Source organism: Anolis carolinensis, chromosome 3 (genome assembly GCF_035594765.1).
Source record: "Anolis carolinensis isolate JA03-04 chromosome 3, rAnoCar3.1.pri, whole genome shotgun sequence".
Lineage (NCBI taxonomy): Eukaryota > Metazoa > Chordata > Lepidosauria > Squamata > Dactyloidae > Anolis > Anolis carolinensis.
The window spans coordinates 54,482,635-54,626,813 of record NC_085843.1 but is presented as its reverse complement, the minus strand read 5'-3'; the positions used below and the strand labels follow the sequence as shown (position 1 = coordinate 54,626,813).

The 144,179-nt window shown below is 40.6% G+C and overlaps 3 protein-coding genes and 1 long non-coding RNA gene across 13 annotated transcripts in view; 2 read left to right on the top strand and 2 right to left on the bottom strand.

The window, feature by feature from the left end:
• LOC100551533 (uncharacterized) overlaps positions 1 to 16,114 on the bottom strand; it is a 17,466-nt gene extending 1,352 nt beyond the window's left edge. Inside the window, exons 1-6 of the mRNA XM_003219119.4 lie at positions 15,705 to 16,114; positions 13,165 to 13,440; positions 9,559 to 9,813; positions 4,708 to 4,863; positions 3,442 to 3,561; positions 1 to 1,049 (exon numbers count right to left, since the gene is read on the bottom strand). The exon at positions 1 to 1,049 is cut by the window's left edge and continues 1,352 nt beyond it. Of these exons, the coding sequence (XP_003219167.2) occupies positions 859 to 1,049; positions 3,442 to 3,561; positions 4,708 to 4,863; positions 9,559 to 9,813; positions 13,165 to 13,440; positions 15,705 to 15,972 (1,266 nt within the window). The 5' untranslated portion in view covers positions 15,973 to 16,114 and the 3' untranslated portion in view covers positions 1 to 858. The remainder of the gene's footprint in view (positions 1,050 to 3,441; positions 3,562 to 4,707; positions 4,864 to 9,558; positions 9,814 to 13,164; positions 13,441 to 15,704) is intronic.
• LOC134297407 (uncharacterized) lies at positions 3,556 to 5,415 on the top strand. Its single transcript, XR_010004135.1, has 2 exons — positions 3,556 to 3,974; positions 4,534 to 5,415. It is a non-coding gene; the product is annotated as an uncharacterized LOC134297407 (long non-coding RNA).
• An 18,258-nt stretch (positions 16,115 to 34,372) lies between the features above and the next one.
• On the bottom strand, positions 34,373 to 114,610 carry ildr2 (immunoglobulin like domain containing receptor 2). 8 transcript variants are annotated; one of them, XM_062974942.1, is made up of 11 exons: positions 103,315 to 103,454; positions 101,850 to 101,985; positions 94,509 to 94,841; positions 93,510 to 93,629; positions 59,275 to 59,331; positions 56,004 to 56,150; positions 49,487 to 49,657; positions 47,922 to 48,035; positions 38,951 to 39,161; positions 36,417 to 37,104; positions 34,373 to 35,468 (listed from the first exon to the last, which is right to left on the bottom strand). In XM_062974942.1, exons 3-11 carry the CDS (start codon positions 94,816 to 94,818, stop codon positions 35,433 to 35,435), a joined length of 1,854 nt encoding a protein of 617 aa, XP_062831012.1. In that variant the 5' UTR covers positions 94,819 to 94,841; positions 101,850 to 101,985; positions 103,315 to 103,454; the 3' UTR covers positions 34,373 to 35,432. The 8 variants fall into 8 exon arrangements, with proteins under 8 accessions (XP_062831012.1, XP_008105912.1, XP_062831010.1 ...); XM_008107705.3 differs by having other exon boundaries at positions 101,850 to 101,916; positions 103,315 to 103,452; XM_062974940.1 differs by lacking the exons at positions 101,850 to 101,985; positions 103,315 to 103,454 and adding an exon at positions 114,495 to 114,610.
• Positions 114,339 to 139,060, top strand: mael (maelstrom spermatogenic transposon silencer). Of its 3 annotated transcripts, none has more exons than XM_008107708.3 (13): positions 114,339 to 114,717; positions 123,515 to 123,598; positions 124,512 to 124,595; positions 126,489 to 126,579; positions 129,836 to 129,991; positions 130,365 to 130,406; positions 131,147 to 131,274; positions 132,368 to 132,422; positions 132,505 to 132,646; positions 135,416 to 135,478; positions 136,529 to 136,661; positions 137,238 to 137,292; positions 138,264 to 139,060. In XM_008107708.3, exons 1-13 carry the CDS (start codon positions 114,427 to 114,429, stop codon positions 138,401 to 138,403), a joined length of 1,464 nt encoding a protein of 487 aa, XP_008105915.1. In that variant the 5' UTR covers positions 114,339 to 114,426; the 3' UTR covers positions 138,404 to 139,060. The 3 variants fall into 3 exon arrangements, with proteins under 3 accessions (XP_008105915.1, XP_008105914.1, XP_003219148.2); XM_008107707.3 differs by having other exon boundaries at positions 114,348 to 114,717; positions 137,238 to 137,298; XM_003219100.4 differs by lacking the exon at positions 123,515 to 123,598 and having other exon boundaries at positions 114,369 to 114,717; positions 137,238 to 137,298.
• The last annotated feature ends 5,119 nt before the right edge of the window (positions 139,061 to 144,179 follow it).

Genomic DNA, 144,179 nt, shown 5'->3' with positions numbered 1-144,179 from the left:
TGTTGCTTAGCCCAGCAGTCAATTGTTGCTGAAAATTGCCAAGAGAGTGAAACAAATAAAACAATACTAGTTGTTAATATTGCATGGTGAGCTAAAACAGGTGTAGAACATCTGTTAGCATTCCTTTTGAAAATGCAAACAGTAATGAGAGGGTAGGAATCACTTTATCTAAGAACTGGGTGAAACATCAAGAGTTTGGTTCAAATCAGATGATGTGCATTTCAACATATTTCTAGGCTCCAAAAATCCCTTGTCCAAAGAGCCTCATAATCCTCACTTTGTAAAGAACAAGGAGAAAATTCCCAAGGTCCATTAAATATACACCTCATTGCTTCCTAGTGAAGGAAGTCTACAGTAGGTACTTTACTCAATGGATCCTGGCATCTGAGATGGGAATAATTTGAATATTAGATTATACAACTTTAGCCCATAAGAATGTGCAAAACCTAAACATCTTTCTGATGAATCCAAAATGCTTTCTGTGATTTTCTAGGGAATTACTGCTTTTGATATTTTTTTTTCTTTAGTATTTTCTCCATTGTGTGTCCAGTCCTGGACAGAACCATCAAGGATTTCAGAAGACCAAATGTTGACACAGAAGCAACACTGAAACTATTCAGATGATCTGAGGATAAAAACTCTTACACTTACACATTTCTCATATTTAATTCTAAAGCTGGTGCTGTTAGATGTAGAAGCACCATTTTAACCAGCGTGAATTATTTTGAAAAAGCTGTGCGGGCTTGGCTAGTGTAGGCAGGTGATTTACAAAGGATGTTATTATTATTCTGAGATGGGTTACAGTGAAGAATCATCAGTTTCCAAGACTGCAAGAAAACATCAGAGGAGTAGATCCAATCAAGCATTAGTTGGATCAGGAAAACAGTCTTCAATGACTTCCAGGGCTGCGCTGTCAACCAAAACCTCTCGAAACTCTGTCTCCATTTCAGCTTTCTCATCTGTTTTGGGTTCTGATTCTACCTTGGCTCCAGTTGTAGGATTCAAATCCATCTTGGACTCTTGCTTAAAACCTTCACCAGTCTCAGTGCCTTTTCAGGAAAAATTAGGAAGTATATAAAATTTATTACACAGGATCATTTCTCCAGCTTAGCCCAAATACACATTCATACCTCTTACCTTATGTAGAGACTGAAACATTCATAGAAAGTTTTAACATGTTGCAGTTACCCTTACTATGGTAAGCTCAAAATCTAACCCATTTCTCCCAATGTTTGGTGGGAGGAGTTTAAATTTTCTATTGTCACTAAATTAGTCATTGCCAATAAGTTATGAAACTGTAGGATTGACAGAGGAAATTGTATATTATAATTTAGTCAATACTGTTTCCCAAAATTTGCATATTTTGATGTTGGCATCTACAATTACTCTTTGGGGGATTTAAGTTCCGTTCCCCAGGTTGGGGCCCCTGGTGGCACAGTGTATTACAGCTCTGAGCTGCTGAACTTGTGGGCCAAAAGGTCCCAGGTTCAAATCCCGGGAGCAGAATGAGCGCTGGCTGTTAGCCCCAGCTTCTACCAACCTAGCAGTTCAAAAACATGCAAATGTGAGTAGATCAATAGGTACCGCTCGGGTGAGAAGGTAATGGCGCTCCATGCAATCATGCCAGCCACATGACCTTGGAGATGTCTATGTACAACACCGGCTCATCGGCCTAGAAATGGAGATGAGCACCAACCCCCAGAGTCGGTCACGACTGGAATTAACGTCAGGGGAAACCTTTACCCTTTTTACATCCCCAGGCTGGCACTTTCCAAATTTGTACAAATGCCACAATTCAATTCAATTCCTGACGTGGGTTGATGGGATTTGTGACCCAACACATGTTAAAAATGCCAGTTTGTGAAGGAACTGTTCTTTAAAAACATTACATTTAACAACCTGCATAACTGACATTTTGCCACTGATCTGCTATAAGAAGAAGATGGTACAGGTGGTGGTCCAGCAGTACCAAATGAGTTCAGCATCTCTGGGTCATACAGACTCCATACAGCCACCAAGTAGACTCAGTTTGGGACAGTGCGGACATCTGCCAGGTGCTTTCCTGAATGCCCCATTCCAGATTAGCTCCAAGGTATGTAGCCCATGAAGAAGGGCCCTTTGATAGTTTGAGAATGGCAAAAAAGTAACCCTGAAAAATTTCACCACAGAGCGTCGGAAAAGTATGTTACACATTATATCAAAATAGGCCTGAGAAGAAAATTCAAAAATATTAGGAAAATGTTTAATATCTATTTCTCAAGTCTCAAGAAACCCTGATGAGAATAATCCTGGATTAATGAGAAGCCTCACAGATGGAATGTTTAGCTGCATTAAATTGCATTATATGAGTCTACACTGACCATATAATGTAGTTAAAAGCAGAGTTTTCTGTGCACAAAATAATATTTCTATGCAGGAAACAGCATTTTCCAAAATAGGTATTTTCTGTGCATAAATTGCTGTGTTCATTGTAGAAAATACTGTTTTCAAGTGTAAAAATTATGCCTGCAAATTTTGCACCAGAAAGTCCAGAAAGTCCTGAAAGTTGCACAGTTTTCAAAGATTCCTATTCACCTCTCAGTGACTTGGCTCTTAGAAGTACTGGATTTATGACTTTTGAAGACATTGCACCTGAAACTCATTGAACTCTGTTCTGGTTTTCAGCTTTCTTGATCTGGACTGTTTGATGCAGCTACCTCCTGCTTCTTCAGCTTCTGATGGGCTTTTGAATTCTGGTCCAGTCCTGAGAGCAGAATACCTCTGCTTTTCTGTTACAAGCAGCAGCATCCCTCTGGACTCTAACACTTTCTGTGTGGCTGTCTGGATAGAGCACATACATTATAGAAAAATGACAAGAAAATGCTCAGCAAGAGTGACCCATGGTAGTGGAGAACCTCTGCATAATGTTGTAGCCTACTGTATTTTATTGAACAGCAGCTGCACAAAACGACCTTAAGCAACCTTTATGGCATCTGAAACTAATTCACTGAAACTAATTCACAATCAAAGGATACTAAGAATGTGTCAATTTTGCTGCCATCCTCCTCCACATCATTGTGAAATCTGGGAAAACTGTTTTGAGACACACCTATACAAGTCCATCTAACCACCTCATCACAAAGGGTTAAAATCGGCACCAAACGTCAGTTTAGCCCAGGTCACCCATAAAGCCCACTGGATCCCATTAAATGATGCCAGTGGGGCTCCGTGGGTAAAGTAGGTTGGAGTGGCAACACAGGAGGCTTCCCGTGTTGCCATTGGAATCCATGGGGCAAAGCCATGTAATCGGCACTTTCCCCCATGTGATCGCCCTTTACTGGAGCCAGGCAATGTGGGCATGGGGCATCGGATTCCCCCCACACTGTGATGACATGGAGCAATTCTGGTGAGCGTATGACAAGGCATTTTTTTATATAGCAAGAGCTGCATTGTTGTACATACCAGGATTGGCTGTGTTGTCACCAGGGGCACCTGCAGCCTCACAGTGTTCTCCATTAGGTGGACTTTTTTGCCCTTCACTGGATATGGCTGCCAGGGTTATTCCTTCATCTTTCTCGTCCTCTGTAGGAAAACATGACAAGAGCTTGGGAGGGACAAATTGAGTCAGGACTGATAACTCGCATATCAATGGAGTGGTAAATCCATTCCAGATTCTTGCTAGCTTAAAATGAGCTCTCCAAGGTGCTGAGTTTATTGGAGAGAGCCTTTAAGCCTGAATTAAAACCTGGAATGAATTTCCTGTCCCACCTGCATGAGAACCACTAGTTGCCACTGTGCGGATCATATGTAGCTTTCCCTTCTTAAAATGACTCAGATTTTATGTCTTCGTCAAACTTTCTTAAATTTGTATCTAGCCTCTCCACAAGCCAATATAGCCTGCAACAGTGTTCCTCAAACTCTGCTCCTCCAGGTGTTTTGAACTTCAGCTCCCAGAAATCCCAACATTGCAACAAGGAACAAACTACTTTTAAAAGGTAACATGCCAAGTTGTCCATCTCTAGAACTATATTAATACTTTTCAGTTAATACTTCTCAGTTTACCAAATATTCTAAATGAAGCCTTTAATTCTAGATTTCTATAAGGAAAATTGTCACCATGTAACTAGAGAGGGAAAACCTAAAAGCTACAAACACCAGCACTTCAATATCCCATGTACATATTTCTTACTTATCATCTAGCTGGGAAAAAACAAAACTTAAAATTAGAAACCACAAATGTGGCGTCTTTCTTTAAAAGGAGAGTGTGTTGATAAAACAGAAACAGCCACCACCTTAACACAGTGGGATGTCAAGTTGAGTTTTGTAATAATGAAAATATTGAATTCAGTTATATATAGGTGGTTCATGATATAAAGCTATAGTTGGCTTTTGTCAACCTGTGCCCTACAGATAGATTGAGAGTTACAGTCCAACATATTTTGAGTGCACCAGGATGGAGAAGGTTGCTGTCAATCATCTTTCAGGAAGATATTTGCAATAGATTTTTGAGTGGGTAGTAATACCTTGTCTTAAACAGCATTTCATCCGTTCTAGGGAGAAAGTCATGCTTCTTAAAATGGAAGAGAAAAGCCCTCACTACAGGAGAGGGGTGGATGGGAAGATGGCTTTTTCTGATATGCTTTTTTGAATTATTTTCACTCCATCTAAGTAAACATCATAGAATTGTGTTTTGAAGCAGCCCCTAAGAACATGAAAATGGCTACTTACCAGCAGGCACTGGGATGAAATGATGCTTGCTTTTCATGCAACAGCAAGTAATCACTGAGGCAAGAACGGCCAGAAGGAGAGCCCCACCAACACATCCTGCCAGAATGTACAGGAACAATGGGTTCTGCAGTAGATCCTCTGGGCGAAACAAAGAACCTATTTAAAAGAAAGGAGGAGGAGGAGGAAGAGGATTGTTGAGAACAAAAAGAGGAAAAATATTGTGAAATATCGAATCCTAAAAATCAAGCTTCATCTCCTCTAGGAAAAGAAACTAACTGTGGTGCCACATAGGCGTCTTGGGGCAATTCAAAATGGACTGACTGAACATTTGAATGAAAACATCATAGTGAGTACAAAAAGGAAAACTACTTTGCGCATGCCACATTACCTGACAATACTACATTGATTTCTAGTTCTTGGATATAATCCAAACTATTCTTTTTTCAAAATTCGAATCAATAATAACTGGTAGATTGCGGAACCAGGAATTAATTGGGTACTGTTTTTTTTAAAAAAATGAAAAAGCTAAAGAAGACCTGATGTTAAGAGTGTCAGACAAACATCAGACAAATTAATAAGAAGCACAAATAACAATAGAAAGAAGAGAAAGAATGAGGAACCTTGTTTTCATTGTCAACCTGCTGGTCTGCTTCAGTTAATAGTCTTGTAGATGCAGCCAATAAAAAGTCATTATTATCCAGTCACTAATCTGGTAACTTCTGAGAATTTTGACAAGTTCTTTCATTCTTGGCTGCTACTTCCCGACAGATGTCAGGTGGTGCAATACCTGCTTGACAGTATAATTCCTCCAGTGGTGTGGGGTGTAGACATCCTGTAATAATGTGGCATGTCTCATTAAGAGTCACACCCACTGTTTTAACGTGATGCAATATGCTCCATACTGGGCATGCATATTCAGTAGCAGAGTAGCAAAGTGCAAGGGGAGATGTCTTCACTGTGTCTGGTTGTGATCCCTAGGTTGTGCCAATCAGCTTTTGTACGATGTTATTTCTAGCACCCACTTTTTGCTTGATAGTCAAGCAGTGCTTCATGTAAATCAGAGCACAGTTCAGGGTAACTTCCAAGTATTTTGGTGTTCTGCAATGCTCCAATGGGATTCCTTCCCAGGTAATTCTCAGAGTTCGAGATGCTTATCTGTTCTTGAGGTGAAAAGCACATGTCTGTATTTTAGATGGATTAGGAATCAACCAGTTTTCCCTGTAACAGGCAGTAAGAGCACTGAAAACTTTGGAGAGCTTCTGTTCAACCATTTCAAAGCTCCCAGCTTGAGCATTGATGGCATGATCGTCACCATAGATGAAACTCTCTGTCCCTTCTGGCAGTGGCTGATCATTTGTGTAAATGTGGTGGAATGAGTACCCTTAAAATTGCATCTCCCAAAGGCTTCAAAGAGAATTACCTATTTTTATACAACCCCTCCCGCCAAAACACACATACTACAACAACTGGGAAATGTATGAAAAATGATCTGGTACCTCCTGCTGAGGTTGGGAGAAGGTGAAATGACTACACTCACTAGAGTTACCCACCCCAAAATAAATATTTCCTTCTTGGGGGCAGAGGTTTCCAAAACACCAGAAGAAGAAGCAAAGATAATGCATTCCAAATATAACTGAGAACATTTCTGGTAGCATTAAAAACTGCATTCTTTTAGCAGAAGTGTTTAGGTAACATTGCATACATAAAAACAAAAGTCAGTCTACTCAACCCTCTTATATTAATGTGAGTATAGAAATGAGACAGGGCATGATTCTTGCAATTGCTGCTCTGCCTCTCTAAGTCTACAAAGGTATGAAAGAGCAGAAATAGCTCTTTGTGACTGAGGGGACTGCGCGGCACACTTATTGAACCGTAAATAGCAAAGCAATGCACAACTGCTTGCAGTTAGCAGCTTATAAGCAACCCATTATTGACTGCAATTTGTTTGAAACATTGAGGAAGCAATGGATAATAAAGATATTTACACACACATACACAATTTGCTTGTTTGTGTAGTAATCAGCCTAGACAAGGACATAAGCCTTAAAAAGCAAAAATCATTGTTAAAATTATAAGTGATCCAATTATATATGAGAAAGATATTATAATACTGCATTGTAAATTGCTAACATTTGTAATAATTTGGCAAAGGATATCTAGGCAAGAATCACAAGTTGAGCCCTGGAGCATTTGGTCATCATATTGAGAGCTTTTTCTTCTGTGTCAGTGCTAGAAAAACAATGCAATAAAGACTGGGAAAAACACATGGATGGAAAATTCAAAATTGAGCTTTCCGAGGTTAATAGTTTTTGATGGTAGCACACTATAATCTACTGGTTTAAATTGATCTTAGTGCAAGGCTGTTTTAAAAAGAGAGAGATGTGAATGGATGGGCTTGTTGCCTAAAGGTGGCCATTGTAAGGCCTCTGTTGAAACTTCATTTCCTGAATCCTTCTATCAAAGACATCTTTGATCACTTTAGTACATGGCCAAGAATGGGACAGGTTTGTTTGACCTCTTGTCTGGTTTTGATACCATTGACTTTCTGGCCACCCAACTGGCACAGGATGTGGAAGCACTGCTTTATAGCATCTCTAGTCTTTTCTGAAGGAAAGCTGATTTCCCTAGGACCAGAAAGTGGTGCTGGGGGGGGGGGGATCCTTATATTAGATCCTTAGCTGATGACTTGTGAAGTCCCCCCTGTCCCTTATGCTATACAAAACCTACATGAAACTGCTGAGCAATTTCTGTCCAGAGATTTTTGTTTCAATATGCCAATGACACCCAAATTCCTACCTAACTTCAAAGCAGGGGATTCCATTCTAAAGCAGTGCTTAACATCCCTCATTGGATGATTACAAACAATGGAAGTTTAATGCAGATAAGGCAGAGGTGCTTCTTCTCAATCAAAATGCAGATCAGGGAATAGGGATTCGGCTTGTGTTACATCAGTGCTTCTCAACCTGTGGGTCCCCAGTTGTTTTGGCCTTCAACTCCTAGAAGTCCTAACAGCTGGTGAACTGGCTAGGATTTCTAGGAGTTGTAGGCCAAAACGCCTGGGGACCCACAGGCTGGCAACCACTGTGTTAAATTGTGTTATAATCCCACTAAGGTTCACAGTTTGGATGTACTCTGCACTTAGCCTAGAGGCCCAGGTTCCTGTGGTGGCCAGAAGTGCGTTTAAACATTTAAATTTTGTGAGACAACTGTGTCTATTGCTTGAAATGCCTCATCTACCCATTATGGTAAATGCTTTAGTTACCTCCTTTTTGGATTATTATACATTGCTGTATATGAGGATGCCTCTGAAGGTGTTTGGAAACTTCATCTATTCTAAAGAGATATAGTGAAAGTCTTAACTAGGGCAGGCTAAAGGGACCATACAACTCCCCTACTACATCGGTTGCACTGACAGTGCACTGGCAGAGTGGTTGTGAATGTATAAAGCCCTATACAAATTAGGTTCAAGCAGATTAGATTGTGCAGACAGTTTATTTATACAATTATGATTTGGGTCTGGACAGGTAAGGATGTGGAGGGAGGGCTAATGTGTTTTTCCACTTCTAGAACAATGTCACATAATTGGATATGTCTACAAAAAGCATGTCTGCTTATCACAAGAATCATAGAATCATAGAATCATAGAATAGTAGAGTTGGAAGAGACCTCATGGGCCATCCAGTCCAACCCCCTGCCAAGAAGCAGGAAATCGCATTCATAGCACCCCCGACAGATGGCCATCCAGACTCTGCTTAAAAGCCTCCAAAGAAGGAGCCTCCACCACAGTCCAGAGGAGAGAGTTCCACTGCCGAACAGCCCTCACAGTGAGGAAGTTCTTCCTGATGTTCAGGTGGAATCTCCTTTCTTGTAGTTTGAAGCCATTGTTCCGTGTCCTAGTCTGCAGGGCAGCAGAAAACAAACTTGCTCCCTCCTCCCTATGACTTCCCCTCACATATTTGTACATGGCTATCATGTCTCCTCTCAGCCTTCTCTTCTGCAGGCTAAACATGCCCAGTTCTTTAAGCCTGTCCTCATAGGGATTGTTCTCCAGACCTTTGATCATTTTAGTTGCCCTCCTCTGGACGCTTTCCAGCTTGTCAACATCTCCCTTCAACTGTGGTGCCCAGAATTGGACACAGTATTCCAGGTGTGGTCTGACCAAGGCCAAGTGTTAGTCATACATACATGTATGAATTTCATCACCTCTTCAGCAAAAATGTCAGTTTTTCACCATCTACAACTAGGAAAAAAGTGCTTCAGATGTTGTTGTAACACAGTTCCCATTGGACCTAGCCATCATGGCTAATGTGAGGAATGATGAGCATTGTAACTCAGGGCCTTCCCAGGGCCCTTCCACACAGCCCTATATCCCAGAATATCAAGGCAGAAAATCCCACATTATCTGAGTGTGGACTCAGATGATCCAGTTCAAATCAGATATTGTGGGATTTTCTGCCTTGATATTCTGGGATATAGGACTGTGTGGAAGGGCCCTCAGTGGCAGCTGGAGAGCCATATTTTCCCCATCTTTGTATCAGGAATATACCCTTAGCAGCTGTTTAAAGAGGACATTAATTCACTGAAATGCTACACAGCAACAGGAAAAATCAAGTTGGAAAAAGACTTAAATGAGGACAAACTATTTGTCTTTCTTATTGTTTTACATATTCTAGTACAAGAACTGCAATCACACTGGTAATGAAATCCACTCCATGAAATATGAAAAAGATTACATTACAAATCATCTTCCTTTCTTCTCTCACCTTTTGGAGTATAAAAGAGACAGATTTGCGGATAAACATCAAGACAGCACTTTCAACTTCCCTAAGGAGGAATTAAAATATCACTTACCATCACTGCCTTCATTACATGACAACACAATGGAGGAACTGCTGCAGCTGTTTCTTCTGTGGCAAACCAGCTTTCCATGGACTCCTTTTCCTAAAATAATCCTCTTACCACCATCCTTCTGACAAGCATCAACATCATTCATTCTACTCCCATTCAGAGTCCAATAAGTACTGTCATTGGCTTGTCCAGATGCTTCACAGGAAAGATCGGCTCCTCCATCAGGTAAACAACGAATATGAACAACCAGAGGCAGCTCTAGGTAGTGTAAGAGGGGTGGAAGTTAATGTGACAAGACAATAATGTATGTATGCTTCTCAAGTGGCACATACATTGGTGATTAGTGATACCAAAGGTATAAAACAGGTTTTGGACTAGCTTCTGCATGAGAGAAAGGTATGAAAAGCTTTTCATAAGAAAGCTCTGTGTGAAGCAAAGACTTTACGAAATTTTATTTCCTGCTCTGAAGTCATGTACTCATTCATCCTCTGCCTTATGGTATGTGTTTTCTCATGTCTCTATAATCTTAGAATTGGGATTTGTTCAGCAAATAACTAATCAACACACACAATTTTATTTATAACATCAATATTGGGAGGCTCAAGAAATAACTGAGGGGGAAGAAGAAGGAAGCAACACAATTTTTCCTTTAGTGTCAGGCCTATGAAGAAGCCAGGAGAATTTGCAGCAACTGAACAGTTAATAGTCCATTCCTAGCCAAAGGTGACTTAGCAAAGCTTTATTACATTCACCTGTGTCTATGCTCTGACCCATCTCCCTACCTTCAACCCTGTGCATCTGCCCTTGTTTTGCCTAACTGTTCTTTGTTTCCAGACTGCAGACTACTCTTTTAGTATTTTGTTCCTTCCACACTGACCCCCTCCCCCATCATCTTTAAAGCCCTACATGGTTTGGGTCCAGTTTATCTACAGGATTGCCTTCTCCTGTATAATTTACCCTGGACACTTTGATCCTCTGGGGAACGTCTACTTCATCCACTCAGAAGCTGACTGAGGACTGTCCCTAGACTGTGGAATGACCTGCCAGAAGAGCTTTGACAGATAAATGAGCTGTCAACATTTAAAATAGACCTACTCAGTCAATTTTAAACTGTGAATTTTAAATTCATATTTTATTAGTATTGGTGTTTTAATTTTTGTTTCATGTTTGTAACATAGGTCCTTTTTACCCATGTGGGGGGAGATGGGTAACAAATAAAATGATGATGAAGATTTGAAGCAACTGGACCGACTGAACCCCACAAGAAAGACCATACTTATGTCATATCCTATATTAGTGTTTCCCAAACTTGGATTCTCATATGTTACTAGATGACAACCGCCTGACCACCACGAGTCCTGAAACATATTGAGATCCAAGAAGGGAGACTACAATTATATAGTCCTTGCAGTGGCATATTTGCCCATCTCACTTCAAACAGAGAAAAAATAAATTAGGAAATAATAATCTTCCGCACAAATACACAGTAGCACCTGCCTCACTCATGTCACCACAACTCAGCAAAACCCAAGCGATGCATATGGGCACAAGACAAAAAAAAAACCAACAAAGGGTTCCTTCATAACTCAGATCACTGGGCACACCATGCAGGAGTATCTCTGTTCCTCATCACACACATTTAGAATATTTTCCAATTAACAGTGGTTTATTACGATAGCTTGTTCTATTGTGTTTTAGCTTTTTTGTCATCAGGTGTTTAGCTGTCTTTTTTGTGAGTCATCTTAGGTCGCTTGTTGGGAGAAAGGTGCAATTAAGATAAAATAATACAGGCAGTCCCCAAGTTATGAACAAGATTGGTTCTATAAGTTTGTTCTTAAGCTGATTTTGTCTGTAAGTCAGAAAAGATACATTTTAAGACCAGGCGCGTACGCATGCACACACACACACACACACACACACACACATATTGTGGAAACAAGAATTGATGAGAAAGCTTCAGTTGAGACACTTTTTCCCCATGATAGCTATTTCAGGAGTGAATTTCCCTTCTAAGGAATAGATTTCTCTCACTTCCTGTCGTCTCACCTCCGTTCTTAACTATGAGTCGTTTGTAAGTGAATGTTAGAAACTCAGGGACTGCCTGTAGTCTGATGATGAGAAAGAGGGAGAAGGAAAACTTTGCACACAAAGAAGAGAATTGCACCATAAAAAAGGCCTTTAGGACAATACCAATACTTCTCAGCCTAATTTGCCATGCAAACATTGCTAGAAAAGGTTGCATCCTATGTGTCAAAATGTAAGAACATATTTTAGATACAAGGAAAAAATTGTACTTTCTCTCCCATTCCCTCCTTTATAATTTCAAAATCCCATTTCAAGTTCACTGCAAGTGTAACTTTACATTTTTGTCTCCAGGTGGCATCAAGAGTAATGTGTTTCAACACTTGTCTCATAATTTCCAACCTTTTATATTCACTTCCAAGTCCCTTTCTTATGTTTTAATGACTTGATCTAAATGCATGCAGAGATGTTGTTCGTTTTACTACAGTGACAGGAAATAAATAAATGAGTCCTCTCTGATTTAGCTTGCTAGCTACCCACCTACATCTTTGAATAAAAACCTATATTCCCTGTGTTCTTGGTAATTCAGTAAGAATGATATCAGGAATCAGTAAGACTGATGATTCTCCTGAGCAGTGCTTATGGCGATGAAGTCTGAAAGCCACAGCTTTTGCCAAGTCTCAGTGTTGAGTTAGTGTTTTGTTCCTGAACTGTTTGTTACTAGACTGGTGACGTCAAGTTTTCATTTAGGACAGAAAAAAATCTTCACAGATCATTTTAGATAATTAAATTGATACTTTGGTTGTGTGATAGACCAACCCTATTCACTGTCCTTTGATAAAAATTCTACTAACCTTTGGTGGATCTACTCCCAGTAAGAATTATTGTAGCCTGTGCATTCTAGCTATAGCTTAGAAAAGATTTTTTTTTACTACGTCTCCCAGAATACCCAACCAGCATACAGACTGGACATCCTGGCTAAGGGACCCACAATCCCTCACCAAATACTAGTTCTGAATGTACTGACTGCAGGATTTTGGGAATTATACTCCAAAAATATAAATTTTTCAAAATTCTGACTTTCACATTGGAAAGAAGCTTTCCATTACTGTACCTCTGTGCCATGCAAAATGGCAGACCATTGTCTAGACTTCTGTCTGCTCTGCAGCTGGTAAGGAGCTTTTGGACCCATAAACTGAGAGGTATCTTGAATTAAAACAGAGTGAGGGCAAATTCACAAATCTGCTCTTCACGTAGACAAGCATTTCTTCTTTCAATCCATATCATATAAGTAGTGGGATGGAATTATTACAACAAACACAAATCATGTTTTGTTCTATAGCCTTCATCTTATGGGAATGTGTACCACTGTATCACAGGCGTAGCTCACTAACGAGAAGACTAATTGGACAGGATTTTTAAAGTAACAATCTATAGTTGGATGCTAATTTGGAATTAAGACACATTGGAAAAGTGATTCAAATTTTCTTAATAAAACCTCTTAGGCTCATGATGTCACATAAACCCATAAACTGCATCAGCAAGCTCTGTGTTTGCTAATGTTGCTTCCAAAATTAGGACACTTACCACACACTCTCAGTAAAAATGTTTGGCTGTCATTTTCCGACCAAAGAGTGTATTTCCCTTCATCGTTTTCTGTTAAATTTGTTATCTCCAGGACTTTTTTCCTCAGGCAGATCCGTCCATCACAATCACTGCAGCAACCCATGCTGATGTTTGTTGAATAAGTGCAATTTCTTTGGTTCGTTACTGAATACTGGCTTATATTTTGAATTCCTAAAGGGATTAAAACTGTGCTGCCAATGTCTCCGGTAGCCCGAATTATGTCACTACAAACCTGGCCTGCAATAGGAAGAAAGTTCAGTTATTGTTGTGCTGTAAGGAATACTCATATTTGGCTTCACATTGACAAAAGGAGGGAACATCTCAACACCATGTCAAGCATTTCCAGAAGATGTTGAATGTGCAGGAAGAAGTAGCACTAATTTTGACAATACAGTAGAGTCTCACTTATCCGACATTCTGGATTATCCAACGCATTTTTGTAGTCAATGTTTTCAATGCATCATGATATTTTGGTGCTAAATTTGTAAATACAGTAATTACTACGTAGCATTACTGCCAAATGAACTACTTTTTCTGTCAAATTTGTTGTATAACATGATGTTTTGGTGCTTAATTTGTAAAATCATAACCTAATTTGATGTTTAATAGGCTTCTCCTTAATCTCTCCTTGTTATCCAACATATTCGCTTATCCAACTTTCTGCCGGACCGTTTATGTTGGATAAGTGAGACTCTACTGTACTTTGGTCAATGTGCCGAAGGCTTTCATGGCCGGAATCACAGGGTTGCTGTGAGTTTTCCAGTCTATATGGCCATGTTCCAGAAGCATTCTCTCCTGATGTTTTGCCCACATCTGTGGCAGGCATCCTCAAAGATTATGACTTCGAAGCTGCAAGGATATTCAATGCTAATCAAGGTGGTCAACTGCACCAGTCACACTTGCCTCAAAAGACAAGAGGTCTTTCTCCCACCCTAGACATTCCACAGATATATAAACCTCCCTTGCTTAGTTTCCAATATACCTCACAACCTCTGAGGATGCCTGCCATAGATGTGATTGAAACGTCAGGAGAGAATGCTTCTGGAACATGGCCATACAGCCCAGAAAACTCACAGCAACCCAATACTGTCATCTCCAATGCAAATAATAAGAAATCTTTGTTTATGTGGAGGACACTTCTAAAAATATCTAGTTGCCTTTTCTTCTGTTCCCTCATAACTAAACATCATTTCAATATAAGTCCAATGAGATACGGGCACAAACCATGTGTCTATAAATTCAATAATATCCAATTGATCACACAGGCTGTCCTTAATGAAGACCAATGCAGTCCTATGCATATTTACTTGGTTGAGGGTAAATCTCATTGAACTCACAGAGGCTTATGTCTGGCATGTATAAGATGGCACAGTAAGGCTACATTTTTCTTATTCCTTGAAAATAGGTTCCATTGAAGTCAGTAAGACAAAACTCTACACTACATCTACTCAAAACCGTAGTCTGCTACAACAGTGCTGCTCAACAAGATATTGTTTGCCAGCCCATTTCAAGTTTCCAGAAAAGAAAGAAACAGTTGTAATCAATCTGGCACACTGGAGGGAAAATCTGCCAGTCTTGCACATTAGATAACATCTCAACCACTACTATACACTTGGGTTCAGAAATAGGAATTAAAACTTCAATTCACAGATATCAAATTTATGACAGCATCTCTTTTGAAAGGATACATAGTGATACATTTTTTCAAACAAGTCAAACAACCAAAATGTAACATTTTATCCAGGTAAAGCGTTTAATTTGGAAGGAGATGATATCGAATGAGCATGATCTTTAATAGCCTTAAACTGTCACTTGTACTGATGTCCTGATGCATCAATCTGAAATGGGTCTTTGCCTAATCCATCAGTCTCAAAAAAGCAATGACTAGCAGAAATATATTGATATGGCATAAAAAACAGTAATAGAAATATTTTCCAGCTACTACACAATATTCAAATGATTCAAATGATGCAGATTACAGAGTGCTGCTTGCAAGTAGTAACATTTGAGTTGGTTACTGTTCCCAAAGTCATGAAGAGATGTACAAAAGGATTAAAGTACCATTTTAGAAAAGAGGATAAAACAAAAGATTAGTTGAAAATCTGTGTGCATGGACCAGGGCAACTAAATTATTTTGGTTTAGTTTTGTCTAACACATTAAATTAATTTCTGAACGTCACATCAATAAAAAAATAAGATATCCCAGAACAAAGTTGTCCGGTCTCCCATTCTGACATTATATTACATACAGAAATTCTCAGCATTCTTTATTTCTCTTGCATTTCAAAGGTAGTGCATTGAGGAAATAGAGTTACAACTACTTTATGAGGAAAGATCTGTCTTACTTTGGAGTGACTGTCCCTTTTCATGCTTTGGCGATTGTGAGAGCAATATTTCCCTTGGTCTTACTCCTTTGAAGCAAGGGAACACCTGAATAAAACTGCTGTTTCTGCTTACCTAACCAAAGCAATGCCAATTTTATAAAGAAGTTTTCCACTTACCATCAATACTGGTCAGAATCAATGAAAGGCATGGCAAGAGGAGGAAAAGATGAACATCCATTTTAAACATCTTCTTGCATTGTGTGGAGAGAAGAAGGTCTGGCTTTGCTGTTAAACCAAGATACCACTCAGGAAATGATGTCAAATACAGGAACAAAAAAGGAAAAGAAGAACATGCACTGAAAGGGTCCAAGACGAATACAGATTGAAAATAGAGTAGAAGGGTGCTTGGTTGACTGACCTCATGCAGTAGCCACATCACCCTCATGATCTATTTCAATGGTTCTGTATGCAGGAAATGAGGTGTGCAAGAATAAGATAGTGAAGAGATGAAATAGTGATCTAAATAAGACCACTCTAGATCATGTCAGAGCTACGAAGTACCAGAGCATATCCTGATATTTTTCTTTTTCCCTATTCTCATTTAAGCCATTGATTCTTAGATGTGTTGACTGATATAACATGGAATATAAAATGCAAGGAAACTTAAAGATTTTATCCAGCTAAAGACGGACATAACACAACATCAATAAAAGCAAAAACAGAAAAATGACAAGTTATACTTGGCCAAAATCAATAGTTTGGAACGAAAATCTGCAGAATCCCAATCTACCACGATATACAATACCTATGCATGTTAGACACTGTATAAATACATGATATAGATTTTGAGGGTTAGTATGAGCTGAAGAAATTCCATAGTATTAAGAAGAGAGTTACCACAGCATACTGATGAAGCATTGTTCGTAACCCTAACTCATACCCATAGAACACAGAAGTCTCTGATTGTTGTTGGACTGAATCTCACAGCTTTCTTCACTATATAGCTTCTGGAGGACCACATGCTTCTCATTTGTCCTGCAAATTAACTATGTTTATCATAGATACAATATTCAAGTAAATTCAACTCTTTTTTCTATCTGTTTTGTTTGCCTGCTTTCTTCTAGAGTGGACCCATGGGAGCTGCCAGTGCAAATGGTCTTTGCTTAGATCGCCTGAATAAAACTACTGACCTGAATGTCTACTACAATAATTATACAGTAGATCCTCCATTTTCTCTGTGGTTAGGGGTGGACAAGTGAATAAAGCATAAATAAAACAGCCCTAGAAGATCTAGAGATTTCTAGGGACCATGAAGGACCCAAAGATTCCTAGAGTAAATATATTAATTAAATCAGGAATTAATCAAATCCACAAAAGTTAAACCTGCACATGTGGAGGGTTAACTGTAATTGTTTCAGTTGCACCACATCTGTAAAATAACTTTAAAATCTGTAATGAAGGTATTGAAACAGTTAAAAAAATCTATAGCATGGCTGTGCCATTAACCAAAATGGAAACCATAATCAAGAAATTAGAAGACTACAGTTTGGAAAGGCAGCCATGAAGAGACTAGATAAAATCTTCACTGGTAAAGACATCATATCATTACAGAATTAGAAGTATCCAGGCTCCAGTATTTCTGATTTCTGTGATTGGTTGTGATGGCTGGATGGTGAAGAAAGATGACAGGAAGAAAATCAACTCATTTGAAACATGGTGCTGGAGGAGAGCACAACAAAGGGGAGGGAGGACATCTGAAATACAGTTAGATTGGTTCAACCCAAGAAGCCTCAGTCCTAGGTAAGACCTGAGCCGGACAATTAATGATGAGAAATTTTAGAGATGTCTTAATCATTAGGCTGTTGCCATACGTTGAAGCTGATTTGCAATGAATTGCAGCAGCAAATGTCAGTTGCTCAAGAGTTTAGGATGTAACGTAAATTAGCAAAAAAATTAACATGCACAAAGGTTCAGTTATGCTTGTAAACATATTGCTTACACTGGCAGCTCTCATGTCAGTGGGGCAATGAACCTGCTTTGTTGAATAGTCTAAATCAGTGATTCCCAACCTTTTTTTGACCAGGGACCACTTCACCAGGGACCACTTTGATCAGAGACAACTTCGACCAGGGACCACTTTCCAACATTAGTACCAAAAGGGTTATGAATCAGTTTTTGGTCAACTTTAGATTGGGTTTGGTTATTAGGGGTGCTGATTCAGAAAATTGCATTGGATAGACCACATCAGCTCTAGTTTCTGATACAGAACATATGCCATCCAGTAGTCACCATCTGCTCACCCACAGAAAACTATATTTAACAATCTATATCTGATTTTCCCCGCATGTCTCACAGACTTTATTTTAGGTCTCACCAGTGGATCTCGACCCACAGGTTGGGAACCACTGGTCTAAATGCTCAAGGAGCTCTCCAAGATGCCATTCCTATTTTGTGGAGAAGGTCTCTTTCACTTTCCCATTTTCCATTCCCACACTTCTATTTAAGTTGCCCAAAAATGCTGTAAAAATACAAGTTAAAATACTAGTTCAAAACACTATAGCTCCTTACGTTTGGACTAAAACCTGGAGTTTTTTCTCATCCTAGTAACATGGACGCCATCAGCCACCATTGTTTCCTGATGCTTCACTCATTCTGTGCATATGCCTCAGTTGCAAGGCTCAGGATAATGGGTAGTGCTTACTTGCAACACAAAAGTGCCCCCACATAAGAATTTGCAAGTTTCACAATTGACAATCCACTAGTGGATCCCCCCATTTCCCAAATCTATCAAATCTGCTTTTTAAAAAAGCTGTAGGACTAGCTGAAGGTCAGGATAACTCTATTTTGTCTCTACACATGCCTGCACACTTCAAAAAAAACCCCTTCAGTATGATCTAAGATGTGATAAAAATAGCCTTGTGTGAGAAAGGCAGTGATCTGAATCTCTAGACATCTGCAAGCCAGTGGAGAGAGAAAAAAGTCATTTGCAATTAGGAAGTCATCCATGGGTGCACTTGTTCTTTATGTTTTAGATGAGTACACCACAACTGCAGCCTATATGTTAACAGATTTGTTTTCCTGCATCTTAAATGAAAGTGTGAGAACAGGAACATGAGACTCTTTAATGTCGCATCCAAGAATAACTGGAAGAAGATGGGGAAGTGAAAGGAAGAAGTACTTCATTCTCTCAGTCTCTCTTTCTCTAAGAGCATGTCAAATTAAGATTACCATTTATTCCCAGTCATTGCTACAAATACAAATACGACAACTGTTCAATATCTATTTTATTTCTATTGCAACTCAACAATTCCTCGTCTTTCACAAGTAGAATTTCCCCCTTTCCCTTCTTCTGATTCATTTCATTTTTGATCAGGCACAGTTGACTTCTTCTCTTAATATAGAGATGGGAATTATAGCATTTTTTTACAGTGTTGAATGGCAGTTCCTAGCATTCCTCTTCATTAATTCTGAAAATCCTAGCATTATTCTTCATTAACGAAGGGCCTGTCTACACAGCAATATAACCCAAAATATCAAGGCAGATAATCCACAGTATCTGTTTGAACTGGATTATCTGAGTCCACACTGTCATATAATCCAGTTCAATGTGGATTTTATACAGCTGTGTGGAAGGGGCCTATGCTGGGAGTTGTAGTTCAATCACCTCTGGAGGGCTGCATCATTCCCATCTTTCACTTAATATTTCCTTTCCCTGCATTTTCCACTCTATCTGCACACTTGTAAACAGCTCAATATGCCTTAGCAACTTAATTTTCCATCTATGATCTGGCTTTCTTTCTCTGACTTCTGCCCATGTAATTACTCATCCTGACCACAAAAGTTATAAAACAGGCTACTCAAAATAAATTCATGGGTTTGCATCTGGTTAACTGCCCATTCTTGACCAATCAGATTAATTCGTTGATGAAATACTTCAGTATATTGAAATTTTACTTTTAGAACTACAACTTCCAGAGTCCCCTAGTTACTCAGCAGAACCTAGGAATTTTGGAAGTTTTTGTCCAAAGAGTGAACTTTTCAAAACTCTTAAAATGTTTATATGCTACCACTCACTTTAATTTGCCACCAAAATGATTAAAAACGATTTGGGCCACCAGTGGGAGGGAATTTCACAAACAGGGTCCATCACAGAAAATGCCCTCTCCCATGTTCTCCCGCATTGCATTTCCCTTACTGATGGGACACAGAAGAGGGGCCCACCAATAGATCTTAGTTGTCAGGTAAGCATGTATGTATATAAAGAGAGGGACTCCCAAGTATCAAGGACCCAAGCCATTTAGATCAATGGTTCTCAACCTGGTGTCACCAGATGTTTTGGCCTTCAACTCCCAGAAATCCTAACAGCTGGTAAACTGGCTGGGATTTCTGGGAGTTATAGGCCAAAAACATCTGGGGACCCCAGGCTGAGAACCACTGATTTAGATCTTAAATGTTATTGTAAGCATGTTGAATTCAGAATGGAGACATATTGGCAGCCAGTATAATTTTCTCAGAACTGGTGTTATATGATATCTGGATGGATTTCCAGTGAGCAGTCTAGCTGCTGCATCTTATACTAGTTGCAGTTTCTGAATCATCTTCAAGAACAGTACCAAATAGAGTGAAATGTAGAAAGACAAAAGGGAGATAGGGTGGGATATAAATAAAGTTTTATTATATTATTATATTATTGTTATTATACTATATGACTCAAACCAATTAAGATTTGCATGCCTAGCAGGGAATACTCTAAAGCCAAAAATTCTTGCTCACAGACATTCACATGCAACACTGCAGGATTTCCAGCTTCCTACATGATGGAGGCCACATGGGTATTCTCCAAGGGAGCAAAATTAGGACGGTGACCCCCCCCCCCACACACACACACACACATAAGAATTCTGCCTCCCAATGAAATTTGTGTTCAGTCCCCAAATTTCTAGTACTGCAGGGTAAAGCAATGATTTTTTTCACACCTAGAATACTTACATTTGTCTTGTTGCATTTTTGGTATCTTTTCCTACTTCTTTTCTTGGAATACCTAAACTGTCTGAATTCTCCAGTAAAATTTTATGTTACAGCAAGGCTCAAAATTCAGAGACTGGAGGAAATTTTCATTAGGCAGCAGAATTTTTACTGTCCATGCAATGCCTTCATTTGCCCCATAATCACCACAGATGTATCCCTGAATATACTGGTCACTGAACTCTAAAAATGCACTTAGTGTCGGTAGAAAGTAATGTATGGAGCAACTGACAGTTAAAAGCAAAGTACAGTGATAAAAAATATAGGCACTACCTAAAAAGAAGCACATTCGAGAAACTCCAAATGCTTTCTGTTTATGTTTGAGTGTGTGTGTGTCTTGAACTGACATATATAAAACTCTATGAACTGTGAAAGAGACTATTGGCAGCAGCTAGAATGGTTATATATCTGCAATCACATCAAAGAAGGAACTGAGCAAGTATTTAAAATGCCCAGAGGTCTTCTCAACTTCATTTTAAGATTTCTTTGTCCTTTTGTATGAAAGTACCTGCTGACAAGAGCCACAGCAATAGTGACATTGCTAATTATAATTGCTAGGCAGGCACCCCACAGAACCAAAGAGAATTGGAATTGAAACACAAAGAAGAATTTCTGTAGGGAAAAACAGAGCCTTCCAAAAACATCTCTTTTCTTGTGGCAAAAAAGAAAGGAGGTACTTCCATAAACAGGATAAGAGGAAGGTAGTTGATGGCAGGGAGGGGCAGCATTAACAGCAGAACAGTGTCTAGACAGAGGGAAATAATAGTACCACTCTATTATACTTCAGTCAGACCTCATCTGGAATAATGTGTTCAGTTCTGGGCACCAAAATTCAAGAAGGGTATTGACAAGAAGATGTTCAGGGAAGAGTGACCAAAATAGTCAAATGTATGGAAGCCATGCCCTGTGAGGAGCAGCATAGAGAGCTTGGTGTGCTTCACTTGGGGAAAAGAAGGCTGAGAGGGGACATGACAGCCATATTTAAATATTTGAAAGGATGTCACATTGAAATGGGGACAAACTTACTCTCTGCTGCTCTAGGATACCAAGTAGTGCATTCAAAATGCAGAAAAAGAGATTCCATCTAAACATTAGAAAAACTTCCTGATGGTAAGAGTTGCTAGTCAGTGGAATATGCTGCCTTGGAGTCTCCGTCTCTGGGGTTTTTTAAATAGAAGCTGGATAAACATATGCCAGGAATGCCCTGATTATGCATTGCCACATGGTATAAGATTTGTTGTTGTTTATTCGTTCAGTCACTTCCAACTCTTTGTGACCTCATGAACCAGCCCACGCCAGAGCTCCCTCGGCCGTCGCCACCCACAGCTCCTTCAAGGTCAAGACAGTCACTTCAAAAATACCATCTTGTCCTTGATCGACCCCTCTTCCTTTTTACTTTCCTTTTCCCCAGCATCATTCTCTTCTCCAAGCTTTCCTGTCTTCTCATTATGTGGCCAAAGTACTTCATCTTTGCCTCTAATAGCCTTCCCTCCAGTGAGCAGTCGGGCTTTATTTCCTGGAGAATGGACTAGTTGGATCTTCTTGCGGTTCAAGGCACTCTCAGGATTTTACTCCAACACCACAGTTCAAAAGTGTCTATTTTCCTTCATTCAGCCTTCCTTATGGTCCAGCTCTCGCATCCATAGGTTACTATGAGGAATACCATTGCTTTAACTATGCGGACCTTCGTTGCCATGTGATGTCTCTACTCTTCACTATTTTATCGAGATTGGTCATTGCTCTCCTCCCAAGAAGTAAACCTCTTCTGATTTCCTGGCTGCAGTCTGCATCTGCAGTAATCTTCGGGCTTAGAAATATAAAGTTTGTCACTGCCTCCATGTTTTCTCCCTCTATTTGCCAATTATCAATCAGCCTGGTTGCCATAATCTTGTTTTTTTATGTTTAACTTCTACCCACCTTTTGCACTTTCTTCTTTCACCTTGGTTATAAGACTTCTCAACTCCTCCTCGCTTACAGCCATGAAAGTAGTATCATCTGTGTATCTAAGGTTATTAATGTTTCTTCCAGCAATTTTAACTCCAGGCTTGGATTCATCAAGCCCCACATGTCGCATGATGTGTTTTGCATACAAGTTGAATAGGGAGGGTGAGAGTATACAGCCCTGCCATACTCCTTTCCGAATCTTGAACCAGATTGTTTGTTCCGTGGCCTGTTGCTACTTGGGCTTTATACAGATTTCTCAGGAGACAGATAAGGTGACTTGGTATCCCCATACCACCAAGAACTTGTCACAATTTATTATGATCCACACAGTCAAAGGCTTTAGAATAGTCAATAAAACAGAAATAGATGTTTTTCTGAAACTCCCTGCCTTCCTCCATTATCCAGCGAACATTGGCATTTGGTCTCTTGTTCCTCTGCCTTTTCTGAACCCAGCTTGTACATCCAGCAACTCTCGTCCCATGTATCGCTGGAGTCTACCTTGCAGGATCTTGAGCATTACCTTGCTGGCATGTGAAATAAGTGTCCCTGTACTAAAGTTTGGACATTCTTTGGCATTTCCATTTTTTGGGATGGGGATATAAATTGATTTTTTCCCCCAATGTGATGGCCATTATTGTGTTTTCCATATTTGCTGGTGATCCTTTGCAGGAGTGGTATAAGATTAGACTGAATTATTCTTGTGGTCTTTTCCAGCTCTATGATTCTATAAAATAAGAACAAGGAACAAAATGTAGATGCCGTCAATAAATAGAAAAGGGATTAGAACTCGAAGATCCCAGTGCATGTAACTTGAAACATGTGCATCTGATTATTTTTATGTAATTGTTCCTGGAACGGCGAAGCCTTCGGCCCAATGGGCTGAGCCGCTGTGCACAGAATGTTCACTTGTTCAGCAAACACAGCATTTGGCAGGCCAGCTTCTATGTGGGAAGTGGAACATCATTGTTTGTGTGAAAAACTTCGCACAAATGCATTCTCTGTGAAGTAAAGCTCCACAAAAAGGGAAACATGTTGACCTCAAAATCTTTCCATATCATTAAAAAAGAAATTCACAACTGGTGACAAATTCTCATTTCTAAAAAATAACAATTTATTTCACAAGAGGACCTGCTCACCATGTCACTGTTGAAGATCAGAAGATTGCCAACAGAAGGGAAAGGAGTCCAAATTCACCCTTTTAAGGAAATAAGGCCAGACTTTTAAGATCTAAGCAAGTTTTACTTTGAGGATTAAAAGGTTCACCCATCCCTAGCATGGATGTTGGCTGCAAAATCACAGGGGATAGGACAGTGATCCAATCCTACTCCCCAAAAGTATATGTATTTATTTATTTTATTTATTTACAGTATTTATATTCCGCCCTTCTCACCCCGAAGGGGACTCAGGGCAGATCACATTATACACACATAGGGCAAACATTCAATGCCCATAAACACATCAAACAGAGACCGAGACAGACAGACGCAGAGGCAATTTAACCTTCTCCTGAGGGGATGTTCGATTCTGGCCACAGGGGGGAGCAGCTGCTTCATCATCCACTCTGACGGCACTTCCTCATTCCAGGTCGTAAATTAGGTAAACTTGCCTCCCCACTTTTTTTTATAAGTGGTACCTTATTTCCTACTTGATAGAAGCAACTATTTTTTGGGTTGCTAGGTCAGCAACAAGTAGGGGCTATTTTTTATTTTTAATTGACGGGGGCTCACCCCGCCACGGGCTGGCCTCGAACTCATGACCTCATGGTCAGAGTGATTTATTGCAGCTGCTCAACAGCCTGTGCCACAGCCCGGCCTCTTCCCCAAACAGACCCAAAAAATCACCCAAAATGTGACATCATGTCACTGGAGCTTATGTGGCCTATCAAGTGGGCACAAGAAGGGGGAAAAGGGTTCCCCACCCCTCATTTAAGACAACAGAAGGAATCATGCAATCCTCCAGATGATTATAATCCAGTTTCCTGCATATCTGCCCAGTATATTCAATGGGGAGGAGTGCTGGGAATTGCAGTCCAAGAAAATCAGGAGGACTGTATGATTCCCTTATTCATTTTTTTTAAAATCCAGTTTGTCCTTTTTCAAAATAACAAATTCTAGTTAATTTAATCCAGGAAATAAATGCCTCTATTCTCTTTTCCTGCTATAACTAGAGGAAGAGAAGGGAAGCTGGTGTGTTCAAGGGCTCGGCTTAATCAGCACTCCCCAGCACTAAATCCCAATTTAACCTTACATCCAAATTGGTTCAATGCACTACGACATCTATCCAGAGCCTTATTACGAGGTCTTTCTCACTGTGTTAGCCCTTTTCAAATTAGAGGTTGATCTATGTACAGAGCTTTTGCTCTCCCACTATGATCCACTGCAATTAACATCGCCCTTTCTCAGCATTGTTTTCAGAAATCACAAGTGGAAAAGAAATGTTGCTTATGAAGCCATTGAAAAAATAATACAATAATTATAAAACAGGAGAGCAGTAATTTTATGTTTGGCCTTCTGCTTTTGTTTGTTTTCTCATCTGCAATAGACAACTTCATTGTGCAGGGGAAGAATGAGATAGCAATCTCGACAAAGACGTACGTGACATACACCTTAAACCAGTGGTTTTCAACCTGTGGGTCCCCAGATGTTTTCGCCTTCAACTCCCAGAAATCCTAATAGCAGGTAAACCGGCTGGGATTTCTGGGAGTTGTAGGCCAAAACACCTGGGGACCCACAGGTTGAAAACCACTGCCTTAGATAAACATGTAACTAACTACCTGATGGCTGATATCCAACAGGAAAACCAGATGTAGAAAAATTATGCAGAGAAACCAAAATGGTTTTAATGCAGTTGCGTAGTCCTCTTGTCTTCAAGGTAAATATTTAAAGTCATCCTAAGGCGGATATCCACATGTATTTTGTTTGTGTGAAAGGTTTACACAAATCTGACTTGTGTTTCCCCAAAATAAATAACTAATTTAAGCAAAGCAAATATATCTGATTTCATTCTGAACACGTGCCAAACAAGGCATGCTTATTTGCTGAAAAGGACTGTATCTGAATTTTTACCGTAAGATCAATGTAGAAAGTTGTCTTGTAAAGATGAAGGAACAACCCATCAAATGTGTGTGTTAAGCAAGTTTTCCCTAATAAGACAACTTTTAAAAGAAAAATCAGCATTACTTGTACTTTACCTACTTTCCAAAATGATATATAAATGAGCTCAATACAAGAAACACTGTCATCTAAACTCCAGGGAAGATTTTTAAAAAGGCATAAATGGGGGCAGTTTATTGTCTTCCTTAGCTTTGTCTCTAAAATTAGATTGCAATTGTGAACATAATTACCTATTTTAAATTACTCCTGACAGATACTTTCACAAAGAGCTGTTTGTACTTTTAATGGCATACAGCACTGTATAAAATATTAATGTTAACCTGTCAACTGATTAAATGATTTCAATGATTTCAGTTAACCAGCTTGTTCCTAACATTTCCATCAATTAACTAAACAAAATAAATGTTAAATTAATTCAGCAGAGGTGATAACTGGAGGACATCTACAAAAACCAGAATAGTGTGTGAAAAACCAATTTAAATTATGTCTTGATTGGGAAGCATTATGTAGAGGATTGCACCAATTCCACTGATACTAAATATATTTTTGGAAGGGATATCTCCCATTAAAATTCACAAACTGAATTGCCCTTAGTATTCAGTGTGAGATTAAATTTACATGAAGCCAAGCCAATAAGCCATTGTTATCCATAATAGCCATAATATCTTATAAGCCAATAAGATATTATCTGTCTTATATCTGCTAGCATAAAATCTTTGATCAAGAGCGTGATATCAGGGATTGTATTGATATGCTTTGTTTGTTGTTGTTGTGTGCCTTCAAGTCATTTCCAACTTATAGTGACCCTAAAATATTACTGCTGTAGTAGTTTCTGCTGGAAATAACCCATGGAACAGTTTGATTGATGCTTTCTGTTAATATTATTATAAGCATAGCACTCTTCTAGTGCAATTTGGCATTAAAACTAATTTAGCTAAAGTGGAATTCTGAATATCCTCTAGGGAAAATGGCGATGATTCTGAGTGTCTCTTACAAATGCATCATTCTCCATACTTCATTACTCAATTGCAAAGAATTAAAAGCTACTCTATTTCTAGCATGAAGAACACAATGGGGCCATAGAAACCAAGGGTCATTCTCAGCAATAGATATATTTTTATTTATTGTGTCAGAAGCAAATACAGGGTACAGTTATAATGTATTTTTAAAAATGCAAACAAAGTTTAAAAGTTGGCATTGTACTAGATTTCCTTTGACCAGAAGCTGGCCACTTGGAGTGCCTCTAGTGTCACTGTGAGAAGGTCCTCCATTGTGCATGAGGCAGGGCACAGACTGCATTGTAGTAGGTGGTCAGTGGTTTGCTCTTCTCCACACTCGCATGCCGTGGTGGAAGGCATGTAAGTGAAGTTTGCTGTTTATTCGTTCAGTCGCTTCCGACTCTTCGTGACTCATGGACCAGCCCACGCCAGAGCTCCCTGCCGGCCGTTGCCACCCCCAGCTCCTTCAAGGTCAAGCCAGTCACTTCAAGGATACCATCCATCCATCTTGCTCTTGGTCGGCCCCTCTTACTTTTTCCTTCCCTTTTCCCAAGCATCATTATCTTCTCGAAGGTCTCCTGTCTTCTCATTATGTAGCCAAAGCACTTCATCTTCCCTCCAGTGAGCAGTCAGGGTTTATTTCCTGGAGTATGGACTAGTTTGAAAGTAATTAACATTAAACATCCTATTAAGGGCTAAACTCTATTGTCTGAACTCTTGTATTTTAATGGCTATACTCAGGATGAAACTGGCTCAGTTAATCCCTCTTTTGGTCTTCTATGCTTCTATTACACATCCTAGGCTTTCCCAAAATGCCTATCCACCAATATACGTGGAGAGTTATATTTATTCTGTTGCTTTCTTTGTCCAAGAGCAATATTCTGGATGCAGAGATTCAGCCCGCTCAAACGTCATGTACAATAATCATAAATATTCTTTTTTGCTCCAAACTTAATTAAAATAAGATTTTGAGAAATGGTACATGTGTCTGGAGTTCAGGTAGAACACTCAGAGTTACAATTTCATAAAATAACAAAAAGCCACATTGGGATACAAGTCCTATGTGTGTGCAGAGCCTGGGAAAAATTCCATAGCCTATCTTCTTATATCAAGCACTTTTTATCGTGTCAGAAGCAACTTGAGAACATACTACAAGTCACTTCTGGTGTGAGAGAATTGGCCATCTACAGAGACGTTGCCCAGGGGACACTGACGTATTACCATCCTGCTGAGAGGCTTCTCTCGTGTTTCTGCAAGATAGAGCTGACAGATGGGAGCTTACCCCATCTCGTGGATTTGAACTGGCAACTGTCAGGTTAGCAACCCAACCTTCAGGTCAGCAGTTCCGTTGGCACAAGGGTTTAACCCATTGCGCCACCACGGCTCCGAGCACTGATGGATTTACACAAGAAAGATGTGGAGGAATGCAGAATCAAGGAAAAGATTCAGTCAAAACTCTCATATTGCCCAGCACTCAGCTTTCAGTATTATTCAAATAAGGATTTAAACTATAAGAATCAACTTGGGAAACACTTAAGTGGAATTTCCAACCTTATTAAACACTGGAGAACCCATCATCCCTATACTTGACATCAGAAATATTTATGATTTAACTCTGGCTCATATGTGTAACTGATATCACATTGTACCGAAATGCAATGGAATGTCATAGATTTATTACAGTGTTCCATCTGAACCAGGAGACTATGGTTACCAACACTGGCAAAAGCCTGGGTTCTTAAACCAGTTTGAAGTTTGTTTCTTTATTTATATATTTTGAATTTTGGAATTTTGGGTAAGGGATGCTCAATCTGTAATGAACCATGGTTTGGAAAAAGCTGTCGTTCACTGTGCTTTCTTCCTTGTTCTCTGCAACACATGTGAGGAAAGGAATTCATATATCCAGTGGCCTTGCCTTTAGCCTGAAAGCATTCATTGCCGCTATGAAAGGGATCAAAAGCTAGTCATTAGCCAGTATGTGTGGCATGCTTAATTTAGGTTTATGTACTGATTTCAAAAGTTCTCAAAGATATTCAAGGGTCAGTAGAAATAAAAGGCAACTTGTTCTTCAAACTTAGATTTACCGTCTATATCACACTAAGGGTCCTCATAAACACTAGTCATTACCGTGTCATATTTCTTGGTTGTGAATTCTTTCTTGACCCACGCATGGCAGTAATTGATCTTCCATAATCATGGAGTGTTTATTGCATTGTCCACTGCTAGCTCTTATGCCATGCCAGAAATATGTAACAATTTTGCAGCTATATAGTTAGTATGAAATTGCATCCTGTTTCTAAGCAACAAATATCAGAAAGGAGAAAATTGTAAAGCACCAGCTCTTGAAAACAATAAAAGATATTGACTTATGATCCAGACAATAGACATATACTCATACACAAGTACTACCAATTTCAATGGGATTTACCTCCAAGTAAATAGACTTAGATCTGCAATCCATCACCTTTCTATACTTAGCATTGGCACAGAAGTGTCATCAGTGGTATGTCCACAAGATGGTGCTGTTATCTCAAGGAAGTACTAAAAAAGGGTGCAAATTTCCTTTTAGTTTTTGTTTGTGTAGGTGTGAACAACATCCATACATTTCTCCATAAATTAAGTACAAAGAACTTAAGATTTCACAAATCTAACTGTAGAAAAAAGAAGTGTCATATTTTGGTCCAGGTCACAGCTCTTTCCAAGTCTGGCTTTGAATCCCTGCATATTCAATTATGTGATTCCAAGTGTGGGTTGCCACTTTTTTATTATTTGGATGGGACCCTGATCTTTAACAGCTAGAGAAACGGTACACACAACACAATCCTCTCCATGCTAGGAATGATAGAACCATAGAATCGGAATTGGAAGAGACTGCATGGGCCATCTAGTCCAACCCCCTGCCATGCAGGAAAAGAACAATGAAAGCACCCCTGACAGATGGCCATCCAGCCTCTGTTTAAAAGCCTTCAAAGAAGGCGCCTCCACTATACTCCGAGGGAGTAATTTCCACTGTTGAACAGTGGGGCACCAATACTTCCCTTGATCTAGACCAGCGGTTCTCAACCTTCCTGATGCCGTGACCCCTAGATACAGTTCCTCATGTTGTGGTGACCCTCAACCATAAAATTATTTTTGTTGCTACTTTGTAACTGTCATTTTGCTGCTGTTATGAATCATAATGTAAATATCTGATAGGCAGGATGTATTTTCGTTCACTGGACCACATTTGGCACAAATACCCGAAACCCCCAAATTTGAATACTGGTGGGGTTGGGGGAGGATAATTTTGTCATTTCAGAGTTGTAGTTGCTGGGATTTATAGTTCACTACAATAAAAGAGCATTCTGAACTTCACCAATGATGGAACCAAAGCAAACTTGGCACACGGAACTCCCATGACCAACAGGAAATATTGGAAGGGTTTGGTGGGCATTGACCTTGAGTTTGAGAGTTATAGTTCACCTACATCCAGAGAGCACTGTGGACTCAAACAATGATGCATCTGGATGCACAAATACTCAATAGGCCCAAATGTGGAGTTTGGGGCAAATAGACCTTGACATTTGGGAATTGTAATTGCTGGGATTTATAGTCAACTTACAATCAAAGAGCCTCTTGAACCCATCAACGATCAAATTGGGCCAAACTTTCCACACCGAACCCCCATGACCAACAGAAAATACTGGTCTTTAGAAACCCCTCTGAACCCCCCTAGCGGCCCGCCTAGGGGTCCCGACCTCCAGGTTGAAAAATGTTGATCTAGACACTATACTTATTTTGATGCAGCCCCAAATCCCATTGGCTTTTTTAGCTTCTGCATCACATTGTTGTGTGCCTTCAAGTCATTTCTGATTTATGACAACTGTAAGGTGACAACCATGGGTTTTCTTAGCAAGATTTGTTCAGAGGGTATTTGACTTTGCCTTTCTCTGAGGGTGAAAGATGTTGACTTCCTCAAGGTCACCCAGTAGATTTCCATGACAGGTATAGCTACAAGAAAGACATGCCATGTTCAAATGACATTTCTGAAAAAAATTAATAACGATGTTTTGCCACTAAAGCTTTTGCCCCACTTTTTGATACATACTTTTTGAAGCTCCAGCCAAAAGGTCAGGCATCCAATAATCTGTGTATTTATTTTCCCCTTCCCTCAAAATAAAAACAAACGATCTTATAAAATCTGTCAATGTTTATTTATATTTATATTTAGTGTGTACCTTTTGCCATTTCAAATTTATGGAGACCCTAAAGCAAATCTATGAGGTTTTCTTTAGCAAGATTTGTTCAGAGGGAGTTGCTTTTGCCCGTTTCTGAGGCTGAGAATGTGTGACTTGCCCAAGCTCACCAAATGGGTTTCTATGGCCAAGCACAAATTTCAGCCCTTGTCTCCAGAGTAATAATCCAGTGCTGAAATGACTATACCAAGATGGTTCTTAGGAATACTCATACTTACTGAATTTGGCAAAGTCTGTGGACTGAGAAGTTTGATGTGAATTTTCCAATACTTTTCAGTTTCTTCATAAATATGGCAAGAAGTTTAGACATACATTAAAAAATAATATGGGGGAAGCAAAACAAAGTCATCCATCACAGATATTCAAGATTATAAAGGAAGCAAAAAATATGCAAAGCAAATATTTTACACAACTACAGTATCTTCCTAATAAATCTATGTTAATTTTTGTAAGGTAAGTACTCTGATAAGAGATGAATAATGTGTTTTTATAGTGCTTTAATTATCTTACCAAATAATTTTCCACAAGGTGATAGGATCTACCATATCCATCATAGACAAGTGCAGCTTATGATAAAACGGTTCCGGCCCAATCTACTTGTCCAAATGTATCTCCTCCTATGAGCCAGCAAGATCCCTGAGATCATCTGGAGAGGCCCTGCTCTCGGTCCCACCTGCCTCGGAGGCGCGGCTGGTGGGAATGAGGGACAGGGCCTTCTCGGTGGTGGCTTCCCAGCTGTGGAACATCCTCCCAAGAGAGATGCATCAAATTCCAACCCTGTTGGGCTTCAGAAAAGCCCTAAAAACATGGCTGTGTGCCCAGGCTTTTAATCAATAAATGGTGAAGATGACACGGACTGAACTATGGACAAAGCATAAGGAAGAACGGATCTGATTTTGTTTGAAATGTATATTTTTAATTCATAATGTATTTTAATAGTTTTAACTGTTTTATGTGCTGTTTTATATTGGTTTGTATGGGCATCTAACTGTTGTAAGCCGCCCTGAGTCCCTTCAGGTGAGAAGGGCGGGATATAAATGTGAGAAATAATAAATAAAACTATTTTTGGCAAAGTTTAAATCAGAGACTCCATCAAGGATAGGAGTGGGTCTTTGGACCGTAATAAAGTTTGATGATGATGATAGGAGTGGCAGCACAAAACTATACTGACAGATTCTTCAGCAGCTTGCCAAACCTAGCAGGAATAAACTGGAAATTTGGAAGTCACTATAACAAAACGAGCATATGCATTGTACGTCCTACATATCTTGCATTTCTGCCATGATAGAATTCAGATTGGCAGATATAATACTCTTAGACGATATTGCATCGTCACCTATCCAACCCAAACATGTTCAGCTTCACCAGGATTCCTGCATCAGATGCTTCCAGCCTATGCCTGGGGCTAAAATACGAAGAATAGGAGGATGAAATGCAGCCTAAGGAATCCCTGCCTCTGCTCTCAACTCTTCATTAAGCAGTTGTCCAGCTTGGTCACGATCATAGCCTGCCTTTGCCACTTCTTGATGTTCATTCAAAAGTATTAAAACAGGGCACAGGCTAATTTTTGGTTTTCATGAAATTCAGACTAAATGCACCTGAGGATAGTTGCAACACAGGGAGACCAGGGTAGCATTCTGTAGACCAGAGCTTTCCAAACTCTGTGTCGAGATATGCTAGTGTCAGCTGCTGTTTGAACATAAGGAGTAACCTCTGCATCTATGTGAAATAAGCAAAAAAAAATCATATATTTATATATATATAAACAAAAGATTTTCATGAGATATGTTTTGTCCCCATATATTTCATTATTATGGATCTGTATGTCTTATAAGGAGTTGGTTTAATCTCTGTTTCTTCAGTAAAACCATTTTGTGTCTTAAAAGTGTGTCACCAACATAAAATGTTTGCAAAGCACTGCTGTAGACCATCCCTGCCCCTTCCACCTGCTAATATAAAGGTAGTGCCTTACATGTTGCTACTGGTTTTGGCAGTGCCACTTCACATCTGCCCAGCTCAGGAACAGCATAACACATGCAAGAACTGCATTGATTTTCAACATTCACTGACAGCAGTGTACACCCTTGAGAATCGGTAGGTTCCAAGCCAATAGCACTGGACCTCAATCACATACCTCATTAGTTTGTATTGATCAACTTCAACCTAAAATAAAATCCAATATTTACTTCCAATTTTTAAGCTAGGCCCATCTTCTTACTGAAGAAAAGGAGAATCTCTTGACAACGTGAAACTTCTTCCACATCAGTGCTAGGAAGTGCAGGAATGTGCTGGGAGAAACCTAATAATGCAGTCAAACATGACATTTTTATATATATGTGAGGCATTGAATTTTCCCATTTATTATGTTGTAAACTGCTTTGAGTCCCCCCAGGGGTGAGAAAAGTGGTATAGAAATGCAGTTAATATTAATATTATTATTATTATTAATAATAATAATAATAATAATAATAATAATAATAATAATGTTCCCATGCTCTACAAGCTAGTTGATGCCCCTACCAAGACCACAATTGAAGAGTTTTCTTTTTGAGCAACTTGAAATCTAATTTTTTTTAGTTGGCTAGCTCTTCAAGTGGAATGATATGGGTAATGAACAACACATGTTTTACAAGAAGCATCCATATTTTTACAAGAAATTAACATAAAGTCTGCCTACTTGTTACCATTTGGAGAATCACCTGTTAATTTCCTAACCAGAATAAAGTATGTTGTCCACAAAAAGGATCAGCAAATAGAGAAATTGTAGGTCAGAGAACTTTACTGCAGTCATTCCTATGGGATTGTGTGGGACAGCAACTTTGGCCCCATCTACACCGCCATATAATCCAGTTTTTTAATCCGGATTATCTACCTTGAACTGTATTATGTGGCAGTGTAGACTCATATAATCCAGTTCAAAGTAGATTCAGAAACTGAATTATATCGCAGTGTAGGTCCAGACCCCATCTCTCTCTTCCTCCAGGACAACACCATATAGTTACAAGCTGCTAGAAGGATCAGGAACCTTGTCCCCTAGATTTGCACATTCAATAAACAATAGTGTAGCATGTCACATCCATCAATATATGTTATTTAATATTATTTTAAACATAGAATCTTTGCTAGGTCTTACTTTCAGGGGATGCCTTATATTTAGCAATTCAACCAAACCTCTACTCTGTCTTATTTTCAGGGGAAGGCTTATTTTCGGGGAAACACAGTATTCGTCTCATCCTTGATCATTCTGAACTTAATTACAATTCATTAGAAACGGCCCATTCAGAAGATCATTTAAATTTCACAATAGAAATCCTAAAGAATTTAGTTAGTTGGATGTACATTATGATCTCAAAAAGGAAAACTCTGAAAATCTTGAAAACAATGTGATGTTTCAAATTGGCTAATCCTAACCACTTGTGGATGGTTTACTATGGAATCTACAACCCTTGGAGCAAATTCTTGGCCTACTAATTCTTTACTAATTGAAAATAACACAGGAGTTTACTAAAGAACAAAAACTGACAGAGTACTGTTTTATAAAAAATATTTATTGTTCCAGTTTTATAGTTTGGTTGCCTTATTGAATGGCCTCAACCGGTTACAAGAAAGGGATAATACTGATCCTTTACAGGTCCTATTATAGAAATATAAAAGCAATGGCTTGAGTTTGTGTCTTCCACACCCTGATTTTCTCCTTCCAGCTCTGTTGTTTTCTATTGGCTGGCTTTAAAAAAAATAATCATCTTTGTACAGACAGTACTGTCAGCAAAACCTGAGCTTAAGGCTCTGCTTATAAAAGGACCAATCAGCAGTTCCAGGTGAAGCCTTTTATGGCTATGGTTCAGCTGTAAGGCAACACTAATACATCATAGCAGACAATAGTGAAATAACATAGCACATTCTCATTACAGCAATATCTACTGAGTTTCACTTTCAAAACAAAATATTAATCTCACTGGCAGCTCCCATTACTGAATGGGTGGTATTTAAACGCAAGAATTTCAAACTTTATTCATTTTATGCTTCTTAGTACAGTGCCCAGGTCTTAGTTTTGGGTCATTTCAAAAAGGATGACCACTTCCTTTTGTAAGTTCGCTTGGAAATGTCACTCATTTTAAAGCAATATCCAAGTATGGCATGAAGTCTTTATTTCTCTCAACATTAAAAGAGAAGGAGAAACTGGGGATAGGCTCTATGACAACCTTTCTTGTCAACTACAGAATGCAAAACAGCATAGGTTGAAAGGATCACATAGGAGAGAGAATGAATATGATACAAGAAAACAGATCCTCTAATACTGCAGGTATACACAAAATATGGAGAAACTATCTCTGCTGAGAAAAATCTGATGAGCTTGCCATAAGAAACCTTCTTGTGTTTAATATTCTGGCAGAGTGAGCTGTAGCTTCTGGGAGATCAATTGTATGAGAGCAACTGTTTGGATTTGGCTGCTCCATAAAATTCCAAGTCCCTGATGAAGCAGACACAAGTCAATTTGGTGGTTGCACGTGTTCCTTGAAGAATGTATGGGTCACTGTGATAACTTCTTCTGTGATCCCAATACATTAACACAACTCTTCTTTATAAGCATCACACCACAAGGGACATCCTTGTTGGGAACTCATTCTGAGGAAAATGGGGAAAAAGAGGCAAACATTGTAAAAAGTGACATTCCATGTTATAACATAGAAAGAAGACACAATCTCAACATAGAAGAGAACAGAAGTGGACTTTGGAATTTAATGCTTTTAGGCCAAGTAGCCATTAAGTAACCTATTTTCTTGAAATAGGTTACTTAACATCCTCTGTATGATAATTAGCTGGGTGACAACGTGTATCTGGGCCAAACAGTACAATAAATGGCACAATCTAAACTTGGTAATAATGGGGCATGACCCTAGAATATCAAAAACTGGAGGGCCATCTGTTGCAACACAAAATATGATTCAGAGTGGAAGTAAAACACTTTCCATCAATCCAGCCAGACATCAGCCCAGAATAAAATGTCTCTATTCCTGTAAAGGGATTTATAAAATTATTTTCCCTTGCTTTTAGTTCCTCTCACAATATTGTTCTCACTGCTCGAAATGAAAGAGTGAGAAAAACAAGAAAAACATCCCATTGTCTAATGTGAATGCTAGAGAGGGGAGATACATCCTAGATCTTGGATACTTTTCTAAGGTGAAGGAGAATAACCTTTTTTTCCTGGTCATTAGGATCATATACCAGCAATTTCTGTCTCCTAAAATTTATTTACAATTTAAATTCAAATTACTTTGCTTCACTCTTGAAGCTAACCTAAGTTCTGGAGACTAGCATGTGGTTATGCTATTTTCTGAATTTCAAACCCTAATAACAAGAATATCTTGAAGATGCCTACAATTTTCAGCTCTCGCTACAAAATATTTGCAATCAAAGGTGAAATGTTTGTTCTTGTTAGTTGTAATGTGGTTTCAACAACCAGAATACAAAATGGTTGTGAAGAAGTGGCCAGTCAGAACCTAGAACCCAGGCACCTTGCCTGGTGATCCCTGCTGAGCCTATTTGGGTTAGCAATGCAAAACAAGGCCTCACTGTTTTTTTAGGTTCTTTTTTCCTCTTCTTATCTGTAGCATTGAGGTTAGATTGTTCTCTGTTTCTGTATGAAGGACCTCGGTTCAACTCGCTCTCACTGTAAGGAGGCAAAGTATCTTCTCCTTCCTCTTGCTGCGGAGGTCGCTGCTGCTGCTGCTGCTGCTGTTGCTGTCCTGGTTTGTAAGTGGATGGTGGTGACCAAGCATAATATGTTCCTCCTCTGTGGCTGGATTGTGAGCTCAGCTTTGAAAGTGTCTCGCTGTGCTCACCACCTTCATCATAGCTTCGAGATTTCCTCTCAAGGGCACTGGAAAGGTAGGAGTGATCATACTTTTGACTCCCTCCCGGTGTCCGACACACTAGTCTGGGCAAGGGTTTCTCTTCCTGGGTACATCTTCTGGGTGGGGTGTATGCCCAGCCATGATCAGAATCTGTCAATGGTTCACGGTTTCCTCCTCCTCTGCGTTTGTTGTAATATTCCTCTAAATTGTCTGGATGTTGTAGTGACCCACCATGGCCCCCTCGTGATCCTGACCTTTCAAAGCGTCGGGTTTCCTGGCTGCCCTCAGTCTGACGGACATGTTGACTATAAGATTCTGCAAAGGCTGCAAGTTCATCCATGGAGACAGCTGGTGCCCCCAGTGAGAAATTCTTCCTCAAAAGCCTTTCAGACTTTGATCTCTGCTGGCTGTAGAAGACAGGAAAATAAATTAGGATTATAAATTGACATAATAGCATTTCCCATAATTATTGAAAGACCCTAGATGGAATATTCCAGATTCCAAGGATGCTGAATGGTATAGGAATTAATCACAGTAAAAAAAAAAGTAACAAAAACTAATTATAACCCCACATTACAGATAAGCAAACAATATTTGCACTTGAGGAGTTGTACATACAAATACAGAAGTCACCAATTTTATACGACTCAAGGTAAATTATCTGATTATTTATAAAACCTTTTGTCTGCCATGTACACAGGATCTCATTAGTTCTTTCGGCCAGTTATTTCTCAAAAGGAATGCTCCTATATTGTTCTTTGCATTACTCATTATTATGTACATCCTTTTATCTGATTTCTACTTTAATTGATCTCCAAAAGGCTCAATGCGTCTATTGCCAAGTAAGGTGTAAATAATACTTACTAATTTTGTTTGATTTATATACCATATAGCATTTCTGTAGTCTGGAATACTCCATCAATAAACTTTGGATAATTACAGAATATACTATTTTCATCTAACTGCTGAGGAAGACTAATTGAAACAGCTCCATGTTTCCAGAAGTAGGTACATAATACAGCTCTTCATCCCATGTTCAACACTTCATCATATGGTGCTAGTGACGCATGGTTTATGGACTGTACATAGTAAGTCTTTATATGGACTATAACATTTTTTCTGACTCTTTTGTTCATCACTGACTTCCACATTTAGGTTTAAACTATTATTGACTATTCAGCTGCCCTTGTTACTGTGTATGAGACTGAACTATAATTTATTGCCCCAAGATTTTAGTTAGTCTGTTTTTTGGGTTAAGAAATAATTTCTCATATGTATAGTGCTTAGGTACAGAACTTGGTATCATTCTGATTAAGTTTGATAGTGTTTGTTTGATTCTATATTGTATTACCTGGTTGGTTATTAGTCATATTTAATTATCTTGAGCCTTTGGTTATTCTGTATATTTATCATTTATTATCATAATCAGTTTTCTATTTAATTGTTTGGATTTTCCCCTCCACTCCTGCTGTTTCCTAATTATTTGTTTATTTTTCTCCTCTTAGCAATGAAGCTTATACTACCAAGATATGTCTGTTCTGTATGTAAATGGGAAACAAACACCACCTTTTTTACTATATTATGTGTACAGTGGCCTGACTAAGATCCAAAGGTGAAGAATCCATCAAATTCCCAAGAAAGGTATTGTTCGGGTAAAAAAGTGTCACTCTTTGTTTCAAACTGTTAGACCCACTGAAACAAAGAGAATTTAGGAAAATAACACTTACTTAATTATTCAAAGGGTTCAGTCAGAACTAATAATAATAATAATAATAATAATAATAATAATAATAATAATAATAATACTTTATTTGTACCCTGCTCTATCTCCCCGAGGGACTCAGGGCGGTTTCCAACAAAAGTAACAAAATGGCAAACATTCAATGCCGAAAACAGACAATGATAAATTAAATCAAAAAAACAATCTCTAAATAAATTTATAAAACAAAATAAAAATAATACATAATAGAATTTAAATAAACATAATATAACCCATCACACACAATTTCCACAGGCTGAAGTAAGTGTCTAATATCTAGGCAAGGATATATATATAGGTGTACCATATGCTAAAGTGCATAAATGAGTTTAACTAATTAAGTTGTTAATTCACTAACAACTGGGTTAAGTGAGTGTCTTCCCAGCCACTAAATCTCTTTCTTGCCATTTAGTCAGATGAAACCCAAAAAAGCAAAAGTGGTAAAAAGGCATTATTAGTTCTGGCTTTCCCCATCTCCCAAGTTCTGCACTCACCTGAACTTGAAACTGCCTCTCTCCTCCCTGTAATCGGAGCATGTCTGTGGCCTGGATGCCCCACCTCCACTAACTACTCCTGCCCAATACTCGGCATCACCATCCATGTCTCCTGAAGGTGGAAGTTGCTTTCTGCGCACCTGGCGGTAAGGTTGGCGGAAGCTGCCATCCTCATCATGGAGGGAGCTGAGCTCTGAGATAGTGTTACTGTCTGGGGAAAAAATGAGGCATTGGAATGAGGGAAACTTCGGAAATTACAGAAGACTTGGGGAAAATAAATCAGTAATACTGTTCAAAAGTTTACATTAACCCAAGAAAGACTGCATAACAGTTTTTACCTGTTTCTTCAAATAGCAACAGGTCTCATCCAAAGTGTAAGATGATTTATTAAAAGTAATCTTGATAGTGCCAAATAAACAATAATCCCAAATAAACAGCTCAAGGGGAGGTCACAGGGGCTTACATGTCTTTACACTAATGCTCAGAGCATGGGAAATAAGCAAGACGAACTCCAACTCCTAGCACAGCACCACACATACGATGTCATAGGCATCACTGAAACCTGGTGGGATGACTCCCATCACTGGAATTTAACCATTGAGGGCTATAACCTCTTTCACAGAAATAGAACAAAGGGGAGAGGAGGGGGAGTAGCTTTATATGTCAAAAACAGTTACATTGCAGAAGAAATGCAAGACTGTAATCCAGGAAACCAGCTTGAAAGCATCTGGATAAGAATCAAGGGAACCGGGACTCAAAAAGACCTTGTCGTGGGTGTCTACTACAGACCTCCGAGTCAGGATGAAGGACTTGATGAAGCCTTCTGTCAACAGCTGACCAAACAGGCACAAAGAAGAGATATAGTAGTCATGGGCGATTTCAATTATCCCGATATCTGCTGGAAAACAAACTCAGCCAAGAGTACAAAGTCCAACAAATTCCTCACTTGCCTTGCAGATAATTTTATGGTCCAGAAGGTAGAAGAGGCAACAAGGGGATCAGCAACTCTTGATCTAATCTTAACAAATGTGGAAGACCTGATCAATACAGTTGAAGTGGTTGGATCCTTAGGGGCAAGTGACCATGTGCTCCTGCAGTTTGCAATACAAAGGAATGCTGAAACTAAGACAAGTCAAACACGCATTCTGGACTTTAAGAGAGCTGACTTCCAAAAAATGAAGGAATTACTGAGCGGCATTCCATGGACGCCGATATTAAAAAACAAGGGAGTTAAGGATGGATGGGAGTTTTTCAAAAGTGAAATACTCAAGGCGCAAATGCAAACAGTGCCAACAAAGAAGAAAAATAAGACAAGTGCAAAGAAGCAAGAATGGATGTCCAAAGAACATGGATGTCTAAAGCTCAAAAGTGACATGCACAAGAAGTGGAAAAGGGGAGAAATCACCAAAGAAGAATTCAAACGTATAGCCAACACCTGTAGGGAAAAGGTTCGCAAGGCTAAAGCGCAAAATGAGCTCAGGCTTGCCAGGGACATAAAAAACAACAAAAAAGGCTTTTTTGCTTACGTTGGTAGAAAAAGGAAGAAAAAGGAGGCGATAGGGCCATTGCAAGGAGAAGATGGGGTGATGGCGACAGGGGACAGGGAAAAGGCAGAACTACTTAATGCCTTCTTTGCCTCGGTCTTCTCAGGAAAAGAAAGCCATCTTCAACCTCAGCAACACGGAATGGACGAAGGATTGGGGGAAATCCAACCCCAAATAGGGAAACAAGTTGTCCAGGAAGACTTGGGCTCTCTAAACGAATTCAAGTCCCCAGGGCCAGATCAGCTACACCCAAGAGTACTGAAGGAACTAGCGGAAGTTATTTCAGAACCACTGGCAATTATCTTCGAGAGTTCTTGGAGAACGGGAGAAGTCCCAGCAGATTGGAGGAGGGCGAATGTGGTCCCTATCTTCAAGAAGGGAAAAAAGAACGACCCAAACAATTACCGTCCGGTCAGCCTCACATCAATACCAGGCAAAATTCTGGAAAAGATCATTAAGGAAGTGGTCTGCGAACACTTAGAAACAAATGCGGTCATTGCTAATAGTCAACACGGATTTACCAAAAACAAGTCATGCCAGACTAATCTGATCTCTTTTTTCGATAGAGTTACGAGTTGGGTCGATACAGGGAATGCTGTGGATGTAGCGTACCTGGATTTCAGTAAGGCCTTCGACAAAGTCCCCCACGACCTTCTGGCAAACAAACTAGTAAAATGTGGGCTAGACAAAACTACGGTTAGGTGGATCTGTAATTGGCTAAGCGAACGAACCCAAAGGGTGCTCACCAATGCGTCGTCTTCATCATGGAAAGAAGTGACAAGTGGAGTGCCGCAGGGCTCCGTCCTGGGCCCGGTTCTGTTCAACATCTTTATTAACGACTTAGACGAAGGGTTAGAAGGCACGATCATCAAGTTTGCAGACGACACAAAACTGGGAGGGATAGCTAACACTCCAGAAGACAGGAGCAGAATTCAAAACGATCTTGACAGACTAGAGAGATGGGCCAAAACTAACAAAATGAAGTTCAACAGGGACAAATGCAAGATACTTCATTTCGGCAGAAAAAATGGAAATCAAAGATACAGAATGGGGGACGCCTGGCTTGACAGCAGTGTGTGCGAAAAAGACCTTGGAGTCCTCGTGGACAACAAGTTAAACATGAGCCAACAATGTGATGCGGCTGCTAAAAAAGCCAATGGGATTCTGGCCTGCATCAATAGGGGAATAGCGTCTAGATCCAGGGAAGTTATGCTCCCCCTCTATTCTGCCTTGGTCAGACCACACCTGGAATACTGTGTCCAATTTTGGGCACCACAGTTGAAGGGAGATGTTGACAAGCTGGAAAGCGTCCAGAGGAGGGTGACTAAAATGATTAAGGGTCTGGAGAACAAGCCCTATGAGGAGCGGCTTAAAGAGCTGGGCATGTTTAGCCTGCAGAAGAGAAGGCTGAGAGGAGACATGATAGCCATGTACAAATATGTGAAGGGAAGTCATAGGGAAGAGGGAGCAAGCTTGTTTTCTGCTGCCCTGCAGACTAGGACACGGAACAATGGCTTCAAACTACAGGAAAGGAGATTCCACCTGAACATCAGGAAGAACTTCCTCACTGTGAGAGCTGTTCGACAGTGGAACTCTCTCCCCGGGGCCGTGGTGGAGGCTCCTTCCTTGGAGGCTTTTAAGCAGAGGCTGGATGGCCATCTGTCGGGGGTGCTTTGAATGCGATTTCCTGCTTCTTAGCAGGGGGTTGGACTAGATGGCCCATGTGGTCTCTTCCAACTCTACTATTCTATGATTCTATGATAGTGCTACCCCAATGCCACTTTCAGCAGAGACACACAGACTAGCAATTGTAACCAATTTGAGCCCATTGAGAAGTCTGGAATAAGGAGTGCACACTAAAATATAGAAATCTGGATTCAAAGAATCATTTAATTGTTCCATTTGCTTAAGGAAAGTTTGGATTTGCATTTTTTAGACATGTGGATTGAAGAGAGACAAGTATGAAAAACAATTTGTAATGTGATTTGCTGGTTTGCTCTTCAAATGGGGTGAAGATGAGGGGAAGGATTCCAAAGGGGATGCCCAAGCTCTTGGCTGGATAAGAACAGTATCGGTTTGAATTCTGATCTAACTCAATGGGAATGCAAAAGCAATGTAAAATTAGAATCGCCATATAAGCATGACCATGTTCATTCTATTTCACATACTTCTCTAAATAATAAAATGTGGAATTAACAATGGACTATCAGCCCATGACTATCAGAGTTCTTAGCCTCACTCTTTCTGAAACAGGAGACATGCCACGCTCTATATAATTAACCAAGCAGACCTTTTCAAAATGACTTGATCTTTACATCCCATCACCCCTATTGCCTACCTCACAGTATGAAGTGACATCTGGATCCTAGGCATTCCAATCTGGAGGGAACCTTATTATAGTATTTCTTGTGGGTGGAAATGGCAGCATGTTCAGCAATGACTGTTTTAGAACACCATGTAGTCTGTTAGGTTTTTTTCAGAGCTGTGATTAAAGTAATTCCTCGAGTCCTTCGATCAATCGAGTGAAACTGCTTATCTATCTGTGACTGCCAGGACCTACTAGCAATTCTGGTTATAGGTTGAATCTATTTAGTGTGTATGTTAATAACAGAAAGCAGCAATTACTGTTTTAAAAATCTCTATTAACCATACCTGAATGTACTAGACTAATCAGTGACTAAGATTATTTGAGTCTGCCAAGCCTTATACGTCTTTTCTTTCTTTCTTTTTTTTTTACTAGAAATTATGTATGCGCACAGGCACACAAATGTACTTAGTTAGATATACTATTCTCCCACACTGACCTTAGAAAAGTCAAATTCTATATGTTACTCACTTTTTCCTAGTACTAAATGGATGAACACTGATAACACTGCTTTTCCAAGCTTGTCTTCAGTGTTTGCTGTACCTAAATACCAGTGCCCCAAGTCTGTAAGAAAGATTCACAAGTATACATGTCCCTACCATGAAAAAGTGAAGCAAAGTGCTGAATTTGAATGCGAAAAATGATATTTCTGATTAACATTATTTCTTTTGAACTCAGCATTGTAAATATTTGTCATGTCTTTGAATGTGAATATCTGACCACAATTTGGAATGTGATTTGTACTTTTTAATTTTTTTGGCAAGCCTATACAAACCACTTTTGAAAATACAGGGATATACTCGAAGATAATCCGAGTTTTTCAGCCCTTATTTATGAGCTGAAAAAGCTTCCCCCCGCCAAGGTCCAGAGCCTGCAGGCTATTGCTTGCAATATGTGATCTATTTCTCTCTTCTCCTCCCTTATCAGTGTGTTTACTTTTCCAAATCAAGGGAATGTTTTGAAAAGAGAAAGACACCTTTGCAAGTCAGGAAGAAGAAAAATATATATTCATTAATCTTATGAAAGCATTTTCCCCTGAAATATTTGTTAAACTCTCCTATAGGCATTAACCCCTTGCAAGCTTTTGCAATCTCTATGTACCTTTATATATGTATCTATCTATATACATTAATTTTATATAATGAATATGTTTGCAGGTCTTTGCAAATCCTTTATACATATAGATCCATGTATACAGCCATACATATACATTATTTTTATATATGAATTTACCCTCATATGTTTGCAAGTCTCTGCAAATATCTATATAAAGATAGATGTCTGGATAGATATGAATATATTCTTACCTACCTATATATAGGGCTTGCAAATATTACAGGGGGAAAATGAACACACAAATATATATAGACATGTCTAGATAGATATGAGATATATATATATATATATATATATATATATATATATATATATATATATATATATGGCTTGCAAATATTGTAGGGGAAATGCACACACACACACACACACACACACACACACATATAGAGAGAGATGGGGGATTTGCAAATGTTTCAGGGGTAAATGCATGTGTGAAATTAGTATATACAATTATAGATTTATATCTAACTCTGCATTGTTTATGTAGGCTTTGAATGTTTGCCTGTTACTATGTTGGAAGCCAGCCTGATTCCTCATGGGGAGATAGGGTGGGATCCAAATGAAGTTTTTATTATTATTTTATTATGATGTACTTAGGCGATCCTTCGTAGCTCGAGGAGGGTTGTCTTCCATCTCTGGTGTCTTGGGGGTGGGTTCTTAGGTGGCTAAAGAGACCTATTCTTGATTTGCATGTTCTCCCACAGTGAGGACATTGGTTTCTAGGTGGAAGGCAGTCCCAGTCCCGGTCAGGGTTGGCTTGATGGGCCTTCCTTTTGGCATGTTTCTCCCTTAAGCCCTCCATTCATGCCTCTTCAAACTCTGCAGCACTACTGGTCACAGCTGACCTCCAATTAGAGCACTCAAGGGCCAGGGCTTCCCAGTTGTCAGTGTCTATGCCACAGTTTTTAAGGTTGGCTTTAAGCCCATCTTTAAATCTCTTTTCCTGCCCACCAACATTACATTTCCCGTTCTTGAGTTCGGAGTAGAGCAACTGCTTTGGGAGACGGTGATTGGGCATTCGGACAACGTCGCCAGCCCAGCGGAGTTGATGGCGTAGGAGCATCGCTTCAATGCTGGTGGTCTTTGCTTCCTCAAGCACGCTGACATTTGTCCACCTGTCTTCCCAGGAGATTTGCAGGATTTTTCTGAGGCAATGCTGATGGAAACGCTCCAGGAGTTGAGTGTGACGTCTGTAGACCATCCACGTTTCGCAGGCGTAGAACAGGGTTGGGAGGACAATGGCTTTGTAAACAAGCACCTTGGTATCTCTACGGATGTCCCGGTCATCAAACACTCTCTGCTTCATTCTGAAAAATGCTGCACTCGCAGAGCTCAGGCGGTGTTGTATTTCAGTGTCAATGTTGACTTTTGTGGAGAGGTGGCTGCCAAGGTAGCAGAAATGGTCAACATTTTCTAATGTGATCCAAATGAAGTTTTTATTATTATTTTATTATGACACAGCAAACAAGACAGACATGCTGGATTTCGTATCACAAAATCACAAGTCGAACACTTCCCAAGTGTCTAGAACTGTGTGATGTATTTTCGGATGATGCGTGCAGATCCCAGTAGGGTGGCCTTTTGCAGTTGGCAGATCGTGATTTTGTCACTGTCTATTGTTTCCAAATGCTGGCTGAGATCTTTTGGAACGACACCCAATGTGCCGATCACCACCGGGACCACCTGTACTGGTTTCTGCCAGAGTCTTTGCAGTTCAATCTTGAGGTCCTAATAGCAGCTGAGTTTTTCCTGTTGTTTTTTGTCAATGCGACTGTCACCTGGGATGGCAACATCAATGATCTAAACCTTTTTCCTTTCCACAACTGTGATGTCTGGTGTGTTGTGTTCCAGAACTTTGTCAGACTGGATTCGGAAGTCCCACAGTATCTTTGCGTGCTCATTCTCCAATACTTTTGCAGGTTTGTGATCCCACCAGTTCTTTACTGCTGGGAGGTGGTCCAGTTTATGATGCCAGCAGTATATCTTATGACAGGTATGGCCCAGGTGTTTATGGCCTTGATGGTGTTGCCTCCATTGAGCTTGCTTTTGAGAATTTTTCTGACTCTTTGTGTGTATTCTTTACTTACCACAGTCTTCACATGTTCATGCTTGATGTTTGTTCAGCTGTAATATGCCCAGATATTTATAGGCCTCTGGCTGGTGACACTTTATTGTTTGGCCATTAGGCATATTTATGCTCTCACTTTCAATGATTTTTCCCTTCTTCAGTGCCACTGTCGAACATTTGTCCAAGCCGAACTCCATGCTGATATCAGTGCTAAAAATTCGGACAGTGTTAGTCAGAGACTGGATTTCAGTTTCCGTTTTCCCATACAGCTTCAGGTCATCCATGTACATCAGATGTGAAATTTTGTGAGATTTCTTAGATGTTTGATAGCCGAGATTTGTTTTTTGTAAGATTGTTGACAGAGGGATCATGGCAATAATGAAAAGCAGAGGGGACAATGAGTCTCCCTGGAAAATTCCTCTTCTGATGTTGACAAGTCCATAGCTTTCATTTCCAACAAACAGTTCAGTTTTCCAGTGCTCCATCATGTTTTCAATAAAGGTGCCAGCGTTTTTACTAATCCCGATGGTGTCGAGGCACTTGATGATCCAGCTGTGTGGGAGTGAGTCAAAGGCCTTTTTTAGTCAATCCACGTCATGTGAAGATTAGCTTTTCGGCTCTTACAGTTCTCCAGAATCATTTTGTCAATTAATAAGTGGTCTTTTGTGCCCCTGCTTTTCCGTCTGTTGCCTTTCTGTTCATCTGGCAAGATGTTTTTTTTTTCAAGATAATCTTGAATTTTGTCAGCTATGATGCCAGTCACGTTATTGGCCTGTAGTTTCCTGGTGCTGCTCCTTTTGCTGGATCCTTTTGTATCAGGTATGTTCTTCCAGTTGTTAGCCATTCACTGATACTTCCTTTCTGCAGCATCTCATTGAATTGTTGGGCCATTTTTCCATGTAAACTAATCAGATGTTTGAGCCAAAATCCATGAAGTTGATCACTACCAGGCGATGTCCAGTTCTTGACTTTTTGCACTCGTTTGCTGATCATTTCAGTTGTTATTTCCATCTGTTCAATTTTGTTCTGTGAGAATTTTCCTTCAAACTCCTTTATCCACCCAGCATTTTTGTTGTAGTTCTTATTATTTTCCCAAAGTTCTTTCCAGAACTTCGTTGTTGCAGTTTTCTCTGGCTTTATGGTTACTGTGTCTGTTGTTTGGTTCAGACTCTGGTAGAACCGTCTTTGGTCTGATTGAAACAGTTGATTTTGTCTGTACTGGATGATTCTGGCATCATATCTTTCAATTTTTCTGGCTGTTGCTGCAATTTGTTCTTTAACGATTTCCAAAGCTTCTTACATTTTTCTGGTGTTCAGCCAGTACTTTCTGATCAGGTATTGCTTGATTTTGTCATTCTTCAGTTTCTTCTCTTTCATATTTTTCAGGTTACTTGCATCTGATCTTAGTTTCTTGATTTTCAACTCTAGCCTGACCTTCCACTTAGGTTTTCCAGTCAATTTTCTTCTTCTTCTTCTTCTTCTTCTTCTTCTTCTTATTATTATTATTATTATTATTATTATTATTATTATTATTATTATTAGATTATTATTGATACCATATTGATTTTGTTGCCCCTACCCGTAGCTGCGACATTTCCCATCCTTGGCTTATACTCGAGTCAATAAGTTATCCCAGTTTTTTGTGGTAAAATTAGGTGCCTCAGCTTATATTCGGGTCGGCTTATACTCGAGTATATACGGTATTTTGGCAATGATATGTAGCCAGCAATTTATCTTACAGCAAGTATCCTAATTTAAAAGACAAGTTAAGGGTGAGCAGGGGGTTACATTAACATTCTATTGTATTTTTAAATGAAGCAACATTGGATTTTACTATAAACAGGTGAACAAACAGTTGAACAAACTCTTTCTCACATCTCTCTCGCATCCTCCTGGCGGGGTCAAACTGAGCCAATTCTTTCTCAACATAGTACAGCACCTTCATTGAATCCCTGTCTTTGTCAGTCTGGATTCGGTAGCCTTTCCGCACTGTTAAGAAAAGAAATTAATTAGTGGCCAATGTGTTTCTCTCATTGCTTTATTACATGTCTTTGAAACATGTTTAGAAATATGTTTCAGTGTTCAAATAATGATGGCTGATAGCTGGCAAGAGTTAAGTCTTCTATTTGTTCAGTTACAAGCAACAGGGTAGCTTACTATCTACCTAGCAACGCTCACGGACGCCTCCCAAGGTGCCCGTGATGGTTTGTAATATTGGCCTTCAGCACTTGTTTGTAATGTTGGCCTTCTCTGCATGGTGTTCAATAGGATTCCTTATTTAGGTTATGCCATTCTGGATGGCTAGGTTATTGTTCTCCTATTGCAATGCAGAACTGAGATAAGAGCAATGATACTTACCAGAAGAGTCACAAAGGCTTGTTTTTGTGCTACAGTCTCTCTTTTTTTTACAAACTGGAACAATGTGCCCCTGCAGATGCTGGGTGTTCTGATTGCACAAATCTGTCAGCTAAACAGTCTTCTGTTTGGATTAGGTCTAGTTCATATGTTGCAAATAATAAATACAGCTCACATAAATGGTCGACTCATATGAGTAAAATAACAGGAAAAAGGAAATTGCTCCAAAAGCATCTGGGATTATGATTTGGACACTTCCTCTACATCACAGATGTAGTTCTGTTGTAGTATTAGTAATAACATTTTTCTTACCTGTTTGCATTTTCTGTTGTTGGATTGATCTAAAAAGGGTGCATTTTTTGTGTTGGCAACCTAGGGGTTATAATTAACTGGAATATAGACTTAAAATTAAATGTACCTGCATTAGGAGGACCAGATACTCCAGGATCTATATGTTAGCACAGAAAACAGAGGAGCTATACTTATGAGAAAAGATGATAAACTAGGAATGGCAACTTACAGCCCTAAATATATCCTTGTCGGTTAAATCCCATTATTCCTCACTTTTGACTCTTGGGATTTGTAGTTGAACAGCATCAGAAGGGAATCGAGCCAACAACAGAGAACAGTCTGTGGCTTTTGGACTTTAATTCGCACCACATTCAGCCAGCATCACCAATTATGAAAGTTGATAATAACACCACAGATTCTGCAGTAGTTTATTCTTATAGCTTTAATTTCATCTCTTTTTTGATTTGTAAACATAATATTTACCATGGTTCTCTGTAGACTATTTTATATTTCAAGGCAAGACTTGTACATATTTAAAGTATCTATCCAAGCTGGAAAACTAAAAAAAGGAAATAATAGTACAGTGTGTGAACTTTATAGGCAACAAGTGAGACTTAGAAACATAGTACAGTAGAGTTTTATTCTCATAGAACAAGCACTCTTTTTACTGTTACAATGTGAACTCCCATAAGAGCATGTAACAACACCACTTGCTCTCAATTTATTGCTGGGCTCTGCAGCCACCATATGTTCTGACAAGCATGTAACAAAGACATAGAACATTTCTAGATTACCACTTTGTCCTCCTGCAGTGGATTCACTTGGCGCCAAGGGAGGAAGGTGTGACTTTTCCATCAGAACGGCATGTGATGGGACACTACCCACATTCGGAATATAGTAAGGTCCAGGGATTGAGGTGACTGTAGGGGGATAGCCAGCCTTTGCAGCCTTTCCTGCTTCATACACTGAAAAATAAAAGAATAATAATCAAGAAGGCCTTCATCACACAATCCCTTCAGTCACACTATTAGTGTGCAGAGCTAGTCTTACTTTTTGAGATGAAAACTTAAGAAAAGATAATATGGGAGGTGATCGATTCTTCCAAGAGTATGCCCCTTCTAGGATTTTATGTGAATTCGTATCAGATTCAATTCATATGAAAATAGAAATCGCAGCAGGAGGTGTCAGAATTGATTTAATATCTGATAAGTACCTTAGTTGATATACTGCTCCACCAATAAAATCAAGCTGGGGTCATAACAAGGTTATCGAGTAAGTTTGTTTGTGCAAAATACCTGAGAATTAATTTTTTTCCAGGCAGGAATCAAGCCTGGGAGAATTGAATGAACAAACTGAGACCTTAAGTGGTATTTCAGGAAAACCTCCAGGAGCTTAATTAGCAAGTAAAAAACAAACAAGCAAACAAACAAACAAAAACTCTATTGGCCACATGAACACCTGCAAAGTAATTCATCCTATGTGTTTGAACACAGGTCTCAATTTTTTTGCATGCTGGTGGTTGTGTGCCGTATATCTATATATATAAATCTGTTCTGTCCATTTCTACCTTAATACAAACAGTGAAACTACAAAACCCAGAACCACGAAACTTGGCAACAAAACACATGGTCCTCCCCGCTGTATTTAGACGACAAAACCAAAACACAATTCAAAGTCCATGTCCCTCAAAATCCAAAAATCCAAAAACAGCTATGTGCGCATGTGCGGAGCTGGCCCCTGCCCCCACCCTTGGAAGACATATGGGTATTTTAGCAGCACGCGAGCAGCCCAACCGCCATGGCAGACGGCTTACCTCACGCTGGGGAAGACGATGCGGCTTAGGAAAAAAAGGGGGAAAGCCTTCCCCATCTCAAGCATCCAAAAACTAATCGGTGAGGGACAATCGGACATTTGCGAACATGCCCGGGGGGGAGGGGAGGGAGGGCAAACTACAACTCAGCAGTGCGCGAGCAGCCCAACCACCACGGCAGATGCGACTGAGGAAAAAAGGGAGAAAGCTTTCCCCATCTCAGGCATCCAAAAACTAATCGGTGAGGGACAATCGGACATTTGTGAATGCGCCGGGGGGGGGTTGGAAGGGGGGCGAACTACAACTTCCACAATCCCGAACCACCTATTGGGGACAATGGGAGTGAATTGGGATTGTGGCAGGCCTACATCAGATACTTTAACAAACCGCCACGCCACCCTTCCGTGGCTGTCTGGGGAGAAAACTGGGGTACTTAGGCAATAATGGCGCTGCTTCTAGAAACCCCTCTCTTTGCCGCTGCTTTTTCAAACCCCACTCTTCGCTCCTCCCACCCTCCTCCGTAATTCTACCTCCTCTACAAGTCCCAGGACTGCCACCATGGCTTCTTACAAGCAGGCCCATTTAGGCTGTCATGGCGGGATAGCTTCTAGAAACCTCTCTTCTCCAACCTCTTTCTTACCAACTCCTGTCCCTCGAACACAGAGAATAAGGAGGGATGATAGAATTCACAGCACAACAAAATGGAAAAATACCTTATTATTATTGTGTTGCTGTGAACCGTGAAAATGAACACAATCTGGCTCTAAATACTCAAAAACACTAAAATCAGAATATATAAAAATTACTGTAGTATAATAAAACAGAATAATACAATCTCTAAAATCAGAACATTAAATAAAGAACAACACTCTCAAAACAGGGGAATTCAAGACAGGAAACTGTCAGAGCCAGCTAACACCTCCCAACAAAGTATTCCCATCACCAAAGTCTGGCAAATCCTGTTTTCTGAGGGCCACAGCCTTTTCTTTTTCTTTTCTTTGAGTGTGTGCGCTCAAGCACTGCATATGGGTACTTCTTCATCTACACTAACAGTAGAAACACATAAAATATCTCAAAGAACAACACTCTGAAAACAAGGGAATTCCAGACAGGAAACAATCAGGGCCAGCTAACACCTCCCAACAAAAAATTCCTCCAAGGAGAAAGAAGCCAGGCTTCAAAGGTGAAAGGCCATTACATGTTAATCATTTTGGCTAACTTCAGCATTCATACCGTGTTTCCCCAAAAATAAGACCTCCCCAAAGAATAAGACCTAGCAGGGGTTTGGGGGGATTGCCAAATATAAGGCCTCCCCTGAAAGTAAGACCTAGCAACTAAGGCTGCAGCAGAGTTCCATTGGGAAGCATGGCTGCAGGGCAGAAGCAGCACTCATTCATACACCGGAGGGAGGGAGGGAGGGAAAGTGCTTGCTTTCTGTGCCTCCCTCCCTCCCTGCCTTGCCTGTCCCCCAGCCGAGGCTTGAGAAACCTTCCATGGCTGCTACTGCGCTGCTGTTTCTTCCTTCCTTCCATCTCCCTCCTGGCCATGCTGCCTTCGCCCCCAAGGCTTCTGATTGGCTCCTGGAGCCCGGGCAAGGGAGGGTGGGAGGGAAGGAAGAGGGCTTTCAACTCCTCCCCAAGGCTTCGCTCCTTAAAGATACAGGACGCATTGGGATTCTCCTCTCATCCTTATTCCTATCCTATGCCATGAAACTGATTATTTTATACTATTATTCTATTACCATATTATTATCATCATATTCTGTTACTATTATTATATCCCATTATTATATTATCCTATTAATATATTTTATATCATTATATTATATTTTTCTATTATTATTATATCATTATATTATTATTCTATTATATTTTCATATTATTATATTATTATTCTGTTATTATTAAATTCCATTTTATATTACCCTATTAATATATTTTATATCATATTCTATACTATTATTCTATATTATCATATTATTATTTTATTATTATTAGCATATTCTGTTATTATTATTATATTCCATTTTATATTATCCTATTAATATATTTTATATCATTCTATTCCATTCTATTATTCTATTATATTATCCTATTATTATTATATTATTATGCTATTCTGTTATTATATCCCATTATTATATTATCCTATTAATACCATATTATTATCATATTCTGTTATTATTATATCCTATATTATATTATCTCATTAATATATTGTATATCATTATATTATTATTATATTATCATGTTATTATTATAGTATATTATATTATTCATCATCCATGACTACATTGAAACTAGAATAGAGAGAAATCAACGTGGAAACCTTGTGAAACCTAAACTGCAATAGGTACCATAGATTGTTGTACATGTAAATAATGGTAGTAACAAGAAATTCTTGATAGGATTCACAGTTTGTCTGGTTATGCTGGTTCGTGATGACAACTACTTTACAGTATATAATAAATGTTTATTTTGTTGTTCAACAATAAATGTGAATTCTTCATGGAAAAATAAGACATCCCCTGAAAATAAGACCTAGTGCATCTTTGGGAGCAAAAATTAATATAAGACCCTGTCTTATTTTCGGGGAAACAGGGTACTTGCCTCCAAAAGACAAAAAAGGAACAATCAGAAATATTGTATATTAACAAGCTTGAGGAAATAATATCCCCTGGTGGCGCAGCGTGTTAAAGGGCTGAGCTGCTGCACTTGCGGACCAAAAGGTCGCAGGTTCGAATTGGGGGAGTTGAGTGAGCCCCCACTGTTAGCCCCAACTTCTGCCAACCCAGAAGTTCGAAAGCATGCAAATGTGAGTAGATCAATAGGTACCGCTCCGGCAGGAAGTAACATTGGCACTCCATGCAGTCATGCCAGCAGCCACATGACCTTGGAGGTGTCTACAGACAACACCGGCTCTTCGACTTAGAAATGGAGATAAGCACCAACCCCCCCGAGTCAGATACGACTGGACTTAATGTTGGGGAAAAACCTTTACCCTTTACCTTAACTACCACCAATTCCTCAATACTTTATTTCCCATACCACCATACTTTGTCACAGCAACGCGTGGCCGGGTACAGCTAGTCTTATTATAAACTCAATAAAAATTTAATACAAGGTTTATAGGAATATGTCTTGGATCAGATTGCACTTCTAAACCCATTTACATTCTGAGTACATCTGCAGATAACCATACATGGGAATAGCTGAAGGTCTGAGATTCTCGATTTACTTAATTATTTAATGACATTTAATAAAATACAGTGGTCCCTCCACTTTTGTAAGGGTTGGCATGCAAGATACCTGTGAAAATGGCAAGACTGCAAAGAATGTGCAGATTATTTGCTCCACCTCTGCCATTATGAACATAATAAAAGCAATATCCATTTTCAGCTATTGAGCAGTTACATCAGGCTTCATCGGTGGTCAAATCTTTAGTTGTTGGGAGGAAACAAAACTGACAGAGTGGCTCAGTCTAGCCGCATAAGCATTCCCTCATTCAGGCAATAGGGGAAAATGGATGGGGGAGTGGGAGAAGGGGGACAAAGGGTACAGATCTCTAGGGCAGATGGAGGGAGTGGAATTGGAACAATGGGAGGAGGAAAGAGGTGCTGTTTAGGAGCAGCAGAGATTTATAAATAGAGATTTATACAGTTCTGGTTAAGCCCAGATCTGTTGAGGGCACTGCCATAGGCACAGCTGCTCCAGCTCTTTATCACTGCCTTTGCCATCCTTTTAATGCTGCCACCCCGCCCACCCTCACCTACCCTGGCTCTCTCTCCTCCCTCTTTCTGCCCGGGAGACCCACACACCTGCCTTCTTTCCTTCTGCTGCCCCATCCCATTTCCTGCCCCTCTCCTACTTGACTGAGTGAGGGAATTTCAAAGTCTTGTGGCCTAAAATAAATGAGGAGGTATTTGATTCTCACAGACATGAAATGGCAAAATTGTCATAGGGTTACACAGGGGAAACAGAAGGAACTCCAGCAAAGCCCAGCACACATGCCATCCAATGGAAATATGGATGATACTAAGATTAACAAGAAATACTACTGATTGATAGGAATATGTTGGTATATGTACTGTATGCTCATATGCATGTCAGGAAGAAAATAACCACAGCCACTATGGCTGTGTGACCCAAAATAATCTGATACAATAAACACATATGGACATAATAGAAATGTCCTTTTGTAGCAGTGTGACTTCAGGGTGGGGGAACTGTGTGGTTTTCAACATTAATTTGAGTTTGGATCACAATAGGTAAATAATGGACTCAAATTCAATCAGGATTCAGACATTGTTTAATTTTTCTTTTAGTTTCATGGCAGTTCCCTTTTAATACCATACTAATGACAACTTCAGGTTTCCATAAAAGGCTTGCAAGTAGATGGCCAGGATCTTTGGCTGGATCAGAGTGGGATTTTACTGTTTACTACATGTGTGCTGATATCACAGATCTTTTTCAAAACACAAAACTGAATTTAATTGTTACTCTCAACTAGAATAAACCTACTGAATCAATGGACCTTACAGAAATGTTGATGTACCAGTTCCTATGCATCTATGCCACCATTACCTTGATCCAACTAGATACCATGTTTGCAATGAACAAAGTTTCTATGCCTACATATAGCCACTGGGGATTCAGGTGGATCTCTCATTACAAAATAGCTGCTTTGCAACAGCTATCCTGCCCACATCAAACTGGCAGGCTTTCAAGCATTGAAAAGGTTCAAATTCCTCAATAACAAAGTAAAAAGGGGTAAAGGTTTTCCCCTGATATTACATGTAATCATGTCCTACTCTGGGGGTTGGTGCTCATCTCCATTTTTTTGTCGAAGATCCAGCATTGTCCATAGACACCTCCAAGGTCATGTGGTTGGCATGACCGCTTGGAGCGCTGTTAGCTTCCCACCGGAGCAGTACCTATTGATTTACTCACATTTGCATGTTTTCGAACTGCTAGGTTGGCAGAAGCTGCAGCTAACAGCAGGAGCTCACTCCATTCCCCTGATTCGAACTGCCGACCTTTTGGTCAGCAAGTTCAGCAGCTCAGCGGTTTAATCTGCTGCACCACCACGGGTTCAATAAATAGCAATTTTAGAAGTAAATTGTAAAATCTGACAGTTGTACCCAATGATGCCTTCTGGAAAGCAACTCTACTCATGCAAAGTGGGGGACCTGATTTTTTAGTGTCCCAACAGACTGCAATCCTTCAGATCACATCATATGCTGTACTAGAGGATTCTCCCAACTATCAGAAGAAGCTTCTTAAGCAACATATTTATATAGAATGCCAATCAATCTGTGTTTGGCTTTTCAGTTTTCAAGGCAATTGATCAATTTTATAGTTAGTTGTGCTTCATTACTGACAGATCCACAAAGAACACAGAAGAAGAGATGTTCTTTTTTATAAAGATTATAGCAAGAGGAAATTATGCACAAGCAGGAGACTGCTTCATCATTTGTTTGACACTGTAAAAATATCACTCACATGCCCTTGGACAACAACACGTATCTGGACAGAAAAAGCAGCGGATGTAACAGCAACAGCTGTGGGGACAACACTGGCACCAGCAGATCCCAACCAGGAGAAAGAAGAGGAACACGCCAAGGATCACCAAGCCTACGAACACCCACTCTGCAAAGAAAAAGAGACATAGATGTGAAATTTTGGGGTCATCAATCAATTACAAATGTTTGATTGACTAATCTTATAAATAAGTATTAATCTATAAAAAGCCTATATAGATATCTTTTAGGTAATAAGGAGATATGAAATAGTTTAATAAAGAAAAGCTATAATTAATACATATAACTAAAGGCTGCTATTAATACTGTTACTCCCTATGATACTGATTCAAACAGAAAAAATATGCTTTAGGACAACGGTTCTCAACCTTGGGGTCACATGCAATTATTTCAATTACACATATAGTAGAGTCTCACTTATCCAACATAAATGGGCTGGCAGAACGTTGGATAAGCGAATATGTTGGATAATAAGGAGGCATTAAGGAAAAGCCTATTAAACATCAAATTAGGTTATGATTTTATAAATTAAGCACCAAAACATCATGTTATACAACAAGTTTGAAAGAAAAAGTAGTTCAATATGCAGTAATGCTATGTAGTAATTACTGTATTTATGAATTTAGCACCAAAGTATCACGATATATTGAAAACATTGACTACAAAAATGCGTTGAATAATCCAGAACATTTGGATAAGCGAGTGTTGGATAAGTGAGACTCTACTGTATGTAGCCTTTAGCCACGATTCAATACATGGACTATGGGAATAATCCAAAGGCAGAAAACAATTCTGCATAAAATCAAGCCAGATTGTACTCCAGTCCTTCAAATCCATACATTGATTGGGCCATATGTACAGAGCCTCAGTAAGTGTATACACGCTGTACATACATGATGCAGAATATATGTACAAAGCCTATATTTATAGAGGCTTCATCTAAATTGTCATCTAAAAGGAACTCTGAAAGGGTGAAGGTGAAAGTGTTGGAGATAACAATAGCCAATGTTCTTGTCTTCAGACATATTGAATACAGGCTATTGCAGCAAACAAGCAAAAAACCTAGTTGATGTGACAGTGCTACTAATCTAAAAGATTGGTGACATTATAGAAATACATGGAAGGAAGGGGTAGTGAGGTGCATAAAATTCTGGCATATCATTTGTATCCTTAGATTTTTAGCAAAATCTTGGTGGCATAAAGTTATCTCCATAACAAGTAAGTAATTGTTAGAAAAATAAATAGCATTAAACTTGTTAAAATTAATTGGTCAATTCTGAGGAAAAAGATGTAACCATGTATGACTTTTATAGGAAGTCAGCATGTTTCTCCCATTCTGGGTTCAGGGTAACTGATCTGAAATTAATGCACAGGTGGAAATATTGTTGAGTCTCCTATATACATATAATGTTCAGCTGCAATTTTTCATTTGTTCACAGTATGTTTTTTTATTGTAGAGATATCTGAACTTTTTCAGCACATTTTTCTTTGTTCTCTTTTACCATTATTTTTGGGAATAAATACAACATAGATACAATATATCCCCATGCTTCTTTATCAGACAGGAAAAAAGCTACAAGTTATTAAAAAGTGCCCCAAATCACATTATCATCCTCTTTATAGTTTACAGTTTAAGACAAAAGAGGCTATGAAAACACTATCATCCAAGTTGGTGATGTATCTGCAATAAAGAAACACTCAAATCTGTTTGAAAGGTGTTTCTTTATCCCATGCACCATGTTTTAAAATCAATGTGAAACTGAATTTAGTGGCATGGAACTCATACTACCCGACCTTGGCTTAGCTGATTACAAATGATAAGCAGTGATTCTTGGCCCTGAACACTCCACTCCTCCTCTCTTATCTTCATCTTCCATACATGAGAAAAGACAACATTTTTGCTAAAGCTGATTAGTACAAACCAAATGCATGCAGTACGAACCATGCCAGCTTTGTATGTATACAATAGGCCCGGGCTGTGGCGCAGGCGGGAGAACAAGCCAGCTGCAACCAGCTGCAATTAATCACTCTGACCAGGAGGTCATGAGTTCGAGGCCCGCTTGGAGACTATGTTTGTCTTGTCTTTGTTCTATGTTAAAAGGCATTGAATGTTTGCCTATATGTGTAATGTGATCCGCCCTGAGTCCCCTTCGGGGTGAGAAGGGCGGAATATAAATGCTGTAAATAAATAAATAAAATAAATAAACTACTGATTAGTCGAAAACAAATTTTTTCAGTATTTTTCATGTATCCCTCTAGTCTTTTCAGACTACTGTGTAAGCACAGGGATTGGAGGGGTGTTTTCCATTCCTCTCAGCCCTCCATAGACTGCACCAGAAATGACATTCTAGTTCCTAATTGTCAGTTTTAAATCACATTTTGGCTGTTTGGAAACTGAAGCACTTGAAATTGTGCTACTTTCAGCCAATAAAGAAAATAAAGAGTATTTTCTTGCTCTCTCTCCCCCCCCCCCCCCCCCAATTTCAGCATTTGACGAGGTGAAGGATGCAAAGACCACATAGGACCCCTTCCTACCAAAACCACATGCAATCCTCAAGCTACACAATTGCTACAGCTAGCATAAATCACATTTCAAAAACTTCCTGCCTTCTGGTTATATCAGATTCTCATTATCCCATCTTCATCTCCAGATGTATAGCACTACATCACGCATCCTCCTCAGCTATGTTGGCTAAGAGATTGCTGGAAATTTACTGTAACATATCCAGAAAGCACCTGGCTGAAGAAGACTAGTTTACATGATGGCTTTAACTAAGCCTACAAATAATAAAAAACCTAACAAACAGAAGGACCAGAACCTTTCACTTACATCCACATACACACAAACATACATACATACATACACATATTTGAAGGCCTGCATTCACAAATGTAACATCCAGTAATTTTGACCATCTTAAAGACGATAATTTCTCAAGACAAGAAAAAGATAAGACGTTATTTTATGCAAGAAAAACTTATAAAACCAGAAGTAAAATTGTTTAATACTAGCAACAGTTCTGTCTTTAAAATAACTGCCTTTGTAACAACAGCATCATGTGCTAAAGCTACTGTCACTCCTTCCTATTCCCAATTCCAAGCAGTCATTGAACAGACTAGGAACCGAGGCATATGTACAATCTAGGAATGAAAGTATGTCCAAGATGCTATGAACAAGAGGACAGTTAAGGCAAAAGAAGAATGGATAAATAAAGTGTTAGGTGACAGAGTACCTGGCATAATCTCCGCAGCAAAACTGGGCAAGAGATCAGCAAACAGCCCTGTCCTGCCTAGAAAAGACAGAGAAAGGGAAAGAAGGAAAGAGATTAGTTCAGGAAAATCACTCCTTATCACTTAGTATGTAGTTTTTCTTTCCTACAATGTCAGGCCTCTACACATTGCAATATGAACAGAATATTTCAGGTGGTTCATAGAATCATAGAATCATAGAATAGTAGAGTTGGAAGAGACCTCATGGGCCATCCAGTCCAACCCCCTGCTAAGAAGCAGGAAATCGCATTCAAAGCACCCCCGACAGATGGCCATCCAGCCTCTGCTTAAAAGCCTCCAAAGAAGGAGCCTCCACCACGGCCCCGGGGAGAGAGTTCCACTGTCGAACAGCTCTCACAGTGAGGAAGTTCTACTCCTCAACTCTACTTTCATTGCTTCCTCTAATCTAGGCATGGCATGATATAATTTATACCTAAAGCAAGAAAATGCAAGATCTGTTTGTATATTCCATGTAGATTCCATACTAAATTGCATTTACACTACAACAGCATCATTAGCTTTTGAGTTTCCACAAGACCCTGTTAGTTTGGATTTCAATTACACTCAATGGCAAAATATTCTACAGTTCTTTCAAAGTAAGCTGGATGAATCCTGACTCCTGTAAATATTGTATACAGAAATCCCAAAGCATGGATGTTTTATATGTGATTATCCTGTGCTACCTCTGGATAATCAGCAGCTCTTGTAAAGGACAGTCAGAATTTACAAATGATTCAGATAGCCTGATGTGGCGGTAGAGATCACTCAACGGGTTTCAAGATAGTGAAGGACAACTTTGGGAATGTCATTATATTTCAAAGAATAGCTCAAGATTAAAATCACAGTCACTGAAGAGTGATTGATTTACTTTTCCTTAACAGCAAGCAATGACTATATATAATAGAAGCTTGCTTTGGACGGTGTATGATATCCTTGGAGAGGGGTCAGATCACCATATCCTAGTATTTCACTTCCATAGTAATCTTTGAGGCAGCTCCATGCCCATTTTCCATTTTAGCGGAGATCAATACTTTAGGTGCAAAAAAAGGATAAATTACTTCATTGCATCCATCATCTTCAAAAGAGCTTATTCATATCCTAGGATGCTGTGTTCTATGCATTTCTGAAAGCACTATGAGTAACTAAGGTTGCGGTGACCTAACTTGTCACTTCCAGAACAATAGGTATGAGAGCACACAGACAGTGCTTTTAAAAAATCATGTCATGCTATCTCCATTCTGTAAAGTAACAGAGGCTGTTTCCATGTCAACTGGAAGTAATATATATAGTCTCATTACACTACCTGTCTTAAATTCTCAAATGGAGCAGGCATTGTATAGGTGTCTGTGTATCCACATAAATATATATTACTAGCTGTGCCCTGCCACGCATTGCTGTGGCCAATTGGAATTGCACTGAATTGCCTTGATGCTTCTAAGCCTGGGCGTTTTGTATATAGGGGTCTCCTTGCTTGGGCTGGTTGAATGGGACGGAGTGGCCTGATGGCTTCCAAACATGAGGGTTTTTTATGTAGAGGAAATATTGGTTTGACAGGTTGAAGAGGGGTGAATAGTCTTGGTGCTTTGAAGCCTGGCCGCTGTCTACCTTGTGGAATTGTTGGTTGGCCAGGTCAAATAGGGAATGAATAGTCTGAGTGTAGGAAGTATGAATGTTGCAATTAGTTACCTTGATTTATATTGAATGGCCTTGGAGGTTTGAGGCCTGGCTGTTTCCTGGTTGAGGGAATCCTTTGTTGGGAGGTGTTAGCTGGGCCTGATTGTTTCCTGTCTGGAATTCCCGTGTCTGGAACTTCCCTGTCTTCTGAGTGTTGTTTTGTATTTTGTGTCCTGATTTTAGAGATTGTATTGTTCTGTTTTCTTATTAGACCACAGTAATTATTACATATGATATACAGTAATGTTATGTATTAATTACTGTTTTTACTAATTTAGCACCCAAACATTGCAACATTTAGTTCAAAAACATTGACTACTAAATGGCAGACTGCTTTGGATAAGTGAAGCTTGGCTGTGAGACTGTACTGTATTGTCTGTTTGGAGGCCAAGTGTGAATGTTGCCATTGGCAAGCTTGATTAGGACTGAATGGCCCTGCAGCTTCAGTGCCTGGGTGCTTCTTGCCTGTGAAGCTGTTGAATATTATTGTGGTTGTGATTGTTTTTATTATAATTGAGGGGTAGAGGAGGAGAAACTGAAAGTAATTGTGAGAGAACTCTTCCTCCCTCCCCCTCCTCCTCCTTCTGGCCCCCGCCCCTCTGTACCTCCGTGGCATTGGTGTGCCTGTTTGACGGGGTGACATGGGTCAGGCCCCTCCCTTCCTCCCTCTGTTTCCCTCATGACAATGAGGAGGAGGCGGCCCCGGAGGAGGGTGGCCGGGGAGGAGGCCTGCCTGCCGGGCCCTCTCCTCGTTGCGTCCCCCAGCCCCGGTCCCGGCCAGGCATCGCCGGAGGGCAGCGGCGGGGGGCTCCATGCAGGCCTCACTGTTCCCTCATCCCTGGTGCCACATTGAGGGCCACTGGGTGTGTTTTTGTTGGCAGGCGGTGCCTTGGGGCAGGAAAAGGGGAGTGCCCGTTGAGGGGAGGGATAGGGCTTGCTCTGTCTGCGCCTGGGGTTTGTTTTGGTGCAGACGCACATGGAGCGTTCTTGTTTTTTGGATTTTTTAGGCCCTGTGGTGGTTCCTGTTGTCTATTTTTGTCGTATGAACCTAGAGGCGTGGCTGAGGGGTTGTGCTGCTAAATTTCGAGGTTGTGGGGTATGTAGTTTTGTTGTTTTGTCTGAGGAAGCGATTCCATTACCTTTTTATATATATAGATTCTTTAACCTTTAATTAAGCAACGCATGTGCGTAAGAAGCTATAACAGGGACAGGATAGATTCTGTATAGCAGTGCTTCCTTCAGTTCTAATGTACAACTACCTTTTGCCTATTTGGATAAGTATTAATGGTTTATTTGGGGATATGCACAAAGAAATCTGTATCCAGTACATTACACAGGTAATAAGGGATGAAGAGCACACATAGCTAACAAAAGTCAATTGTTTGTCACACATCTTTTAAAAAAATTAAAATGTAAGGCAACACAATAGTATGTGAGTGTCACATAGCATACTCCTAAAGCACACTCCTGTGCACACATTTCATGGTATGTAGGAACCTATGATAGTTACAATCATTAGGTATGTTTACTATATAGTAGGCTCTAAAGACATGTTTACAAGGGATAGTAAACCTTTCAAATCAGGTTTTTGGCACCACAGAATTGTGAAGGGAAGGGAAGAGCAGTTAAGAATAAACTGTTGACCCTATTACAAATGTAGGATTGGATTAGGCCTAAGGAACAGAGAGGGAATCCTCAAACTGAGTTTGACAGCACTGATTCTGAAAAATTTTATACTCAGCCTGCAAACATGACAAACTTCATCAGAGCAATATTGTTGGGGGAAAACCCTGACTGTTGGGCATAAACATTATAAGCAAGACCATCAATGGAATTTCTGCCATTTCTTTAATCACTCTCACTTTTTCAGTAGTGATCAGACATGTATCTGTGGATTGGTTCACCTTAGGGTCACCATAAGTTAAAAACAGCTTGAAGGCACACAAGAACAACATTCTAATATATTTTCATTTAATCTTGCATGCAAACACATGCTGTACATTTTCCCAGAGAAACTTCAGTCTCACTATCTAATTGGATGTGTGTATTGTGCACTATGCATTTAACTGACGTTAGCTTGACATCTTGACCCTATAATCCATTTTGATTGGAGGAAGCAATGTAGAAATATGCTAGGAATCTTACTAATAAGCATTAGTTGGTTACAGAGTCACAGTCTGTGCATGTGGTTCAGTGGGGAAGGCCAGATTGGTCACTTTAAAACAGTGATTCCCAATCTTTTTTTGACCAGGGCCTACTTGATCAGAGACCACTTTGACCAGGAACCACTTTGACCAGGGACCATTTTGACCAGGAACCACTCTCCAACATTTATACCAAACCAGTTATGAATCAGATTTTGGTCAATTTTAGATTCGGTTTGATTATTTGAGGTACTGATTCAGAAAATTGCATTGGATAAACCGCATCAGTTCTAGTTTCTGATATAGAACATATGCCATCCAGTAGTCACCATCAGCTCACCCACAGAAAACCATATTTAATAATCTAGATCTGATATGGTCTATCCAATGCAATGGTCAGCTTTGCAGAAAGGAGCGAAATAAAATAAATAAATAAATAAATAAATAAATAAATAAATAAATAAAGAGGAAGGAAGTTTGAGGACCAGATTTTTGTTCTCACGGCCCAATGCTGGGCCATGGCTCACAGGTTGAGAACCACTACTTTAAAACATCCATTTATAAATTGTTTCAAAATATATTCCTAATGTTTTGCTGTGTTTTTTACTTAATGCTTCCTTTTGAACCCAAACTATTTTTTCCAGATATTCCCCTTTCTTCCACTGAATACTTTTACCAACGATTCATGCCATCCGCAAATATTTACTGTTGTTAAGGACTTTTTATTATTATCATTTGTTGTTGCTTCTACTGGAGACAGATTATTATGACAAAAGAGCAATCTTGCCATCAAGATCTACAAATACCAGATAAAAACTGAATAAAACTTTCACCGCTTTATTATTCTTCCCAACCGGGTTTTCCAAGCACTGCAAAATACATTTTTCAGAGTATGTATAATAGCAAATATTCAAGTCTCAATAATAGGACTTCCTTGGTCCCAATTATCCCTAACCTTGACTGTGAAGTAAACATGACTATCCAGCACTTAAGCAACAATGAACTACTCTAAATTCTAGTAGTGTTTTCCAACCTATTGCAATTCATGAAACCAGCCCTTTTACCATTGCTGTAGCATCAGCAGTCATGAGTGGCTCTTGCAACTGAAGTGGAAGATAAATCTGATACTTCAGATAATGTGTTCATATTTTCTTATAATACAAATTGTTCAGATCCCTATGCAGTAATTCTTTTTGTATAACTATTTATCAGGGGCTGCCTGCAGGCATCATTCTTTTTCAATGGTAAGATATCTTCATGAAGGGGATTTGGACTAAGTGAGAAAGAAACAAAGAGAGGATGGGGTATATCACTCTTTCTACTCACACTGTTTCACCATTCCAGCCTTATCTAGTTACACTATTCCCATTCCACTGTATTTGAAACTACAGTAGAGTCTCACTTATCCAACATAAACGGGCCGGCAGAATGTTGGATAAGCGAATATGTTGGATAATAAGGGGGCATTAAGGAAAAGCATATTAAACATCAAATTAGGTTATGATTTTACAAATGAAGCACCAAAACATCATGTAAGACAACAAATTTGGCAGAAAAAGTAGTTCAATACGCAGTAATGCTATGTAGTAATTACTGTATTTATGAATTTAGCACCAAAATATCACGATATATTGAAAACATTGACTACAAAAATGCGTTGGATAATCCAGAACGTTGGATAAGCGAGTGTTGGATAAGTGAGACTCTACTGTATGTGTAAGAAAAATGACTATGGGGTGCTTCAAGATAACCAGTGAAATGTCTTTCTGGCACAGTGGTTCTCAACCTGTGGGTCCCCAGGTTTTTGGCCTACAACTCCCAGAAATCCCAGCAAGTTTACCAGGAGGATCTCTGTTCTTTGATCACCCACTTTACTCACTGAATTGACTATGATTGTTAGGACAGTTGTTCTCAACCTTTGATTCCTCCAGGTGCTTTGGACTTCAATTCCCAAAAATCCCAGCCATCAAACCAGTTGTTAGGAATTGTGGAGCTGAGTTCCAAAGGTTGAAAACCACTGTTAGGACCTCAGTGGGTTTACAGTGGGAAGATGTCTAATTTTTAAAGTTTAAACATTCCCTTCCAAATCATGGGAGTGGAGCAGTCACTAAAGGCTAAATTAAATGATATAAAAAAGACACATGACCAAACATCCTAACACCGACCCCAAATTTATTAAAAGCTCTACATGTGAAGAAGTTTTCTTGAAAAATCAATTTTGCCCCTATATCTGTTCCCCATAATTGCTTTTCAATCAGTGGAAAGCCAGAAACATCTAGCTCTTCCTCATCTCATCTACCTTGGTACAAATGAATTTGCAGAGATGTTGAATTCTTGTAATCCTGCATATTTCCCTCATACTATTATTATTATAGAGCTAAACAGGAGCATGTTTTCTAGGTATCTATTTGGTGCAGAAACGTGGAAAGAAGTATATGCCTGAAAATTCAGACTGAATGTCTCAAGTTCTGGGAAGAGGAAAACATCCTAGCACTCCATTTAATATAACTTCTGAAGTAAAAACAAACCTAATAGTGATCCTAGCTGTTTTCCTAGTTAGCAAAACAGTCATATCAATCTGCAGGCAGAAAGACCACTCCTGCAGAATGTTTTAAGTAACTGAATTCCAAAAATAAAAAATAAACATTAATAAAACTCCAATCTAAACACACACCCTATCAACCGCTGTGTTTTCTTCCCCTTGACCTAGAGATTTCTTTGTACCCCTGCCTATTGTGAGGAATTTAATCTGGAAGGGAATTTGCTAAGCTCTTTTTGCAAAAGGCAGATCAGAGGCCATGCCTAAATCTGAACCCATTGATTGGAATATGCCAGCACACTCCCCAACTATGTCAGCATATTCTCCCCACAAAATACAAATTGCAATTACTAAATAACTATGGCACCACAACCAGCTTTCAGTTTTTTATTTCCTCCCTACCCCAGGCTGAATGAGTGTAGTGATAACCCTTCTTCCTCCTGGCACGTAATTTCCCCCTTTCACAAAACCTCCCCCTGATCCTCCTTTCTTAAAACCGGCTGTTAAGTAGGCTGCTGAAAAACACTACGGCTGACCCAGCCGCTCTTGTTCATACCAGCGGTTTCCACAGCAACGGCGGCAGGGGAGGCAGCACATAGGCTTGTCATGAATGCTCGCTAATTGAAGGCCAACTTTCCTCCCACAGGGATGAGCAACAAGTGAACCAAAAATACATAACCAGAAAGGACAAAAGAACACATTCTGGGTGGGGAAAGGAAGAGGTCTGGAAACCTCTTGGAGATTTTTTAATATAGAAGTGGAAACATTTTGCAGATTTTAAAGCGAGGTGGTTCCTAAACCAAAAGATATTATTTCGTCTTGTGGAGTGGAGGACAGAAGAGGGTGAACAACGCTTGCCACATTCTTCAGCGCAGAGCAGGGCTACCTTGAAAGCAACTTATCTCAGCTCTCTCCAAGAGAAAGCTTGCTCTTCTATCACCAGTAGTTCAGTTGTTGTTTTCTACTCAATTATAAGGTGATCATATTTACAATGAAGGGGAGTGTTGCCCTAGAAAATGCAATGCCCCTCTCTGGTATCTACAAGGGGCAGGGGGACCTGGGGGGGGGGGGGAGTGTCAGTTTCAAGACCCTGTGCAGATGCAAAAAAAAAAAGTATGATCATGCCTCATATTAAATGGCAGTGATGTGAATGTGCATGTTTCAATGTATCCACATCCACGTCACTGCTATTTAATAATATGGGGTATGGCAATCCACAGTAGGTGGAAATCGTAAATCCAGAGCTCCTAGATCCAGATGGCTCACTGTTTAGGGCAAAAATGAGAAGCCTCAAGTCCTGGGGCAAAATATTGCTTTCCTGGGTTTTCCAGGATGATCACACCTGTAAGAGGGAGACAGTGGAGGGTCCTACCATGGAGTTGGAAAGAAGCTGTTCCTTTAAAACACCAGCAACATCCAAGGACACTGAATCAAAGCAAGCACCAAGACAGATGTGAAGTAATTGGAAGGAGGGAGTGAAGGAAGGGAGATAAGAGTGGAAGTGGAGAAAGAACAGGGATCTCCCGTTGAATTTTAGTTGTTGGTGTGTTACTGGGAGTATTCCAAACAGCTATCTGAGTCTTTTTTTTGTCCTAAACAACTGCAGGAATGGATAACGCTGGACCCTCTCACACAGCCACTTTACTCTTTTATTGCACTACTTGATAGATTCTGAACTTTTGTACAAGTGTTCCTTCCCACCTCCATCAAATTTGTTTCGACTAATGGCAATCCTAATGAATGAGAGACTTCCAATAGATACGGTAGGTAGCACTGGCTGAAAGTAGTGCATTTGAAAATAATTTAAGGGTCTTAATAGACCACAAAGTAAATATGACTCAATAGCATGGTGCAGTCTGAAAAAAAAGCCAATGCAATTCTGGGCTGCATGAACATGAATACAGTGTCTGAATTAGGGAAAGAATCACTGCCACTCTATTTTGCTTTGGACAAACCTCATTCATAATATTCTGCCCAGTTTGGGCCATCAAGAAGGATTCTGACAAGCTGGAATACATCTAGAAAAGGGCAATCAAGATAATCAAAGGTCTGGAAACCAAACCTTGTGAGAAATGACTTTAGGGAGCTGAATATGTTTAGTTCAGAGAAGAGTAACCTAATAGGTGACACGATAGTTATAATTAAATATATGAATGGATGTCATGTATAAGATCCCAGAAGGGCAGTTGGTTCTCGCAGAAGCAGAGGCAGCAGGAGGACATTTTTGCTCCCTGGCTTCAGGTAGGATTTGGCTAAGATTTGGCTAAGATTTTAAACTGAGTGTGGGCTTGGCTCCTGTGGTCAAAGTCTAACTGTTGGGTGACTGTTGTGTTGAAAGAGAGCCAGGTACTTAAGTTGATTGACAGCAGGCATTGTCCCCTGTTAATTGAGTTTCTGGGAAAGCTTTATTTGCCAGTGTGAGTTTCTGCCAGAGCCTGATCCCAGAAGGGCACTTGGTTCTCGCAGAAGCAGAGGCAGCAGGAGGACATTTTTGCTCCCTGGCTTCAGGTAGGATTTGGCTAAGATTTGGCTAAGATTTTAAACTGAGTGTGGGCTTGGCTCCTGTGGTCAAAGTCTAACTGTTGTGTGACTGTTGTGTTGAAAGAGAGCCAGGTACTTAAGTTGATTGACAGCAGGCATTGTCCCCTGTTAATTGAGTTTCTGGGAAAGGAACCTTTACTAACTATCCTTTGCAGTACATACAGGAAACAAAGCAACATAAACAAATACACAAAGAGGTGCTTTGTTGCAGTCTGCACATAAAGTGCGTGCATATTACTTAACTGTACAAAGATCCCACTTGGCCACCACGCTCACCAAGAGATGCAACAAAAGCAAAACATTCCCATCACATGCACCAGCTGTGGCATGTTCCGCTTTTTCACACGAAAACTAGACAACTACAACTGCTCCAAATGCAAACTGTGATGACTCATGGGCCTTGTAGTCCTGCTTATGACACTGTAATGCCTGATGATGAAGAAAACTTGGGTTTTTTACCTTCCCAGTCTGAACTGGAATCTTCCCAGCCAGATCTTTCCCAGGCAGATCTGGGAACCTTGCACCTGCAAGAGAGTTGTGACCCAGAAGTATGTCAAACAAATCCGGAGCCCACTTCCCCTGTGTTCTCCCGCCATGAGTTTTGTAAACAACAGAGAGGTTTGGAAGCTGCTTCGCGCAGGAGTGCGAGGATAGCAGCCAAGAATTCAGCCAATTAAGTCTGCTTTTTCGTGAGAATCCTTAAGGAGTCAAACATCTGGTCTCAAAGATTAGCTTTCGTTTCTGGTTCCCAGAGAACTGCTTCGGCGGGAAAGTTAGACTCTATATAGGTGATTTACCCGCGAAGTAACTTCGCGGAGTCAATTCGTCAACCTCCGGAGCGAGTTGTGTCTGGACAGCGCGCTCCGTTTCAAGCCTCGCTCCTGCTCAAGCCTTGCCCTGCTTTCCAGCCTTCGCTCCTGTTTCTGCCTTTGTTTACCTACGGACCTTGCTTGTTTCCCAGGACTAAACATTGCCTTGTATCACGGATTTTACCAAGTTTTTCCACGGACCTTGTTCTTGTTCCTTGTTACCTTGTTCCACGTTTTAAGCCTTGTTTCAAGTATCAAGTTATTTCCTAGCCTTGCTCAAGTTATGGACTAAAGGACCTTGTCATCTCCCCTCACTTTGCCTGGCAAAGTGAGTGTTTCGGTTATTGGATTACAACTTTGAACCTTAATATTTCATATTGGACATCGCTTTTTTGGACTAATTTAGACCTTTCCTGAAAGGTCTGCTTTTGGACTATTTCATATACTTGCTTTTATTAACTTTATATATTCCTTCAATAAAGATATTAGATAGATTCTGGCCTCTGTGTTTGGTTATTGGTGCCTTTGCAGCCTGGGTCCTGACAGTTTGACTCCGCCACCCATAAGCACCAATTAACCAAGGCCAGAATGTCGACCGGAGCCGCGCTGGCTGGGCAGCCGCTCAGCTACACCATCAGCAAAGATGAAGTGGATCGCATCCGTGACAGACTCAACGCGCAGGATGGAGAAATAAAAGGATTGAGGGAGCGCGGAGTCCGCCTCCCGGCCATGGCGTTGCCAACTAAGTTTTCTGGAGAAGCTTCCAAGGTCCAAGTTTTCCGCCGCCAGTGCCAGGCTTACCTAGAGGCCCGTGCCGCCGAGTTTCCCCAAGAAGACATCAAGGTGGCGTGGGTTTACAGCCTTCTAGACGGACCAGCGGCCAGCTGGGCGACGGCCCTATTCGATCAAGCCTCTTCCCACCTAAGAACAGCGCAACGCTTCTTGGATCACCTTAAGGAGACCTGGGGAATCGAGGACAATTTGGAGGCAGCCGGCCATAAACTCCGGCGCCTCTTTCAAGGAGACAGACCCATGTCTCAGTACATAGCTGAGTTCCGAGTGCTGGCCCACAGCACCGGCTGGAACGATGTAGCCCTCAGGGGACAATTTCGGGAGGGTCTCAACATTGAAATGCTGGAAGAAATCTCCAAGGTGGACCCTCCCCAGTCCCTCGAAGCACTCATTGACCAATGTTTACGGGCTGAAGTCTTGATTGCCAACAGGAAACAATGGGTACGTGGTCAGAGCGGTAGAGCTGGGGCAAAACCCCCCGCTCCCGCCAGCGTCCAGCCGCGTCCAGTGTGGAGACCCCCACCACCAACCCCATACCCCAGAGGGAGCGAGGAGGTGCCGATGCAGTTGGGCAACGTGCGACCCAGGTTAGATGCCGCCGAGAAGGCCCGTCGCCAACGCTTAAATCTCTGCTGGTATTGCGGAAATGGGGGCCACTTCGCCAGAGAGTGTCCAGCCAAAGGGAAGCCCGCCGCCCGTCTTGCGGCGGCGTCCTCCACGGAGACGAAGGCGTCTGAGGCGGCTGGCACACAGCCGGCGGGGGAAGCCAACGACCGGGCGTAGAGAGGCTCGCCAACCCGGTCAGAAAACCCATTCAAGAGCCGCCAACCGGGGTCCTGTTCCTTCTAGTGGTCACCTTATGGTCAGCAAAAAGGGGACCCGTCATGATCCACGCCATGATAGACTCCGGAGCCACCAACAACTTCATTGACAGAGAGTATGCCGACTCTCTGGGATTACAATATCATGACTTCAAGAATGCCCGTGTGGTGCAAGCCATAGACGGCCGCCCCCTCAAGACGGGGCCCGTAAGCCAGTGGTCAGAACCCACCAGGATGTGGATAAGGGAACATATGGAAGAGATTTCTTTCTTTGTTACCGAGGTTCCCCATTTCCCTGTGATTTTGGGAATCCCGTGGCTGACTCTCCACGACCCAAGCATCTCCTGGTCCAACAGAGAACTACAGTTTGCTTCAAAGTACTGCCAAAACCATTGCCTCGTAGCCAAGGTCTGCCATGCCACAGAGACCGAGCCCATCATCACCCTGCCCAAGAAGTACTCCGAGTATTGGGATGTATTCAATGAAAAAGAAGCCGAGAAATTACCCCCACATAGACCTTATGACTGTGCCATTGACTTGGTGGAGGGGGCCCCGATCCCGCGAGGGCACCTATACTCCCTGACTGAACCGGAGCAAGAAGCTCTCAGGGAATTCATAGAGACAAACCTTCGCAAGGGATTCATCAGACCCTCTCAATCCCCAGCCGCCTCCCCAGTGATGTTTGTGAAGAAGAAGTCAGGGGAATTACGCTTGGTGGTGGACTACAGAGCATTGAACAATATCACCAAGCGGAACAGTTATCCCCTGCCCTTAATCTCGGATCTACTGGACCGACTTCGAGGAGCCAAGGTCTACACCAAGCTGGATCTTCGAGGGGCTTATAATCTAGTTCGCATCAGAGAAGGGGACGAGTGGAAGACTGCCTTTCAGACTAAATTCGGATTATTCGAGTCCCGAGTTATGAATTATGGATTATGCGGAGCCCCCGCAACGTTCCAGCATTTTGTCAATGATATTTTTCAGGACTATCTAGATCGGTTCTTGATAATCTACCTGGACGATTTTTTGGTGTTTTCTAGATCACAATCAGAACATGAGAACCACGTCAAAATGGTGTTACAACGTTTGCGAGATCATGGACTTTATGCCAAGTTGGAAAAATGCGCTTTCGATCTACAAGAGGTAGATTTCCTTGGTTACCGTATCTCGCCTCTAGGGCTCTCCATGGATCCAGCCAAGGTTTCAGCAGTATTGGAATGGCGGGCGCCAACTAACAAGAAAGAGGTGCAGCGTTTCTTGGGGTTCGCGAACTATTACCGCAAGTTCATTCCAGATTTTGCCCGCTGGTCTGACCCAATCACTAGCTGCATCCGTGGAAAACAGCCCTTCCGCTGGACTGATCAAGCAGAGAAAGGGTTCCAGCAACTAAAGAAATTATTCACGTCCCAGCCAATTCTACAGCACCCAGATCCTGGAACCCCTTTTGTTGTGCAAGCGGACGCCTCGGATGTGGCAATTGGGGCTGTACTCTTACAACCGGTGGGAGACCACCTTCATCCCTGTGCCTTTTACTCCCGTCAACTAACCACACCAGAGAGAAATTACACCATTTGGGAAAAGGAACTACTGGCCATAAAGGCAGCCTTTGAAACTTGGAGACATTGGCTAGAAGGGGCCAAATTTCCCATTGAAGTCCACACTGATCATCGAAATCTAGAACATCTAAGAACTGCCCGCAAACTAAATCAGAGGCAGCAACGTTGGGCTTTATTCTTTGAACGTTTCAACTTCCAGATCCATTATGTGACCCCAGCCCAAACCAAGCAAGCAGACGCCCTGTCACGTAAACCGGAATACGCTGCAGGACGCAAGGAGACCTTTGAATCCCAACTACTACAACCCGAGAACTTTGCCACGCTCACAGTGGGGAACACCAAATCCACTCCCATTGGTTCAACTTCCTCTACTCCAGGACCCATCTGTGCTCAAGAAATCAGGGCCAGTCAGCAAGCAGATGCCTGGGCGCAGGACCAACTTCGTCAAGGTCTGCATTTTCCCTTTTCGCTTAAAGATGGACTGCTTTGCTATAGAAATCATGTTTATATCCCACCCGGACCGGGCAGGGAAAAAGCGCTTCGTCTGTGTCATGACTGCAAACCAGCAGGGCATTTCGGACTATTTAAAACCATGCATCTGATCCTAAGGGATTTTTGGTGGCCCAAGATCCGCAAAGATGTGGAAAAATATGTCAACACCTGCCCAGTATGCCAGCGCTCCAAGATAAGAAGGGAGAAACCCTCGGGGCTTCTACATCCCCTTCCTACCCCATCTCGCCCATGGGAAATAATTTCTGCGGATTTCATCACTGACCTACCACCTTCCTGTGGATTCACCACGATCCTAGTGGTGGTGGACCTTTTCACCAAGTTAGCCCATTTCATACCCTGTGAAGGTCTCCCCACGGCCAAAGAGACTGCAGATCTATTCCTTCAACATGTTTTCAGACTACATGGATTGCCCAAGAGTTTAGTCACAGACCGTGGATCTCAATTCACCTCTCGTTTTTGGAAGGCACTACAAAAACTATTGGGCATAGACTCTCGCTTATCTTCAGCTCATCATCCTCAAACAGATGGGCAAACGGAGCGCACCAATGCCACCTTGGAGCAGTATCTTCGCTGTTATGTAAACTACCAACAGGACAATTGGGCTTCTCTGTTACCACTGTCAGAGTTTGCTTATAACAATGGAGTTCAAGCTTCTACAAAAGAAACGCCGTTCTTTGCAAACTACGGCTTCCACCCACGTTTCTTTCCCCCTGTCATTGAAACTTCAGAAGTTCCCGCAGCAGAGGATTGGCTGCAGGAACTCACAGCGGTACAACAACTTTTGCTCCAGCAACTGGACCAAGCCAAGGAGGACTATAAACGCCACGCTGACAAACATCGCCAGCCGGGCCCCGAAATCAAGGTAGGAGATCGGGTTTTCCTGTCCACTCGCTTTCTGCCCTCCCACCGCCCTTGCCGGAAGTTAGATGCCCGTTTCATTGGCCCTTATCCAGTGGTGGCGCAATTAAACCCCGTGACTTTCAAACTCCAACTTCCGCGTTCAATGCGCATCCACCCAGTGTTTCACCGTTCCCTGCTCCTTCCGGCGGATGGTGTGCGTCCTGATACAGACCAACCGGCTCCCCCTCCTGTTTTGATGAATGGGGAGGAGGAGTTCGAGGTTGAGGACATTTTAGATTCTCGCTTTCACCGCCGCCGCCTGCAATACCTCATTGACTGGGTGGGTTTTGGCCCTGAGGAGCGCTCTTGGGAAGACGCCTCCACAGTTCACGCTCCTGATCTAACCCGTCGCTTTCATCAGACCTATCCCACCAAACCGCGGCCTCGCGCTTCGGGGAGAGAGTCCCAGTTTGGGAGGGGCCCTGAGGAGGGGGATAGTGTGATGACTCATGGGCCTTGTAGTCCTGCTTATGACACTGTAATGCCTGATGATGAAGAAAACTTGGGTTTTTTACCTTCCCAGTCTGAACTGGAATCTTCCCAGCCAGATCTTTCCCAGGCAGATCTGGGAACCTTGCACCTGCAAGAGAGTTGTGACCCAGAAGTATGTCAAACAAATCCGGAGCCCACTTCCCCTGTGTTCTCCCGCCATGAGTTTTGTAAACAACAGAGAGGTTTGGAAGCTGCTTCGCGCAGGAGTGCGAGGATAGCAGCCAAGAATTCAGCCAATTAAGTCTGCTTTTTCGTGAGAATCCTTAAGGAGTCAAACATCTGGTCTCAAAGATTAGCTTTCGTTTCTGGTTCCCAGAGAACTGCTTCGGCGGGAAAGTTAGACTCTATATAGGTGATTTACCCGCGAAGTAACTTCGCGGAGTCAATTCGTCAACCTCCGGAGCGAGTTGTGTCTGGACAGCGCGCTCCGTTTCAAGCCTCGCTCCTGCTCAAGCCTTGCCCTGCTTTCCAGCCTTCGCTCCTGTTTCTGCCTTTGTTTACCTACGGACCTTGCTTGTTTCCCAGGACTAAACATTGCCTTGTATCACGGATTTTACCAAGTTTTTCCACGGACCTTGTTCTTGTTCCTTGTTACCTTGTTCCACGTTTTAAGCCTTGTTTCAAGTATCAAGTTATTTCCTAGCCTTGCTCAAGTTATGGACTAAAGGACCTTGTCATCTCCCCTCACTTTGCCTGGCAAAGTGAGTGTTTCGGTTATTGGATTACAACTTTGAACCTTAATATTTCATATTGGACATCGCTTTTTTGGACTAATTTAGACCTTTCCTGAAAGGTCTGCTTTTGGACTATTTCATATACTTGCTTTTATTAACTTTATATATTCCTTCAATAAAGATATTAGATAGATTCTGGCCTCTGTGTTTGGTTATTGGTGCCTTTGCAGCCTGGGTCCTGACAAAACAGATGACTCTGATGGAGCAGAGGATCCAACAGCTCGAGCACCGTATTAAGACCCTTAAGGACATTCAGGCACTCGAGCTCTTCTTGGACACTGCACAACACGCTGCTGTAGATCTGCAGCCTGCATCACACCAACACCACCAAGACCATGATCAGGAACCTTATGGGGAGATCAACTCAAAGGTAGACAACCCTCAGGCTTGGAAGGAGGTCACCCATAGAAGGAGACGCAGGACCAGGCAGCCTCCGCAGAACTCCTCTGCTCAGCTGCATTTACACAACAGATTTGAAATTCTTACATCATTAACATACAATCAGGAAACACATCTTGTGGAGGACCACAGTTTCTTAGATACCACTCAGTGGACCACCCTGGATCAATGCGCAGGGGATAGCCCTGACGGGGACAGTGCATCACCACAGTCACACTTATGTAATCATGCAAATGCTCCATCCCCAATCATAGACCAGGAGCAACAGGAACATCCTTGGGAGAGTAATGGGCTCTCGGATGTATCTCAATGGATTGTCATTGATGAATGCACTGGGGATGTTGAGGAGGAGGACAACACTTTACACCTACATGATTCACTTCAACAGGAACACTCTTCAGGGGACATACACACTGTCTTGCACAAAAGGGACCCTGTCAATCCTCAAAGGAAACAGGTCTTGGTAGTAGGTGACTCCCTCCTTAGAGGAACGGAAGCCATCATTTCCAGACCGGATGGGATGGCTCGAGAAACATGCTGCCTCCCGGGGGCAAAAATACACCATATCACTCAGAGGCTCAGCAGGCTCCTAAAGCCCCATCACCCTCCCCACCTTATGTTGATTCATGTAGGTACCAATGACACCGCTAGGCATACTTTTCAAAAGATCACAAATGATTTTCGAGCTCTGGGAACAAAGCTAAAACTGTATAATGTACATGTGATCTTTTCATCCCTCCTCCCCATTGTAGGACACGGCTCTACAAGGGCCGGAAAAATAGTACAGGTCAATAACTGGCTCAGAAAATGGTGTCAAGAGGAGCATTTTGGCTTCCTTGACCATGGTCTACTCTTCCAAGAGGATGGACTACTGGCAAGCGATGGGGTGCATCTCACACAAGTAGGAAAACATCTTTTTGCACACAGACTCACAAACCTCATCAGGCGCACTTTAAACTAGATCCACTGGGGGAGGGGAACAACAGCCTGGCGAACACTATATTACCCACAACCACAGGGAACCGCCAAAAGGCTAAACGGAGGGCTGCACAAACACAGCAAGGACCAAGTACAGAGAGCACAATAATCCCAAATAAACAGCTCAAGGGGAGGTCACAGGGGCTTACATGTCTTTACACTAATGCTCAGAGCATGGGAAATAAGCAAGACGAACTCCAACTCCTAGCACAGCACCACACATACGATGTCATAGGCATCACTGAAACCTGGTGGGATGACTCCCATCACTGGAATTTAACCATTGAGGGCTATAACCTCTTTCACAGAAATAGAACAAAGGGGAGAGGAGGGGCAGTAGCTTTATATGTCAAAAACAATTACGTTGCAGAAGAAATGCAAGACTGTAATCCAGGAAACCAGCTTGAAAGCATCTGGATAAGAATCAAGGGAACCGGGACTCAAAAAGACCTTGTTGTGGGTGTCTACTACAGACCTCCGAGTCAGGATGAAGGACTTGATGAAGCTTTCTGTCAACAGCTGACCAAACAGGCACAAAGAAGAGATATAGTAGTCATGGGAGATTTCAATTATCCCGATATCTGCTGGAAAACAAACTCAGCCAAGAGTACAAAGTCCAACAAATTCCTCACTTGCCTTGCAGATAATTTTATGGTCCAGAAGGTAGAAGAGGCAACAAGGGGATCAGCAACTCTTGATCTAATCTTAACAAATGTGGAAGACCTGATCAATACAGTTGAAGTGGTTGGATCCTTAGGGGCAAGTGACCATGTGCTCCTGCAGTTTGCAATACAAAGGAATGCTGAAACTAAGACAAGTCAAACACGCATTCTGGACTTTAAGAGAGCTGACTTCCAAAAAATGAAGGAATTACTGAGCGGCATTCCATGGACGCCGATATTAAAAAACAAGGGAGTTAAGGATGGATGGGAGTTTTTCAAAAGTGAAATACTCAAGGCGCAAATGCAAACAGTGCCAACAAAGAAGAAAAATAAGACAAGTGCAAAGAAGCCAGAATGGATGTCCAAAGAACATGGATGTCTAAAGCTCAAAAGTGACATGCACAAGAAGTGGAAAAGGGGAGAAATCACCAAAGAAGAATTCAAACGTATAGCCAACACCTGTAGGGAAAAGGTTCGCAAGGCTAAAGCGCAAAATGAGCTCAGGCTTGCCAGGGACATAAAAAACAACAAAAAAGGCTTTTTTGCTTACGTTGGTAGAAAAAGGAAGAAAAAGGAGGCGATAGGGCCATTGCAAGGAGAAGATGGGGTGATGGCGACAGGGGACAGGGAAAAGGCAGAACTACTTAATGCCTTCTTTGCCTCGGTCTTCTCAGAAAAAGAAAGCCATCTTCAACCTCAGCAACACGGAATGGACGAAGGATTGGGGGAAATCCAACCCCAAATAGGGAAACAAGTTGTCCAGGAACACTTGGGCTCTCTAAACGAATTCAAGTCCCCAGGGCCAGATCAGCTACACCCAAGAGTACTGAAGGAACTAGCGGAAGTTATTTCAGAACCACTGGCAATTATCTTCGAGAGTTCTTGGAGAACGGGAGAAGTCCCAGCAGATTGGAGGAGGGCGAATGTGGTCCCTATCTTCAAGAAGGGAAAAAAGAACGACCCAAACAATTACCGTCCGGTCAGCCTCACATCAATACCAGGCAAAATTCTGGAAAAGATCATTAAGGAAGTGGTCTGCGAACACTTAGAAACAAATGCGGTCATTGCTAATAGTCAACACGGATTTACCAAAAACAAGTCATGCCAGACTAATCTGATCTCTTTTTTCGATAGAGTTACGAGTTGGGTTGATACAGGGAATGCTGTGGATGTAGCGTACCTGGATTTCAGTAAGGCCTTCGACAAAGTCCCCCACGACCTTCTGGCAAACAAACTAGTAAAATGTGGGCTAGACAAAACTACGGTTAGGTGGATCTGTAATTGGCTAAGCGAACGAACCCAAAGGGTGCTCACCAATGCGTCGTCTTCATCATGGAAAGAAGTGACAAGTGGAGTGCCGCAGGGCTCCGTCCTGGGCCCGGTTCTGTTCAACATCTTTATTAACGACTTAGACGAAGGGTTAGAAGGCACGATCATCAAGTTTGCAGACGACACAAAACTGGGAGGGATAGCTAACACTCCAGAAGACAGGAGCAGAATTCAAAACGATCTTGACAGACTAGAGAGATGGGCCAAAACTAACAAAATGAAGTTCAACAGGGACAAATGCAAGATACTTCACTTCGGCAGAAAAAATGGAAATCAAAGATACAGAATGGGGGACGCCTGGCTTGACAGCAGTGTGTGCGAAAAAGACCTTGGAGTCCTCGTGGACAACAAGTTAAACATGAGCCAACAATGTGATGCGGCTGCTAAAAAAGCCAATGGGATTCTGGCCTGCATCAATAGGGGAATAGCGTCTAGATCCAGGGAAGTTATGCTCCCCCTCTACTCTGCCTTGGTCAGACCACACCTGGAATACTGTGTCCAATTTTGGGCACCACAGTTGAAGGGAAATGTTGACAAGCTGGAAAGCGTCCAGAGGAGGGCGACTAAAATGATTAAGGGTCTGGAGAACAAGCCCTATGGGGAGCGGCTTAAAGAGCTGGGCATGTTTAGCCTGCAGAAGAGAAGGCTGAGAGGAGACATGATAGCCATGTACAAATACGTGAAGGGAAGTCATAGGGAAGAGGGAGCAAGCTTGTTTTCTGCTGCCCTGCAGACTAGGACACGGAACAATGGCTTCAAACTACAGGAAAGGAGATTCCACCTGAACATCAGGAAGAACTTCCTCACTGTGAGAGCTGTTCGACAGTGGAACTCTCTCCCCGGGGCCGTGGTGGAGGCTCCTTCCTTGGAGGCTTTTAAGCAGAGGCTGGATGGCCATCTGTCGGGGGTGCTTTGAATGCGATTTCCTGCTTCTTAGCAGGGGGTTGGACTAGATGGCCCATGAGGTCTCTTCCAACTCTACTATTCTATGATTCTATGATTCTATGCAGCACATCTGTTTTCTGCTTCTCCAGGAACTAGAATATGAACCAAATGATTTAAACTGCAAGAAAAGAAATTCCATCTACACATTAAGAAAAACTTTCGTTACTGTAAAAGTTGTTCAACAATATATTGGCTCAAAGGGTGGTGATATCTTCATCTTTGAAGATCTTTAAATGAGGGTTGAATAGATACCTTTCTGGAATTCTTCAGTTGTGTATTCCTACATGTGAAGGGTTTGGACTAGATGGTCTTTGTGGTCCCCTTCAACCATAAAAGTCTAAGATTCTATGTATCTGACCCTACTTACAGTGAGTAGGAACAAACACAGGAATGTGAGCAGTGGAGTACCTCAAGAATAATAGATATAGAAATCAGTACTTTTTAATTTATTCATAAATGAGGTATCCTCACATCCTCTGAGATGCCTGCCATAGATGTGGATGAAATGTCAGGAGAAAATGCTTCTGGAACATTGCCATATAGCCCAGAAAACTCACAGCAACCCAGTGATTCCGGCCATGAAAGCCTTCGACAACACACGTGGAGTTCATTGTCACAACAGGTAGCAATAACTGACAACCTGAATGCCAATTTAGATTTATGTTAGTTAGGCCACTGCTGACCACTACTCAGAATCATAAACAAAGAGGTTCACCCCTGTGTTATTTTTCCTGGGTAGTGTTGGAAAATAAGAGGTGTGACATGCAATTATGTCATTCTGGTGATCCTATTATAGGCAACTGGCTGGTAATGGTTAACATGAATGTTGGACTAGACTTGCCTTTAAGCCTGGATCCTCCTTCCTTTTTATGGCTTACTGAGTACTGTTGGGACTATCAAATGGAGGCTTTATAGCAATATCATGGAAGAACATACTTTTCAGCACTGAAATAGTCACTCCTACTTTATTCCAGCACATCTAAATTGGACCACATCATGTTCCATGGTTCTGAACAGAGTATCCTATCTAAGAAGATGCACTCATACAAACCAGTATGAGCAATGTTTATATCTTAGAAGGAAGTACCACAAAATAAATATCTCACTCCAGGAGAGGGGAACTGAAGGTAACCTTCATGATTGTCTTTGTCAAGGGGCAAGTTCTTCTTGTTAAACAGCAATCTGAACAAATATACACTCCTTTGCAGACGTAAACAAGGGTAAGAATTCTACTGTTATGGCTATTCTCATAATTGTACACTGGGAATACATCTCAGTCTAGCACTTAGCAGAGGTGCCAAACTCAATTCTCAATCAAAAACTGGCAAGAGAAAATAACATGTTCAGTTATTCAGCTAGCAGATCATCCATATTGGCTTTCTGTTTATTATTACTTTTTCACACAGGAACGGGAAGTTCAGATATTTGATAAATGGATTGTAACAGTAGCAGTAGTTTTCAGTGTCTGCTCTATAAACATCTCTTTATTAGAAGGGCTGTAACCTCTCCTGTTCTCATGTGTCAATGACTCACAGCAGCTATTCTCCTTCTAGGGTAACTAGATGGGCCAGTTTATTAGGACTGTCCCAGATGGTTACATCCAATTTTGTCCTTGTTTCAATAAAAAAATTGAGGACGTGTTGTCATTGTATCTATTCCCGTTGCACTGCTGATTATACCTTTTTATGCAAGCACATCCAGCAGCTGCTGATCAGTCATTTCCTCAAATGCACCTGCTGCCTCTCAGATATAAGTGGTTTGCACCATGCAATAACATGTAACAAGTGGAGAACAAGGTGTAAAAAGCAGTCACTCATGCTGATTTGGCTGGTAATGTAGGGTCATATGAAGAAGTAGTTTAATTTGATACCTAAACTTATTCAAGAGGAAAATATACTGACTCACTGCTTGGAAGGGAAAAAACTCAGAAGGAACCCACAGATACACACACATAAAGAGAGACAGAGAGATACAGGAGCATGAAGAGAAAAAGTAAAATTATAAGTAAGAGAGATTATAAATGGTAAAAAGAAAGAAGTAGATAATGAAATTGATACAAAATTAAGTTCTACAAATGCACAGCTGAAATATATCCTCACAGTCCCTTCCTTGATTCCTGGTGCTAACATTATGTGAATGGGTTTTTAATCAGTGTAGTCTGCCTGTCTCATATATGGCCAGAGCTTCAGACCTAATCCAACTAATATTACAAAGGAACTTACAACCTTTGTGTTATATTATGTTCTAACATAAATGCTGAAAATAAGAGCTAAGTTACAATTTCTGCCCCAAGAAAACAAACTGGCCCTGAACACATGAGATTGTTTGCGCCAGTTCTGCAGTGGATAACAGTGCAGGAAGGTGGGTGAGAAAATGCACATTATCTTATGTGCCTTGAAAGAATGATATCAATATAATACATTTCCAGGTTTCTGCTGGTAAAAGAAGGTAGCTATTTTCAAGACAGATTTCCTTTGCGCCTTAAGAATCAATGAAAATTTTACAAATCTTTACTTGCTTCCTACAGCCTCATTGCAAGGAAACCAAGGCCTAAATGACAACTCATAATTTCAAACACTGAGATGTAGCCTATATACTATATATATATATATATATATATATATATATATATATATACACACAGTAGAGTCTCACTTATCCAACATACACGGGCTGGCAGAATGTTGGATAAGCGAATATGTTGGATAATAAGGAGGCATTAAGGAGAAGCCTATTAAACATCAAATTAGGTTATGATTTTACAAATTAAGCACCAAAACATGTTATACAACAAATCTGACAGAAAAAGTAGTTCAATACGCAGTAATTCTATGTAGTAATTACTGTATTTACGAATTTAGCACCAAAATATCACTATGTATTGAAAACATTGACTACAAAAATGCGTTGGATAATCCAGAACGTTGGATAAGCGAGTGTTGGATAAGTGAGACTCTACTGTATATATATATATATATATATAGAGAGAGAGAGAGAGAGGGCATAGAATAATAGAATAGTAGAGTTGGAAGAGACCTCATGGGCCATCCAGTCCAAGCCCCTGCCAAGAAGCAGGAAATCGCATTCAAAGCACCCCCGACAGATGGCCATCCAGCCTCTGCTTAAAAACGTCCAAAGAATGAGCCTCCACCACAGTCCGGGACAGAGTTTCACTGCCTCTCACAGTGAGGAAGTTCTTCCTGATGTTCAGGTGGAATCTCCTTTCCTGTAGTTTGAAGCCATTGTTCCGTGTCCTAGTCTCCAGGGCAGCAGAAAACAAGCTTGCTCCCTCCTCCCTATGACTTCCCCTCATGGCTATCATGTCTCCTCTCCGCCTTCTCTTCTGAAGGCTAAACATGCCCAGTTCTTTAAGCCGCTCCTCATAGAGCTTGTTCTCCAGACCCTTGATCATTTTAGTTGCCCTCCTCTGGACACATTCGAGCTTGTCAACATCTCCCTCCAATTGCGGTGCCCAGAACTGGACACAGTATTCCAGATGTGGTCTGACCAAGGCAGAATAGAGCGGGAGCATGACTTCCCTGGATCTAGACACTATACTCCTATTGATGCAGGCCAAAATCCCGTTGGCTTTTTTAGCAGCCGCATCACATTGTTGGCTCATTTTTAACTTGTTGTGCATGAGGACTCCAAGATCTTTTTCACACATACTTCTGTTGAGCTAGGCGTCCCCCATTCTGTATCTTTGCATTCCATTTTTTCTGCCGAAGTGAAGTATCTTGCATTTGTCCCTGTTGAACTTCATTTTGTTAGTTTCGGCCCATCTCTCTAGTCTGTTCAGATCGTTTTGAATTCTGCTCCTGTCTCCTGGAGTGTTAGCTATCCCTCCCAGTTTGGTGTTGTCTGCAAACTTGATGATCGTGCCTTCTAACCCTTCGTCTAAGTTGTTAATAAAGATGTTGAACAGAACCGGGCCCAGGACAGAACCCTGTGGCACTCCACTCGTGACTTCTTTTCAAGATGAAGAAGATGCATTGGTGAGCACCCTTTGGGTTCGTTCGCTTAGCCAATTACAGATCCACCTAACTGTAGTTTTGTCTAGCCCACATTTTACTAGTTTGTTTGCCAGAAGGTTGTGGGGGACTTTGTTGAAGGCCTTACTGAAATCCAGATACGCTACGTCCACGGCATTCCCTGTATCGACCCAACTCGTAACTCTATCGAAAAAAGAGATCAGATTAGTCTGGCATGACTTGTTTTTGGTAAATCGGTGTTGACTATTAGCAATGACTGCATTTGTTTCTAAGTGTTCGCAGACACTTCCTTAATGATCTTTTCCAGAATCTTGCTTGATATCCACATGAGGCTGACCGGACGGTAATTGTTTAGGTCGTTCTTTTTTCCCTTCTTGAAGATAGAGACCACATTCGCCCTCCTCCAATCTGAGTTAAAAAAAATCAGCCCAAAAAACCTGAGTTAACTTATCCATGGCTCAATGTGATTACTGTACATCAGTGGTTTCCAACCCATGGCCATTGACTTTGTAATTGTAACTGTAATTACTATTATTATGGATATTGATGTATTTATGTGTTATGGCACAATATGTGCTGTTTTGTGAGCCACCCCGAGTTCCTTTTTGGGAGATGGTTTCAGGATATAAATAAAGTTTTTCGTTGTTGTTGTTGTTGTTGTTGTTGTTATTATTATTATTATCATCATTATTAAACATTGCGGTCCCTGCTAACAACCAAAAAATCAAAGTGGTCCCTGGTCAAAAAAAGGTTGGGAAACACTGTTGTACATTAATCTTATAAAAAAAAAAGGAACAACTCTCTTCTCTGAGTAGAGTGACAAAAGGTAAGAGTTTAGTTCAGCCGGAGAGATCCTAGAACTGTGGTTTCCAACCTTTATTTGACCAGAGACCACTCACCAACATTAGTACCAAAAGGGTTACGAATCATTTTTTGGTCAACTTTAGATTTGGTTTTGATATTAGAATGCTAATTCAGAAAATTTCATTGGATAGACCACATCAGCTCTAGTTTCTGATACAAAACATATGCCATCCAGTAGTCACCATCTGCTCGCCCACAGAAAACCATATTTAATAATCTAGAGCTAATGTGGTCTATCAAATGTAATTTTCTGAATCAGCACCTCAAATAACCCTAGGAACAGGCCTAAAAACAAAGACACCAAGAAAACAAGTTTTTGGTTGGGCTATGTTATTATCCGTAGTAGTAACAGTGAGGCCGCGGACCACACTGTAGTCCTTGCAGACCACTGGTGATCCACAGACCATAGGTTGGGAACCACTGTCCTAGAAGATGCACTGACCTCCTCTACTCTCTCTGCCATGGTGTCACTTGTGATTGTCACTTTTTAACAACTTCAACAGGGAAATGGCACTGGTGGCCAGGAATGGCTGGCCCTCTGAGACAAAGTGACCTTTGAGGTATCCATGGGTCATATCAAAATCCATAATATTAGTCCTCTAAAACCTGCCCTTAACTTACATACGAAGATAATATACACAATTATATATTGCAAGTAAACAGAAATGTACTAAATAACAAGATGGAGCATATTTTGTAGAAGACTTCATGATAATATTATTCTTAGACGTTTATGGTAATCTGATTCTGTAAACTGGCCATAAGAGCGCATTATCCAGGGCATAAATCAGCATGGGTCCTATTGTCCTTCCAGCAGCGGGAGCATGCAGCTCTTTGGCCACTGTTTGAGCCTTGGCACATAGAAAGCGATTAAAATACACTGAAAAGGAAATGTAGTTCTTGTAAATCAGAGGGGCAGCCAGGAAGTTGCTTGGAGTTTTATTGGGAGAGCGTGACTACTGAACTGAATTCTACCTTACTCCCTCTGACAAAAATAAACTTGTCTTCTCATCTCTCATTTTCTCGGTTTGTCAATCAAGGGAGAAACAGCAACATCTATTCCCAGCGATCCAAGTTTTAACAGGCAACAAAGACTGCCAAGCAGGCTGTTACCATAGAAACCTTCGTAACTAAGGCTTTTGAATTATGCCGGGATCCTTTGTTATTGGCATGTGGCTGAGGCTGGTAAGTGAGAAGGAATGATGGGGAAATCTTTTGGCAACAAGTCACATTTCTATACACCCCTAAAGGGGTCAAGGATGGGGTTGCTCAGGGTTTCAAGGACTGCCAGCAGTGTCCTACAGATTTGCAACAGAAAGACTGATGGAAAACCTGCACTATGCAGAGAACAAATGAGCATCACCACTATCCTTTCCAAAACAGGCATTCCCATATGCCATTGAAAGATCACACTGCTTCTTTCTTATAGAAAAAAGATGACCTTTGCATCCTTGCAATGTCTGTGTACAAACATCCTCATGAGTGCCAGAACTCAATCCTGCAGCAAGTCTATGGGCCCTGGCCCATCACAGCAAGTAGCTTTCAACCTGTACACTGTACCATGTTCTTCCCAAAGAATGCCTAGCTAGATCTACCAGAGGCTCAGACTAATAATATTGGAGCAGGATTCAGGTTTTTCTGACTTTGGGTTACCTAGGGCAAGGTGCATTAAAGTGGCTTTTCCCTAGATTACCCCAGACTGGCCTCATGTGGCATAGCATGTAGGCATTGCAAGGCTGATCCCTATGTACACCAACCTAAAAGACCAGTGTAGATGTGCACAGTGTAGATGTGCACTGTAGGCTATTCCACTGCCTACAGAGCTTGTACATGTAAGTGGGTGGCCAGGATGGATTTAGGATTCTGTTGTGGATCAGCAGGCTCTTTTAGACTTCCTGAGAATGTTGATCACCAACAGAATCCTAAATCCATCCTAGCCACTCACCGACATATACAAGCTCTGTAGGCAGTGGAATAGGGCAATTAGTCAGGATCAAAATATCCTACTGCAACTCAGTCTCCTCATCCGTTTGGTCTAGCCTGCCATTCCACAGGAAATCCAATAGACACAGTTGAAAGTTTAAATATTTCTAGCACATAAGAAAATGTCATGTTGAAATACTAGGAATATGGAAGCTCTAGATGTGATGGAATGGTGTATGAATGACAGTCTAGCTTATGACCTTTCAGTTTGTGTTTTCATCAATGCTTATGGTGTAACATTTTACACCTAAAATATTGAGTAGTAAACATGAAAATGTTTCTATCTTCCCCTGTAGTGTTGTGTTTTTAACACAACATTCGTTAAAACAGCATGCACACACGCTCCACAATGCTTGGTTTTTCAAAAGTTTCAAATTTTGAACTGAGAAAGTTATCATTTCACTACATCACCAGAAGAAAGGCAACTATTTCACACTACTTTATGCGGAGAAGTGATCTTTTCAAATATCAAATGGTGAGGGCTACTATTACTGCTGGCATGAAGCCTAAATATCCTAAAGGTACCAAATCTCATCTGATCTTTGACACTAAGCAGGATCAGCCCTGGTTTGTACTTGGAGGAGTATCACCAACAAATACAAGACTCTAGAGGCTGTATTTCAGAAGAAAAAACCAGCAAAACCATCTCCAAGCATCCTTTGCCTAAAAAAACTCTATGAAATTCCTTGGGTCAATAAGTGGTTTTAAGGCACATAGACATACTTCTTCTTACTATGATTATTACATTTATTTATATCCCACTTTTTCTCTCCACAAGGAGACTCAAAGTGGCTTACATTAAAAGCCATTCAATACAATTAAAATCTTCAAATTTATAAACATGAATTAAATGTCACTGGTATTAAAAATTCAATTAAAATCAATAAATACATATTCATATTCATAATACTTCTGAGATGCCATTGTGTAAATAACAGATGGAACAATACACTCACTTACAGTTTTTTAAACTAGTTTTTCCTTATTCTGCAAGATCTAAATTGATATATTTGAGTGATATATTATTTCCCATTTCTCTCAGTCTTCAGTTTTGAGATATAATAATCCAAGAAATAAAAAAGAGTTTTGAAATAAATTATCAGCAGGAGTTACTGAAATAAGAAGAAATTAAATTCTCTCTGCTCTGTTTGATTACCCATAAGTATTTATTTTCATTAATTATTTCAAAATGTTTACTCCTAGCAGCATAAAATGCTACACATCAAACAAATCCAAGGGGGCAATGCAGCCCCGAAAGTATTATATAATTAATAGGCAGCTCCTAATCCCTTTACTGTTCTACTTTTGCATTCCTCTCTAAGGTAATTGGCTTCCCATTTGAATATCTGTTAACAGGGGAAAAAATCTAGTGACTCTACTGGAATTCAAATACTGTATTTTTACATTTCAACAATGGGATGAAGTATATGAAGTGATTTGTCTGTCCTTTCTTCTTCAATTTACATCTTACATCCTGTGTGGGAGAAATGCTAAAAAGTGGTAAGAAAATAGTAGAGTGTATAGAAAATTGGAATGCATTTTTATATTGTATTAGGCTCACGTGTATGAATATAAGACATGTGCTGCTGAATCAACTCACGTTGTATCTGGGCAGTATCCTCTTTCCAGCAGTGGTCAGTCAGAAGCTTCTAAAAAATCCAGAGTAGGACAAAACAGCCTCAAATACTACTTTCCTCAAAATAACTAGTCTTCAAAGGACTATTGCTTCTAAACCTGACATTTATGCTCATATTATGATCCCAGGCAAAACTCAGCATTCCTAAATAGGACTGGACTTTGTTTTAGATAGCTGGGTGGGGAATGTTTTCTATGAAGGGCTGTTGACCAAGCCAGATCCAAGAGTGAATAATGAGAGCCAAACGTTTGCAACACATACAGAGCAGTTCCTATCTGACATTGCTATCTATTGTGGGGAAAAACAACTTTTTCCTAATGTGTTAGCAACTGCACCCTGTTTCTGCCCATTGGCTACACCTGTTTCTTTCTTTCCTGGAAACTCATCATGGACCAGAAACCTATAGTCCATGGACCAAAACTGGCCCATTGGCCACAATTAGGAGAAAGCAAATTGCCTGTTTTTGAAATTGGTGCAATAGAAAATTGAGCATTTGTGGGCATGCACTTTGACTATTAACTTCATCAGTTTACCCTTAAGAAATGTGCACTTTGTTGCAAGAGTGAACTATGTCTGATAACACCATACTATAACAGCATTTTGCAATGGTTCGTACAACATTATTTCAAAAATCTGAATATGCCCAAGGACCCAGTCAGAAATCTCAACTGGAATCAATAAAATAAGTATCTACTTTTTTCTCAAATTCTCTAAACTCTTTTAGATCCTGCTATCTATCCAAATGTTGAACATGTATTCATTTCCCCTCATGACATTTACGTGCCTTCTACTATAAATCTTAATAACATCCTGTCTCTCTGGATCTGTTCTAAATTAATAAACCTGTCCACAGAACCCACCTGCCTAGTTCATTTCTCTTTCTCTTTCCTCCTTTCCATCTCTTCCAAAATCTCTCTCAAGATCTCCCTGGTTGGCCTTTCCAATACCCCACTAGATGCCCTAGGCACTCCATCTCCCTTCCATGTTATCCCTAGACTATCATCCCAGTTTCCCTTTCCATTGGGTTTCCTCTACCTTTCTTCATTCCAGGAAGCTTCTTTGAATCCCATTCACTTTCTATTCTACTTCCTACCTCACACAGCTAACTTTCTTCCTAACCCATTACTTTTCCTATGCCACACTGGTTCCTTTTACCTTCCAAACCATGTTTTCCCCCAAAATGCCTTGTTTCCAGTAACTTCCTACTCGTCTTCCAGCTCTACTGGCAGAACCATCTCCCCTGCCAAAAAACCCACCCACTTCCTTTTCATTTTTAGCTAGCTGGATAGCAAGCATACAGCTCTTCTATAGAACACACTGAATTGATGTAAAGGCATTTAGTACATCAAAATGTAGAGAATGGAGAGTGTTTAAAGGCCACAAAGTAATTTTCTTACATTGAGAATATTGGGGATCTCAACCAGACACCAGAGAAGGTGTCTCGATGAGTGCTGAAGTGACTACGGGCATTATGTTACTGATCTCAGAAGCTAGCTGCCTGTGGCTGTAAAATCTCTCTTTTGATAGCCCTTACGTTTTCCTGTCCATGGTACAGGTAGTCCTCAAGTGCAATATAAAAGGTGCAATATAAATAAAATTAGATTAGATACATATGCAGACAGTCCTCAAGTTACGAACAAGATAGGTTGTAGGTTTGTTTACTTTAAGTCGGAACAAGAACCTTTTTAAAATGTAACTCCAGCCAAAACTATATATTTAAGTTTTGGATAGCACAGGGAATGGTTAACACCTCTGTGGTGTTTGGTTTGCTGTCTAAGCCCCTGTTCAGAAGATTTCAATTCTCTTTCTGTCCCTGTGATGATTAGATTTTTTTAAAAAATGACTTGCTATGGAAAAAAGGATTGGTGATAAAGCTTCAGTGGAAACACCTTTTCCCTATGATAACTCTTCCAGAAGTGAATTTTCTTTCCTAGGGATAGATTTGTCTCATTTCCTGTTGTCTCACCCCTGATCTTAACTATGAGTATTCCGGAGCCTTGGCACCAGTTCGCTCTAATTGCAATTTGCTCTGCCCCATCTGGGTCTCTTGGAAGCCCCCCTTTGAGGGGGAAGGCTTCTCCTGGACTGTAGTGCTGGCTCTGTCCAGCCTGCCGTCATCTCGCCTCACCGGAAGTCCCCTCACCCATGTTCTTAACTGTAAGTTGTTTGTAAGTTGGATGCTTGTAATTCAATACAGAGCACTGCCTGTATTGCAAACGTTTAAAATAGACTGCAGTGTTTGAGTGTTTCATAATTTCCTATACTTAGAAATTAGGTAATATATTTATTCCAACCTTCCCTCAAAAGGATCCAGTATTTCCTCCCTAGGGTTTATCTGCAGAACAAAACACATTGGGCTAAATGCTAATGCCTGCCTTCAGCTGTCCTGATAAACCAAGCTTTACTGTAACAGAAGGAGCCTACACAGTTTTCTTTTTCCTCTCCAGAACAACTACAATGAAATCAAAAGTTTAGCTATGGTTAACTATGGTTAACTCTCTAACTGGTTTGTTCAAACCTCACAATAATGGTTAGAATCATAGAATCATAGAATCAAGAAGAGTTGGAAGAGACCTCATGGGCCATCCAGTCCAACCCCCCGCTAAGAAGCAGGAAATCGCATTCAAAGCACCCCTGACAGATGGCCATCCAGCCTCTGCTTAAAAGAAGGAGCCTCCACCACAGCCCGGGGGAGAGAGTTCCACTGTCGAACAGCTCTCACAGTGAGGAAGTTCTTCCTGATGTTCAGGTAGAATCTCCTTTCCTGTAGTTTGAAGCCATTGTTCCGTGTCCTAATCTGCAGGGCAGCAGAAAACAAGCTTGCTCCCTCCCTCCCTATGACTTCCCCTCACATAGAGTTAGAACTGGTTTAGTCAAAACAAACCATTCCTAAGATTAACTACATTTGGGAGAGTTTGGATTACAGTCTGTGATTAATGAAACAATGGGAAAAGCCTCTGAAGATATACTCATAGCTGCACTAGAAGAGATGGGAGTAGAAGGCATGCAGGTTGCATGAGTTTGTTTCCTGCCATAACATACTTTGCCATTGTAGCTACATTCTGATGTTGCTTTGTTACACATGCCCTAGTTTTCATACATTGAAGGGTTTGTCACAATAAACAATTGTTTGTTGAGATGTATGAAAATAAATTGTGAATTCCATTAGAGATTTAGATCTGTAAAACTAGTGTGTATGGCAGATATCAAAAACTGACCTCCACAGAAAACTACATACAGTTTAGACCAGGGGTCCCCAAACTAAGGCCCGTGGGCCGGATGCGGCCCTCCAAGGTCATTTATCTGGCCCCTGTCCTAAACTTTAGACTTAGGGTTGACCTAAGTCTGAAACGACTTGAAGGCACACATCAACAACAATCCTAATTTTGGACTATTTCATAGTCCAGCCCCCCAACAGTCTGAGGGACTGTGAATCGGCCCTCCACTTAAAAAGTTTGAGGACCCCTGGTTTAGACTATTCAAAGGTACTGTATCCCCTATTTGAAAACTCTAATAACTTCAATTTCTGACATTTGCTTTCATTTATCAATCCTAAACTGGCCCAGAACAAGAACAAACACTTTCGGTCACAATTAGAAAGCCTGACCAAAATTTTGATAAAATTTTCCATGGCAACAAACTATGAGGATCTCTGTCTCGACATGCTCGACCTCCTTCGTGCTTAAGTCTTAAATCTCAAAGTCCATCAAGGGTATATAATTCAATATGATATAGGGAACGTAAAAGAGATAATATGCCTGCAGTAACAGACTTTAAACTGAAGCAAAATATACATCATGAAACACATGAGTTCTCAAATAGAAGATCCCTAAGGTCATCTGGCGAGGCCCTGCTCTCGGTCCCGCCTGCCTCACAGGCACGGCTGGTGGGGACGAGAGACAGGGCCTTCTCGGTGGTGGCTCCCCGGCTGTGGAACACCCTCCCCAGATAAATACGGCACGCCCCAACCCTTCTGAGTTTTAGAAAAGCCCTGAAAACATGGCTATGTGCCCAGGCTTTCGAAGATTAAATGGTAAAGGCGACCCCGGACTGATTTACGGCTACAGCATGAGGATTTTGGAGGAATGGATTTTAATCATATGTTTTATATTTTTATATTGTTTTAATTGTTTTATTGGATTTTCATTGCTGTTTTAATTATGTGTAGGCATTGAATTGTTGCCAATTTGTACGCCGCCCTGAGTCCCTTCGGGTGAGAAGGGCGGGATATAAATGTTGTAAATAAATAAATAAATATTATGTTGATTGTAAGTGTATCCATCATCTTTGGACCTATTAACCTTATGGATTAAATCCATAGGAGTGGACTGGATCTAACAAATGCCAGGCTGGTTGCAAAACAAAATGCCTCCATACATACAAGACACCTTTTAATTTCAGCCCCATTGATTTTGATTCATAGATAACATATCTCATAGCTGACCTCTAGAGTCTAGTTAGGAGTAGACACATGTGGTCCTCCAGATGTTTTAGGGCTACAAATATCTGCACTATAGGATTAATACAATTTGACACCACTTTAACTACTATGGGATTGTAGTTGTAGTTGTAGTTTCACAAAAAAAAATGACATTATCTGCCAAATATTGAGGGTGCCTCACCAAACTATACCTTCCAGGATTTCATAGCATTGAGTCATGGCAGTTAAAGTGGTGTCAAACTGTATTACGGTAGATGCACCTTAAATCTAAGTAGCATCAACACCATTTATGGATTATAACAATTCTACTAAAAAAATCTTTGTGGGTCCCAGATGTTCTGGCCTTCAACTCCCAGAAATCCTAACAGCTGGTAAACTGGCTGGGATTTCTGGGAGTTGTAGGCCAAAACCACTACCTTAGACCATTAAAGCATAATAACATAAAACGAATGATGTCGGATTTAGTCAGAGGCGGAGCCAGTACATTTCACCAAAGGTGGAGCCAGTACAATATTCTGTTCACATAGTGGCCTTTTAACCAGAGGAAGCCCACCAGCAAGACATGAATGTAACTGCACTTTACATCTAGTGCTCCACAGCAACTAATACATTGAAAGATATCATCTCTGATACTAGAGATAATGTATCTCCATAATGATAAGCCAGTGTTGATGGCCCCACGCACCATAAATTTATTCAGTCCCCTTCAAAATTCATACACTTTGATAACCATCACAACTTCATGTACCAGTGATATCCTCATTCTTATCAGTATTGACAGGAGCCCCTGTGGCGCAATGGGTTAAACCCTTGTGCTGGCAGGACTGCTGACCGACAGATCGATGGTTCGAACTGGGGAAAGTGGGTGAGCTCCCTCTGTCAGCCCCAGCTCCCCATATGGGGACATGAGAGAAGCCTCCCACAGGATGGTAAAACATCAAACAACTGGGCGTCCCCTGGGCAATGTGCTTGCAGACAGCCAATTCTCTCACACCAGAATTTCTCAAGTCGTTCCTGACACACACAAAAAATCAGTATTGATATTGTAGTATCTAAGGTTTAAAGTAAATTACTGGTTTATGGTATTTATTTTCACATAAGTCATCTAGAGTTTCACAGAAAAGGTAGAAGAAAACTTAAGTTAACAAAGATCACATTTCATAAAATTCGGCTCCTATGGAATTCTCCCACTGAAATTTAGCAGGGAAGAACTAGCACCCAACACCCTTTGTCACATGCAACATGACAGCTTGAAGTAGTTACACCGTCTGGTGTCTTGTACCAGATTTGTTCAAGCAGAATCAGCAATGCATAATACAGAGCAATAAAGAATGAGACCCAGAATGTTTTACAAGCCTTTTCGCACTTAATATTTCACACATATGTAAGTATATTGAAAGAAGCTGGGAAGCAAACTATGTTTCATGGAGGAGAAAGCTGAGAAGATTGCTTACCCAGAACAAGTAGCTCTACTGACTCCTCGTTCTTGCCCTCCACATCATCAGGTGTTATAATCAGGCAGTAGTACAGCCCACTGTCTCCCCACATTAATTTCCCAATCTGGAGATCTGCATCTAAGATGTAAGAAAAAAAGTAGAATCAAATAGAGAAGATCTAAAAAAATAATAATTTTACATCTCTAACTGGCAAGGGAGGATTTTCGTAAATGGCTAAACTCAATCTAGCATAAAGCACAGAGTCATAAAATACTACAGTAAAGGCCCAACATAGTCCAGAAAACTAATGCACTCCTTTTATTGTTCTGGATTTGGATATAGGAAACCAACATTCAAATTCATGCTTTGTTAGAAACACATTAAAATGCCCTTTCTACAACCAAATATATAAATATATCACAAGATTGCAAAAACAAATTATAATCTTTAATTTCAAAGGGTTTGGGCTTCAGTTAAATTTTAGACCAAGATTTTGTAGCATAAAGGGGGAAATCTATCTCTGCTTGGTAGCATAAGTTGATTTACCCTAGCTGGTCCTGACTGATGCCTTTCAAAAGTATGTTTCTATAATGAAAACAGACCAATTAAATTAATCATTCCCTGAGACTTTTCACATGTGCAGAACCTCTCCAGATATTCTAGTTGCAGCTCTATTTATGCCAGGCATAAATAGTTCTGTTTTTACAGGGTTTCAGCTCAACACACCATGAAAAAAATCTGTGAAAGTAAAAAAATAATTTTACTTTTATTGATTTTATGGTATCTTTAGATGTTTTTATAAGCTTTCACTTTTCTCTGCTTTTCTTCATTTTTTTTTCATTTTTATTGGTGCTTGTAGTTTTCTGTCCTGTGAATATGAAGAATGGTATAAAGATGTCTATAACAGTGATAAATAATTACCAGAAAGAACATTTAAAACTTATTTTATTATTTGCCATTCATAACAACTTAAGAAGACTTCAATTCATTAATAAACTGCAAGGTGGGTACAATTACCATGAACAATGGTGACATCTCTTCCTTTATAGAATTCTCCAATTGTGACCAAAGAACCCTGCTTGGAAGCCACAGGGCGGACAGTTCTCCGATTGTCCAAACAGTCCAAGTGGGGATCCCATTCCAGGTTTCTCTTGTTTACTGCCTGTATTCCTGCAGAGACCACTCCCAAAGCTTCTCCCATGCGGTCTTGGCAATAGGATTTGAACTTCCATTGTATCACAGCAGGTTGTGTTGAAGAGGTTGAAAAGTGGCAACGTAGCACAACAGGCTGAAAAAGCATGGCTACTTTTTTCTTTTCGGGCACCATGACTTGCAGCGCCTCAGTCAGAGCTACAAAACAAAAAATGGGTGTTACTGAATTGGCAGATGTCAACCCTCTTTTCAGTGGTTACGGCTCTAACAGAAAGATGGAAGAAAGCTGGTCCTAAATCTCAGAAATAGTATTCAGGTTTAGAGATAGGGAAAGGTATAATGACAGAATGTAAGAAGAATCAGCAGAATCCTTTTAACATAGCAATACAACACTAAACTGAGTTGCAGCAAGAACAGTATGTTTGCATACTTCTCTTCCATCTCAATAAGTACAAAAAAAGTTCCATTTTTTATTAAACCCAATTTGTCAACTTCTCTGTAACCAACAAATGGTTTTAATTCAATTTGGCAGAAACAAGCCATGTAGGGCTTTAAGAGTCAAAACCAACAATTTGAATTCTGCCCACAAACTGATCAGCAACGAATAGAGCAGTTTCAACAGGGAAGTCATATGATCCCTGTACCCAACCACAGTCAACAACCTGGCCACCTGACCCTAAAGACAGTCCCATACAGAGTGTGTTACAGTAATCAAAAGAATAGCCTATCTGATTTCTCAAGGAACAGGTGATGCTGGTGTATTGATTTTAACTGTGCAAATGCACTCCTAGACAAAGCTCAAACCTGGGCATCAGTAAAGAAGTCACTGTTGTTCCTTCTATATGTTGTTGTTCTCTATACTGCTGCTACACTTCATTATACTTTAATGCATTGCTTATGCTTTGTTTTTAACATTTCTTTTCTTGCTTCCTACAGAACTAGACTGATAGGAAACTAATAAAGGCAATAAATACAAAAACACCAGGTTTAAACATAAGGTGATAGATTGCTGAATATTAGAGTACATTTGCTCACGGATATTTATAACCTGCATCTTGATAACTGCAATTCTTGAATCAGCTAATAAAATAGATTAGAAAAATCTCTACACAGCCATAAAATGTGTAGAGTTACAAATACTAGCTATTTATCATAGGACAAGGTATAAAAATATGTGTTGGAATATACTACCTTTACATAAAGTTTAAGAAACAATGTAATGAATATAAATCTTTATCTTCAATAAATCTTCACTGTGGGTGAAGATAAGCTATGGCTTTCAAAACAACTATGATAGTACTAATGCATACATTACTTTTATGAAATGAGCTGTCTCTGTGTTCTTCAAATATTTAAACATCTAAATAAGGCAACACAAAGCACACATTCACACGTTTGAAGGAAGGTGAGATTCATCATGCAGAGAAAGGATGAGGAATTGCTTGAGGAGATTGTAGGATAGGATGTGAAAAAATATGACTAATTGTAAAATGATTGTGCAACCGTATATCAAGTATTGGGGAGTACAGGAAAAATATGTAAGTAGACAATCCGAGATTCCTGCAAACATTTAAAAAGATTAAGATGAAGATTTAAGAGGATGTTCTGTTTGCTTTGTTATTATTTGTCATCAAGATGAGATAATTTATGGCAAATCTATGAATTGGAAAGCTCCATCACCCCTGGTCATCTTCATTGTTTCCACTGACTTCCACTTTCCCAAGTACTATATTTTTCAACAAATCATGTTTTTCCATGATTTGCAATAGCTTCAGGTAAGTTATTTCTAGTGACAGTCCAAGACTGATTTGTTCTCAGGTCTCTTTGTCTTTTTGGTATTTCATGATAGCTGCTGAACTCTCCTCCAGAATAAAATTTCAGATGAGTTCATCTTCTTTCTGTCAGCTTTCTTCACTATTCAACTTCCATATCCATTACATATAATTTTGAAAATATTTCACCTACCCATGGCTATCATCTCTATTTGATTAATTCAAGTGAAAAAACACAATGAATATTTTCAAAACATTTTTTCATGTCAGGAGCAACTTGAGAAACTGCAAGTCGATTCTGGTGTGAGAGAATTGGCCATCTGCAAGGACGTTGCCCAGGGGATGCTCAGATGTTTTGATGTTTTTACCATTCTTGTGGGAGGCTTCTCTCATGTCCCTGCATGAAACTGAAGCTGATAGAGGGAGCTCATCCGTGTTCTCCCCAGGTTGGGTTCCAACTGACAACCTTCAGGTCAGCAACCCAACCTTCAAGTGAGCAGTCCTGCCGACACAAAGGTTTAACCCACTGTGCCATCAGAGGCACTTAAGAAACCTGATTGCATGAATTTACACAGAACCAATGAAGATAACAAGAATGTTGCCTAGAAGACAGGCAATATTAGTTTTGACTATAGTAGTTGCTGTACCCTGGAAACACAGAAACAATTTTGTTAGATTGGACAAGAGTGAACATAGACCTATTATTTGTGGCCTTTAGATACTATTCTGTTATTAATGTAAATATCTCCAAATCCAAATGAAAAACAAATCTGCAGTACATATTTAAGCAAAGTTTTAAGATTCATATTCTTGATAAAGAACTCACTGTGGCTAGTAATTCCTTTGCAATAAGAAATTATCTGTAAGCTAGGAAAGACCTACATCTCTATCAAGTAGATTCAAGATGATACACTGAAGAAATTTTAGGAAATTGTGTTCTCTTAATCTTTCTAGTGTGTCAGCCCTGCGGTGGGCAACTCTGAAATACTCTCTCGCTTTGCTGGTTTGTCCCTTCCTTCTTTTCAGTAATTTTTTAAACTATATCTGATGTAAATCCTGCAAGGGTTGGTCTCCATCTCTACATAAGTATCGTATCACTTTGTTGTAAACAATGGAAGACTGTGATATGTTTTAAATGGAAAACAGAATTCTGAAGAAAGTTGTTAGAAGTAAAATATCAGCCCCTTGAGGAGCTGTGGTGAAGTGGGCTAGAAATAAAATTGCGACATGCTTTCCCAGACTTAGATAAATGGTATGGAAGAAAATTAATAGAACTGGGAAATCCCTCAACAGTCTCTTTCTCATCGTTCCGGATGACATTATCACAGATGTAACTCAACAGAGGAGAAGCATTAAAAGGTAGGAACTGACATATTTTTGTTTCAGATTAGTTAATAAAATGTTGTCATATTTGTTCCTACTGCAATATGGCTGTTTTGAATATACAGCCTGTTCTAAAGCATTAAAAACTATGGATAAACCAGGTTTGAACAGCTGTGCTGGCTCATCATTAGCAATAACCTTTAATAGTTTGTTGTCTGTTTTTGCGACTTCTTCTTAGGTGCAATCAAAAATTATCATTTCAAGAATTATCATTTCATCAGGAAGTTTGTGATGTCTCACATATAATAAAAATTTTGATAGCACTGGGAAGAAGTGGAAATTAGATAACCCTCAAGATGTTGGACTCACAAACCTGGCTAACATATCCAGTAATGAGGAATGTGGGGAGCTGCCCTCCAACACTATCTGGAAGGCTATGTGATATCCACACCTGCCATGGGGCTAAAGTTGGAATCCACATAGCTAGAAACCACTGCAGGATGAGGGAACACTCATAATTATTGTTTGTGAATTGAGGGGGCAGAAAGTTCTCCAGTCTGAAGCATCTGCAAATGCTTCAGAATTTCTGTGAACGCCTTTTTACAGGCCTAACAGTATCCCTAAGAATACCAATTCATTTCAAGACAGAACCACTGACTTGCGGAGTTCCAATGGGTCATCCAACGCATGATGATCAAAGCAACATACTGATAAGTGGGAATATGTCCATAAAACGGTAACCAAGTTGACCAAAGGTCTGGAAATAAAGATTTAGGAGGAATGACTGACAGGGTTAAATATGTTAGTGGTGACATCTTTAAATATCTGAAAGGATGTCAGGTAGACATTGGAGCAAGGTTGTTTTCTGCTGCTCTAGAACTAGAACTCAAATCCTTGGATTCATATTACATGACTCCACAATAACCATTTGGCAGAATTTCTTTACTGTAAGAGCAATGAGACTATTGAGTAGACTGTCACAGGTGGTGGTGGACCATTCATCACTGGAAGTATGTTTGTTTCCAAGGCTGTAAATAAGCCTGTTCAAGTACAGAAGACTCTTTACATTAAAGTCTTGAGAAAGTTATCACACATCCCTGTCTTTTCCACATTTTTGTACTACAGCCTATAACTGAAATTCAATTGCTGTTGTTACCATGTGATGTCTACTCAAAGCTGTTAAGGTAGGTGTGTATTGCAGCTTGAAGTTAAATATACAGAAAATTTGGTACTTGTTGGTTGCATGAGTATTCACATGCACATCCAACTATACACTTTGTAGAGGAACCTCATCCACTTATTGCAGCTATGAGTCTTCTCGGGCAAGTCTCTCTCAGCTTTGCATATATAGATATTGAACTTTTTACCCATGCTTCTAGAATTGCCCTGCATTTCAATCAGAGCCTCATCCCATAAGCGGAGGTAATTGTCTTCTTACCATAGTGTTTTATTCTGTTGCATTTATAATGAAAACTGATAATATATTCAGTTTTGGAGTGTCTGGTGGATAGTGTCTCCCAGCTCAGTTGCAGACTTTCCCAGCTTTTCAGAGTTACTGTTGGCTTCTTGATTGCTAATGACCCTTACTCATTTTGCATTTTGTAGGCAAGGATTGAACAATGGTCCGGGGGGGGGGGGGGGGGGGTGTCAGTGTTCATAGCATAGGATATTTTTTATAACCCACAACTTGGATAGTTCTTTGATCTTCAGTTTGCTGTTTGATTGATTACCTTTGAGCCTTTCCAGAAACAGATATTTTTAATCTGAGTTCACATTACATTGGAATTACATACAGGTGGGCTCCATTTTATTAGCTTCCATGATTTCTGGGAGCAGTGGATTTCATCAGAGATTATTTAGCAAAGGGGGGGGGGGGGGTGTGAACATTTATGCAACCAACAAGGACCAGTTCCTTTCTGCTTATTTAACTTCTGTGTCGCATTATTTTACACCTTTACAGTGTTGAGCACACAATATGTATCAAGTGGTAATGATTCCAGTTAAATCCATTTGAATTCCAGGCTGTAAGACAACTGTATGGGGGCAAGTTGGGGCAGGGGTTAATACTTCTGTAAGGCATTGGATAGTATGTGTGGATAAGTTTATACAACAGGCTGAAGTTTAGCAACAGGTTCACTCTGAATACAATAAGAGCAGATTTTTATTTTATTTTTTAAAATCCAGTCTTTTACTGAGACCATTAGGAGGAGATGTATTAAGAACTTTTCTTTGTAAAATGCTGAAATGATAATTGCTGTATATTGCAGAGCTTGGGGGTGTTACTTTTAAAAGATAGAATACAGGTGTTACTTTTGTTAAAAAGAAAATCTGTCGAGCAAATTAAAAAAGTGCATTGTTGCATTACCCATCAGTAACACAATAATAATCAGATGTTCCTTCCCCTTAAGTTAAGCGAAATAACAGTCCCACTATATTCTGAATGCGATTTCCTGCTTCTTGGCAGGGGGTTGGACTGGATGGCCCATGAGGTCTCTTCCAACTCTACTATTCTATGATTCTATGATTCTGCATCTGGAGTACTGCATTCAGTTTTGGGCACCTTATTTTAAGAAGTATATAGACAGGTTGGAGTGGATTCAGAAAAGGACAACAAGGATTATAAGTGGCATAGAGAACAAAACATATGAAGAAAAGATTGAAGGCGCAGGACATGTTCAGCTTGATGAAGAGATGACTGAGGGGTGACATGATTACACTCATTAAATATTTCAAGGGCTTTCACAGACAGGAGGGTGCAGGTTTGTTCTCTACTGCCCAAGAAGGTAGGACAAGATCTAATGGTTTTAAATTACAGGTTAGATTTAGATTGAACATTAGAAGAAATGTCTTGACAGCAAGAACAGTTCAGTAGTGGAAACAACTGCCTAGAGCAAGGGTTCTCAAACCATGCTCCATGGAGCCCTTGGGGTTCTGCGATTGATAATTGGGGATGAAAAGGTTTGAGAACCCCTGGCCGAAAGAGATGATGGGGTCTCATTTTCTGGACATTTTCCAAAAGAGGCTGGGCAGCTATCTACTGGATTTGGACTTGATGATTCAGCTCTATGAGTCTATGAGAAAGTAAGATATCGAAAACAACAAACATGTTATTAACACTGTTATTGGCATTTAAGAATTTACTTTGCTCTAAATACTTATGAAACTTTATTCAGTATTACAGCAGCAAGGAATTCTGCAATCCTTTCCAGTAAGCTCAGGCTAAGGCAAGCTCTCCCACCCCCACCCTGCAAAAACTACTGAGGCTTTGATATTCTGCTCATAAAATGCTAATATGATAGGGATTTCTGAGGATCCAGCTCCTTTCTTGTTCCTTACACTGGTAAGGAGACATCTGAAGACATCTTCATGCAGAACATAACACTTACATGGCCTTTAAAAAGTGCTGAAAAGCAACGATGATCACTTGCATGTACAGTACTGTCATATGTAAAAGGTATGTCAGTATATATTTACATATGTTTGGACATTACTGTATAATCACTTCCAAAATCAAACTATTGGAACTAGCAGATGTGGTACTAATAAGGCCAGATCATTTAAATATAGTCAGGGGAAATGTGACATAAACTATTATCTGTTCTGAGCAAATAACAAGAAATACAACTTTATCCATGAAGAAAGCTGTTGGCCAGAACTGATAATCTAACAAATAAAATATGTATCTTCCAGGGCCAGAACACTGTAGCCTTTTCACTTCAGAAAACCCATAAGTCTTTCACAACCCTAATTGCTGGTATTGCTTTTTTTTTTTTAATGGAACTTCTCTGTGGATAAGGAAAGGAAGAAAGAAACCCATATTGTCATCATAAGACTTGTGTCAGCAGCCTGACCACATAGAAACAGCTACATGCTCACTTTTCTCTTGGTCCTCCTTTTGTAAAAAGCAAGGTACACTGATTCCTGGAAACCAAGTACATGAACATGCAGTGCTAGACTGTGCTACTGAGAACATCCATGGGGATCAGGACACCTCAGGTGAGTGCCATACTGTCTGACTTAAAATACCATTCCTTAGCCTCCCCCACATGTGATCTAAAGCTGTGTTCTAGAATTCAAATAGACAAGAGGAGCAAGTGCAAGACGCTCTCACCTCAGCTGACATACTGCAGTTCCAGGCGCTTGAAATAGGATGGCAGAGTGACCAAACAACCATGGTCCTGGAAAGGTAAGAAGTAGGGGTCAGCTCAGACTGGTGACCCTCTCCTCAGCAAAAAGGCCAGCATCTTCTACATAAATGGGGATCCAAATAATAAAAAGCGTATTTGGATACTATAAAATCTTCAGAATCCCAAACAGATACAAAAAAGAAAAGAAACAGTAAACTCTCCTGTGCAGGATAAGCTCTACCACCCAACTAAGTTTCAAGGAAGGTCTTTAGAAGTGTCTCCCCAGCCCAGAAGCTTCAGTTGGACAAACGTAAAGCAAAAGGTTTTCCCCTGACATTAAGTCTTGCCATGTCCGACTCTGGGGATTGGTGCTCATCTCAATTTCTAAGCCGAAGAGCCAGTGTCGTCCATAGACACCTCCAAGGGCATGTGGCCAGCATGTCTACCTGGAGCGCCGTTACCTTTCCGCCGGAGCGGTACCTAATGATCTACTCCCATTTGCATGTTTTCGAACTGCTAGGTTGGCAGAAGCTAATAGCAGGAGCTCACCCCGCTCCCGATTCCAACTGCCGACCTTTTGGTCAGCAAGTTCAGCAGCTCAGCAGTGCCACCGGGGGCTCCAGTTGGACAAAACCGCTCTACAATTATGTCTTCTGGATAATACAAAAATAGACAATTAGATAAGGATGTCCCCACCCTCTCTTCCTCCACACATGTGTTTTCTTTCTCCAGTCTTCTATTCTATTGAATATATTACTAGGCAGCTGTGAGAACAGGTGTGGAAAAGTAATATCAATTAGCAAGAGATAAATGTAGGTCTCTCATCAAAAGGCACTTAACCCACAAAAATCCTGAGCTGTTTCTGACTTTCGGGTTTCTTCACACACACTCACACACACACACACACACACAGTACTTCCAGATAATATTTCTCCATACACTGGACATCCAACTTTAAAAAACTTCAGAAATGCCACCCTGTAGAAAACACAATCACCTCCATAATCTTTGCAGTTCCTGCTGCTCTTAAATCTTCTCTAAAAAGAATGTGGCAATTCATAGCCAGGCTATGGCTGCCTTTCTCTAACTGTATTCATAAGGGGAGAGGCTTTGGGAAAGGAGAGAAACAAAAACAAAGATGATTTTCTGTTTAGATGCAGGTGTGATCTGAAACATGTCTTATTTTAATGTCAGCAGCACTGAGAATAAAGCAGGAGTCATAGGAAGGTGAACGATATATCTATATACATGTATACACACACACATATATTCATACATAAGTAGCGTTTATCATTTGTTCACAATATTTTTTTCATGTCTCCTCTTGCAGCATCAATAAAAAAATGACCCCACAAGCACATCAGGAGAAAAGGCAACTCCCTGTGAAATCTAGAAAGTTGATAACTCTAGTTATTAACTTTAACATGGAGCTGAAAGGCAAATCCTTACCTGTTACACACAAGAAAGCAGTCCAGCCCAAGAATAACCTATCCATCTTGGTAAGTTTTAGCAGAGAAACAAAAAGGCGAGATGGGGAAAACTGGAGATAAATATGAATAGCGCTCCCTGCTTCAAATCCACTGGCACCTAAAGTCTTCCCTGCCGTTATCTGGCAGTCCTCCACCTCACAACTCACTGTGTGAATAGACAGAGTTCTGAATGGGAGCAACCATTCTGCCAGGGGAAAACAAAGAAAGCACTGCTCTTCTCTGGCACTTTTCTGCTCCTTTGGCTTACTTAGGAATCTCAGACAGCAGAGGAAATCTCTGCTCGCTAGTTATTCTCCTAAAGCACAGCATAGTTTGAAAATAATGTGAAGGGTTCTTATGTTTTACTTCTCTACTCCCCTCTCACCAGCATCTAATGCTGCAATTTAAATCACATGCCTGTCCATTGAAGCTATTCAGGACCAGCAGAAAGTATGAGCAACTAATACAAGAGTATCTAAGAATGCTTCTGGGTGACAATTAAGAATGTATTCCAGTAAAAACCAAAAAGATCGGTGAAGCTAAAGGGGACAGAAGGGCATACAAGGTTTATCACAAAAACCCACGGAGTTCTTATTTTAACTTATATACACAAATACATTTGTCTAAGTGCATGTAAAACTCAAAGGAATGGCACACAAACACTTCCAGCAAAATGGTTAAAGTTCTTTGCCAAACAGCAAGATTTTTCAGTTGCATGAAATGAAAAGAAGTTTTCCCTTGAGCCAATGTTTAACTGGACTTTAAAAATCCAAACTGTGACAAAACAGCTTAGCGCAGTAATTCGATTTACTATCTGCACTTTTGTCTCACTGAAACTAACAGTAAAGTTTCATTGATTCAGCAGGAGTCTCCAGTGTGTTTTAAAATCACAATTTATGTAAACAATTGTATAATTTATACAACCGTAGAAAACCTAAAGCATACCATTATTTGTACTTTCTACTGTTGCACTTTTGTTTTAAAACTGGATTATATGAGTAATGACTCTAGCAAAGGCAGAAAAAACAAATTAAGATGACCCATTCCATCTTATTGGACATAATGCATTACAAAATATAAAACAAAAAGAGCAATAGTTACCCTAACCTGAAAGTCAGGGAATTTTTTCTGACTGAAATAGATATTAACACTAATTATTTCACTCTGTTAAATCTTCTGACATATTTTGTGACAAAATAATAACACAATGTAACAAATTTTGAAAAACATGAAAGTGTTATTTCCTGTTTAATTGTGTGGTACAGTAAAGTCTCACTTATCCAACATAAACAGGCTGGCAGAACATTAGATAAGCGAAAATGTTGGGTAGTAAGGAGGGATTCAGGAAAAGCCTATTAAACATCAAATTACATTATGATTTTACAAATTAAGCACCAAAACATCATGTTTTACAACAAATTGACAGAGAAAGCAGTTCAATACACAGTAACATTACATAGTAATAGCTGTATTTACGAATTTAGCATCGAAATTTCACAATGTATTGAAAAATTGACTACAAAAACAGTGACTACTAAAGGGCAAACTGTGTTGGATAATACAGAACGTTGGAAAAGTAAAGGTGAGATAAGTGAGAGACTACTGTACTTACAGTAGAGTCTCACTTATCCAACGTAAACGGGCCGGCAGAATGTTGGATAAGCGAATATGTTCGATAATAAGGAGAGATTAAGGAAATGCCTATTAAACATCAAATTAGGTTATGATTTTACAAATTAAGCATTAAAACATCATGTTATACAACAAATTTGACAGAAAAAGTAGTTCAATACTCAGTAATGCTATGTAGTAATTACTGTATTTACGAATTTAGCACCAAAATATCATAATATATGATATATGATATGAAAACATTGACTACAAAAATGCGTTGGATAATCCAGAACATTTGGATAAGCGTGTTGGATAAGTGAGAATCTACTGTACTTTGAAAGTAATTGTTATACTCCAGAAACTTCGTTTTTGTAATTTTGTAAGTTTCTAATTTTCCTTAGTGAAAATATGCCAGTTTAAGCTTTCAATGTGCAGATCCTTAAAAAAAGTTTTTGCAGTTTAATGAATTATTTCCATGTTTTTCTGACAGAACCAATTAGATAATGACATTTATTACCCAGGAACAAAAACTGTATTACAAGTGAGATAGATGTGAGAATTCCTAAAGAGATATGTCAAACATTTGCAGAAGAACTTCAAGCATGGGATTTCTATCTTCTCTGCTATGACCAGGAATCAAACTCTTTTCCATTTCCATCAAAGTGCCAGGCATAAGTGACTAAAAAAGGTTGAGGGTTTGTTTTTTTTGTAAAACAGATGCATATCTTATTTATTTAAACATAAAGGGGAATAATAGTTCACATACAACTGATATTGCACACGGGACATTTGACTTTCATGTCCCATTTCATGACTAAATTAAAACAACATGGACACGAGTGCTTCAGTATATCCACATATCACCATCATTTACTAATATAGGACACAACAATCCATGTATCCAGGTCCCATAATCCTAGTATAGTCTTACAACTTACACCATCTTTTTAATAAATTGACCTCCACATTTTCAGCAGAGGCAAAAATAGTGCCATCAGAATAGCATCTCCCATTTCAAGTTAAGAACCAGTGTGGCATGTGTTGGCTTCGACTCGGTCTGAATTACGGCTCTTGTATAACGTCTGGTGGATGAATGGCATAAGCACTTTGCATTGTTTTAAACTTTGTATATTGTATTTTATGACTATTTTATGATTGTTTTAACTGTTTTAATCATTTTAGTTTATTGTATATCCATATAATGGCATCAGTTGCCACTTGTAAGCCGCCCTGAGTCCCCTCGGGTGAGAAGGGCGGGGTATAAATAATTGAAATAAATAAATAAATAAATAAATTTCTGTCTCTCAACAATTGTTTTCTGTTATGTGTATACATAAAATAATTAAAAAGTGTCCACAGTACTTTCATCAATGTTTATCAAACTGCTAAATCAAATTCATACCTTATTTGGAACAGACTTGTTAATCTTTGTCCATTTGTAATGTTAAGACCCTACAAAGAGAATTTGTTTATAATTTGCTTCATTTTTTCTCTTGTACAAACAAGCAAATTTGGCACAGATCATTTTTGCTGGAAATAAACACTGACTCATTCGTAAGGAAACAGGTTATGAATTAAAGGAAGTGGCATTGTTCTGTATTCGGCCCTGATTTCTTCTCACTTTGAAATGTTCTTATATTTTGATTTTACAGTGCTTATGCTCAATGTTATGCAGAAATGAGAAACCTCCTGTAACTCAGGTCTCCCATAGATCAGATCTGACAAGACCTTTGCTCCCCTTCTCCTTTCTAATATTAACTTAAAAGTTAACCTGAGGAAGAGTTCTGCAGACTTTCCAACAGAGATATAATAAGCAGCTGTAAGGAAGGAAAACAAAAACCTTCCTGTACACAATTTCTTTACCCACCATGCACCTTTCTGTTTTAACTATGTGTCTTTAAAAATTTGTTGTAAACTCTTTGAATGTCAAACAGGAAAAAAGGAGAACAAAAATAAATATAACTGTAATACTGTAACTATTACCATGAGCACAACAACATGCTTTTTTACATGTCAGGAAGTGGAATTCTAACTTCTTACTGTCTTATTTACAAATCAACTGTTGTGTGGCTATTGTTTTAATTGATTCAAAAAGCTTTGGTCATGGATCAACAGAGTAACACAATACTGCCTATTTTTTACTTTCATGTGGTCCCTCCCTAGGGACCTTCGGAAACAGAACCAGAGATCAGGAAAAAAATTCTGCTGATCTAGCCGTCTTGTCAAGGCAAGAGGGAAAGCTATCAGCCCAAGCCTTCATGTTTGTCTTAAGCACATTCAAGATAGTTCGAGCAATATTTTCTTGAGAGGTATCATTTGCAGTTTTCCCATCTTCCTTTTGACAATATTATGCCAATCTTTATTTTTTAATCAAGAAAATATTTTAAAACACTGCCAATTATTTGGTGCACAAATAAAATTCAGAATTGGGTCAAGGAAGTCATTCTTGCACTGTTTAGCATAAGGCTGCATGGTATAAATTACAGTTACATTTCTACTCAATCTGGCCCCATCCCTAATAATCATAGAATCATTGAATCATAGAGTTGGAAGAAACCTCACAGGCCATCTAGTCCAACTCCCTGCCAAGAAGCAGGGAGTTGGATCATTTGAAGTCACAGACTGACATTAGAATTTATTATTAGCTAATAGATTTTTCTAAAAGAAGCACCACTCCAAATAAATAATGTATTTTTTTCAATGAACAAAGTTCTTCTAGTTCAGCTGTTTAACAGGAGCATCTAAGACTGGGTTATAAAAGAAAGCCATCCTGATCTTAATACAAAGTGACTAGATTTTCTGAAGAGAGTATTGCAAATATTTTTAAATACCTTTTCCCCTTTTGGTAATCGTATTTAAACTGTTCAGAAAAGCAATGAAGATAGCCTACAAAAACTAATGATGCTACAGAGCATAAAAGACGTTATCCTTGGCTATTCTTCCCTTCCCCTTAATTTTCCAGCTTTACTATCAACCATTTCTTCCCACTGCGGGCATGTTGCCTTTTCCCCTTTTTTAATGCACTGCTGTCACCTGGCACCTTTACAATGACACTCTGTGTCTGAATAACCAGCCTTCCCAATAAGTTGTGTCATTGTATGTGTAACCCTCTTTTTAAAAATTCCTGCATAGAAAGAAACAAGAGAAGGGCTGAAAATATATAATAGCATGATGCTATACAAATCATTAGAGAATGATGTCACAAGAAGATTACCAACATTGCCCTCATACACACTTTGTCAGCATCGGCAACATTATGGCAAGAGTAATATATACTAGCCTGAGTTGCAATGAAATGTGAGGGTATACATGCCCTAACTTAATCATCCCTACTTATTTTATTTGGAAATTCACCTTCCATGTGTTCTTCTGTATTTTCACTCTGCAGTGTCAATTTACCTTGCACTCAATTTCCATAGAAACTGTGATTTCTACAGCTTTCCAAGATGTAAAGCAGTACTCAACAGACGTTGCCAAATTGCTTCATTACATTCACTAAAGGCCAGCGTGTCACAAAAAGTACAATTTAATGTGCAGCGACTTCATATTCATGTAGTTTCTTTAAGACGATTGCCTTGTGCTATAAAAGCTTTCCTCTGCTGGCAATCTATTTTGGAATCACTTTCTTCTTTAGCAACTTCACAACAAATTGCTGCTGAAGCACTCACTTACCATGTCTCAACATGCATTTTTTGTTCCTAGCTGAATCTAGTCAATTGATACTCTGCAGTTTCTTTCTTTTGAAGTGAAAAGTGTGGGGGAAATCTGGTTGTGCATGTGTCTGCACATATTTTTCTTTCCATGTTGTTAATATGCTACCAAGCTAATTCTGTTAAGACGGTTTACTGAGCATGATGCACTGGTACAACCAATCACCCAGCAAGGACAATCAGTTTTCCAAACAGTGTGTTGCGACACACCAGTGTGTCACCTGTAGTCCAAGTGTATCACATGAAAAATGCTCTCCCCACCCCTACAAAGACTGCCTGGAAGCCGCTTGGAGCAAGCGTGTTGGCCATCCCGGGGGGGGGGGGGGGAGTAGTGGGAGCAACAGCTTCAGCCTCAGGCCTCACCATTCTCCGGCTCCTTGTTTTCCTTGGCTCTCTGTCTCGTCCTTGATGGCAGCAGCCCAAACAGCAGCCACAGACACAGCTGGGGGGGGGGGGGGGGAGAGAATCATAGAGTTGGAAGAGACCTCACAGGCCATCCAGTCCAACCCCCTGCCAAGAAAGCAGGAAACCGCATTCAGAGCACCCTCGACAGATGGCCATTCAAGTCTTTGCTTAAAAGCCTCCAAAGGAGCCTCCATCACAGTCCGGGGGAGAGAGTTCCACTGCCGAACAGCTCCCACAGTGAGGAAGTTCTTTCTGATGTTCAGGTGGAATCTCCTGAGTAAGGGCTCAGGGGAGGGGTCCGCTGGGGAAATGGAAGGAATTAGAAGAGACCCCCCCCCCAAAGAACATCCAGTCCAACCTCCTTCTGCCAGGCAGAAAGACACAGCCAAAGCCCTCCCAACAGACAGCTATCCAGCCTCTGTTCAAAAACCTTTAGAGAAGGAGACTCCACTGGACTCCCAGGCAATCTATACCTCACTAGAGTTGGAAGAAACCCTCAAAGGAATTCTGGTCCAACCCTCTTCAACCAGGCAGGAATGTACAATCAAAGCACCCGTGGATGGCCATCCAGCCCCTGTTTAAAAACCTCCAGAGGTTTAATCCCTACACAAGTGGAGTACTAGTGATGTTCAACTGTAGGTACTGTTATAACTTTTATAATTTGCACAATTTGTTGATTGAAGTGCAATAATTACCACTTAAATAGATAAGTTTCTAATTGGAAAAAAGAAAATCTGTTGACCATGAAGCTTGTGATGGAACCATGTGGACCGGCTACTGTATAAAATTCTTATAAAGAGATGGTTTAATCACCGGTTTGCTAGTAAAACTAAATTACCATGCCACGAAAGGATACCTGTCTAAAAAGCATGTCATCAACATGAAAAGTTTGGAAAGTTCTACTCTAAATAGTATCAGGCTGTACATTTTTGAAAAACTATATTATCTATACTAATACTACCATGTATACCCATGTATAAGTTGACCTCATGTATATAAGCCAAGAGCAGGTTCTAGGTCAAAATTATGAATTTTTCTATGACTTGTGGATAAGTCGAGGGACATCCCATGGAAACAGGAAAGCACCAGCATTGCCTCAGGGGTCCAGCCACCCTGCCCACAAATGTGACAATGTTTTCACCCAGGCATTCAGAAAGGCCAGAAGCAGAGCAACAGCAGATAGTAGAGGGGATTGCTGCTTCTTTAGGTTCTTCCAGGATGGACTAAGCTCTTGCCTTGTGCCATTCTATGCAGGGAATGAGATGGTTCCTTTCTTTATAGGAGTACAGTACACAAATGCACCTGTTGAGATGTTGATCAAGATTTGGGGGGGTTGCTTTTTGACTAATATTTTTTTACTGATAACGGCATTGCCTGGTCTACAAACATCTGAAGAAGTTCTACCATGAAGAAATATGTACAAACTCTACATATGTATTTTCATTGTCACACTACTGTGGCTCCATACTTATTTTTTATTCGGATATACTACTTCACTAAAAAAAATAACTAAACTTAGAGCAGCAGATTGTTCCTGTTTTTAACTGAATGTGGCTGACCCTTATCCCTGTGTGCCAGACTGTGTGTCAGCCTTATGGCTGACTGTTGTGAAGTCAGTGGGTGCTTATGGCAGGAGGGCAATGGCCCTGATCCTCACTGGCTCCCAGCTCACCACTTTCTGTCTTGCCAGACACTTGTCTCCCTTTCAGACCCTTTTTCTCATGGAGTTCCTCTGGCTCTGCTACTGCCATTTTCCTTTTCCTAGGACAACTTTTATGAACAACATGTCTCTCTGACATGTTTTCAGACAGCCTCAGGCTGTCATTTTAAGGTGTGCCTCTTTTCTTCACCCTCCTGTTGATCAAGCTGCTCAAGAGACCATCACTATGCCATCCAGTCCTTATTGTTGTTGCTGCTGTGCGCTTTCAGGTCATTTCTAAGTTATGGAGACCCTAAATTTTTCTTGCACATCTGTGTTTTTCCCACTGCGTCTCTGTGGGTAGTCTTTTGCATACATTTCTCTCAGAAGATACCTCTTTAGTTCTTCCTCCTCTTTGGGCTTGGGCTCAGGTGTCTCCTGAGAATATATTTTCACAATGGGGATTTGAGTTTTAAAAGCCTGATAGCATAGCAATACCTTCACTTGGGAGATGGGGATAAAGCCACCCTGACCTTGCCTGGTAAGTTCCAAGGTTCGGAAGAGGGCCTTCTCAGTGGTTGTTACCAGACTTTGGAGCTGCCTCTCTGAGGCTAACTAGGGGCCAGGAGAACTCCATCTTTGTTGTCCTGAATGGGTACATGAGAACCTTCTTGAATCATTAGGCTTTTAGAAATGGAAATGCAATAGGCTTTTAATGATGTACTGTGCCGTTTGATGGTTTGTATAGTCCCTTAATACTTTTTAATGTTTTTAATTTTATAAATTGTTTAATTGTCTCTGAAATAACATCTATCGTCATATGTTACCAAAGTCTATGTATAGTTTTTGAAATCTGTTATAAGCTATCTTTCACTTTCGTGGGTGCCCTGTGGCCCTAACCCCTGAGAATGCAGAGGGCTGACTAGACAAACACATGGCATCACAGCTTCCCAGTCTACCAGAGCAGATTTTGGGGACATAAGATGAAATGGAGGAATTGTCCCCTTCTGATTCTACAAATAAAAATCACTGTTGTGCTCATAAACAATCATAATCTGGGCTCTTGACAGACTGTGCCCTCGGCCAGGGAAGAAAGCAGGGGCTCCCACAATAAAAATTCAATACCACCATATAAGTTGATAGTTATAAAATTTACTGACAAGAAATTTCTAGATATACCTTGGGAAGTCTGGTCAAACTGTCATTAGTAAGGAGAGGAATTCAACTTTCATCTAAACAAGTTATTGTTGGGGGGAAAGCTGAAGTAGAATTGTCTAGTACAAGATAATTTTAAAATACAGATCGAGCATCTCTTCACTGGAATTCCAAAATACTCCAACATTGTCCACATGGGTGGCTGAGAGTGATACCTTTGCTTTCTGATGGTTTCTAAAAAATCTGGAAAAAAAAACCAAAACACTTTTGTTTTCAAGCATTCTGGATAAGAGATAGTCAACCATTTCTCCATAATATGCCAACAACCCAACTGCCAAGGTTCTTGTAAAACGTTATCTCCCAATAATACTTTGCTCCCACACTTTTTCAGTTCTTGGCATTTTTAAACTGAGTCATACTAACCTTGATTTCTTTAAAAAAACAGTCAGCAGTGGGAAGTGGTGCTCCTATAATAGAAAGCTCCTTTTCTGATATGATATCAGTCTAAAAGGGCTTTAATATAAGTGCACAATAAACCTGCAAAGCAGGACCATGGGCACAGAATAGGTCAAATTAACACAGAACATGTGGTTATAGAATTTTGTGTATTACAGCAATCCAGCAAAATTATGTAATGCTTGGTACTGTGTGTATAATGAATCCTACTTGAAAGTATCTGACTTTAAAATGCCAATATCTTTACATCTCATTGAATCACAGAGTTTTCAAGTCAGTAGATTAGATTACCAACATCTTATTGGCAGAGCTCCTCTATCATTAGCAACTGCATGATGCTATGCTTAGCATCTGAAAGACTTCTAAGACTTTCCTTCCATGCAGGAAAAAGCTTTTTCACTAAATGTTCCCTAACATACAGCTGTAAACGTAACAGAGAAACCTGAACAAAATAAAAAATACTTTCAGGGCTTGCAACTTAACACAAATGCTAGAATTCTGGATAATTGCTAAAACAATATAAAGTATCTTTTAACATTAAAAAAAACTTCAGGTAGAAATTTGACACTACCAGTACTGTATGGTTCCATGATATAAGGTAACCAATTTAAAAAAACACCAACAACCACCATGCTGGAATCCATTCCTGTCTGGAAAAGGAACAATACATGCTAAGGTCTGAGTTGGTCTGGCCTTTCTATCTAGTTGCATGTTGACAGATTAATATCAGCCAAACGGTTGATTTTTATTCTACTTTATGATGGATAAAAATAGTGTTTAGTAAATTACCCATTCTTCCTCATGCCTGTCTATTATATCACAGTTAAAACAGCTTTGGGTGCCACTACATGCTACCAGGCAACTGCTGTTTTAGCTGGCATATTAGAGGCTCTTACCAATTTTAGACATTTGCACAATGAGCTGTAACAACCTAATGAAGTGCCAGAGATTCTACATTATTCTGGTTTATCAGCACAGTATGAATCCAAATTGTTATTACTCACAAAAAAACTACAGAAAGATTGATTTGTTCAGTGTTTCATATCCTTTCTTTATCCAGCATTCAACTATCCACAACTTGAGTGTGTGCGTGTGTGTACTCAAAGCCCATTATATATAAAATGGTGTGGTCAAATGGTTTACCCTTCCACGCTGCCACATAACCCAGAATGTCAAGGCAGAAAATCCCACAATATCTGCTTTGAACTGGGTTATCTGAGTCCACACTGCCATATATTCCAGTTCAAACCAGATCATGTGGGGTTTTATTCAGCTGTGTGGAAGGGGCCTGAGTCCACACTGCTATACATTCCAGTTCAAAGCATACAATGTGGGGTTTTATTCAGCTGTGTGGAAGGGGCCGGAATCCACACTGCTATATATTCCAGTTCAAAGCATACAATGTGGGGTTTTATTCAGCTGTGTGGAAGGGGCCGGAATCCACACTGCTATATATTCCAGTTCAAAGCATACAATGTGGGGTTTTATTCAGCTGTGTGGAAGGGGCCTGAGTCCACACTGCTATATATTCCAGTTCAACGCATACAATGTGGGGTTTTATTCAGTTGTGTGGAAGGGGCCTCAGGGCCCTTCGAGACATGCCCTATATCCCAGGATCTCATCCCAGGCTTTTTGTTTATCCCGGATTAACTGGCAGTGCGGACTCATATAATCCAGTTTAAAGCAGAAATCCTGGGATATAGAGCCTGTTTGGAAGGGCCCTCCGTTAGCCTGTTCCCTTTGCATACAGATATCCCAAAAATACACAGAGATGTCCCTGAATTCTTGTTCTTTCTGCCTGGCAGTCCAACAAAATGTAAAGGCCTCTACTCCTTCTCAGTGCCCCTTCTTTTCTAACCTTTTCATAACTACTCGAATCAATTGCTATTCTCAGTTACCTGATAAAGCAGGCATGGGCCAACTTGGGCCCTCTCCAGGTGCTCTGGACTTCAACTCCCGCCATTCCTAACAGCCTCAGGCCCCTTTCTTTTCCCCCTCAGCCGCTTAAAGAAAGGGGCCTGAGGAGGTTAGGAATGGCGGGAGTTGAAATCCAAAACACCTGGCGGGACAGCCAAAGTTGGACCCCCTCTTCCTCTCGCTCACTCCTTCGCGCATGCGCTCTTCGGCCCCGGTAAGCCCCTCCCGTTTCCCAACCGCCGTTCTCCGCCAGCACGTGCTCACTTCTCGGCGTGGTCGTCATCGTCGTCGGCGCTTCCTCTCGTTTGAAAAGCAAGCGGGGAGGAGAGCCCCTCGCTTGAGTTCGCCAAAGGAGATGCCGAACCGCAAGAAAGTGCGCAATGCCTTTTTCTTCTTCGTGCTGGAGAAAATTCCGGACCTGAGGCGGCGTGGCCTGGCGGTGGGCGGCGTGGCCGAGGCCATCCCCTACTGCTCCGACGACTGGGCGGTGAGCCTCGCCGCGTTTCTCTTCCCTTTTAGGCCCTGTTGGCCTCGTTTTCCTCGCTTGACCAAACCTCTCCAAACTGGGCCTTTGTTTTCTCGCGCTTCTCTAGTCTACGCTTCAAGAACTGGAGTTTGCTACTGTTCAGAAGTACCTAGATGTGTTTAACGTTGATAATTCCCCCCCCCCCCCCCCAAAGTTAAATAACTTTCCCGCAAGTTCAGTAATATAAATTCTGACTGCGACTTGTGGTTGATCGTAATCAAATTACATCTACAATATGAAAATACTGTACTACAAAATACAGCTCCATCAAGTTGCCCCTCAATATATACAATCTAATAATATATAGAAATAAAAACATTGTAATGTAGGAACGCTAATATATTTAATATAATGTTGATAATGTTGTAATATATATACTTACAATTTACAATACATACCAATAATATAATATGCTGGGTTTTCCGGGCTGTATGGCCATGTTCTAGAAGCATTCTCTCCTGACGTTTCGCCCACATCAGAGGTTGTAAGGTCTGTTGGCAACTAGACAAGTGGGGTTTATATAACTGGAAGGCCCAGGGTGGGAGAAGGAACTCTTGTCTGCCTGAGGCAAGTGTAAATGTTGCAAGTGGCCACCTTAATTGGTATTGAATGGCCTTTCAGCTGCAAAGCCTGGCTGCTTCCTGCCTGGGGGAATCCTTTGTTGGGCGTTCCCTTCAGAGTTCAGTGGTTCCCTTAATGTATTGTAAGAATCAAACATGAATCAAGGAACATAAAAGGCACTGCAGACTAATTCAACCAGAGAAGTAAGCCATAGCTGAGCCCTTGATGAACCAACCTGGGCATAGCATATTATTATAGGACAGTGATTGTCAACCTGTGGGTCCCAAGGTGTTATGGCCTGCAACTCTCAGAAATCCCAGCCAGTTTACCAGCTGCTAGGATTTCTGGTAATTGCAGGCCAAAACATCAGAGGACCCAGGGGTTCATAACCACTGTTACAGGAGAACACAGAAATTATTCTGGAACACGGCCATACAGCCCAGAAAACTCACGTCAACCCAATATAAATTCTGTCTGTAATTTGTGGTTGATAGTAATGTAATTATATCTACAGCTTGAAAATACTATAAAACACACAAATCAATCTGGCTTAATCATTTTATAAAACTTTGCTACATTTTGCTATGTAGTTGAGTATTATAGAGCTTGAGCATCCATAGATGGGGTCCTGGAGGTGTGCTATTTTCTTACTTGAGCAAATTGGTAAATGTCATCTTAACACATTAATGACATACATGAATACATTAGTAGTATTTACTTATGTGTAGTTAAATGGCCATGTTCCAGAAGCATTCTTTCCTGATGTTTCACCCATATCTATGGTAGGCATCCTCAGAGGTTGTGAGGTCTGTTGGAAATTAGGCAAGTGGGGTTTATATATCTGTGGAAGGTCCAGGGTGGGAGAAAGAACTATTGTCTGTTTGAGGCAAGTGATGTTGGCAATTGACCACCTTGATTAGCATTGAATAGCCTTGGTAAATGTCATCTTGATACATTAATGACATTAATAGCATTTACTTAAACTACAATATGAATAGCGTCGTTTATGGTAGGTATGGGCAAACCTAGGCTCGGAGGCTGAATGGGCTCTTTTCTCAGGCCCTCTCACCATCCTATCCTTCTCGTTTTCCTTTTTCCTTCCTCCCCTCCTTCCCTTTTGTCTTTCCTCCCTCTCCCTCCCTCCATTCTCTTCCACCCTTCCTTCCAACCTTTTCTTCCTCCCTCCCTCCTCTTTTTCCTTCCTCCAGGGGGATGTTTAGCTTGGATACAAAATGGCTGAGAGGGAGCATGAGAACCATGTTTCAAAATTTAAAAGGGTATCCCATTGAGGAGGAGAGAGGGAGAGGGAAAACTGACTGCTGCTCTAGAGACCAGGACACAAGGGAGCAATGGGGTCCAATGGCAGAGAAAAAGATTCGACTGAAAAGATGAGGAAGAACTTCCTGGAGAGTGGCACAACCTGCCTGGGAGTGTGGTGGAGTCTCCTCTAGAGGTTTTTCGGCAGAGGCTGTCTATTGGGAGTGCTTTGATTGTGCCTTTTTGAATGGCAGGGGGTTGGACTGGATGGCCCTTGGAGGTCTTTCCAACTCTATGATTCTAATCAGGAGTAGGTAATAAGGGGTCTAATGGATAACACCTTTTCACTCCCATCCACCATCTCATCCTGACCAAGGTCAAACCTTTTGGGATCCAAACTTTTCCTGTATTTCCTTCACTTTCTGCCTCCAAAAAAGAAAAAGGAAGGGGAAGAAAGGGCAGAGATCAGACTTGGGGAGAACCCCCTCCCTCCTGGCCCACCCACTCTGCTTCGGCCTGCCATGCGGCCCCCAAGTTAGAAATTTGCCCATGCTTGCTCTATAGGCTTTGTGATGCCTCATGGGCCCTGTAGTCCTGTTCCTAGTACTATTGTGACAGATGAAGACGAAAACATGGGGTTTTCGCCGGTTCAACAAGAGCTGGAGTCTCTTCACCTGCCCGATATTGATGTTTGCCCTCAAGAATTCAGTAAAACAGGCCTTGGGCAGAACTCCCCTCTGTTTCCCAGGAAAGAATTTTATTCTAAAGACAGAGGAGTCAGAGAAGCCCAGCGGAGGAGTTTGCGGATTGCAGCCAAACAACAGACTGATTAGGCCTGCTTCCCTTGGGAAAATCTAAGGAGTCTAGCATCTGGACAGAGTTGGGTTTCGTTTCTTGTTCTCTAGGGAAAGAGATTTGTTGGCGGGAAACGAGACCCAATATAGGTGGTTGACACGGGAGATTCTTTGTGGAGTCAATTGATCAGCTTCAGGAGAGAGATTGTGTGTGGACTTCGTAAGCCCAGTTCCTTGCTTCCCGGATCAAGCTTCCAAGCCTTTGCCTGGCCTTGCTGTGTAACCACGGACGCTTCATGTTTCATGTTTTGCCCTGTTCCACGGACGCTCCACGCTTCATGTTTTGCCCTGTTCCTGGTCACGGACCTAGCCAAGAATCAAGTTTATTTCCAGCCTTGTTATCAAGCTTCATTGGACTCTAAGACTCTGACATTTCCCCACACTATTGCTTGGCAAAGTGTGTGTTTCGGTCAAGTGGATTAAAACTTTGAACTCTAATATCAATTATTGGACAATACATTTTTGGACTATATTTGACCTCATTTGAAAGGTCTGCTTCTGAACTATATTCTTCACTTGTTTTTATTGCTTTTATATATTTCCTTAATAAAGATATTAGATAGAGATTGGCCTCCGTGTATGGTTTTTGGTGCCCAGCAGCCAGGGTTCTGACAGTTTGACTCCGCCAACTAAGCACCAAACAACCTAAGGCCAGAATGTCTACAGGAACCGGAGCGGATGCCCCAGCTCAACCACCCAGTTACACCATTTCCCAAGATGAATTCAATCGGATCCGGGACACACTCCGAACGCAGGAGGGAGAAATACGGGGCTTGAAGGAACGCGGAGCCCGTCTCCCTGCCCTAGCGCTACCAACCAAGTTTTCTGGAGAAGCCTCCAAGGTTCATGTTTTCCGTCGCCAGTGTCAGGCGTACTTAGAAGCCCGCCAAGCCGAGTTTCCCCAAGAAGATGTCAAGGTGGTGTGGATCTTCAGTCTCCTAGATGGGCCTGCGGCCACTTGGGCGACGGCACTATACGATGCGGGTTCCACGCATCTAAACACCGCGCAGCAATTCTTGAATCACCTTCGGAAAACCTGGGGGATCGAGGACGACGAGGAGGCGGCCGGTCATAAACTCCGACGCCTCTTCCAAGGGGACAGACCGTTGTCCCGGTACATAGCCGAGTTCCGGGTGTTGGCTCAGAACACCGGCTGGAACAACATAGCCCTCAGAGGACAGTTTCGCGAGGGCCTCAACATCGAGATGCAGGAAGAAATCTCTAAGGTGGACCCCCCAGGGACTCTGGAAAGACTCATCAACCAGTGTTTACGGGCTGAAGTCCTGCTTGCCAACAAAAAACAGTGGCTCCGGGGGCAGAGTGGAAGAGCCGGAGTAAAACCCCCCACTTCTGCCAGTGTCCAGCCGCGTCCAGTATGGAGATCCCCACCACCATCCCCTAGCCCCATGGGAAGCGAGGAGGAGCCAATGCAGTTGGGCAACGTGCGCCCCAGACTAGATGTTGCTGAAAAGGCCCGCCGCCAACGTTTGAATCTGTGTTGGTACTGTGGAAACGGGGGCCACTTCGCCAGAGAATGTCCAGCCAAAAAGAAGCCCGCCGCCCGTCTGGCGGCGGCGTCCTCCGCGGAGGCTGCCGAGGCGGCTGGAACAAAGCCGGCGGGGGAAGCCAGCGACCGGGCGTAGATGGGCTCACCAACCCGGTCAAAAACTCCACTCAAGAGCCGCAAACGGGGGTCCTATTTCTCCTGGTGGTCACGCTGTGGTCAGTGAAAAAAGGACCCGTCATGATCCATGCCATGATAGACTCAGGGGCAACAAACAACTTCATCGATAGAGACTATGCTGACTCTCTGGGACTACAATATCATGATTTCAAGAATGCCCGGGTGGTGCAAGCCATAGACGGCCGACCCCTGAAGACAGGTCCAGTAAGCCAATGGACCGAGCCCACCAGAATATGCTGCAGGACGCAGAGAGACCTCAGAATCTCGATTGCTGCAACCTGAAAACTTTGCCACGCTCACAGTGGGAACATCAAATCCACTTCAACTGAGCCAACTCCCTCTAACCCAGAATCCCTTTTCACTCAAGAAATTAGAGCCAGTCAACAGACAGATGCCTGGGCTCAAGAACAGATTCGCCAAGGACTACGTTTCCCATTCTCACTTAAGAACGGACTACTATGCTACAGGAATCATCTTTACATCCCTCCAGGCCCCGGCAGAGAAAAGGCACTTCATCTGTGTCATGACAGCAAGCCAGCAGGACATTTTGGGCTATTTAAAACCATGCACTTGATCCTGCGAGATTTCTGGTGGCCCAAGATCCGCAAGGATGTGGAGAAGTATGTCAATACCTGCCCTGTATGCCAGCGTTCCAAGACACGAAGGGAGAAGCCGTCAGGGCTACTGCATCCCCTTCCCACTCCTTCTCGCCCATGGGAGATAATCTCCGCGGATTTTATCACTGATCTACCACCCTCCCTTGGATTCACCACGATTCTAGTAGTGGTGGACCTTTTTACCAAGTTGGCCCATTTCATCCCCTGCGATGGCCTCCCCACGGCCAAAGAGACTGCAGATTTATTCCTTCAGCATGTATTCCGACTACATGGATTGCCCAAGAGTTTGGTCACTGACCGTGGATCTCAATTCACCTCTCGTTTCTGGAAAGTACTACAAAAACTATTGGTCATAGACTCTCGTTTATCTTCAGCTCACCATCCCCAAACGGATGGGCAAACTGAGCGCACCAATGCTACTTTGGAACAATACCTTCGCTGTTATGTAAACTACCAACAGGACAATTGGGCTTCACTATTGCCTCTATCAGAATTTGCTTACAACAATGGTGTCCAGAATTCAACTAAAGAAACCCCGTTCTTTGCAAAGTACGGTTTCCATCCACGTTTCTTTCCTTCTGTCATTGAAACCTCAGAAGTCCCTGCAGCGGAGGATTGGCTGCAGGAACTCACAGCAGTACAAGAACTCTTGCACCAGCAACTGGATCAAGCCAAGGAGGACTACAAACGCCACGCTGACAGCCATCGCCAGCCGGGCCCCGAGATCAAGGTAGGAGACCGGGTTCTGCTGTCCACTCGTTTTTTGCCCTCCCACCGTCCCTGCCGGAAGTTAGATGCCCGTTTCATTGGTCCCTACCCAGTGGTGGCGCAACTTAACCCCGTGACTTTCAAACTCCAACTTCCGCGCTCCATGCGCATTCATCCGGTGTTCCACCGTTCCTTGCTCCTTCCGGCGGATGGTGTACGCCCCGACGCGAGCCAGCTGCCCCCCGCCCCTGTTCTAGTGGACAGAGAGGAGGAGTTCGAGGTTCAGGACATTTTGAATTCTCGCTTCCATCGCCGCCGCCTTCAGTATCTCATTGACTGGGTGGGTTTTGGCCCCGAAGAACGCTCCTGGGAAGAGGCTTCCACAGTCCATGCCCCTGATTTGGTCCGCCGCTTCCATCAGGCCTACCCTTCCAAGCCGCAGCCCCGCGACTCTCGGGGACGGGCCCTGAATGAGGGGGGCCTTGGGAGAGGGGATAGTGTGATGCCTCATGGGCCCTGTAGTCCTGTTCCTAGTACTATTGTGACAGATGAAGACAAAACATGGGGTTTTCGCCAGTTCAACAAGAGCTGGAGTCTCTTCACCTGCCGGATATTGATGTTTGCCCTCAAGAATTCAGTAAAACAGGCCTTGGGCAGAACTCCCCTCCGTTTCCCAGGAAAGAATTTTATTCTAAAGACAGAGGAGTCAGAGAAGCCCAGCGGAGGAGTTTGCGGATTGCAGCCAAACAACAGACTGATTAGGCCTGCTTCCCTTGGGAAAATCTAAGGAGTCTAGCATCTGGACAGAGTTGGGTTTCGTTTCTTGTTCTCTAGGGAAAGAGATTTGTTGGCAGGAAACGAGACCCAATATAGGTGGTTGACACGGGAGATTCTTTGCGGAGTCAATTGATCAGCTTCAGGAGAGAGATCGTGTGTGGACTTCGTAACCCCAGTTCCTTGCTTCCCGGATCAAGCTTCCAAGCCTTTGCCTGGCCTTGCTGTGTAACCACGGACGCTTCATGTTTCATGTTTTGCCCTGTTCCTGGTCACGGACCTAGCCAAGAATCAAGTTTATTTCCAGCCTTGTTATCAAGCTTCATAAGATTCTGACATTTCCCCACACTATTGCTTGGCAAAGTGTGTGTTTCGGTCAAGTGGATTAAAACTTTGAACTCTAATATCAATTATTGGACAATACATTTTTGGACTATATTTGACCTCATTTGAAAGGTCTGCTTCTGAACTATATTCTTCACTTGTTTTTATTGCTTTTATATATTTCCTTAATAAAGATATTAGATAGAGATTGGCCTCCGTGTATGGTTTTTGGTGCCCAGCAGCCAGGGTTCTGACAGGCTTTGAATTTCAGGAGAAAAAGCTAAGTAAAAGTCATAAGCAAAAAAAGGTGAAGGGAGCAGATATCCTGAGGAAGGAATTATTCAGACAATCTGAAGTTTGGAGAAGTTATCTTATTGCCCCCAATACTTACAGAGAAACCCAACAAGGGAAAAGGCAAGGCTGGCCACAGACAGCTGCTTATGTCTTCTTTTTTTTCCCCCCAAAGCAGCACTTGCTCATCAAAATAAAACTGGGCACACAGAGAAGGCGCTGGACAGACTGCGCTCTGGCACCATGAGATGCAAAGCCAATCTTAGGAAGTGGGCCTGCAAAGTGGATTCCACAACGTGAGTGTGGAGAAGAGCAAGCCACGTACCACTTACTACAATGACCCCATGATCCCTGCCACATGCACAATGGAGGACCTTCTCACAGTGACACCAGATGTTATGATTGAGCCTCGTGGCTCTGTTTCTGACAGGCGTGGGCGTAAGACTCCTCGAGAGTCAGATACTCTCGAGGAGCGAGAGAGAAAAAGACTGCGAGACATATTTGCAGCACCATCTGACGAAGAGTCTTTCGAAGGGTTTACGGAGAGAATGGAGGAAGGGCTGGTTAGCTCAGAGGAGGATGAGATGGATTGGACTCGGGTAAGGGAGGAATTGGGGGCCACTGGCCATGATGGGGCAGAAGATGAATGGGGACCTTCAGGATTAGACCCATGGCTTAGCTGGAGGGATGGGACGGGATCCACAGCTGGAGATGCTGTTGGGCGTAGTCAGAGGTGTTCCAGCTCTGACGAGGAAAGTGATGAGGAAACGCCCGGGTTAAGGAGGACAGCTGACAGTGATGAAGATTTGTAACTGGCATAAAATGGGGCTTGGGAGCAATTGCAAATTGCGTCGGGCAAGGTAATCTGGGCAAACGCTTGGGATTCGTGTGTGTGTGTGGGACGCTTCCCTGAAGACTTGTGTACTTTCCTGTGCTGAGACGTAAGTTGATTGGAATCCAGGGTCAGACGGCGGGAGGGATTGTGTGGGCATTTGTTTGTGCAAACCTGTGCTTACTCTTATTAGCTTGACCTTCCGTCGTCTTCTTGACGGACGCCATCTCCTGCTTTGAGAACTCGGACTGAACTGACCACGGCTTGTCTTCCCCCCTTCTTGGACTTGGAAAAACTACAAACGTCTGCTTCTGGCTTTGATCTACGGAACGGAACTGGTCTACTCTACTGCTAAAATCCCTGGCTGAATTGTTCGTGTTGGAATCCTGTCTGCTGTGTGTGTGTGTGGGAGCGACGCAAGTTACTCTAAACACAGTGTTGGCAGCAGAGAGGAATCTGCTGCCAATTAGTTGCATTCTTTATCTTTTGTTCCTTGGCTTTCGTTTTGTTTATACCCAGGCTGAAGAAAGCAGTTTGTTTTTACCCGGATTAAACTCCGGTTTAATCCGGTTTATCTTTTGAACATTTACTTTTGCCCCTTTTTGCTCCTAAAGGCAAAAATTGCCTGGCCCTTGTGTTTTACGGGCATTTTTGAGTTCTGTAAACTAATAAACTCTGTTACTTTGAATCTTGTGGCGTTCTGTCCTTGACACCAGAGGCACTCCAAGTGGCTAGCTTCTGGTCAAAGGAAATCTAGTATAATGCCAAGATTTTAAATTTGTGTTTTTAAATACATTACAACTGTATTCTCAATTCACTTCTTACATGATAATTTTTTTTTAAAAAAATCACCCAGGAGATGCAGGAGCAGGTTGTGCAACGCTACCCCAACGACCAACCATGCCATGAAAGCATTTGCAGGAGAGAAACAATCCCAAACGCAAGTTTTTTATTTTGTTGATTAGTGCTATGTTAATGTATAGGCACACCTTGCTGTAGCCTCCCGCTATTTTACCAATCATCAGGCTCTCTCTCCACTCATTAGTTCACCATTTTATAGAAGGGATGCCATTTTACTATCCCATTGTATACAGGTTGTTTTCAAAAATGTGGGACTTGATTTGAAATGACTATATCTTTGTAAGCATGTACCAGCCATGGATGAAACTCTATCAATTGAGACAGTGGGGCATAGAGTTTGCTCACTGCTAGATGCCTCTCCCAGCACACAAACCACCCCGAGCTTCAGTCATTCACAAGTTTTATGTTCTATTTTTGCTAATGACTGAAGCCAGGGTCTGTGTGTGCACTGGGAGATATATCTAGTGATGATTATTTGAAATTCTATACCCCACAGTTTCAAATGGTAAGGGTTTCATTCAGGAGTTGGTTGTGATTGTGGAGATACAGCGATTTCCAAGTCAGACCCGCCATTTTGAAACACCCTGTATAATGGGACCTGAGCATCCATGGGCGAAATGGTGCTGGGTCATGAAACCAAACTCCCAACAAATATGGATGGTTCACTCATGAGTACTTGCTGAGAGTTTGATGGTGTTCAGCGAAATAGTGAGTAAGCCTAAAAAGATATACATACATGTGAGTGTAGGTTTTACTCATGATCTAGAATGAAGTTTAGATATTTTCATTCATAAAGTATGGAATAGAGGTATTAGGAAGTTGCTAGTCATAGTAGAGTGGAAATAAAACACTTTTAAAGTCACAATTCTGGATGATGCATGTTTAATTGGCTGGGTTGTGCCGAGTATCTTGGTTGGTAATGAATTTTGAGAGAAACTTGTTTGAAGAAAATGCTGGAAAAGTTTTCATGATCCTTATTTTTACTCTTAAAGGCACTGAGTGAGGACCAAAAAGAAAAGTATGCAGAAATGGCTCGTCAGTGGAAAGCTAAGACATCAGAAGTAGCAGCAGCAAAGGTATGTAGGAGTGTGATTCAGGAATGGAAAAATACTTTAGGATTTATATTCTCGCCCTCAAGTCAGGGTACAATAACTGAAGTACTGTATCATAATTGAATGACTCTTGATAGTGATAAGGAATAATAATAAACATTATTTGTATCCCACCCCATCTCCCCGAGGGGACTCAGAGTAGCTAACAACAATATGATTATACAAATCATATCAACAACACAAATATATCCAATTTAAATTAAATCAACAATTAATAATGAGGCAAACTATATATATAAAAGAGTGATGGAATCAGGGCACCGGACAAAACAACAAAACTACAGGCCCCCCAACCTCGAAATTTGACAACACAACCCATCATCTATGGCTCTAGGTTGATACAACAAAAAGAAAAGAAAAAATAAAGTCCTAATTAGAGTGAGAGCAATAATTGTTTTTATCCAATTGCTGCCAGTTAGAGGGCTAAGCTCTGCCCAGCCACCACTACCTCAACAATTTCTCACCAACACCACCAGACAACGCCACAGCAACGCGTGGCCAGGCACAGCTAGTATAAAAATAAAGTAGCATTTTGAAATTACATAAAATAAGGATTTTCATGTATTTGGTGCAATACCTGAGTTATTGGTGTTCCAGTGGTAGTTGTCATTAAAGAAAGTTGTTTTTAAAATTTTACAAGCCAGTTGGTTTCTCCGTGCTACATAATGTGTATCGCTTATCAATGTAGTTTTTACTTCGTTTTTTAATTTGGGGAAGGTTCCAGTCGAACTCTTTCTAAAATAAGCACTGGATTAAGCAGTCAAGGCAACCCTGCAGGATTGGATATTGAAGCTTGAATTTTTCACTAAAAAATTTGTTGTATTGGGATTACATTTTCTTCATATTGACACCTGGAAGTCGTTGTATTGTGTCGTAATTAGGTGCATCACAAGTCCTGTATAGGTTGATAATGTTGCAAGCGTTGCGCTCCATTCACAAGAACACATATTCTCTGTGAGAAAAATGGGAAGGGAGATGATAGTTTGGAAAGCGAGAAGAGAGATTATAACTCGTTGGATAGAATTCCTGTTCTCTCTGCAATCAAAAATTACACAGTTTCTGAGTGCTGTGAGAACTAAAATCTGCCTGCTCAATTTGGGATAATTTGCACTATTATATACAATCTCGCTTGGAGGATCTGTAGGCAAAGAGTTTCCTGCCAGCCATTTCAGAAACATTTGGATGTTGTTAGAATTACATGGAACCTGCATTTTTGTGAATAAATAATAATGATACTAATAATTAAAAAAAAACAACCTTTCTTTATAACCCACCCTATATCCCGGGGGGGGGGGGGGGGAGACTCAGGCCGATTTCCAACAAAAGATGGCAAACATTAAATGCCATATTAAACAATAGAAACAAACCGAATCAAAACAGTAAACACACACACCTATACAAACTTATAGTAACTGGCCAAAAGAGCAAGTAATTAAATAGATATGGTAGACCTACATCAATTACACTTACACCATAAAAATCTAATCAACTTAAATGCATTAAAATTAATGAATGATTTACAGCAACCAACAGAGCCAGAGTGAGTCACCAGTGAATGAATAGCTGTAGCCTGTTTCATAGCCACACAAAAAACCTGATAAATGTCACCCATATGAAAATGTGTTATTGTTGTGATTCAACAACACAGATACAGAATATTACTCCAGACTTGATTGCAAGCAGGGTGGGGTACCTCGTGTGACTTGGCACGTAGTCTGCTAATCAATTTGTATGGGCTCAACTTGACTAGAAAATGCAAAGAAAGTCTGTCTTTTTTTGCTTGCAATTAGAGATCATTTTACTTTGCTTGATTCAATATATAATGAGTTGACTGATTGTCTCAACTTTTTTTCTCAGTCACCCAGTGAAGTTCCAGCATCTTTTCCTACAAAAACCCAAAATAAAGTTCTTGAAAACCTCACAGGTCTTCTTACAAAGAGAGATCAAGGTAAAATATAATGAAAACATACATATTTCGAGTGGTTTATCTCTAGTGTGTTCTGAGCTGATACATATCTTTCTCTTGTGACCTTAGGGGAGTTATAAGTAGCATTATGAAAACCATAGGAAAGAAAGTACTAACAGAGTACTCTTGGTCAATTCTATGTATATTATCTGAAAAGAATCTCTACAGTTACCATTATATTATTCCTGATGCCCACAACACCAAAATGTGGTGTCTTAATGATGAAATCATAGTCGGAAGAGACCTTTTGGGCCATCCAGTCCAACTCCCTGCCAAGAAGCAGGAAAATCACATTCAAAGCACCCCTGACAGATGATCACCCAGCCTCTATTTAAAGCTCTCCAAAGAAGGAGCTTCAACCACATTCAGGGGCAGAGAGTTCCACTTCTGAACAGTTCTCACAGTTAGGAAGTTCTTCCTAATATTCAGGTGGAATCTTCTTTGCTATAATTTGAAGCCATTGTTCCGTGTCCTCGTCTCCAGGACAGCAGAAAACAAGCTTGCTCCCTTCTCCCTATTATTTTAGTTTTTCATGTCAGGAGTGACTTGAGAAACTGCACTAAAAACTTGATATTCAAAAAAGCGTGTCTCATAACCATGCTTTTACTTTCTTCCTGAAGGTCAGGAGGGAGATGGCTGCTCTAATTTCCCTTGGGAGGGAGTTCCATAGCTATGGGGCCACCACTGAGAAGGCCCTGTCTCTCGTCCCCACCAGCCGCACCTGTAAAGGAGGTGGGTCCGAGAGCAGGACCTCCCCAGAAGATCTTAATCTCTGAGATGGATCACAGAGGGAGATGACATTCAGACAGATAGACTGCGCAGAACATATAACTGTAAACTGTGTCGCAGGATTTTCTGGTACGTGAAGTGATTTATAGTTTCCAAATCATGACCTCCCCGAACCACTGCAAACTGGATAGTAAGTGTCCCAAAGGCAAGCAAAAAATAATAATACAGCAGTATCCTTTCACAGCAAAAGTGTACTTCAGCCCATCTATCAGCAGAGTCCTACTGCCAGCATCTGATCTTATCTATACACACTGTTTAGTAAACTCAGGGATTCAGGTTTCATTCAAAATATCCGGAGGCTTTAATCTTCACAGTTGCAATGTATCAAATGTACAAACAGGATATGCAGATCCACTTCCCTTGTACTTGTAAACAATCAAGAGCCATCAGATAGTCCCATGTTGTTGTGGATTGCTCTTCTGATTCTGAGGGAGAAGGAGGACAGGTGGTTGAAGAGGCAGCACTTGGGGATTTAGGGTTAACTGGTGAAGAAGATGAGAGAGGAGAGAAAGCAGATATGGCAGAGATCCCTACTTTTTTGGAGAGATGAAGGGAGAAAGAAGGTCAGCTAGGCTAACGGAGAAAACACTGAGCAATCAGACCTCGCCCTAGGGTCAGCTGTGCTGGAAAACTCAGAGCTATAAATTAGCAGCAAGTCTAGAGCCCAGTGCTGTCTGTAACTGTCTTTTGAGAAAGAGCCTGAATTCAGCATCATGTCTAGCGTGGAACCTCTGAAACCTGTTGTTGGCAACTCGTAAGCCTGTTTATCAAAGACTTTATTTTATGGTTGTTGTATGTCTTTCGGGCTGTGTGGCCATGTTCCAGAAGTATTCTCTCCTGACGTTTCGCCCACGTCTATGGCAGGCATCCTCAGAGGTTGTGAGGTATGGATAAACTAAGTAAGGAAAGGAAAGAATATATATCTGTGTAGAGTCCAGGGTGTGGCAAGAGTCCTTTGTCACTGGGAGCCAGCATTAATATTTCAGTTAATCACCCTAATTAGCATTGGAAATGTTTTGTCTCTTGCCTGGGGGCATCCTTTGTTCAAGTCAAGCCCTCAGAGTGTTGTTTCCCATCTACTGTTTTGATTTTGGAGTTTTGTAATACTGGTAGCCAGATTTTGTTCATTTTCATGGATTCTTCCTTTCTGTTGAAGTTGTCCACATGCTTGTGGCTTTCAATGGCTTCTCTGTGTAGTCTGACATGATAGTTGTTGGAATGGTCCAGCATTTTTGTGTTCTCAAATAATATCCTGTGTCCTGGCTGGTTCATCAAATGCTCTGCTATGGCTGATTTCTCTGGTTGAATTAGTCTGCAGTGCCTTTCATGTTCTTTGACTCTTGTTTGGGCGCTGCGTTTGGTGGTCCCTATATGTATGCTTATCTGTGGTGGTGGATATCACAAAAATACGATTTTACTCATCAAGTTACCATGTTAAATAGTATTTTATGTGTGGCCCAAGACAATTTTTCCAGTGTGGCCCAGGAAAGCCAAAAGGTTGGACATCTCTGGTCTAAGCCTTATAGTTTTCCATTGGTGTGCATGCATGCACAATTTTCTCTTGATGACAAGAGAGTGTGTATATGATCTCATATAATTATATGCATTTGTGTTAATATTCACTGGTTTTACTCTATGTCACAGAATTCTGAGACTTGTAACTTAAGGCATTTAGAATTCTCTGTTAGGGAGATACAGTTCAACAAAGCTCACAAGCAGATAATTTCATTTCTGCAAACATGAAGATTCAACTTTGTTGTTTTTATGGCATTGTTTATAGGTTTCTTTCTCACAATGCTAGTTTGTGATTCATTATAAGCTTTCTTGGGTCCCACACCAGGAGAAAGGTGACATAAATAAATGAATGCTATGTTTCCTTCTAGATTAGGGCTGTCAAACTCATTTTCATATATGACCATATATATGGTTGTCTTCAAATGGCTATTGAGTCCATGGTTAGAGAATCTGTGGATACAGAGAGGTCTTTAGTTTTCCCCCAGTTTGGGTCCCCAGATGTTATTTAACAACAAATTCCCATCACTTTTGATTATCTACCATGCAGATTGGGATTAATGAGAATTACAGCCTAACAGCACTTTTGGCTCTGAAGTTCAGGAAAATGTAAAAGACAGTTAAAAGTCAGATATCATATCTAAGTTCAAACCTGGCTAAACAGAACAAATTGCAGCCTTACAGAGGTTACTGTATTGCAACTCCCATCAACTCTAGTCATGATGTCTAATGATGAGGAACACAGGAATTGTACAGCATCTGAAAGATTACACAAAATGTAATAGCAGGCCAGATTCGTCCTGCAGTCCTTGAATTTGACACATTTATTTTAGATTCTAACACAGCTTTGATATGAGTTGGGTTCAGTGTTAGCATCACAATAAAGCTTTTCATATATTTTTGCTATTATGTTCTTTTATTCAAAATCATCTTTTAGATGTGCTTGAAACCTCATTCTACTTCCTGAATATCTTGAGCCATGGAATGCTGCCCCAGGTTTGCAGTCAGCGTTTTCTCCCTTGTGAAATTGGCTGCATCAAATATTCTCTTAAGAAAGGCATAATTGCAGAGTTCCATCGTTTTATAGATCCTGGTGAGTTCTATGAAATGGTGGGAAATGAATTTGTTCTTTTTCTTCTGTGTGGAGAGAAGGTTTTTTCAACTCTGTTTTAACAAAAGGACGATTCAGTATATACATTTCTTGTAGTGGGCAATTTGCTGCTTTACAGCATCATTTGATAAAGAATTGAAAATGAATAAATGGAGCTGGCCAACTTGTGCTAAGGAAATGCATAATGATCATAAAGCAAGGTTTCTTGAGTAAATAGCAGTTTTTAAAAGTCATATTAATAGAAAACTAATTGAACATAAATTTCATTCTTTTTATGGAAGCAAAGTAGGCTTTATTTTGTATTGGAGAATAGCCTAGCATCACTATGTATTGTATTTTTTCTGATCTTCTGTAGGAGAGGTGCCACGAGGTTTTCGATTTCATTGCCAAGCTGCAGGTAGTACTAACAAGAAAGTTGGAAAGTGACAAATGTGAATGTGTTCTGTACCTGATATCTTGCTATGTTTTATTTATACTTTACATTTAATGTGTCTTCACTAATATGCTGTGATTCTGGTCTTCAGTAGCTGGTAAATTTTTCATTTGATTTTTCATACTCACTTTTTACCCATTAGAATGGAATAACTTGTTTCCTTTTTAAATAAAATATAGACAAGTTATTGAAAGAAGCAGTTAAACATTTTAACTTTTAAAAGGATTTTTTTTATTTCTGTGACTTGTTTATTCCCGTATATGTTTATATTTGTGTCTCCATGCCAACTTGGGCATGCAGTGATTCTGTCATAGGATCTTGGCAAGATTTATTCAGAAAAAAGGTGTCATTGCCTTCTTCTAAGGCAGTGCTTCTCAACCTGTGGGTCCCCAGATGTTTTGGCCTTCAACTCCCAGAAATCTTAACAGCTGGTAAACTGGCTGTGATTTCTGGGAGTTGTAGGCCAAAGCACCTGGGGACCCACAGGTTGAGAACCAGTGTTCTGAGGCAAAGAGAGTGCTCTGATCAAAGTCAGCCATTGGCTTTTCTTGGCTGACTGAGGATTCAAACCCTTGCATTCCAAAATTCCACTTCAGCACTCAAGCCACTGTACCATATTGACACACAAGTATTAAATGTGATTGTGTGGCTCTCTTTTCTTTTGGAAGACACTAATTAAAAACACTTCAATATTTTTCTGTTAGCCGATGCTACACACAAAATTCCTATATCGGGATTAGACCTTCCAGCCACAGATCGTTCTGTTTTGCTTTGTGAACTTTACTCATTCATCCAGCCATGTTGGGGCACCTGGCCACTTATATATTGTAAGGTACAGTATAATATTTTCAAACATTGTTTCGTGTTTTTAAAAAGTAAGCCAAGTTAGATGAAATGTCATTTTTGCAAATTAGACAAGTCAGATAAAATGAATTAATAAAATAAAATCAGATTTTTAAAAACGTAATTTTTAAATCTACATTTTTCTTGACATAAATACAATTAGATCCCATTAGAACAAGCCAAAATTAGTTTTACTGAAAGGAGTGACTATTTCTGTTGCATTCATACTCACTCTTCAGTTACCAACCAGTAAAACCTGGACAGTCATGTTGAGTTTTTTTATTTCAAAATTTTCAACATTCTAACTAAACATTATTTTTTTCCAGAATTAATTCACATGTGTAAAGCAAGATGAACAGGAGAAAAGTTTAGTTTGATGAAATTATCATTGTATGTCAGTGTGATTTAAGTCAAAATCATATTGTCCTTGGTGATGCAAAATACGCTGTTACTTGATTCATAAATGTTCATATTCATAAATGAGTCCCCCTGGGGGAGAAGAGCAGTATATTAATTAATTAATTAATTAATTAATATTTTAGTTCCTACATTTTTACCAATCTTCTAACAACCGTGAATTATATGTGACAATTTTTATTTAGGTTAGTTTTCTCTTGATTATTGAAATAAATCCATCTTGCATTTAAAGTATTAGGCAGAGGAGCCTAATCAGAACCCATGTATTCTTCCTCCTGCAATGGCGGAGAACAAACTGGAGTAATATAAAAGGGGGTAGAAGTGACTTATATTAGTTCTGCACATATTAACTCGTCCATAAATGGCTTGGAATTAGAGGTAAGCAATAAGTAGCACCCTGTTTTTGATTCTGTAGTTACAATAGAGTTTAGAGGACCATAATACAAATCATTTTGTAGTTCTCCGTACTAGAATCTTCAGTTAGAAATCTGTATGTGCTACAGTTGAAATAAGTATATCCATTTTTGGCATATCTTCATATTTCTGAGAAAAGCAAAGATGGTTGGTGTAAGTAGCAATATTTAGCTTAAATATGGGGTTTAAGGGGAAATGCTGAATACATAATTGGGTCCATAAATCCCACCTTATTTTTTTTTTTTTTGCAGTCTGATGATCACTATAGAGTCAACTGGTGCTTGAAGCACATGGCTGAGGAAGCAGGTGGGAAGCTACTAACTTTTACAACACGTGTGTCTTTTTAAAAAATATGCTTCCTACTTCTAAAGCTTTTTTTTTCTAACAGGCACAGTAAATCACCTGGAGCTTCGCAATGTGGAGGATCTTATTGTAGAGTTATATTCTCGAAAACTTGAAAAAGAACCTTCTAAGACCTGGGTGTGCAGCACACTGGATGCCTCTGTGTGGGATTATTCAGCCAATACTAGGTACTAGTGTGCATTTGTATGGAATTGCTGTTCATTTTGTTTAGTTTCATTCATTTTGTCTAATTTTCGTATTCGCTCCTGTTTCCAAAAATGGGTCTCGCTTACGAAAAAAATGAAAATGACTGAGTAAGAATAAATGTATAGGCCGATTTTTTAAATTTATTTTTATTTACATTAACAATTTTCAGTAAAACAAAACACAAAAGCAATGAACATTTTACAAACACATAATCCCACCACCAAGGCCCAAACAAGTATCATTTCCTTTACCATAAGATTTATAAGTCAACCATTAAACAAATGTCATACCCAAATTCCTGACCAACATGATTGTATTGTTTTTCTTTTTCACTTTCTAGGACATATTTAATAAAAACTGACCAGTATAAATCAAAATCAGATCTATTAGTTTCCCCCCTGAACACCCTCATTTCCATTGATAATTTATCATTTAAGGCTACATTCCATACCTCCCCATACCATGCTTCCAGTGTAAGATTGGTGACTATCTTCCAATTCCTTGCAATTATAAGTCTCACCACTGTAAGTTAATCACCAATTCTTTCTTTTCCATTTCTAAATTCAACTTCGTGGCATCCATTAATAATGCTAACCTAGCATTTGGAGTGATGTTTGTTCCTATAATGTTACTGATTTCTATACATATGCTGTTCCAAAATCTCTTCCAACTGGGGGCATTCCCACCATAGATGAAAATATGTCCTTTTGTCCATTAGAAGTCCATTAGAGGCCCTAGGTCTCCTTCCCATACCTTTTTTAACAGCTTCAGCCCTATTTCTTCCCCTGTTAATCCATTGTATAAATGTATATAGGCTGATGAAGATACACAGCTGGCGGCCCAGCACCTGACCTGTCCAAACGCCCCAAAAGGTGCTCCGGGACCAGACACTGGTGGAGTAACACAGTTCCCGACCTTCTTTAAGAGAGGGAATGCATCTCCCTTTCAGAAGGTACGGCGAGGGGCCTGGAGGAGACTTAACAAACTCCCAAACATCTGCCAGGCAAATTTCCTGGCTCATAAGTATTAGGCTCACCTTTCCCCGGAGGCGACAGGGAAGGGGTATGATAACCGGGATACAAATCAAAGTAGAAAAAGAAAGGATAAAAGACCCCCCCCCGGGTGGGCGGGGCCCCGAGTCGGGCCCATTCCACCTCAACACACAGGCAGCCAGAGCCTGCCAAACAAACCACTCCGGTATGGAATCCTTCAAAGGAGGAGAAGAGAGGACTAACAAACTACAAGGAAACATCTGCTAGGCAAGGTAATGTGAAACCCACCTATTATAATGTGCCACAGCAAGCAACTCCTAATTTCCTGACTCATAAGTATTAGACTTGCTTGTCCCTGGAGGCGACAGGGAAAGGGGAAAAACTGAGGCAAAAAAAAGAAGAAATAAGTAATTCCATCAACAGAATTTGATCCTAGAGACAGCTCAGCAGCTGCTGCTCTCCCACAGTTTTACAACTGTCTTATGTAATTTTATATGATCTGGGTCTCGGCCCCACACATGGGGTAACTCCTGCCGTCTAAGGGAGTAAATGCATATTCCTAGGGGACAGCAGGGGGCGGAGCTAGAGGAGTGGGCGTGGCTTCTACCCAAGAGCCCGAGACAGGGCTGAGAATCTATACCTCTCTTGAGACGATTGTTGGGACACAGAGGGTGGAGCTAGGAAGGGGGTGGGGCCTCCTTCCAAGAGCCCAAGACAGGGTTGAGCCTCCTGAGAGGCTTTTTAGGACTTAGGGGCAGGGCCTCTTCCCAAGAGCCCGAGACAAGGCTGAGCCTCTATACCTCCTCTGAGGCGTTTGTTTGAACACGGGGGCGGGGTATAGAGGATCAGCCCATCAGGCACTTGGGAAGAGGCCCCGCCCCCTCCTCTAGCTCTGCCCTGTGTCCTGGCAGGCGCCGCAGGACCAGAATAGAAGCTCAGCCCTGCCTCAGAGCTCGTAACTCCGCCCATCCCAGTCCTGGCCTCCCATTTGTGACCCCACCCACCTCCCCTTCCCAGCCCTGCATCTTGGGCTAGGGGAGAGGCTCAGCCCCGCCCTCTTGAGCAGGAGTCTCACCCACCCCTCTAAGCCATGCCCCCTTTCCAGGGGGTGCTGAGTAATATTTTTTCTGGAAAGGGGGCGTTAGGCCAAATAAGTTTGGGGACCACTGGTGTATACCATCTGCTGTCTTCACATTCTCTCAAAAGGCCAGAACTTCTGTGAATAGGTGAGTGCTTTGTCAACTGTGTGACAGAAATATTGAGTTTTGGAAGAAGTGATTGTTTCTTGCTTGTTTATAATTGGAATCAAAGGTTCATTGAACTAATTTTAATTTCTAAGGTGAACATTTAAAATTATTTTGAAAAAACGGTAATCTCCTAAACCTAGAAGAAACAAGTATCTGCCTCAGGTAGTTGGATGTTAGTGGTGGATATTTTAATGCTGTTTCTGATGTATACTTCACTGCATTGTGTACTAAATCAGCATCATATGATAGGCATTTAAATTTCCCACAGTACATTAATAATTTCCAGACGAAAAATTGATGAGTTTTACTGCAAGAACAGGTCCATTCTAGATTAAACAAATTAGAGAAAGGATATCTGTATGCAAAATGTGTTGCATTGTACTCTTGTAAAGAGTAGCACTCTACTTCGTTGACTAGGTTGTTAACTTCTGTGGCTCTTTGAGGAAAAGGGGGATATAAATAAAATGAATAAGTAATTCCAAAATCATGATAAAATATGGTTTACATTTAGGTGCCAGTGGCATGAAGAAAATGATGTACTATTCTGTGCTCTTGCTACTTGCAAAAAAATTGTGTAAGTATAAATTAAGGTAAAAAAAATTTAAAAACTACATTTTATGAAATACAGGACTAAATTCTTAGAATCACCATTAACATTATTTGTAAGATAACCATGTTCTAAGTTTCCTTGTCTATCTTTAAAGCATAATTTGTGGTTTTGTTCTATGAAATACAAGTACCAACTGTCTGGTTACAAGTGTGATGTGGTGGTTTGGCTGTTGTACTATGTCTCGAGACCAGGGTTTGAATCCCTCCTTGGTCATGGAGACCCATTGGATGACCTTGAGCAAGTCACTCTCTTAGCCTCAGAGGGAAATCAGATGCACCAACCTGCTCAGAAGAAATGTTCCCAAGAAAACCTCATGATTTGTTTCGCAATAACTCAAAAACAGGTTGAAGCTACAATAGCACCAAACTACTTTTGTGGTGCCTCTGCTGTTTAAAGAGAAGGATGTTTCTGCTTTTCTAAATAAATTCATATTTTGTTATGATTTTATTTCTCATGTATTCTGTATAGACTAAAAGGTCTCTGAATTCCTGGTGTATTTTCTGTGGGAAAGTTGTCTTTTCTTAAAAATATTAATTAAATTAATTCAAAATATTTTGGAGATTTAACTGCCACGCTGGGGGTGTGAAGCATGTCTTTTCTTCCCCCGTATCCCACAGGCTCAGAAAAATTGCAGATAAGACTCTCCATATTCTTGCCTCTAACATACACCTTTTTCAGCCATGCCTACTTATCACTCAACGGCATCCAACCCTTTACTAATGAGATCAGCCTCACTTGGGAATATGCCTTTGTTACTGATCAGGTCTTATTTTTTGGTTCTGGTGACCTCCTGTTGCTTTGCTTGCTCCAAAGTGGGCTGCTCTTTTACCTGAACCTGGCCTGTCACTTCTTCAGCTCTAGCCTGGCAAATTTTATTCTGTGCTCCCTGGTCTTGGGAATACACAACATGCATATGCATGTTGCAAATTTTTGTAACTTTGCAATTTGAAGGTTTCTTTGCAACCTGTCAAAACGATAATAAAGTTTTGTCTGTTTTGTTCTGTTCATTTGTAGATACTGCATCAGCAATTCTCTAGCACCTATATATGACATACAACTGACCACAGCTCATTTACCTCTGCATGAGAGATCATCCTCAAAAACAGTGAATGCGAAGACAGTCATATTGGATGCTAGACGTTTTCAGGTTACCCCTTTTTTTAGCATCTAGTCCCTTCAACATGTTTTAAACTAAAATTCTCAGTATCCCTGAAGATTGGCAATACTGCTTGTGGCCGATTGGTTTTAAATATCAAAACATCTAGAAAGTAGCAGCTTTCTACAGCTAGTGCTAAAATTCCTTGCTATATAGAAATATTTTAAGTAAGCATTGGTTGAGCGTGAAGAGTGTTTGGAAGTTCATAAGCTATGTAATAAAGCTGTTTCTGACTCTTCTGCAAAGACTTTGAATTGACCAAGAAAATTATGCCTGTTCATAAAACTGACTTTCGTTTGGCATTGCTGTTTTTTTGTTTCAAAAAGTTTTTGTAAGATACCGATACTAATTCTAGCTGACTTCAGAAAATACCTGTTTTGAAAAATTATAAATGAACATGCATAGAAATGTATTTAGCTAGTGATACAAAAGTGGATGTTCCTTAACCATTAAATGCATCATGCCTTTATGTGCTAGGATTTCTTGAAAAAGTGAGTAAATACGTAAAAAGAGCTCTGAAGTGCTTTTATAGCATAAATGTATAGGTGATTTGTGTTTGTATTGCAGAAAGCTGAGTGCACTGTAAATAATAGGCACACCAGATCACCACATCAGCATGCAGGTACTGGTGAGTAGAAATTAATTTTGTAAATTTAATGAACATGCATAATTCTTAGAATGGCTTATTTCACATGTATATTGTTGTTATCATTTATTCCTCTTCTAACCCCTCCTCCTTTTGTGCAAGAAAAAATTCCCCAACATAGCAGATCTTCAGGCTTGTCTGCTGCAGTCTAGTAGCGCTTCAGTTTCTTTTCATTTTCAGGTGTACCACTACTTGGTGTGTATGTTAAATAGTTCAGGGTTTTCTTTACATTGATGCAGGTTAAAACAGTATTTCTTCTGTGGAAGAGAGAATATCCTTGTTATTTCTTGCTCAATTTCTACAAACAACCTCGGTCATCTGAGTTCACAGCTGCCACATTTTGTGTCTGATTATGGAGCATCTTCAAGAGCATTGCATTGTTAATTGCTGCTAGTAAATAAGGATCATGTGATAGAAATCTGAACCACTTGCATGATATTGCAGATTTAATTTTGTGCTGAGTGGAACATCATGATTTATGCTGTCTATCGGACTACAGCTTGGCTACTGCTTGTCCAGCTCAGATTTTTCAGCTTGTACCATCCAAGATGAGTACAGGTTTTTTAGATGTAAGGACTACTGTATTTGCTTGATCTTCGCTTCGTTACTTAGAAGAACAACTTTGATACATAAATTTAGTGCTGAACTTTTAAAAATAGGATGCTGTAAAGACATATGACCAGTTCATATCAATGAACTAAAATGGCTTAAAGGTAAAATACAGTCTTGGAGGTGGTCACAACACTTCATGATTAAGCAGGGAAATACAGTGCCTGTGAACATGATGCGGGGGGGGGGGGGGGGGGGTGTCTTTTATAGGTATAACATAACCTCTGAGTTCTGTGGAGCTAGCAGCCACAGTTAATTTATTTGTTATTCTCATATGATCTTGATGATTTTGAAGTACACTTAGTTTGTATACTGACAGAAATGCATTATTTGCTTAGGTAATTATCCTGCAGGAGTGAAGACAGTGTGTGAACCAAGCACTAGATGTGGGAGAGGAATTGCACGGCTCTTTCCACAAGCGGTCCAGCCGATAGAAGCTCATACTAAAGTGCCTCCTGGCAAGGACAACTCTTTTTAGGATTCCTGCCATCATTGATAATCGAAATGCATTACATTTATGCATGTTTTGCATTAAATGTTTGTTGTCCTTAACAAATGTTTGCTTCCTATGATTTGACATTTTCCTAAATATAAAAAAGTAAGAAAGAATTAAGTTATTCTAGAGCAGGTTATAATGAATATTTCTCAGTGCCTTTGAACATTTAGCAGAAATTAGAGAAGATGGGGTAAAGTGAAACCAGTAGTAAAGCATTCTTAAACAATTTCTGAATTAGTCAAGACTGTTGTATGCATTTTGCGGAGAGAAAAGTTTTATACCTGATATTCTGTGGTAGCATACTTGCTCTACCTGGAACATAAGAACCCTGCAATTATTTTATTTGCTTTAATAAAGCAGTCTATTCCCAAAGATTGGGTATGCTCTGATGTGTTTTGTCTATTGTTACTATAAAAGAGCTTAAATTAGCCATATATTGTACAAATAGAATCAAGGGGTTGATAGTTTAAAAAAAAGTTTTAAAGTTCTCATTTAGTAGAACAATGTAGTTAATCCTCTCTTTTTTTATCTTCCCTTGATGTAATCCAAATTATTAAGCATTCAGAATGCTTAAGGCCTTAAATGTGATAGACCAGTTTATGTTATAAATTCAGTTATAATTAAATTTGATGTGTTCTATCTATGTTTCTTGGTGTCTAAATATATTTTCAAGTTAAATGGAGAACGTGGAATTATTGACTATAGGGTACTTTGTAAATATAATGTAAACACACAAATGATTTAGCCATTTGAAAGACAAGCGATTACTGAAAAATGTGTTTTCTGCTAAAAAAAATATGTGTTTAACATAGGGTGATTTTATTTATTTATTTATTATTTTTTGGAAAATGGCATTTATAACCTTTTGGAACAAATTTTGGAGATCATAACTTTTTAGAAAAGAATGACCTTTCAAAGAAGAGCGAAAACCCCTTTAGAGGAGAATATTCACTTGTGGTATACAACCAGATATAATTATGCTAGGCAATGGTTTTCAGTTGTTAATCTAAATAACCTGTTATCTCTGATGGAAAACAGATTTTGCCAGTGAATAAAAAACAGTGCTTCAGAAGTGTTTTTCAGGGCCCAAAATATATAAAGTCTCAGGAGACAAAAATGAAGTAGACTTGGATAAAAATAACACTTGGTGTACTCACAACCTTCATGTGTTCAGCATACACAGATACAAAACCTATCAGTCCAGTTTCAGATATGTTTGAGATAATTCTCTGTGCCATCTCTTACAGCAAAAGAGCAAACAAGTGTATGATCTGATGTCTGAAGTAGTCTGTAGTCTGTAGTGATTATGTGGGCTGCAGCTACAGCTCAGGAACCATAGAATAAAGAAAGCTGTTTACCAGAACATATATACAAACAGTAAGTAACAGATAAACAGATTAATAGATAAACATGACTAGAGAAGTCTTGAAGAAGTTTGTCATTTCCAACAGTATTTCTGTACTGTATAGAAAACGATAGGTGACAAAGGGCCAGTATATCAAATCAATAACTGCATATCTCACAACTGAATCTTTTTTTCTAAACAGGCAGGTGTATTAGCTCTTTTACTGTCGTGAATAATGAAAATTTATCCAAAGCTATTATTAGTGATTAGTTTGATTACCCCCCCCCCTTTACAGCTTTCATTTAGCAATACAAAAATATTCATGAAAATACTGCATATTTCCCATCTTATCTAGTTTGGCCCTACTATGTTAATTTTAAATTTTCCTCAGTAATAATACAAAACTTTTTTGTTTGATGTGAGAACTGTTAAGTTATGGTGGTCTCTACAGAAGTGGAGACTTGTACAGCAGAAGCTCCAGTCAGATTGAAGTAGCGGTAAATCTTAAAACTTTAAAGCTGTCATCTTTGGAATCAGCCTTCATCTTATACTGTTCTCTTTAGCTACTACTTGTTCAGTGTTGACAGGGGACCTGAGGGCATTTGCACATACACACACGCACAGAATCATTATATTTCACTATTTCATTATATATGCACTTGATATCTACAAGGACAAAGATAGTTAGTTAATCTAGGGTTAGTGTCGTCACGTCTAGAAAAATGAGTAAGGTACAAAATGGCTTAGAACCAGTATTGGAATGAAGCAAAGGGGTCCACCTACAGATGACCATGTCTTTTGCAGCAGGTGATGCTGTTGAGGTGATGCATGCCATATGCCAGCAAATATGGAAAAAACAAGAATAGCCATCAGATTGAAAAATAATCAACTTATATCCCCATACCAAGAAAGGGAAATACTAAAGGATGCTCAAACTTTCGTACAGTGGCACTTACTTCACATGCCAGTAAGGTAATGCTCCAGATCCTGCAAGGTAGACTCCAGCAATACAGGGAGTGAGACTTGCCAGATGTACAAGCTGGGTTTAGAAAAGGCAGAGGAACAAGAGACCAAATGCCAATGTTCGCTGGATAATGGAGGAAGGCAGGGAGTTTCAGAAAAACATCTATTTCTGTTTTATTGACTATTCTAAAGCCTTTGACTGTGTGGATCATAATAAATTGTGGCAAGTTCTTGGTGGTATGGGGATACCAGGTATAAATCTGTATAAAGACCAAGTAGCCACAGTTAGAACAGACCATGGAACAACAGACTGGTTCAAGATTGGGAAAGGGGTACAGCAGGGCTGCATACTCTCACCCTCCCTATTCAACTTGTACGCAGAACACATCATGTGACATGCGGGGCTTGATGAATCCAAGGCTGGAGTTAAAATTGCTGGAAGAAACATTAGCAACCTTAGGTATGCAGATGACACCACTCTGATGGCTGAAAGTGAGGAGGAGCTTAGCCTTATCACCAAGGTGAAAGAAGAAAGTTCAAAAGCGGGGGTTGCAGTAAAACAAAAACAAAAAAACAAGATGGCAACCAGACTGATTGATAACTGACAAATAGAAGGAGAAAATGTGGAGGCAGCAACAAATTTGGTGTTTCTAGGTGCAAAAATTACTACAGATGCAGACTGCAGCCAGGAAATCAGATGACGTTTACTTCTTGGGAGGAGAGCAATGACCAATCTCAATAAAATAGTGAAGAGTAGAGACATCACACTAGCAACAAAGGTCTGCATTGTTAAAACAGTGGTATTCCTCATTGTAACCTATGGATGCGAGAGCTGGACCATAAGGAAGGCTGTGCGAAGGGAAGATAGACGCTTTTGAACTGTGGTGTTGGAGGAAACTTCTGAGTGCCTTGGACAGCAAGAAAAAAAACCAGTCCATACTCCAGGAAATAAACCCCGACTGCTCACTGGAGGGAAGGATATTGGAGGCAAAGATGAAGTACTTTGGCCATATAATGAGAAGACAGGAAAGCTTGGAGAAAATAATGGTGCTGGGGAGAATGGAAGGAAAAAAGGAAGAGGGGTCAACCAAGGGCAAGATGGATGGTATCCTGAAGTGACTGGCTTGACCTTGAAAAAGCTGGGGGTGGCGACGGCTAACAGAGCTCTGACGAGGACTGGCCTATGAGGTCATGGAAGAGTCGGAAGCAACTGAACAAATAACAACGAAGGCCATTCTCATTGTGATCAGCAAGGAGTGTAATATCAGCTTACGAATTGTCTTCACTGTTTTCAGGTGTTATATAGCTTATTTTAAATATGAATAGGAAAGATTACTCCTTTTCTATCTAGATCAGAGGAGCAGCAACGAGCAGGGGCTATTTATTTTTTAATTGACGGGTGCTCAATTAAAAAATTGGCCTCAAACTCATGACCTCATGGTCAGAGTGATTTATTGCAGCAGGCTGCTCACCAGCCTGCGCCACAGCCCAGCCCCAGATATCAGGTGTTGCCCCCCTTTCTCAAATCTTCCCATGGACAAATTGAGGAGGAAAAGCCCTATCTTTTTTCTCGAGCAGGATCTTTTCTAAAATGAATTCGAAAGATACCTTGGAGACATAGTTCACATGCATATTCCTCAATGCACATAATCATTTTCCAGTTTAGCCATTACTGACTTTGAAACATGTTGCTACTAGCTGTATGATCCACTTTGTCTTTGACAGTGCCATACCATGAAATCTGTTGGCTTGGATATGACGCAAAGAATAAAGGCAGTTGCCTCTCTTTTCCCCATGTACCTCTCTCTTCCTTTCTGTCGCCTAATGAAAGCTTATACTGCTCTGGATAAACAGTTGAGTTGTATAGGAACTGAGGCGCCATTTATATTGACCATTTAATGCAGTTTGAAGCTAGTCTTACAACAAGCACCCACAAAAGCATGTGAAAGAAAGGCCTTCATGTGCATCAGTATAGAGTAATCAGCATTCGGGCCTCAAACTGGTTTCAGGATTCCCTGTGTAATCATGTGCCCACAGATTGGAAGTATGATACCATTTCAGGTATCTGATTAGTGGTAAGGTTAGTTTTTTCATGGGCCCCCGGTGGCACCGTGTGTTAAAGCACTGAACTGTTGAACTTGTGGACCAAAAGGTTGTAGGTTCAAATCCGGGGAGCGGAATGAGCGCCTGATGTTAGCCCCAGCTTCTGCCAACCTAGCAGTTCGAAAACATGCAAATGTGAGTAGATCAATAGGTACTGCTCCGGCGGGAAGGTAATGGCGCTCCATGCAGTCATGCTGCCCACATAACCTTGGAGGTGTCTATGGACAGTGCCGGCTCTTCGGCTTAGAAATGGAGATGAGCACCAACCCCCAGAGTTGGTCATGACTGGACGTAACGTCAGGGGAAACCTTTACCTAAGTTTTTTCATTAGTTTACAGCTTTCTATTAGAAAGGTTTGGATTTGGGGTCAAAAAAGCAAAGGGAATGAACTTTTCACTACATACATACATGGTTCATAGTTTGCAAAAAATGTTGCAAGAATTTTGAGAACATGAATACAGTATTATGATCTGTTTTGCATTCTGACTGGGACACGTAATAATGCATCACTTCAAGAATATCTTAATAGTAATAGAAGCACATGGCCTTGCCAAAGCTTGGAAACTTGATCTTATCATGGCTGAGGGATTCACAGAGCTGTAGTCGAATGTGCCATTATTTTAGAGATGAAGAATACTCATTTAGACTTCAACTATTGGTTGGTAATTGTGCAGATTCTTTCCTAATGTCTTGACACTCAAGAAGTTAATGTTTTAAAAATCACTTTGTAAGTCCCTTCAAATGAGAACAAAGAATGCTGTTATTAACTAAACCTTGTATTATCTGTTCTCACTCACTTTTTGTTAGTTCTTGTGTAATTCCTAACAATCTGTTGTACAGTAATTGCTACTTTCAAGAAATTCCATACATCTAGAACTGCAGGTGAATATAGGCAAATGCAGGCAGCAAGATGTTTTCCCAGATCTGAGATGTTCCTGTGCATTTTGTATTCTGACAAAAATTGTCTCGCAAAGATACAATGAAGTAATATGGTTATTATTGCATAAGGAAGCAATCCTATTATTTTGTAGCTACGTAGTTGTTTCTACAAATGTTTGTTAAGATTCTTCTTTAGTTTAAATTGGAACAGGAAACCCATTTACAGCACTATTCTAAGAACTTGGGAGGTTTTCCACATGCAGGAAAGAAAGTGTGTGTGTCCTGTTAAGAGAGAGTTTTTGTTTTACTTCGATATGAAACTGTTAGTCTTTTCAAGGATTTGTTTTTGTATCTGTTGGGTAAGATCATATAGAAAATTACTGACACGGTGCTCTAGCAAATGCTGAGAAATAATGAACAAGAAAGTCTAGCTGCATAAAAATGTGTAGGCGACTGCAAAGAAAGATA

Coding starts and splice junctions, on each gene's coding strand:
- ildr2 (XM_008107701.3), bottom strand. CDS start 103,360: ATGGATAGGTTATTCTTGGGCTGGACTGCTTTCTTGTGTGTAACAG. Junction 94,842..103,314: donor TGCTTTCTTGTGTGTAACAG/GTAAGGATTTGC, acceptor TTTGTTTTGTAG/CTCTGACTGAGGCGCTGCAA. Junction 59,332..93,509: donor AGTAGAGCTACTTGTTCTGG/GTAAGCAATCTT, acceptor TGTCTTTTCTAG/GCAGGACAGGGCTGTTTGCT.
- mael (XM_008107707.3), top strand. CDS start 114,427: ATGCGCTCTTCGGCCCCGGTAAGCCCCTCCCGTTTCCCAACCGCCGTT. Junction 124,596..126,488: donor CAGAAGTAGCAGCAGCAAAG/GTATGTAGGAGT, acceptor TTTTTTTCTCAG/TCACCCAGTGAAGTTCCAGC. Junction 132,647..135,415: donor GATTATTCAGCCAATACTAG/GTACTAGTGTGC, acceptor GTTTACATTTAG/GTGCCAGTGGCATGAAGAAA.